The sequence below is a fragment of the Meleagris gallopavo genome, chromosome 1 (assembly GCF_905368555.1).
Source record: "Meleagris gallopavo chromosome 1, MGAL_WU_HG_1.1, whole genome shotgun sequence".
Classification (NCBI taxonomy): domain Eukaryota; kingdom Metazoa; phylum Chordata; class Aves; order Galliformes; family Phasianidae; genus Meleagris; species Meleagris gallopavo.
Window position 1 is genome coordinate 98,116,003 of NC_139404.1, and position 144,179 is coordinate 98,260,181.

At 36.1% G+C, this 144,179-nt stretch overlaps 1 long non-coding RNA gene across 2 annotated transcripts; it reads left to right on the forward strand.

Annotated features, from left to right (window-relative positions):
* Positions 1–36,620: 36,620 nt before the first annotated feature.
* LOC146545533 (uncharacterized) lies at positions 36,621–107,625 on the forward strand. Of its 2 annotated transcripts, XR_014887732.1 has the most exons (4): positions 36,621–37,204; positions 51,955–52,105; positions 52,816–53,099; positions 103,076–107,625. It is a non-coding gene; the product is annotated as an uncharacterized LOC146545533 (long non-coding RNA). The 2 variants fall into 2 exon arrangements; XR_014887727.1 differs by lacking the exon at positions 51,955–52,105 and having other exon boundaries at positions 36,631–37,110.
* The last annotated feature ends 36,554 nt before the right edge of the window (positions 107,626–144,179 follow it).

Below are 144,179 nucleotides of genomic sequence, written 5' to 3' on the forward strand. Positions count from 1 at the left end.
TTTGCACATTCATTACCAATTTAGCACAGCCTACAGCATTTCATACTTTTTTCCCCAAGCTGCCCTATGAATTCTTTCCGGAAATGTGATGACTGTGGAAATGGAAGAGCACTAATGCTAGAGAGTCTGCTGGTTCCCCTTCACTAGTGATTCTTTAGGAGAACCTTGGTAAACAAAGCACCCAAGCTAAGACAAAAGTATTTAAATAGCTTGACGAACTTCATTGTCAGTTGCACCCATATTCATAGAAACTAGGTCTCATAGAACTAACTTACTATATTTACTATGATGTCCAGACAGATAGATAATACTAATAACACTGATATAACTGACCAGTGAAAGTTACAGGATTAGTTACTGAACAGAATGAAAAGAATTTAGGTTTATACAAAATTAATAAGTCGTATGCTAGATGTGCATATATCTAAATAATGGATTTCAAAGTCAATTTAAGCTAAAATTCTTGGCAATGTTTCATTCTTTCAGGATCTTATCATCCTTTCCTGCTTCTCTGTTAATGCCAGATTGGATTATGAAAAAGACTCTCTACTGTTTATAAAAGTGCACCAAAGACATATTTACCTCCGGGATACAAAAGAAAGCTCTTTTTTCCCCCTTTTCCAGAACTCTGGGCATTGTAATGTCTTCAATTCACTTTTTAAATTTCCTTTAATTTAAAATAAGGAAACTGGATCATGATACGGGACTTGGGAACAAAACTAGATAAATATAAACCTTACTTGATGTATATCTCAAAACTTCAGTTAATAGCATGTCTATGATGCTACAGATAAACAACAGGATATTACATCAGGCATTAAGAAATAATAAGCATAACAAAAACGTGTGACAGTGAACAGAGCAAGTAAGCAAGAATATTCACTTCAGTAATGAAAAAAAGAAGATACAGTAGGAATGAGCTATGGTTTGACATGACTACTGAAAAAGATTAATTTTATCTTCACATTTCAGTCAGATTTTTAATGTGATAAGACCTTGAATTTTGTATGCAACTTCATTCCATGTGTTTCCATGAAGAATAAAGGTATTTTATTTTTTTCCCTTTCCTTTTCTTTTTTTTTTTCTTTTTTTTTTTTTTTTTTTCCTAGTGTCTCTTTATGGCTCAGCATTCTTGCTCTCTGAGTTGCTTAGCCGTTACATTACATTAAGTCATTTTCAACACAGCTCATCAATTCTGTGAGCATTCTCTTTCTGGAATTCAAGTTACTGTTACACTTTATGACTACATAGTTATGACTGTCCTCTCAACCCCTGCTCCAATTTTGACCTAACACACAGTCTGTGATAAGGCCTGCGATGGACACTAGGGGATGAGCTGTTTGATCAAACTCAAAGCAATAGGTTGGCAAGACTCAATGGACAGGAAAGAATATGTTACAGTGCAGCCACTGGCACTAGCACCTTGCTGTCACCTTGCAGCTATCATCTCCTGCATTCTTGCACTGTAATTATCTGGAAGTTTCTTCAAAATCCACTGATACAGCATAGACCAAACTTCCAGCCATAAATACATCAGTTTACCCCAAAAAATCTTTTGAAGTAGATCAGCTTGCGAGGCTTTCATGCTTCCTGGTGCAATACAGGAAGAGGAAAGAATGAGCACTCTTAACTTTTGCCTAGGCAACTGTTTTGGACACAGGCATGAAAATTACAAGTTAGGAATTTGAGAATTTGTGAGAGAATTCATGAATGAAAGAAGTGATTAATTAGTGAATTCATGTTGATGAGACATTCTTTGATATGTTTGGTTTCATTTTTGCTAATGAGTTCATAATATAATTTTAATTTACAGACTACATTGCCCTGTAAATTGGAGGGATTCAAATGGACACTATGTAAAACAGGACCTCACATTTCTCTGGTACTTAGATGGTATTTACTTTGTTTAAAACAAATAATGATACTCTGAACATTCATATTAACTACATTAGTTAGAATTAGAAGCAAGAACCATGTGGTCTGTGAAACTGTTAATGATTCTTGCATTCACAGACCAGGTGGGAAAGCAAGATAAGGCACCCTTGGAACTTCTGCAGGAAGGCTTGCATTGCACAAAGTTGAGCAGAAGTTGGCATAGCATGTTATAAAAATTTGAGATGGCTCTCAAGTAACCTACTAAACATGCTTATAATGCACCATGCTGCTTACTTCCCCATATTGCTTGCTTCCTGTGAATAAATCTATCCTTGGTCTAGTTGACAATTTTCTTTTTCTTCTTCCTTTCCTGCCATCCCCCCTCCCCATTCCTTAAACTCTGCAAATAGAAAGGACAATCTACTGCCATCTTAGGTCTTCCTCCAGCAGTCCCTGTCCTTGCTTTGGAAACTGGTTAATATTCAATGAACTCATACTCCCTGCCAGATTTAGGAAGGTCAGTGCTTAACTGACCTTGATTAACTCTCAAATGAGACTTTTTGGAAGGCATCAGCATTTTTGTTACATAATGCCATGTACTGTTGTAGCTGCCCTGAAAAATATGTCTGTGCAAATCACACCTCCTCCATCACTCCCAAACTGGTTTTAGTTAAGACAAGTAGCTCAGTGTGAATCTGATGTTTTACACTAGCCTGAGACATGTCATTTGCGGATGTCCTTGCCAAAAATTTCTTAAATGGCCATGTTAAAAATAATACTGGTGTTCTCCCCAGCATACAATAGTACGCAGGTTACTAATGACATTTCAGAACAGGACACGACCTCTCATCGCATCAGTATCTGAACAGGCAATAAATACAGCTTGTTCAGAAACTCAGGCTGACAGAATTCTCAATGGTTATGTTCTATTTATTAAAGTGATAGCAAACCATTTTATTGCATACTGGTGATACAGGAGAAGCTACGCAGTTTACCCCCTATACACATCCTCTGTATAGAGCTTAACAGTTAGCATCTCAAAGCATCTTTAACTTAAATCCTGTACCTATGAAGTCATATTTCTCTCTTTCAAAGCCTTTCCCTATGATAATGGAAGCGGCACTTCTCTCTAGGATTGGATGTTTTATTAGAGTTAACCATCACCTTTATTGATTTCTGAATCTTTAACTATGGGCCAACATTTTACTTTAGTGAATTCAGTACAAATACATAAAAGAATTCCTGAGCTACAAACAGCTCCAAGCTAAATGTGAGAGAATAGTAATGACTGGTATATGAAAATTAGGAGAAATAGAGACATTTTTAGTCAACATAATACATGTTGATGTCAACTCACTGAGTGCTCAATAGTTCCAAACAAACTTACTTGCACACACAGTTGTTTAGAATAGAATTAAAGCTGCAAAGGGAAAAAAAATAAAATAAAAAAAAAAAGACACAAGGAGATGCTAGTCTAATAAGTTAGTTTCATAAAGATTGTTCAAGAAAAAAGTCTGAAAAATATCTAAAGAGCAGAAAAATACTCAAAACTGTTGAGCCATTTTTTTCACCACCATCTAGCATTATCCTCCATTTTCAGCAGTGAACTTAATAGAGATTAATGGCATAAACAAAGAACTCCTATGATACCAGAACTTACTGTCTGCGAGAAATGAAGCAAGGAGAATAACCTACAAAGTGATGCATTATTTAAGCATTGACCTGTGCAACAGTAACCAGCAGTTTGACAATAAAAAAATAGCATAGATTTCTGGGTCACACTTTCAGGAAGGATATTTTACTGCTCTGTAAAATAAGATTATGGAACTAACAGTGATTGTTCCTGCACTCTTTCCCAGATCACCTTTACTTAATAATCCATCAAATCTTAAATTACTGCTCCTGCAGTTTCAGCTAGGAATCAGACCATTGGGATATACTATTCTTGGGTCAGTCCTAACAACTGTATTACTACATGTGTGCCTCAGTTGCACTTAAGCAATTCCATCCCATCCACATTACTTTCATCAGAGAGCACAAAAGATAATCACGGAAGGTTAATTCGGCAAGGTGTGCTGGGTAGCTGAAATTCTTATTGGTCTTTAGCTCCCTTGGCATAGCTTTTGAAAAACTAAGCCTTTGTGTGAGTATTCCAATAACATCAATCCCACTCCTTCCTCAAAATGCATTAGTACATGGATCATTTCTACTCTGCAACATTTTGGAACATATTTTGTAGACTAGACAAAATATGCTTGACCTATATGTACAAAAAGTATGCAGCATATAGGGGAAAATTTGGACAGTGGAGAGATTACAGACTGTGGTAGTGATTGTACTAGATTACAATATAGCTAGGATAAAAGAAATGAACAAGTATTCAGAAGTTACTGATGTAGGGTCATTCAGCATTTTTACCTACCAACTTCTTCAGAACAACACATAACTTCGTGGTAAGCAGAAAAATAGACAACTATATACAGAGGCACAAAATGCAAAAACTGTTTTTGTTTCGAATGAGCTAGCAAAACATAGCTAGCTCATAGCTAGGAAATTAGAAGACAAGGATAACCTCTGATAATGGCGAAATGAGTAGCTTTCTGTCTCATTTAATTGCAAGCAATAGCAGAAGGTCCTCCAAAATTTCAGGCCAGTGATTCCATAACTATGGTACAAATTTCACTAGTGATACAGGATCTTTCAAAATAATTTATAACTCTCTAGCAGCTCCTGATTTATGCCTTCTCACGTTAGGAAAAAAAAAAAAAAAAAGTGCTTTTAAAATATTTTCTCTCTGTGGACTCATGGTAAAATATTGACACACAGGTATTTTTGAAGATAATGGCAGATTTTACAATAGTTTATGCAGTTTCCTTTTAATAAGCAAGTTCCCTTTATCTTGCAGATTTCAGCTGTCGTTAAATCCTGAGGGGCAGCTAAACTCCACACTGCTGTTTGCTCACTCCCCCCTTGGTGCAGAGGAGGAAATTAGAAGGATAACAGGGAGAAAACCTGTGGTTGAGATAAAGACAGTTCAATAGATAAAGCAAAATCAGTGGGCGGAAACAAAGGAAAATAAAGAATTCATTTGCTATTTCCCATTGGCAGGAAAAGTTTAAGGATTTTCCAGAACAGGTGAGCTTCTACACACACACCGCTTACTTGGAAAGACAACTGCTATAATGCTGTATGTCCTCCCTCCTTCATTCCTTCTCCCAGCTTTTTCTTCTGGGTCTCTTCCAGTCCTTGACATCCTGTTAGTCTGTGATACGGTGTGGGACATCCCTTGGGCCAGTCTGGGTCAGTTGTGCTGGCTGTGTCCTCTCTCAGCTCCTTGTGCACCCCCAGATCCTTGCTGACAGGACAGTGTGAGAAGCAGAAAAGTTCTGGGCTCTGTGTGAGTGCTGCTCTGCAACAACTAAAATATTGGTGTGCTATCACCACTGTTTTGGTCATAAATTCAAAACACATAGTGTATGAGCTGCTATGAAGAAAGCTAACTCTATTCTAGACAAAATCAGGACATTTCACTTTCTTATATAAGAAGGTACCTTAAAGAATATTACCTTAGTTTGGGAAATTGGCTTTTATAGTCTGTCATCTTAGCTAGATAACCCAGACCTGCAGAAGTTCATGGTTTTAATCTCCTGTGAGTTCTCCCTAGGCAAACAACTATTTCTTCAATTGCTTTCAGCAAAGCAGTACGATTTGTATAAATACCATAGAATTGTCTTTGAAATAAAACAGTTCACAACTACATAATTTTCATGGGAGGAAAGAATTCTAGTATATTTTGTATCATTAACCTTCCATAAGATGTTAAAAATCCTGTATCAGCTGTTTAAAGATCTAAACCATGTTTTTGCTTACGAGCCAGTTGAAGCAAATAGGATAAGGTTAGATAAGAAAAAGAATTTTCTATTTGCTTGTAATTTAAATGATATCAAGAGTAAATTGGGCAATTTAATTTCCTTTCAGGTTTTTCTCTTGAAATAAGTATTTTTTTCTGACTTTAGTATCAAAGAAATTGAGTGGCACAAAAATGTGCATTTCATCCTATGGATGGCACTCATGGACTGTGAGAAAACTAGTGACTTCTAAAACCTATGTCTTTGATAAAATTTTAAAGGGAAATTCAGATTTGTTTGTTCCATAGCCACGATAAATTCAGAAGGCAAGACTTGAATAGCAAGGTATTCTTAAAATGGTTGCAAATGCTCTTTATTAAGTGCAGGTAGCAGTATATATAACCTTAGTACCTGCTCACATAGTCACAGGTAAGTTCAACAAATATAATGTCTTATCTGATGAATGAGAAACTGAATCTGCTAGGGAAGCAGAAGAGGGGTATTATTACAATTCGAGAAGCTACTGTTTCAGAGAATAGAGTCAGTGCACTGTCCTATTGGAGGCTTTTTACCATATCTCTTGCTTTCTCTCCCTGAGCATCCTGAGAAAATTCCCTCAGTCTCTAACAGGGAGGGCAGAAGGATGACGATGAAACAAAACTCAAAAACAGAGCTACTAACTCTGAAAACTGCCTCAGGGTTATTGCGCAGTGATTCATTTTTTATGATGGGGAAGGGAGAGAGAAAGAATGCAGGAAAGAATACGTGTGGATAGCACTGTATTTGCCCTTCTGCCTAACGTAGCATAAAATACTCAGTTCTTTAGGGATAGCCAAGGTCCTTATCTTCACCTTGGATGCTGAAGAAGGACCACTCAAGGCCAAACAAAGAGAAAAGGAAGAGACAATTCCACAAAATGGAATAAACAATGAATCTGTGGAAGATTAAATATAGAGGTAACAGAGAGAAAATCACTTGAAGAGAACTGCTTGATATTGACCCAAAAGCAAGAAATAGTGACTTCATCCCCGACTATATTGCCAAGGTGAATTCACAGAGAGTAGGGAGCACAGAAAATATTGGCCACCAAGGAAAAATCAACATACATTTCACAGGAACTTAAATTTCAAGTCCTCTGTGACTGTAAAGTCCTGGAAAAATACAGCTAGAAATAAAAGAAATCACATCTGAGGCTGGACTTCCTTTATTTCTTCACATATACTCACAAAGACTCCTTCTTTTTCCATTTCTCTAATGCAAGCAACATCTTATTTAACAGCAACTGGTGTTGTCACCTTCATTCAGTACAACCAGAAGTCGGTAGCTATGTTCTGCTACCATGTTTTGCAATGGAGAGCATCCAGCATTCAGAGGTTACATCCCCACAGCTCAGTTTAGTCACTGTGACAAATACGATCATTTACAGGACAGTAAACGACCACACATTTGTAGCTGTTTGCTACACCTCAGTGGCAAATTTAAATGTCCTGAACAAAGACAGTCTATAAGCTATATAAGCAACCTGTAAATCAAGATAGTATGTTGCCATAATAAAATTTCTATTCCTTTGGTGAGATGTATCTTGACAGTAAGGAATGCAGAGAAATTCATGAGCAAATGTCATCTCTATAAGGAATAGTATAAAGCAATTGAATAATTAAAACTTCAAGGTCAGGCTAGCAGTAATTGATCAAGTGCTACATTTCTGTGAATGAGTATGCTAAATGTCTTTACTTATGAGTCTAATGGAGCGACTGCTGAAAGTTTAAGCTCAAAACAGTACACATCCTTGTATGTTCAGATTCTTGGCAGGAACTTGATAAATGTGCCTACCAGTACACTTCCAAGTGACTTTATATGCATTAGACAACAACCAGATCATAAGGGCTATGGGGTTTGTGGTAGAAGTGACTGACAGCATTTCCTCCAAGAAAAGAGATGTAGCCACCTTAAAATATCTGTGTCATACTGCATATTCCTACTCCAGATACAATTTAGCTTTAAATAGTTATTACATCTCATGTCCAATAAAATGTATTTTTTTGCTCTTAGAAACTCAGTGAAGTCAAATGTGATGAAAAAGGTCTCAACAGGCAAGAACTTTGTGATGAAAAGTAACATTTTTTCCTTACAGCCACCCTAGCAATGAATTTAAATATATATATATATATATATGTGCATATATGTATTTAAACAAAAAACTTTATCTTACAGGCCAATAATGACATCCAGGTACTCTTTGATTTTTATGTAAAGCAGTTTCTGTTGATACCTGACAGAAATTCTCAATGTACTTCTATATTACTGCCTTTTTCAAATAGATATTTCTTAAAGTGCTTAAGGTATCTTCACGAGCATACCAAAAATATGACTTTCTTGGAAACAACTCTTCCTAAAGTCCTATTTGCTTCAATTCCTCATCCCACTGCCAGATAATAGGAAATACAGCTCTCCACTGCTAAGTATTATCACAGCCAGAGGTAGGGCAAGCTCTCTTTTCACTATTTGTTATGGGTCATGAAAACAACACATAGGAAACCATCCAAATTAACATTTTTTTTCCCCTCACTCTGAGTTCCTGCTACGAGGTGCTCCTTCTGCCAGTGCTCAAAGTTGAGGGTTTTCACACTTTTTTGAATCTGGACAGAAGCAGCTACCTGCATGGGGTTACTGTCATAGCCCATGGTTGTCACAACCAACTCACACCAAGAAAAATGGTGGATCCAGTCAATGTCTTTAGCATCTGCATTATAAGGAGATCTCTCAGGAAAGTATAACTGTTTGATGCAGAGAACACTGCTACTATATCTATGCATACGGAGCTCATGTTTGTTAGCCTTTGCTTAGAAAGACCTTGCTCTCACTTTGAAAGGGAATTAACAGATACTTTCTAAATAACACGTGCAGTCCAGTGCCTGGACAAATAAACAACATATCCACAGAAAATGGAGATAATCTCGTATTGAGAAAGAAAGGAAAAAGAAAAGGTATATTCAGCTAGCAGTGCTGGGGATACATCACATGTAAAACAGCCAGATGTATGCTACTCAGCAAATAATTCTAAATTTCATAGAATTTGTTTCTTTGTGATGAACTGTAAATATCTTAATCCATTAATGATTTGGGGTTCTTTGAAAGGGAGTACCAAATAGGTCTATGTGACAAATCTGTGATATATCAAAGCAGTAATGAGACTTGCACAGATTCCTACTGAATGGCATGAAAAGTAAGTGCTTATTGTTTTTCCAGGAAGGCAAATACAATTTTCCCATAATAGCCCAGGCAACACAAATTTGGAGCTGAAAGCTAATGACCTTCAAAAATGAGTGTGTTTCCTCAGAAAACAATGTTACTACTTTTATTCAGACCAAGATGTGCTGTCAGTGAGATGACAGACTGATATTTTGTGATAAGCATATGGCTAGGGCATTTTTACTGATGCTATTTGAGAGCACAGAGTTGTTAAAGGAGAGTGGTGGTGCTGTGCTACTGAATGCTGTTATTCTTAAACTGACTAATATTACCATCTGTCCTCAATATGTTATGTTACGGCCAGTCAGATGCACCAGTGAATCATCATACTTAATCTTCCTACAATAAAGACTTTTTTTCTTTTATTGTTTCAATCATTTGAAGTGAACATTCCGTGATCACCTTTTTATAATTTGACTGTGTCTACTTATATTGTTAGTACAAGATTTCTTTCTTTTGATTATGTTGAGATTAATGAGAAATTTGGAGAGTGAACTAAATCTGGTGGCTTTGTAATTTATTCTGAAGCTGTTTTCCTTTTTCTAACTCTTAACTGGGTGGAACCCTATTTTTGTAACAGCTGCCTTCAGAATTTTGCACAAAATATATAATAAAAAGAGAGAGGCAGATTAAGAGATTCCACACTCAGATGGCCCAAAATGTGTTTAGAGATTAGAGACTTCGTTCATTCTCTTTTATTCATTATTGTAGCTCTACTGATGCAGAGTGGGGACTCAGTATTCGCATCTGAACCTGATGGCTGGATCCCAAAAGAAAATTTCAGGTGATTTTCAGAGAACATGAGAGCCTGAGGACTCTGCTGTATGTGCATCCGATTTACAGAAAAGGAGATACAAGAAAATTTGACCTTATAATACACACACTCTTTCACTGAATTTGGTATATTTATTGAAGAAATAGTCTACAGCTAACCAGAACAGGAGTCTGAAGCTGGAAGAGAATAAGAAAATCATAGCCAACTCACTACTCTGTTTATCAGATAAATACTTGCCTTAAGCAATGATTTTGCCGATGCAAAGGGCTAGTAAAAAAAGAAAAGTGAGATACTGTGTTTGAGTTTCCAGTAAGTCATAGTGGGATAATACTGTCAGGTATATAGTAAAGCTGTGTCAACGCTCAGTAATGTTTGTGTTCTAAGAGCTGAAATAACAGAAACTATTAGTAAAACCATAGTAATCAGAGCAGTTTGATGAGCAATCAGTGATTAGGGAAAGAGCAGCAAGGAACAATTAGGAGTGGCTAACCAAACATAACAAAAGTAGAAGTAAGGAACAGGTGGCCAAATAGAAACAGCTTACAACATAGGATGAGATGCAGTTTCAAGAAGGCCATTCTACCAGGCAAAACCTTGAGACATGCAAAATGAAGGAGTTGAATGCTCCATAACAGAAAGAAAGAAACCAGCTGATTTTGCAGTTGCCTTGCAATCTCATTAGAGAAGTGGACTGTAAATAGTTATAAATACAGTGCATAACATAGCTACATTATCTTATTGTTCTACTTTGGGATGTCTTTTTCCTTTTCTTGATTTGATAATATTAAAGGAACTTAAGTCAACTAACTCATAGTACTGAGCAGAGAAAATAAGCTCACTGAACCCAGAAAGTTTAATTAAATTTCCCTGTATTTTCAAGATGAGGCTCGAGCTCTCATTTTAACAATGGCTTTATAAAGCACCCTTGCCTCTTCTCCAGTATACCAGTCCTGACAGTCCGTGTTTGTTTACTGTTGACAAGAGAGTGAATGATTGGGATTGAGAGTTAGAAACTCAATGTTTTTTTAGGGAGAGTTTAAGCGACAGTGAACATTCTCTAGCACTGTAGAAATAGAAACATTGGACGCAGAACAAATTAGAGCAGGTGCACTCAGTCTTTCTAGCTAGGCAGAGTACACAGACTTGGGATCTAAAGTATACATTTAACGGTTCTGATTAAACTGTACAAATAAAAATACATTATACATGCTCAACAAGACCACATTCTCCCAGCAATCATACATTACAGAATTCCTCTACAAAGAGAGCAGGGAGGAGTATGCTATGGGTAACAAAACAATTACTCCCATCCACTCTTGATCACTTTTTTTTTTTCTTTCTTCCCCTTAGTCACATCAAGAAATAACTCCTCTCAGAATCAAAGATGTACAAACTGTTTCAGTGATTATAATTGGTGCTTAGCCATCATACTACCTATGAGGCCCAGTAGTCTCTCAGTTAAATGACCAGTTGTTTGCTCTCAGCATGACAGAGGAGGAGCTGCCAAGCATCAAGAAAGGGTAGCAGCTGTGAATAACTATCATCATTAGAGAAAAAAATTGCTGTTATCAGAGGATAAGGTCTTAGAATAGGTAGAAAACCAGATCAATTGTCCTGATACATTTCAGTCAGCTTGCAAAGACCGCAGGCTAACGCACAAAAAGGAAGTTGGTAGACTAAAAGGAAATTTTTTCCACAGTGCTCAAATAATTTTATAGCCATTCACAACAGTTGAACAAAATATATTACTAAAAAAGGGGTGACATCTCTTTCTTGACAATTCTTCATTTTTGAAAGTGAAGTTAGAAGTGTATCTCAAAGGTCATATTCCTACTATTTGTGTGTTCATAAGAAGCATGGTCTAGGTTTCAGGACTCGGTTTGAACATTTCTGTTATTCTGATACATAAAGCCCATGGCTATGAAACTCTTCCCCCACCCACCATGTGGTATTCTCCTTTTCAGTGCTCTGCAGCCTTCCACATGAAGAAACACTTGACACTGCATTCCTAACTATATTTTTCTTATTTTGCCTGAAGTAGGATGAGATTAGATTACTTGCTTTGGCAGTCTAGTGCTGATTATCTCTGCTCCCATCTAGAGAGAACACTGTTTAGCTTTGTATTTCCAATTTTTATAAAGAAAGCTGCAATCTGAGGACATATCTGTACTTGAAATATGTGAAATTTTAAGTTCATCCATGAAAAAATCTAAAGCAATTCCACTAATATTTGTTCCTATAATTCTAGTGATCTATGACTTCAGTTCATATTAAGTCAAGCATGGCAAAGTACTTTAGTTTTATTAAAGTCTATAAGATCAAATACCACATTTTATAGTTAATCTGTAGATCATTAAAAGCAAAGAGAACCACTACCTAGAAGTAGAGCAATATGCTATTGCTTCTGTGATCTGTGCAGCGATCTGCTATTGCTTCCACAGTGGATCTGTGATGCATTCTGAAATGGCTCATCTAGAGAGGCTGAAAACAATGAATTCTCTTCTCTTGGCTCTCTTAATCTCTTGTAGGTCTGTGTATCAACTTTTTCCAGAGTTATAGATCAGTCACACAGATTCAATCTAAGATAATATTTGTTTAAGATGGTAGGACACCAGGAGAAATCAGGAGGGGGATATCTCAGAGCAAAAACTTGATGCATCTTTTCGGTGTGTCTCCTTTATCATAGCAGCTGCTATTTCATGGGTGGTTGTCACACACAGACAGGAGGGACATACTCCCACAACTGGATAACAGTTTTTTCCTGGAAGGGAAATTTAAATGAAAGGTCTCTCTTTAAAACGAAGAACTATCTACAGCTCTCACATTTTCTTAATTGCTATAGCCCTGGAGGTTTGCAATGGCAGCAAATATGCAGTTACATATGCAATAAAAGAAACAAACCAACAAGTAAGAACAAAACACAAGCTGAAAGCATTCAAAATTATTTCATTTTAGGGCAGTATGTTTAGGTTGCAGTTAGACTTGATGATCTTTAAGGTCTTTTTCAACCTGAGCAATTCTATGATTGATTCTGTGATTACCACTGCCACTGGTTACTAATACATGATCATGCTGATTTACTATGAAATTTACGGGACTTTATTAAATACAGTTTTTCTGTCTTTTTTTCATTATTTTTTTAACCAAACAGAAGCAATTCTGAAGTGCATAGTATTCACTCTCCCCTCCCCAAAATCCCTGAACATCCTGCCAAAACACTCTAAAATCAACAGAAGAAACCATACAGTACAGTTAACTATCAAATTCATAATGTAATAGGCATACCATATAAACTTTTCTGAAAATTACTATTCTACTTTTTTATATGAAATTGCTAATAATGCCTTCTAAATAAGTTAACAAAAAATTTAGAGATCATTACATTTGATAGATTGCAATGTCCCAGTCTTTATAGGTATACATGTATACACATTTTAACTTGTCCTTTTCTATAGTATGAAAACTTATAATTTCCCAGACCTTGACTGATAAGTGTCATTCATTTCTACTATGAAATGACCCTAGCACAGTGCTTTGGAACCACAGTAGAAAGTTGCTGTTCATGCTTCCATCTCCTGAATCTCTAGGAAGCACTTTGAAATACTCATTAGGCAGACTGTGATAGGCAGCACTATATGTGTTCAACTGTTCAGGCAAGTAGGATAACACCCTCGTGATGAAACCACTGAGACACCAAAATTATTTTTACATTTAGTTTAATTGTCTGACTCTCCTCAGATGTCTACAAGCAAATGACAATAACTGAGTGTGGATGGCTGAAGTAATGCCAGATCAGCCATGACTGTGCAAGCCCACACTACATTTAATAGATTCTGAAACAAAAAAAGGAGTCCAGAGTCTGATCTGGGATAGCGCAGTTAACAATGATTCCTAATAGATGAGACAAAGGGGAATCTCCTTTTACAAAAATAAATAAATAAATAAATAAATAAATAAATAAAAAATTAAATTGCCTACTCTTTACAAGATTGGTCCCCATTCACAGTGCTGAGAATGTAAACACTCTTGTTTTATCATCATGTTTATGACTTCTATTCTTTGTTATTTAACTTAAAACTCAGTAGGGCTGTAAGGCAGGAGAAAAATCTCTTGCAAAAGCTCTGGAAGACACTGCTAACATAGCCTAAAAAGGAGAACAAAAAATTAGTTCCTAAAACAGGAGATTATCCAGAAATTTGGAAACAGCATTCCATGTAAATTTGTTACAAGAAATGAAAAGAGGGCAGGACAACAATTATATCAAAATGATCTCAACAAGTTCTGGAACCTTTACGTTTGTTTGGAAGCCAGAAAAATAAACAAGCTGCTCATAATTACTTATTTTGTTAATCTGAGGGAGAGAATGGAATTCCTCTCAGGAATACTCAATATGCAACAAGAGACACTAACGCTGACACAAAGTAGGCATAAAAATTGAGTTTGAATGTAAGCTATCATTTAGCCCTGTTTGCTTGCTTTTAGAAGAAAATGGACATTTGTCTTATTTTCTGAACAAACCCAGCCCTTTCCAATTAAAACATGAATAGAATTTTAATTATTACAATGGTCAAATTATGGGGAAGATGAATAAAAGGTAGAAAACAATAGAACAATAGGAGGAAAAGTAGTCATTCTTTTTTTCCAAGAGAGTTATCCTGACAGAATAATGTAATGAAAGCTCTTGGTCAGGGATAGTTGAAGAGTCCAGCCCATAATTTGCAAATATCTGGATGATTTACAATTTAGAGATGGTTTTCTAGGCTGAAGTTTGCTCAAAGATGTATTTTTTTTTTTAAATACACCTAAAAGACTGACTTATTCCCATTACATAAAGAAAAAAAGAAAACAAAAGGACTTGCAAATAAACAAATATTTTAAATTATGACAGGCATTCCCACAGTAATGCTAAACAAATATTCTCTCGCTTCAAAAAAAACTTTATTTCATCTCTGTGTCTATAAAGGCAGGCTCTGTTTACTTCCACAGATTATCAGCACTAGTTAAAACTCATCATTTAAATAACACTACAGATTTTGAGCAAAAACAAAATAGCTAAGGTAATAGTCACAAACATCTCAACCCCCTTCCCATCCCCCCCTTACCCCAGTTTTCACCTAAACTGAACACTGCATTTTGCTAATTTTAAACCTTTTCTCTCTAAGGTTTCACTGCTGTTTGAGCTGATAAGATAGTTGGTTTTCTAATAGCTGCATTATTAGAGAGAATAGACTTGCCTCCTAATCTATTTATTTATTTTTAAACATTCTAAAATAATGGCAGGAAACTGACAAGGAAAGAAGATTAATATTTAAGGCTAATAATCAGATACAACATATATTTCAAGCTTTATACTGATTAAGGGAAACATCTGAAACAATGTATGTTACCTGTTATTTGCCAGACAAATCTGACAACAGTGACAGTGGGACAACATAGCTTTGACTGCATTTAAGGAAAGTAACTGTTTAGTTACTTTTCCTTTATATATTTTCATAGAAATAGCTCCACTGGTGCCTTGCAAACCACCAGCTGCTAATGTCCTTCCACTCACTTTAACCTTTATATAAAATATCCAGTGATACAACAAGCATTTGCATCAGCAATAGATTCAACTCTGCAGCATTTGACTCAGAATAAGAAGCTAAAAGTGATGAAATTCACTAGACCTTGTGGACAAAGACATTTATTTCTTTAGCAGGCATGCAATTTACTTGCCTGTGGCATTCATTTAGATTCTATTCCAGAATAAGGGTTTTCCTGATGAAATTATTCTCCATTTTTTACTTCTGGTCCCTAAGAGATCATATGATTGTTTCACTACTTTCATTTACAGTGGTAGTCATTGTCATGTGAACCTCAGTGCATTTGATCATAGTGGGCATTTAAGCTTACGTTTTTATATTACAACACTTTAGGCTCCCTTCTTTCAAGATAGTTTGCTCTTGAACAATTATGGAGTCTCAATACCATTTAAATAAAATGACTGTTAATAACTGAATGAAAAATGCAAACTACACTAGGCAGCATAACATCTCATAGAATCTCTACATCATATAATCCTCGTCCGTTGAAATGGGGATGAGTTTCTTGATCACAGAATCATAGAATCTTGATCTACCAGTTTCAGAAGCCCTGTGAACGCTGTAACTCAGATTCAGTAACTACTACAACATGACAGAAAAAAATCTATTCTAGTGCTAGATGCTGTAATTTTTTTCTCAGATTTCTTTTACAGAAAGATGCACACACAAGTTGTGGAGCTCATCTATAATAAAGTCAGTGTTTCTGGATGTGCTCCATATGTGCATTACAGTAGGTCTGCTTATAAGATAAGCAGGGAGGGGAAGAGACACTGCTCTTTGGGAAGAGTAGTGGTTGGCAAAAGTATGAAAACAACAGAGGAGAACGAAGATAAATTCGCTTAGGTTTCAACTTCAGTCTTTCACAAATGCTCAAATGTAATGACCTTGACATCAGGGAATAAGAGCCACCGCGGACCAACCAACAGTAGTAGCTTTATCCCCAACTCCACTGTATTCTGTACACTTATACAATCAGCTCCATTTTATAATGTTCCCATAGCTAATTTAGAATAGTACTATTAAAGATCAGCATAAATAGCAATGTCTAATGCATAAGGAATTCTGCAACTCTGCTATGAAAGCAGTACAAGAAAATAAAATGAATTTCTCATACATGTTAATCTAAGCAACATGGAAAATACTGAATGGAATACCTAGTAATTATTAAAGGTTCATGATATTTACTCTGCTGAACGGGTTAAATTAGAATTGTTCATTAGATATAAGTCAAAGAGAGAATTCAGTTCTATCCAGTGCACATAAATGTATTCTTTATCAAATATTTTATATTTGAAATATGACATTTGTCATAAATTTTTCAAGTTACTTTTGAGATACATACACAAATTTGGATAATTGTATTCAGTGCAGCTTACAATTGGTAGATTTATCTCTAAATCTAAATGTGTGTTTAATATTCAGAGATACCAATTTCTTAAATACACATAATTACTTTGTGAGATAAGTGTTCCTTAGCCAAACAGACTCTTTCCTCATGATGAAGATGCAGAGCCAAGGTGTATCTATTATTAATAGCCAGACAAGCAAACTGTTTATACATAACCTGCATATTAAAACCATAAAACATTTTCATTTACATATTTTATTTTTTAACTGTTATATTTTATTTCTATCTAAAGGAAACTGAAATATGGCCTTAATTATCACAAAAATGTCCTCAATGTCAACATTTTAACTTTTACTAAAATATTTGCATATTCAGCTTGAGCTAACTGTTCAGTGATAACGGTGCACTTTAAAATTTCTTTGACTAATTACAATTTCCAATAATTTTTTATCATTTTAACCGGTTTGTATTCCATTTTGACATAACATGTAATACCAGCCTGTACCATTCAGTATTGATCTACATTTATACATTAGGAACGGCTGTATGTTATAATAGGAAATGCCGAGATTTTCTGAGTGGCTGATAATATCCTAAAGAAAATAAGATGTTCCATTTGGAAAAGTCTTCATCATTACTGTTTGCTACAGTCACCCACATCAGTGAAAAGGCTGTTCCTATTGCTTTTGAATCCCAGAGATGCAATTCTATTTCATGACAGACTACAGTTAAACACTTTGCTTAGTAATATGGCTTTACTTTTACATAAACCCAGTGTTTGTTATACCAGAGTAGACACAGAGTCTGCCTGTAGGGAAAATCCAAAATTGGTCTCTAAATCCACTGAACAGAAAATCAAGGAAATATAAGCCAAGAATGTGCCAAAAGTTTCTGTCCCTTGAAGGTAGTGAATGATTTATGCACACCAATTTACTCTTTGTGTTTCAGGCATTAAGCAAAGCCAGGGCTCACTAATGAGCTATCAGGAGAATGGGACAACAAGTTAAGTAGGGAATCCTTCTAGTTCTGTCAGTACTAAATTAGGTCTGTCAGGATCACAATAAGAATACACAGAATAGTCAGTATTAGGTTAATTACCTTTGCAGATGTGCAAGGTTGGAATTTAGCGGGAAACAAAATAAGGAAAGCTTCTGGGTCTCAATCATTTCTATGATTCCAGGCAGCTAACACATTTTTAAGGTACTGGGATGGCTTTTCACTTCACTGAAAAAAGAGGAAGCAAAAGGAAGAGTAGCATCATTGCTTATTTTATCAGGCCATTCCACAGTTATTCTCATGCAGAACATAACTCTGCCATGGTAGAGCAACTACAGTCTTTCTTCATCTTAGTTTAAGTTATGTTCAAGTAAATTTTGAGAAATGCTTGAAAATGTTTTCATTATCCTGCTCTTCTAATTGAAGACTTACAAGTACGGTGATTCAAAAGTCACCTTGTGTTGTGCTGGATGATTGCAGAAATTTTGGAAAGCAAAATTATTAGTAATCTTCTGGCCTAGATGAAACAAACAACAAAAAAGCATCAAGGACCAATTTTACCCACATTAACCTCCTCATTAAACCCACAGTTGCATATGACAAAGACTCAATCAATCAAGAAGAGACTTAGTAATATTCATTATGCAATCAATTCATTTTTCTGACTGAGAAGCTTCATCAGTGCTAGTGTCTTTAGTTCATTCCAATTTATAATGCATCTCTTACAGCACTAAAAACTGCACAAACCTATGGTAGGAGTTTAGTAAAGCAATCTTCAGCTTTGGAGTTTTATAATACATTTTTTGCTCACTCCTGAGACCTTTAATTACACCACACAGCTGAGTCAGAGCTGGAAGCCATCTTTTTGTTGAGCAGCCAATGTCTCAATCTCCTATGCCAAAGCCAGATGGCTACTTTTTGCAAGTGCTTTTCAGCACTTGAAAAAGTAAAAGTCAGGACTCTATGCCAATGATTCAGCATTTCAAAACCATGGCTTGGGGTCAGAGATGTGCAAATGCACTAATAGGGGCCTGGAGAATGGGATATGTTTCTCACTGCTCATTTGTTGCCTACAATTTAGGATACTCAGAGGATAATAGCTGAGAGATTATTAGCATAAAAAAAAATGTTAATAACCAAACAGGCGACAGATGACTGCCTGAAAACATATGAAGGCATATTTGTATACTGTGCAGGAAACAATCTTGTTTACAATCACACTACCACAAATTTTGTATATGTCAGTGCAATGTCAAATGAAATAAGACTTTAAAATTTTACCTTACTTTCAGTGGTTACTACCACATCAATTGCTAAAAATTATGTGCATGCCTCAGGGTATTTTTTTTTCTTAAAGTATCTGTGTTTGTGTATTATCAATTGTGACTTTGTGGCTAGTTTAGTCACCTCTGTATAAATTTTTATAAAATATCACCTTTACTTCCAGAGAACCAAGAGTGAATTTTGCTGAAGTATTTAGTTGTCAGGAATGAACGGAAAATACATCTGGCAAGCCACAGGAAAGACTCAAACCTCTGTGGAGCTTTCTGTAAATTTATCTTAAGCAGTGCTTAAAATAGAATTCAATAAAAGCAGTTCAATCCCTCATTTCATCTATGTTTGCACAACTATTGCAGTAACTAAATGAAAATGATAAGATGAAATACTGACAGTGGTCACTGTTGACAGCTGGAGGTCAGTAAAGAAGAAGCTTTCAGAAATTCTATCAAGAAGTAAAAACCAGGAATGTATAAATACTGCCAGGAAATATCGTACTGAGCTGCTACACAATGCAGAAATCTCTGCAATGCAATTTCAGTTCAGGTCACTTCCTATTCTACATACTTTTCTATTGTTTACTTTTATGAAACGTAATATATCAGATGTGATTTCAAGTGTAACTTTTCAGACACAGTGAAGAAAATATTGCATTGAACTATGTTACCTACAGCACCACATCCTGCACACTGGAAAAAAAATAAAAATAAAAAATTAGCTACAGCTATTGTATGCATCTGCCATGCAGGGTAGCATTATCAACGCTCGTGCTCTTGGCATAACCCAGGAGACTGGAGGAATGTAAGCTTTCAATTAAAAACAGCAGTTTCTACGGTGAACTCAGCTGAGAAGGATTAAAGATTTAGAAACCAGAAGATATCAAAACAAATATTGACTTTCTCTTTACAAATAGCTCATATATAAGAGCTGTTCAGAAAGCACTGCTTCCTATTTTATTTTTGTTGACATCAAAGGTGGATTTTGTTGGTATAGCAGTGGAGGTTGAACGTTCCTACCAATATTCCATTATATTTTGTTGTCATGTGACAGATTGCAGCAGAGGGGTAGTCTGATAAAATGGTATCTGACATGGAAGTGCATGTAAAGCAAAGGTGTGAACTGAATTCCTTCATATGGAAAAAAATTGCATCCATTGATATTCATTGACACTTGCTGAATGTTTCCGGAGACCAAACAGTGGATGTGAGTACAGTGAGACAGTAAGTGGTCATTTCAACAATGATGACAGCAATATGAAAGACAAGCCACATTCTGTACATCTATGCAGATTTATACGTGTGTAGCATACTGACTTTTACAGGTGTGCGTGTGTTTCAGAAGTGAGTGCTGCTCCTCTGACGCAGACTTTTACGAGCATGGCATAGAGGCTCTTGTTCATTGCGGGTGAAAATTCATAGTTAGTTAGGATGACTGCATTCAGAAAGAGAATATTACAGCTGAGAAACTGCTCCATCAAGAAGTGTTATTGTGCTCTCTGTATTTGTTGTAGTTTCCATTTAAATAAATAGGAGGAATTACTTTCAGAATGACCTACATAAAATTTAATGATATTAAAGAAAACATTTTTTTTTGTTTTGTTTTGATGGTAAGATCATTATTTTTTTGATCTGTCAGCCATATCACAAGCTGTACCAGACTGGGTTCAATCCTGTAAACAGTGCTAGCAGAGATACCTAGTTAAAGGATGTTTCCTTGGGTTGTTCTAGGAAGGGAGATATCTTTTGAGCAGCTCAAGGAAGATCAAAGAGCAGACAGTGCAGCTGCATGGATTAACTAATAAAATATTTTTTCTTAGCTGCAAGAAAAATGCTGTAAAGTCACTGTGTCTTCAATCATTCCACATTTGCCCTCATTTATCAGTTGTAATACTGATCAAAATCCTAAGCAAAGAAAAATTTTAATGAGGCTGAAGCTGGAAAGCTAGTAATTAAGTCCTACAAGAGAGAACTGAATCCACAAAGTATAAATTACAGTTTCTCAAATGAGAGCTTATCTAAAATATTATTTTCTGTTAGGAATTTGTGACATTTGCTGACATTTGTGATCTCAGTCAAATTAGTAGTCCTTCTCACCAGTGGACTCAAAAGTTGTTTGGATTTTCATGAATATTGAAATATGGCACTGTGTGGTACAAAGAGGAGGAGAAAAGCTTAAGCCACTGGCCTGAAGACAAAGATTATTCATTAAAATTTATTAAATGATGTTAACCAATGGAAAAAGCTAAACAAGCCTACAGAAGTTTTGCCATGCAATGTATATCCTCCAGTGTATGTAGACCAAAAAAATTAAAATAATCAATTTATCAGACTTAATGTCCTCAAATTTCACCTTCTTCTTATGCCTACAGAAGATGAGAAAAAGCTGAAATTCTGTAGCTCCCCTAAATCTAAACATTCTTTACACTGTTTCTTATATTTGTGACACTTTCCAAACACATTTATACAAATTTATTCCTATACGCTTTCATTCAATCAGAAAACTAAATAAATATAACAATCTTAAGTATACATATAAGATATAAGAGTCTTAAGTATGAAAGTTAGCAAAAGTTGAAAGGGAACTAAATGCTATTTTTTTCAGGATTTGAATTTTTCAGAAATTAAAATCCACAGTCCCGAATATTTCTTTGATTGTAGATCATAAGCATATCTTAGATTAACTACCGTCTGATAAAAAGAGGCATAGAATTCATCTGCAGTTAAATCATCAGGTGTAGTGATCCTATAAAAATAAAGAAAATATTCAAATACTCTTAAGCAATTATGTAAATTATGTTTTGAATAGGACTATTCAAGTTTATTGTATAATTTAATTTCAGAAGAATGAGGTATGACCTTGGTATCACTTATTTATACTTTTATAAATCATGGTAGCCCTACAGCTATCGAGGTTCAATTCAAGCAACTATTAAAGGCTTCATTCTAGTTTACCAAAATTTATTCAAATTACTAATTTCTTGCATCACTGATAGATAGATATATTCCCACAGGAGTACTTCACACCTGCAGGTTCATGAAAAAGTTTGTTCTACACATAATAATTATCAAATTAGACAGCTTAAACAAAACAAAAACACTTTTTCCAAGATATAAATATTGGTACAGCCCTTTCTATCTTCTATCCACTTCTAATATCCACTGGAATAATTTTTGTCATCATATTTTTCTGTTATGCTGAAGAAAGAAGGCATCTACTATGGTAAAGCTCCAACTGAAAATATTAAATTTAGCCAATGCAGTCCAGCATGCATGGTATCAGAGGAACATCTTGGTGGCCTGAATTATCCTCCAAGTTTTATTAGTGATCAGGTGAATCAACACATCACCTTGTTTTGCGACTTTTTCAGATGGAAGCTATCACATACTGTTGCCAAGAGTCTACTGTTTCTCAGATTTGTAGATATAGTGGCCACATGATGATTCAAATTTCAACTTCATTATTTTGAAAATTCTTACCAAGATTGCAAAAGCTAGAAATGTGAATTCTAAAAGTATCAAGAGCAAATAAGATAAGAGCTTCAATATATTTAAAATATCTCATAATTTGTCACCAATCCTTTCATATTTCTAGTGTATTTTAAGTATTCAAATAAAAAATACTGAAATTTTAAGTTTTTCAAACCATGCCATCTCTTTGGTTCTGTTTGATTAGGTTTTTTTTTCATTGGTGTTCTAACTTTAGTCAAGGCTTGTTGTTTAATATAGTAATTTTTAAAAGTGCTGCCTAAATTCAAGGCTACTCTCTTACAAAAGCAATGCAAAATGCCTCTTTTAAACTAGCACCTTTATCTGTTGCTGACTCAAAGCTAGATTTATAAAAAAATGTAAGAAACCAGAACAGTACACATTTTGTGGTTGATGATTCACTTCAAAGTTAATAGATGTTTTTTTCATTATCCTTACAGGGTTGGCATTGAAGTGTTCATAGGCAATCACTCATCACATGTCCTCCAACTAAGTTTTCTACATTTTCCTTGTTTTGGTTTTAATCAGCATTCTCTAAACTATTCATTAAGATTAGAAATAAAAAGTAACCACAATTACACCATGGATGTAACTAGTTTCTGTTCAAAGGCATTTAGAACTAACTAGAGCACCACAAAAGATGTTATCTATAGAAGAGAACAGTTGCAGTTACTAAATCAATAAAGTTTGACTGATAGAAATGAGCTTTTGGTCTCAAAAATGTTTGGGAAAAAGAACTTCACATTAACAGAGAAGTCGTAACTATATCTTACTACAAGCATGACTCAAGTTTATATTTTTTTCAAGTTAACAGCGCAGGTGATTTTGCTCTTACACCAAAGTAGAAAGGAAATAAAGAAAGGAAAGGATTTGTGACAATCACAACAAAACCACGGTAACTGAAAAATCAAGCTTTTTATTTAGAAGTGCTATTGCACTCACAGATAATGATTTCTGTTGATTTTGGTGATCTTATAACAAATATTACTTGAAAACTATTCACTGAAGGAACTTAAAACTTTCATACTTATCAGCATAACAGTATGTCAGATAAGTGCTCCCAGTTTTCCAGCTTCCACTTGCCTAACCTATCACTTCGGTCTTCCTGGAAGATTACCAACCAAGACCCTCAGTTAGCCAACTCCTATAGCTGGCAGCTTTGAGATTTAGAGTTGCTAATACGCAACTTTGACTTCCGCTTTCTGTTGACATATTTGATAAAGTCTTTTTTCTTGTCAGATACTGCAGTGGTCAGTGTTGACTCAAGTTGGCCCTTGGCCTTTCTTGTGTTCTTCCTGAAGGTATGAACTGCAGCTCTGTACTATCCCTGTGAGGCTAGACCTTGCTTCCAGGGGTCATCTATTTTCATTTCCTGCCCTTGCTCTAGGCAGTATTCTTTGTTCAGACAGGCCTATCTTCTGCCATGCTTGCTTGACTTGTGACATAGAGGGACTGCCTGCTCCTGCTCCTGCTTTTGAAAGGTAGTTCTTGAAAAGTGACAATCTCTTTTAGATCCCTTAACATTCTAGAGCAAATTTCCAAGGGATACTGGTATTTAGCTGCCTGAGAAATGCCTGGTGGCAACTCTGTTGACTTTTTTCTCCTTATACTAAAAATTTTGAACTCAAAGTAATTCGTGATCACTGTGGACAAGACAGCCACCTACTGTTGCCTCTCCTGCAAGGCCTTCCCAGTTCTCTAAAAACAGAGCAAGAAAGACTCCTTTTCTGATGAGCTCAGTACTTGCGACAGGAAGTTATCTTCAACACACTTTAGGAGTTGCTTTGTTGCAACAAGATGATATTTCCAGTTTAAGCCTGGGAAACTGGAGTTTTCCCTAAGGATGAGGGTGACTGAGCCCAGGATTTCCCCTAAGTCCCTACTGACTAGCTCATCTGCGTTATCATATTTGATGAGCAGTTGATAAGAGACACCTGTGACATCTACTTGGTTATCTTCCCCATCAATACTCACCCAGAGACTTTCTATCACATCATCCCTAATGGTAATGGCAATATGGTTTACTCTCTCACTTATGTACAGTGGAACACCTCCACCTCGCTTGTCATGCCTATGCCTTCTGAACAGCTGATAGCCCTCTTCTCAGCACTCCAGCTGTGGGACTCATCCCACCAAGCGTAACTTATACGAACGATATCGCAAATCTGAGATGTAACCAAGGTTTCCAGTTCATCCCATTTGTTCTTCATACTGTATACATTGCTAGACAATCATTTTAGATGTGCTCCTCAACATACAGCACTCCCTGGAGTGGCAGAGATGCTCCCATTGGCCCTGTTTCCTTCAGACAGTGCCACACCATCCCTTGGCATAACTCTGGTTTCCTGATGTTATGTTTAAAGTGTTTCTAATAGCACAAGCATCAGAACCCACATAAGCTCTTGAGACTTGCACCTTCTATGTTCATACAAAGAGTTGTATAGCTTATTTATATTCATGCTTGCAAAATGAGCAAGTTTTGAACACACTAAGAACTGACTTCTGGATAAAACTTCAACAGGTATTCAGAAGAGGTTTTTCATCACTATATAATCAAAGTATAGGAACTGTCAACAAAACTGTCATTCTAAAAAGTACTAAAAAGAAAATCGATAGCAGTGAAGGTTATCTTTGTACTGATTATTGTAATTTAAGCAGGTATTTAACATCCAGTGAGCTTTGCAACCTTGGAAATCTGATGAAATACAGGACATAATGATTGAGTACTGCTTATATCAAAGTATCTGATAATGGAAAGAGATTTTATATGGTTACTGTTGAAATGTCTCACTTATATACCATCAGTGCTGAACTTTTGGCAGTTAGGTAGTATTAGGGGAGTTTACTCTGGAGAGGGCAAGACGAGATTTTCCTCTCTCTTTTTATTCCAAGCAAGAGATTGCTAACCCATCTTTAAACTGCTTCATCTTCTTCCTTATTCCTTTTGAGGAGAATCAGATATACTGCTTTCTATTGACTTTGAAAGTAGGCAAGAAGAAGGACAGTAAAAGTCCATTTTACTTTCATCAAAAAGGAACACTTCAGCTGCAAGTTATTTAAAACTTTATAAAGTCCCTTTACAGTCTCAGGGAAACCTGATATTGAAATAATGTCACAAGGGAAGCAAGGATCAAACACGGCAGTAGTTTAATATCTGCTATGTCCTCTATTGGGTGAATGTATGTTGCCCTGGCAAGAGAATGGAATTTTATGATCTAGTAATGGGCCTTTTCCATCTCTAATTACCACCTCACAGGGGCACGGTGAAAATTATTTAGTTAATGTTTGCACAGTTCTCTGACCATGTAAAGTACCATTAAAGTGTTAAGCATTACTATTATCATTCAATTATATAATCAATCCAAATTTGAGTACGAAAGTAAGTTCCAGTTCCAATTATACTAATGAAACTGCAAAGGGACTGTATATCCAGGATCTGGTACAATATCCAGCACTGTTGCAATACCTTTGAGAATCCTCATAACAGCGACTTTTCTCCGCATCTGTTAAATAATTATTTACTTGAGGTCAGACTATGAACTTCAGATGTGTGCCCATACAGGGTCACTGCAGACGTATACAGCCCTGAAAGACAGATGGTGAATGCTGAGATACTAGATAGAAATTTACTTTTGAGTCCACAGTGCTAAAGCATACACTCATAATGAATATGAAGCACAGGTCAATTAACCTCCTGCTTAGATTGGTAAATCCCTCATCTAAGACTCAGAGGAACTTTGGGACACAGTTCAGGTGGTGGTGATGACTTGCCTCTATTTTGCAATTTAAACAGAATTCAGTTCACAGACAAGGGGTTACGAAGCTTTCCCATCTTCCTCTCACTGTTACTTTTTGAATTTCAGTAGGAAAAAAATAGAGGAAGAAATTAAATCTCTTATCTGCAGTATTGGACTCCAGCATCAACTTGAATAGAAAAATCTGACAGCAGGAAAATACAGGGGTGCACTGTTTCTAGCCATTCATGACTGGGCTCCAGCTCTACTCTAAAATTATCTGTGGTATTTATAGCTCTTGTGCAACTGACAGATCTTGTGTGAAGCAATGGAAAGGACTAAAACAACTGCAGACATTATCTGTGAAGCTGGACCCCAGACTTACTGTAAATTTAACAGCATTGGGTCAGGGTGGCATGGCTGCTTGTTCTTGCACTCAAGCCCAAGCTCTGGTCTCAAAAATCCACCAGAAAAGATCTCACATGAGGCCTCTGGGATTGGACAGAAGAAATCTAGAGCAGCTAATGAAAGCAGATAATATCACTATAGCTAAGGATTAGCACACATGTCCTCATGAATCAACCCAAGAAAAAAAACAACCAATCCAAAGGCCCACTTAGCAAGCAGTATGAGCAGAAGTTTCTCTCTTCCTCTTTCAAAGCTCCCCTTTCCTATCTTAGTCAGTGTTCATACACTCACAAAAATCAATTACCTGATTAAAGATCAGGATTGGATGGATATCTTGTTATATTAGTTTTGAAAAGACTATTGATTTGTTTGTTTGTTTGTTTGTTTTTTGTTTTGCTTTTTCCCTCCCTTTCTTTGTAGCATATTTTGTGGCTTACTTCCTAGGATTATTATTGCTACGCAATAGATTTTCTGACTCTATAGCAGAAATCGAATATTGGGTCTTGCTTTCTCATGATGTTTTCATTGGTTGTGTACAGCTGAAGATTATATCCTTGATTAAGGAGCTTACATTTTTTATGGGGTCCTTGGGAGATAAAATAGATATTTTAGCAACTCTTCAGCGGTAAGGGCCTTCTGTATGATTGTGTGTGGAGCAGCAATTCAGGCAGGGCTTTTCAGTCCTGTGTTTACAGTATCACTGTTAATAAGCAAACAAATAAGGTAGTGAGTGTCTCTTCCCTCTTGCTGCTTTTAATTCCTTCAACAACTCCTTTCCAAGTAGAGGTTCTATTTTTCATAATTCTCTAAATCCTCTCCTATAGCAGATTGAAAATGTAGTCAAAGGAAATGATATATAGGCTACTGAACTTGTTAATAGTGCACAGTCTTCTATACACACAAAGAGTGTTCTGCTCTTTGGAGCTCTTAAACACAACTCTAAAGCCAGTAACAAACTCAAATACAACAGTTCCACCTGCACTCTTTTACACTCTCCCTTACAGGCATCAGAGAAGAAAACTGTGACCAGGGTTATGAGTAGCAGCCTCAAAAGGAACAGAGTCATTTTGATGCATGTTCTCAATTATTCATCCAAATATGTACATACAATTCTAAGGCTTTTAGTATAACTGCAACACATATGTAGGTATTTTTATTTGTTTTTCAAACTTCTTCACAGAACTTTTTGCCCTTTCAGAGATTTTAAATCCTTATCTATACTTAACGAAGTCTCACATTACTTACTTAGGCATGCTTGTATAGTTTTAGTACATTTAAATCTTAATTTATTAAACTCATACAAATCAAAACTGCTTACCAAATACATAATCTTAGCAATCGTGTGCTGACAATGGAAATAGACAAAACAGCAACAGGCAGAAATACAGAAAGACATTGTTCCTTCACATTATTGTTGCTGTCACAGAACCTCTTAAGAGTACAATGTATTATAACTTGCTATATAAAGGCTCCAAAAAGCAATTTCTGTGTATGTAACACAGAAATCTGAATCTTTAGACATCTGGGTGCAGATGTGAAGATAGATGTATTCTGAAAACATAATTCTCTATGAAGAAATCATTATTTTGGTGTTGCAATCATGGAGTTGCATAAACATTGGGAAAGTTGGACAGCAGGTGAAACAGAAATCACTTGCAGCTTGTCTAATTATTACATTTCTATACATATGAGCATGTTTTTATTTTATTTCTAGATGCCTGCATATAAGGCTATTAATGCTGTTAATATGCAAATGACAGTAAGAAAAACCAAACCAAACCAAAACAAAAAAACAACACATACATTGTATTTCTAGGATCTTGAGACTCTTACATCCTTAAACCTGTGGCAGGTACTTGAACCATCACACAAACTGTAAGAAATAATTCTTCATGAGACTACATGAACTTTTGAGAAACTGATAATGCAAAGCATTATTATAGAAAATATATCTTCTAGCATTAGCAATAAATATCTCCCAAAAATTTCTAGCAATCAGGATGCAGCATGGATTATCAGAGCAAAGCATTGTGTACATGTATTAGTCCTTACTATGTTTCATTTATATTCTTTTTACAACAAAGTAAGTTTCATTTTTTAAACCAAGAATACCTTCTTCAAAATTCCTTCTCTTCAACTTGAAAACAAGTTTAACCTCATGTAGTTGTCTCCAAAGGGCAGTGCTCAGTGCAGTTACAGAAACTAGTAGAAAAATAACAATTACTAGCAAAGGAAAATAACTTTGCAGTATTCACTGTGGAATGGCGTAAGTAGATTACTTTCCCATAAATTAAATAAAAAATGATTTGGTAAAAAGAACTGCCAGTTCTGTAGACCCCAGATTCACTACATTTCAAAAGGCATGATATAGTTAGAAATGGTCCACACGATATAATGAGATTTAGTAGAAGCTTCCTACAGTGACAAAAGAATGCACAGATTCTCAAGTTTACAAAAAGGGTGAGAATATGTATGATGAAAATAAACTAACTTCTAATTTGCATAGAAAAGGTAAAAAGATAAGGATTATTCACAATTTCTAATAACACAGAAGCTAGAGGAAATTCACCTCCAAGTTATTTTAAAATTTCTTAAGTTACAATATGTTCCTTTCACAATATGTGAATTAAGTTTATTTTAAGATGCCATCTGAAACAACAAATGAACATTCCTGGAGAAAAAAAAAATAAAATACATAATTTTAACAATTTCAAGCACAATTTCATGTAAGGAAGTTGTTTAGGTAACAATTTTCCTGACCATAACTTAAAATAAGATGACCTAGAATTCTTCAATAAAATGCATTTAATTAGATGTCTTGCCAGTAGTGTCACTGCCTGCTGGCATATTTATAACCCTAACTAGGTTTGTGGAAGACATATCTTTTCCTTTAAAAGAAAAAGAAATATTTTTTTTATCACTTTAAAATCCTGTGAAATACACGTTAAAAAGTGAAGTATAAACTATAGCCACCCTTCAGCTTTGTCCTTTGGGACTGGGATATAAAGTGTCAAAGTTTTATTTAAAGAATCACAGAACTGGAGAATGGCTTGGGTTGGAAGGAACCTTAAAGGTCATCCACTTCCAATCTCCTGCCATGCACAGAATTGCCACCCACCAGTTCAGCTGCCCAAGACCACATCCAGCCTGGCCTTCACTGCCTCCAGGAATGGGGCAACACAGCTTCTCTGGACAACCTCTACTGTTACCTTACACAGACCATGTAAAGAGTCAGTCTCCCTCCTGCTTACAAGCTCTTTTTAAGTACTGGGAAGTTGCAACAAGATCTCCCCGGATCCTTCTGCTCTCCAATCTAAACAAACTCAGCTCCTTCAGCCTTTATTGTAAGACAGGTACCCCAGCCCTCTGATTATCTTCATAGCTGTCCTCTGGACCCACTCCTACAGCACCTTTCCTGTGTTGGGGTCTCCGGTACTGGACATGGTATTTCAGATGAGGACACACAAGGGCACAGTAGAGAGGAACAGCCATGTCCCTTGCCCTGCTGGCCACACCAGAAGAAGATGGCTTCTCTAGAATTTATGATTAATTGCTTATCAATTCTGTTGATTTACGAGGCTCTTTAGTTTTTGGAAATATGTTCTACTCCCCACTCATTGTACAAAGGCATATAGCCCTTTACCAGAAAGGTGGTATGCCTCTACGGACTTATCCTAGATAAGAGCAAGCTTGTATTTCATCCCATGGTGAGCTGATTAGATATCCACACATCTACTCTCTCAGCCCCTCTCCCTCAAGTTGTCAGAAAAAATAAAATGAAAAGCTCCATGATAAAAACAATATTGCTTACTTGTTACGATGGACAAAACTGGTTTGACTTGAAGAAAAGTAATTTAATTTATTGCTAGTTAAAGTAGATTTGGATTGTGAGAAACAAATTCTAAAACCTCTCCCACCGTGCATCTCCATCTTCTCTTTCCCTAGACTAACTCCCTCCTTCATCCTTGACATTTCTGCTTTTCCCTCTCTTCAAATGGTGCAGGGGAATGGAGGCTATGGTCAGTCCCTCACAGCTCCTTTGCCATGCTTCCTCCTCATGTTTCCCCCGGGTCTAGAATGGGTCTTTCCCACAGGCTGCAGGGAACAGCCTTCTCTCAGAAATCTTCTCCATGGGCTTCTGGGACATCTCTGTTGCAGCATCTGGAGCACCTCCTGCTCTTTTCCTTCTTTCTCCTTGAGGCTTTCAGGGCTGTTTCCGATGTTCTTCCTTCACTACTCTCTCTGTCCAGCTTGGCTTCTGCTATTATTTTAGACAGCTTTTTTAAATGATAATAAGTTTTGAGAATAAGGTTAATATTTTGATATTCCAGTTCTGAAGAACCACTGAAGAGATTTTTCAGATCTAAACTGGATACTCTAGGTTTCTCTGATGGCTGATGGACTGTTTTCACTGATTTTTTATTTTTTTAATTCCTTGTGGCTATCTCATTTATTCTGATATCTGTGCCCTGTATCATCATCCAGCTTCCATGGTTCAACACAAATTTCATCAGACATCACTACTAGTCTTTTTCTTTAGAAAGTAACATTACATTGGTATCACAGGTGAAAATCAGCCCCTGATCAACTGCACTTACAAAAAATGGTAATATAATATTTTCAACATATTTTAATACAATTGTATTTTGCAAATAAAATACTCATCTGCAAATTTTAAAACTTGCCTGTCTCTCAGATGCATGCCAGCAAGTGAGACTTGCTATCTATTTAAGCCCATAAATACATCTTTATGCATATGTATGTCTCTGTTTTTGGTCATTCCAGAAATAATTTTGTACCTACCAGCCAATTGCAACCCAGTGTTCTGTCTACACAAGATAAAATACATGGAACTCTGGTCTAGAGAAAAGATATCATCATGATTTTCAACACAAAAAAGCCTGTAACATAGGCTTGTACAAATGAGAGACTCTCACAGAGGACATGTTGCAAATGGCTTAGCTGTAGAAAAACTCCAACACAGCTCCTCTCTTCAGCTCCCAGACACTGGAAAATTCAAAGTACATTTTTTTACTTTCTGCACCCTTAGATGATATGTTCCTCTCCAGATAACTCAGTGATTCCTACCTATGTCAATGGAAAAACTGTCTAAGTTCCCAGGATAGAGAGTCCCAGGGTATCCTTCCTTTCTACCACAGACACAGGCACCTCCAGCATTTCCTTGACTTCTGACTGTTCTCTGAAACATCTTTTATGAAGGATCATTGCTTTTTCACTGTCTCTGGCCAGTGAAGATTAATTCGTAGAGGTGAAGTCTTTCCACTGAGCCAACTCAGTGATTGTTACCCAAATGGAAGACACCACAGGGAGGATAATGTGCATTGGGGCTATGTTAGGATCTGTGTTTGATTAGAGGGGAATTTTATGTTCCCCTGAACATAACAAATCCAACTTCCAGGCAAGATTGCTGCAATTTCAATTCACTCTTGCTCATGCAGAAACAAATCGTCAAGATAAACGCTTGGAAAAGTGGAAAATTATGTTCAACAGCCTTTTGAATCTTCTTCTGTGCCATCTTGAAACTTAGTTTTCTCCATACTCAGATTTTCTGTGTATGAGAAAAAAAAACTCAGTTCAGGCCAAAGTTTCTGGTCAAACTGCTCTTACTTTGTATTCCCTTTCAACTTGCTTTTTCTATCTCCTATTACATGCTCATATTAGAACTGTGGTCCATGGTAGGAAACACCAGCCAACACTACTGGCAAGCATGGTGTTCTGAGGCAGTGTAAATCATTAGAAATCCAGCTTTGTCCTAGGGCAGATTTTAATCATAGAATCATAGAATCACCAAGGTTGGAAAAGACCTAAAAGACCATCCAGTCCAACCATTCACCTATTACCAATAGCTCCCACTAAACCATATCCCTCAACATAACATCCAGTCTTTCCTTGAACACCCCCAGGGTCGGCGACTCCACCACCTCCCTGGGCAGTCCATTCCAGTGCCTGACAACCCTTTCTGAAAAGTAATACTTCCTAATGTCCAGCTTGAATCTCCGCTGCTGTAGCTTGAAACCATTCCCACTGGTCCTATCACTAATGACACGAGAGAAGAGGCCGACCCCCAGCTCACTACCACCTCCTTTCAGGAAGTTATAGAGAGCAATGAGGTCTCCTCTGAGCCTCCTCCTCTCCAGGCTGAACAGTCCCAGCTCCTTCAGCCTCTCCTCATATGGCCTGTGTTCCAGACCCCTCACCAGCTTTGTTGCCCTCCTTTGAACACGTTCCAGGGCCTCAATGTCTTTCTTGCAGTGAGGGGCCCAAAACTGAACACAGTACTTGAGGTGCGGCCTCACTAGTGCTGAGTACAGGGGGACAATCACCTCTCTGCTCCTGCTGGCAACACTGTTTCTGATGCAAGCCAGGATGCCATAGGCCTTCTTGTCCACCTGGGCACACTATCGGCTCATGTTCAGCAGAGCATCAATCAATGCCCCCAGGTCCATTTCCTCTACGCTGTCCTCCAGCCACACTGCTCCAAGCCTGTAGCATCGCCTGGGGTTGTTGTAGCCGAAGTGCAGGACCCGGCATTTGGTCTTGTTGAACCTCATCCCGTTGGTTTCAGCCCAGCTCTCCAGCCTGTCCAGATTCCTCTGTATGGCTGAAATAAAATGGAACGTTTGGACCTGCAACAGAAAGAAAGAACATTTCTGGGCCTGGAAAAAATTCAGCATCTCCAGTGCCATGTTGTCTGCTGTCTATCATCTCTGCCCTCAGCTATGTCAAGTATACTGATTTAAGGAGTGACATTTTGTCAACTGTTTATTTCCTTTCTGGTGTGAACAAGATTTTGCCATCTGGTTTAGAAAAGTCTGTGATATTTTTAGAAATCCAGTAGAAAAAATATTTCTGACAATTTTTCATACATTGTTTAGCTAAAATTGGGGTCAAATCCAAATTTCATATTTTGATGTTTTTAAATTAATTAAAAAAATGATTATTATTAACCGAAACATTTCTCAGTACTCTAGTTTCAAATAATTCACACAATTTTGACAAGATTTTCAGTGGTCATCTGGTTTTATTAATCACAAACCCATCTTTTTCTTAGACAGTTGGTTTTCTAGTGAATTTTAAGACAGCACAGTTATCTCCATTCAGATATTGACAGAATGTATTGATTACTGTAGAGTCACGAAGACTATTTTGATGAGTCAATAATAAATTATCTTAAAGAAAATGACATATTTACTTCTGTGTAGCACATTATGTTTAACAAAGCAATTATAACAAGTTAAAGAAATAAATCTAAAGATACTATTCTAATACTAGAAAGCTCTTTTTTTTTAGAAAGCTCTTCAAGCATTCTGCAAGTTCATCAAGAATTTTTTTCTCCATAACATTATGTCCATGCTGTGGGGTGGTAAGACATGTACAGAATGGACTTCAGGTTCACTGAGGTTTGGGAGATCACTTAAGGCAGAATAGTGAGATTTCCTTTCTAAATAAATGAATCCTCAGATACATATTTAAAGAATTCTAGTAAAATTCACATTTGCCAAGTGTTGTTTAAAAATCATCTAAGACTATGAAAGACTACATAGCTTTTATAAAAATACATATATATGTAAAAATCTATATAAAAAATGCAATGACATTAAAGAGATTAGTGACTGAGCCAACTATATTAACAGCAAGAGCCACATGTGTTCGTGTATGAGTTCATCAAACTGTCTCTCGCAAAAAATCAACCCAAAATCCCAAAAGCTTTGCAGAAACAGCTCAAAATCAAATTGCATCTTGTCTGTTTCAAAGTTTATCCTGCACAGTAGTAGACCTTAATTGTTTTAAATTTGGGGGGAAAATTGCTTTTAATTATTTATTTGTATGTATCCCAAAAATAAAGAACCCATCTTTTAGTTTGCAAGCTACTATCAACTGAATTTAAAAGCAAAACAAGTTTCCTCCCAAAATGCCCAATAATGTGTATTATAAGAAATGGTGACAATCACTGACTTTCCTATTTTAATACAGTTCTGGTTGGTCTCTGTACTGAAGACAAGTGTGAAGAGAGAAAAACTAAATAAAAGAAAAAAAAAAAAAGGGAGAGGAGATGCATTGTCAAAAATGAAGATTTTCTGCTTTTGAAGCATTTAAGATTCAGTATAGGAAGTTCTGGACAATAACAATTTACGTAGCTGTTATGTAGCCAGTGGGCCACAACCATACTATATGGTGTCAAAGGTTGTACCTCTTCAGGCAGTGCTTATGAGGAGCTCTTGGCATCATTAAACATCCAAATGCACAACAAAATTTGTGAGTGAGAGCTAGAAATTGTTTTGAAAATAATACATGCAAAGAACTTCACCCACTTCAAGATCCCAGAATTTGCAGGATGTGAAGAGGAGTGTTGAGATGGTGAAAGCAGACAACTCTTCACCTGGCATTTTTTTGACAACTCCAGTCTAGCAAAAAATAACTCTTAGAAACCATACATAAATTTAATAGTTTATCCTTTATTTAAACAGATATGAAAATAGATAAATAGAAATCCACAACTTTAACTGTAAAATAACAGTAATAAATTATATTAAGCCTAAGGGATTTCACTGAAGTTCAGAAATCTTGCCTTATCATAGGAAAAAAATATAGTAATAAGTTCTGCGATATATAGAAAAGTGATCATTGTCATTTTTCTAGAGAAAGCTCCTAAGGCTTCTGTCGTCAGATGGACTGAAATAAAACATACATTAATGCAAACAGGTTCATTAAACTCCCAAAATATCAATACATCATCATCATTAGATGAATGAGTTTCAATTAAGTACTAATGAATGATTAAATTGAATATGTGTTTATTCAAAGGAAGTGGTTTTACAGCGAACCTGAAAACACTACTGAATTATCACACTCTTCCAGCAATTTGGGGAAAAAAAAAAAAAAAAAAAGTTCAGTTTTTTTTTTCAGTGCTAAAAGCTCTGTATATTCTTTTGTTAGCTCCATAGTCACAATTTTAAGGTACAGATGGTGAAATCGCATATAACAGTGGTTTACCACTCACGTCCTCTCTAGAGTATTAAGTTCAAATTGCACCTATAAAAGGGGTAATTAGTCCTTTCAGTTTTATTGCTGGTAGGGGAAAGGAAGCAGCTTCAGTTAACTACCAACTAGACACCACTCCAGATTAAATACCCTAGATTCAGTACCTTATACAGGCTTTCAAATACCAAACTGAGAATTCAAAGAAAGTAGAAAATGTCACCTTCCCAAACATTATGGACTATTAATTATGTCTTTGCAGTGAACTTTCTCAGTGCAATTAGTCTACAGACATGAATATCATTCTTTATAAAAGACTATAGGCTGGAACAAGGTTAATTCCAATTTAAATTTTGTTAATAGCAAGAGTGACTGTGTTCGGACAGTTGAACAATTATCTGATAAGCAAAATATGTGTAATGAAGCAGACAAAATGGACTAATTTTAAAACAAGCATGGCCACACAACAATATGTATGTTTTTCTTTTCTAACACACACTATTGTTCTACGCTACTCTTTTACAGTGTAGAAGGGATTTATTAACATTCAGTCATATTTGGATGTAAGTAATGTGAAAAGTGATTTTTCAGTTCACTGGCGGAGGTAGAGGGGGAATAAACATTTCATTTTCAGTTGGTTTTATCCACTTTCTAATCATAAAGTTAAAACCAAATTTCTGTCATTTCTAAGATCTATATTTCATTTAAAAAAACGTACAAACAAGCCGAAACAAAAAACCATGACTTTTTTTTTCCCTATCCTTAATTTTAGTCCACTGTTTTGTATAGAAAAGGAATGCTGATGCTTATAGTGAAATTAGTAAGGCGCTCTTGGTTGGGGTCTTTTCTCATCCTAGGGAAGGGAAATCCAAAGGCATACCATAGTGAATTATTCTCCTTGCCTAACTGTTTCACACTATTAAGCAATAATTCTGCTTTCTGTCAGATAATTATTTTTTAGTGTTATATCTAATTTTCAGCTTGCTAGACCTCCTCATTCTTCAATGGTGAGGTGAGTTAGAGAAGGTATGTGGTATTTTTTAGCCACAGTAAAAATAAAGAAATGCAACCAACAGAGATTATGCAAACAAAGCCCTAGATTAAAGGAGTATTGAAATTGAACAGCCAAACACTGAAGTCAAATTTTTCTATTCATATCAATCTTAACTGAACTCTGCCATGTACATGCAATATAACACTTTGGTTAACTGTACAATCCCTTCACTGCCTCTCATTTGCTTTACATAATAAAAAGCAACCACTCTGCACTCCGTAGGTAGACTCCTTTGGTTTTTTTTTTCGCTGTTTTTTTTTTTTTTTTTTTTTTTTTTTTTTTCCTGGCTTTGGTGGAAGCTCCAGGACACACCTGCAGTGCACTGCTAAGATACTGCTTTGATTGCTTCTCTCTTGACAGTGGACTGGCTCCTGCCGCCATGGTGAACACTTCCTACCTGTAAGCTGGGGAAAGCTGAAGCAAAGCAGTGAATCACACTTCTGGGCACTGATTTTGCTTTTGCTTCCTGCAGAAGGTATGTTTGGTGCTTCTCCCAGTAATTGAGGCTGTGAAAGTGTAAGTGATAAAGTCCCTCTCCTGACTGCTCTGTCTGTACAACATAACAACAGGTAAGTGCTCCTTTTGGGAAGCTGATCTCTGTGGTCAGATTGTGTGCAGAGCACTTCATCAGCCAGCTAAAAAGATTTTCTGTTTTCCCTCCTAAAGTGTTTCTATTCCAGCAGAGCAAGCCAAATTGCTTTGCATGGTCTGATTTCTATCTCCTGCACCCACAGTTGGCTTGTTTCCTCTACTATCGCTCCAGTGCCTAATTACATTGTTTGATATAAGTTTTGAGTCCCTTTGATATACATGGAGCCTCATTATCACTCACTAAACACTTCTAGAAGCTTCTATGTTTTACATAAGTGTTTAGGGCTGCTGTGACTACTGTATCCCTGGCAGCCAGCAGTGTCTGCAGGTTTTTTTTGTTGTTGAGGTGTTTACAGCACGATATGAATTCTGTACTGACCTTGTTAAAATTTATTTTTCTGCTGCATGTCTCTAAGCATTTACTTACTTTTTCTTGTTTCCTGTCAGTTTCTAGGAAGGTTTTATTCTCTGCACCATAATGAAAATGTTTTGTCCCTGCAAAGACAGATTTACTTGTTATATGCAACAATAAGGGATGGTATTTCTGTCATTTTCAAAAAGCTTGTTAATAAATCTGGTATAGCACTGCTGCTGTAAGTGCTGACTCTCACCAGAAGGCTCAGCTGCTTTTTAAAGTTAGCTTGTCCTCCTCTTGTGTTTTCTTTCTTTATGAGCTGATACTTAACCCACATCTCATAGATTAATTTAGAGCCTACATCACAACTGGTGCTCTGAAAGTATAATATTTGTAGATAGTGTCTGAATTTCAAGGCATTCTAAGATTTTATATCTCATAAATACTCAATTTCAGTCAAACTATCCTACATCACAAAAACACTAATTTTCAGCTTTCATCTTGCACAAGAAGTTGTGCTGAAACTCAATAAAATAGGATGCAAACTGCACAACTAAATCACACTATAATAATCTTTACAGTATTTACAAAATACATATTCTACACATGCCTATGAAAAACAAACTGAAAATGGAACATATTTTTCTTCACGAAAAGCACAAGCTTTCTGTTAAAACATTGCAGAGGCACCTCCATGTATCACTTTTACATTGCTGTTACTACATCACTGACAGATACTCAGAAAGCAGATGGGTAACCTTCTGAATGACATTATTCATGTTTCCATAATAGCATTCTAAAGATCGTAATGCTGCACCTGTTCTAAATTCTTCTTCTTTCTTAAGGACAGAGTACTGTCAACTTGCCAATGTGTAGGTTTATTTGCAGGATGCTTACTGTGATTTGGAGCAAAAGAGTTTTAGCATGTACTAATACATACCTGTTTTTTTAAATGCAATTGTCAGGTTTGGAAATAGTCACTGCAGCTAAGAAGTAAATTTTTTTTTTTCTCCTCAGCACTTCTGTGGTTGTGGAACAATCTTTGGCCAGCTTGAAGATAGGAGTTATTTTTCTGTAGAGCAGGTCTCTAGGGCCATTCTGTCATGCTTCTGCAATCTGAACATGCAAAAAGACACTTAATTGTTACCCTATAATGATCTCATTAATTACACAGGTTGGTTTCAGACCAGCAGATAATCTACAAGCACATCAGAGTTACTATAAGGATTGGAGTGAGATACCCTGATTCCTTAGGGAAGTTAAGAATATGTAATTGCTGTACCATATCAAAATCTGAGTTCATTGAACCTTGTGTCCTGGGTGTGATGCTGGCAGTAGCTCAAGTGCTCTAGAAATCTATGTATGATCCCCATGGGAATTATAAGTTAATCTTCCATCTTGAAGTGCATCCAAATGATCCAAATATTGATGTAAATTTCCTGTTTCTTTTAGAGCCCTTTTAAAGAGTCTTGGCTTTAAAAATTAAGCCTTCAACATGAATGCTTCTGTCTGCCACACTTTAGGATGATGGTCTTGCACAGACCAAATCAAAGATTAAACCCCAGCTGTAGCTCCCTTTCTGGCAGAGAAAGAAGAATGAATTGGACACAGTGAGAAAAATCTGCAGACAGCTCTCTGTACAAATAATGCCATGAGATGCCCAGCAGAACCTATGACTCTCTCAGCTATAGGACTGTTTACACATTTTAGTCTAAAAAAAGCCTGGCCTGTTCTTAGTCTTTGATTTACTGTTGTTTTTACTCTGTTTTCTTGAAATTTCTGTTACTTGAAATTAGTTCATCCAGCATCTTCCCCCTGCTGTTGTGCAGCTGCCATTACTGTGGACTCCAGTCACACGTAATAATGTGGACAGTTTCAACTGTGATCTGCTTTTGATATCCCCGGGAATATTCTTTCATATTCTTTGTGTATGTGGATTCAGCAGCTCAGTTCTCTCTTGAGTCTGCCTTGTGAAAGTTGCAAAGTACTGAGCCTGAGGATGAACTTTATCGTGGTACCTTAAGTCAGATGGGAGTTGAAAGCTTTGACAGTCCTATGTAGATGTCCTCAAAGTTAGTAGTGAATTAAATATTTTGCCTTTGCAGCTGAAAGAAGGATGAACCAAACTGGATTATAGGGAAAATAGATAACAATCAGTGCTTGTTAACCACTCTAGTACTGACTATAAAATTATCTCCTTTCTATAGGTTGTTTAAATTTTCGTTGAACTTCTATAGTAAGATACAGTTAAGATACATCTCAAATGAAAGCAGTTGCATACAGAAAATAAAATTCAAGAAAGGACAAATTGAAGAGGGCAGAATGCAACCCTGAGTCTTCATAAACTCTCATGAGATGTTTTCCAGTGACTTCATGAGCTGTTAATAATTACTGTGATAGCACTGGATTGAAAAATCAGTCTATCTAGGCTATGTTTAATATAAATTCAACCCAGATCAGAACATGGTTGAATTATACAACTTAATCTGCCTATTATGAATATATGCTCAGTCTTACTACTGGAGAGTCCAGGGGGCTGAGCTGGACTGGGAGGAACCTGGACTCTAAAGATCACCACAGAATGACAGAGCACTAGAACAGGCTTCCCAGAGAGGTTGTGGAGTCTTCTTCTATGGAGATATTCAAAACTCTCCTGGATGCTTTCCTGTGCAATCTACTCTAGGGAACTGCTTTAGATGGGAGGTTGAAATGAATGACCTCCAGAGGTCCTTTCCAACCTCTATGATTCTATGGCTCTGTGATACTGTGACCAGGTGACACAAGGAGAAATATTCCAAGTTCCCAAGCTCACCTGATTGGGTGATCACAATAAGCAGAATGAAAGCGATGATAATCTGACTATAGCAAGGGGGTTGCGGGAGGAGAGGGTGAGGCGATGGGGTGGGAACTAGATTATAACCAAAATAACCAGAAAAGCTACACAGGTCATTCACTGCAGATATCTTCTATAGACTATAATGGATCTCACATCAAAATCATCTGCGATACAAGGAAGAGCATAACTAGGCCTTAGGTTGCTAAATAAAAATTTTCATAAGCCATCCTCATATATATATAAGGCTACTATAAATTATGTCATAGATTAAAACTGTATCCCTGAGAAGTAATGGATGAAGAGATCAAATGATCAGCTTAACCAATCAAGTCAATCATTGTCCTAATTAAGTAAAAGCATTATTTCTGGTGTCAATTTATCCTGTTTTTGCTCTATCCTTCATAGAGGAGGAAAAAAAAAAACACAGAAAAGAAACAACTTCTTCAGAGATCTATTCTGTTGTTCAGAAAAAAAAAAGACTTTCTTCCACTGAGAGTAGAATGATGATGCAGAATGTACTAACGTAAGTTAAGTCTGAGTCAGAGCACTTAACTTCTAGGCCTAGTTTCTTCAGATAAAACCCTAAGTTATTTGCATAATAGAATGGAGAGAGGTGGGTGGTGAGGGGAAGATGCACTTTAACAAAGCCTGAAAACAGTGTACTTGCAAAGTTCAATTTTCCTGCTTGTGTCAACAGTAGAAATGTATTTTTACATTTCTGCCCAATCTCATGGATAGTTGGATGTGCAAGTCTGTGATCAAGACATACAGAGCTGTAGTGTCTATCTTTGAAAAGGTAGACTGCAAAGACAGTTGCTGTCTGTCTCTAAAATCTGTCCTGTTCCAGCAGTAATATGAAGCGCTCCTCTGAAAGGTTAGAGAATGACTTAGGAATCCCTGCCAACATTCCTCTTAATAAAGGAAATTCTAAAGTGCATAGCTGAGCATAAGCCACAGATGAGTGCACAATTGCTGATACATTTACTTATACATTTACTGCAGTATTAGTATTTAATTTACAGCTTTATGAAGTGTTCTGTAATAATTTAAACATAAAAGGTGAGGTATCAAGGTAAAATATTCCTTATTAAATTCAAGTGATCATCCAAGTCCAAAGTAGAAAGGTCAAAGGAAATGAATTTCAGAAGTTTAACATAAGTTTTCCAGGGCCTTTGATAAATTTGGAATCCAGATTTTCTTATACTGTAAATAAAGATCTCAAAAAATATCGTTTGTCAGTTCTCTCTGCAGACAATTCTGCAATTCATCACCATGTTTCTGTTCATTTCAAGGGTCACTGCAGAAAAGCATAAGCCAGGACCCTTGATTTTTGTGGTTCTGAATTACAACAAAGGCAGATTCCCTTTAGAAGCACGACACAAATAAACAAAAAAACCTCTATACTTTGCTGCTTCTGAACAGTGGTTCAGAAGTACTGAAACATTACTCTGCCCACAAAAGGGCAGATTGTTTCAGATTCTCTCAAGATTTAAGAGGAATAGATGAATATCCTCAATATCCAAAGCACATGATGAACAAATATGACAGATAGGAAATGTAGTTCTACATATTTATTCTTTCTTTTTAGGAAGCTGGTCAAGGAACCAAGAAACCCATTATTTTCATCTGATTGAGCACTAAGTCAGGAGGAAAAACAAGTTAATGCAACAATCAATTTAACATGGGAAACAATTGTGTGAGTTTGTATATTACTGTTATTTTCAGACAACATAATTATAGAATCATTTACATTGCTAAGGATCTTGTTTAGACCTCTATTCCAATTTTCTGTTCAAGGAAGGGCCAACTTGAACTCTGACCAGGTTGCTCAGTGCTTTGTCAAATTGAATCTTGAAAGACTCCACTGAGGGAAACTCTGCTTCAGCTCGTGTTTGATGGTCCTCATAGAGATAAATTTTCTCCTTACATCTTCTCTGAACCTTCATTGCTCCACTTAATGCAGTTCATCCTCCCACCAGGCACTGCTGGAATTTGGCTATATTGTCTCTACATCTGCTATGGGCAGGAAGATGTTAGTTTACACACACACACCATGCCCAGGTCCAGCTCCTTAAGCTGTGCTGACAGGGCAAGTGTTCCAACCCTGGCCAGCTTGGTGGTACTCCATGTGTATCATGTTTGCTGATGTGTACCTTGTACTGGAATAGGGAGGCAAAAAAAAAAAAAAAAAACCAAACCCCAAAACAACAAAAAACTGGACTCAATACATTTATATGGTCTAACAAGATCTCACTTCCCTTGGTCTAGCAGCCATACTCCATACTCAGGACACTATCAGAATGTGCTACTGATTCCTGCTGACTTGGTGATCCCACAGGACCTCCACGTTTCACTTTTCAGCTACAGCAGTTCCCAGTATGTCAACAGCAGTTCCCAGTATATCAATTTGCCATCTTATAATACTGGAGGGGTTTAGTTCACTTTAGGTACAGACATTTGCATTTGCCTTATATATACCAAGCATAAAATAACCTAAGCATATTTATTTCCTACATTTCAAAGTTGAAGAGGAATAGCTTTAAACAATAAGTGGAAAAGTTCAAAACTTGCTAACCCAGTACAATGTGTACAGTCTTCTGTGGCAGTAGATCACAACATACCAACAGATTCTATCCCCAGTTTGTTAATGCAAAATTAAGTTGTTGGGTTGTTTGTTTTGTTCTGTTGATTATTATGTTTTTGTTTGGTTTTAATTTTCTTTTGTTTATGTTTTTATTATTATTTTTCCTTACTTCATCAGCTACTGGCTTCTGTGATACTGTAACCACAAAAGGAAAAGCATTTTGCTGATTCTTGCAACAGTCTATGCAGACGGCAAATGATTTTTGATCTATAACAACAACAACAACAAAGTAATCTTAAGATAAAATGTTTTCCAGAATTGTGTATAACAAGGTGGTATAGGTAAAAAGATTGATGGGGTAACATATACACATATATAAATAAATTTCTAACAAGCTATTAAGTTATATCATCAAGAACAAAGTAAAACTCAACAGTTTATGAAGCAACTCAAGCTTCCAGTAGTAGCCAACTAAATGAAATAAAGAAATTGTTTGGGTTTAGTTCCTAATTATTTCAAGATCCCTAATTCTCATTCATTTATTTGGACAATGAAGAGAAAATGACAGTTGGACCCTCAGTGGCTCAGAACAGCATATTTGTTTCTGGAAGGAAGTTAGACTGATAAAATGAGTTTGCAGTTTACAGAGTCTGCAAACAGTTTTCCATGATTATTGCTTTTTCTGATCAGTTTTCAGTTCCATGAGATATTCTGAATTCTGTAATCTACAGACACTCTTATTGCAAACTATTTTCCAATACAAATGAGTTTTGAGCAAACTGAAATTGATAGGGTGATATATAGAAACAACAGCTTTGTTTTATCTAGAACTTTGTGTAGCATTCTGAAATAACTGATGCTGAAAATCAAATAGGAAAGTTGTTATGGACCTTTACACTTCTTTTTAATGCTCGATGTATTGTAGTGCAAGGATTAAAGCTTTTCTGAATCTAGTCTCTGTCTGCTATGCTTCAAATGGGTCAATTATGCAGGCTGTACGCTTTTTGACATGACTGACTGTTATGTGGATGTGATTCTTGTTTACTACTCCCATATATATAATAAACCCATATAAATGGTTGGTATATTTACATTGGTTCCATTGAATGCCTTATCAGCAGCTTGGAGCATGAAAAGTGTGCACAGCCTATGTAAATGTTTTTTTTGTTTGTTTTTTTTTTTTAAAGAAATTGTTAGCTGATGTATTTAAATTCTCAGAAAGGGAATTAAAAATTATACTGGGAATATGTGGAATTTTCATAGCAATTTTAAGTATAAATATATCAATAACTGAAATGTATTGCACAACTTACTAAAGTAAACTCCTTACTCATTAGAATTTAAAAGTAATCTCAGCTTCTCTGTTGTAAATCTATAGCAAATCAACAGTTAAATTTGTTAACCTCAGGCAATTCCACCAACTCAAACAGGATCATTCCAGATTTATTAAATTGTGTGAAATAACATAGCCTGTCCTAAATATTATTGTTGTTATGTCAGGGTGACACATCTGATGGGAAAAAAAAGTCTATTTTACTATTCGTTTAAAGAAAAAGAAACAACAAAACCGATACGCATTCCAGTATAACATAGTGAGTAATACTGTATAATTATAATAAATTCTTGTAACATACACACCATGGCAAATCAATTTTGTATACCCCAGTAAATTCCACTGATTCCTAAAAGTGACACTATAGGAGAAAACAGAAGAAAAGATTAAGCATGCACCCCATCATTACTGTATTTACATATACCTATAGAAATATTTCTAATTAAAATTAACAAATCAATAATAATTCCACTGAAGTAAAAAATGTTTATGAGTTTTACAGGAGTCTGAAGAAACAACCATGCTTACAACTGTCTAGAAAGCATGGAAAGATTTACAGAGGTTTTAGTTCTGTGTGAATAGAGCAACTTTTGGGAAAGGACAATAGATTATTTTTTTTTAATCCATATTATATATGATATTTTCTTTAAATCTGTAGTTACTAAGATAGAGAGTTCATCCCTTTCAAATTCATTCTTTAAAAAAGTAATACAATATTTTCTCCCATTATAGATATCCAGTAGGTAACTGAATGAGTTTGGACACAATGGTCTTTTCTCTAACGTTGCTCTTCAGAAATAGCATCCACAAAGTCATTGCTTTTTCTTTTCTTAAATAACCCTAGCACATGACTAGAGAGGAGAGTTGCTGAGATTTCCAGTATAAATTCCAAATAAGCTACTTTAGAGCTTGAAGGCTCGCTCTTTGTCAGAGATACATGACTTCTTTTGGATACAGGACAGTAAGCAATCCATTTGAAGAGAGTAAGAGCTTGTCAAGGAAATGCAGTCTCATGAGTATTTAGAATTCTTTGTTGATTCCAGAAATGCAAAATAAAAGGTAAGAATCACTGTCAAAACAGACATGAACATAATACAACTCATCAAGGAAGACACAAGCTTAGGGAAGGCTTGCTAGAAACTGGAAAGCTGTTCAGGAAAACACATGCAAAAAAAATGTGGCTGATACCAGAGCTACCACAGAGCCAGCTACTATGAGTACTAGGATTACCTCACCTTCCTCTCCCCCCCAGACAAAAAAATAAATACACAAAATAACTTGTCTGCAGGATCATTACTTGGAAATTAGAAGGTGATTTCCAAGATGTTTCAATTGTTCTAATTATTTTGAAATTTGAAGGCAATTCCCAAGTTGTTTAGATTGTGCTCCCCATTCCTTTCCTCCACCAGCTCAGCTCCACAGCATTCTGTAGCACCCCTGCCCCTGCTCAGTCTTAGGCCACACTGAGCCAGGAGCCACCTCAATCCTGACCCATCCTGCCCAGGCTAGGGCCTGTTGTGGTGGCTGAGGATGGTTGGGCTGTGGCCCATCTGTAGCCTGATCCTGTTTACCTTGTTGATGCTGTGGGATGAAGTTGGTCAGGGAGGCACCACACCACACCACCCCGGTGGTGGTCCCAGGTCTTCCCCCTACAACACCCCAGAAGATACCAGGGGGACACTCCTTGTGGAATTCTCCCTGGAGTACAGCCTCCACCCCATCAGACAGACCCCACACTCCCATATTCAACTACTAGGGAAATGCTTGGCTTTTCCCCTAAATTGAAGTTAGCAGTTTTGATGTGAGAGAATGTATTTTGCAGAAGCCTGGTCATCTGAGACTAGACATACACTGTAGGAGTGTTGTGATGGTGTCAAAGATTTGTCATACCTGCAGCAGGGAATTTCCCTGGCTTCAAACTGAGCATAGGGATTTCTACAAAGTACCTGAATCCTCTTTTTTTCCCTCTTTTTTTTTTTTTTTTTCTTTTCTCCCCAGCAGTGGCTCCTGAGGTAAATAGAAGGGTCTTATCCTCTGTACTCTGTGGTGCCCAAAGAATACATCTACACAAGATGAGATGTAATTTGCAAGCAGATCATGTTTCTTACATGGCCCTGGTAGCTGCTGATAGCTTATCTAAGAAGATTTTGAATAAAAAGATGTGATATGATAGCAAACAGAAGGGAAAAGAATAAAGAAATCTGCAAACGAAGGCAAGATGTAGCTACTCCTGCCAAGGATATAGTAGAGTTTCAAACTATATTAGTGAATACTTATGAAAGTGGTAAGTCTAAATCATCTCAAACGCATGCCAAGTGACACCAGAACGTAATTTCTGAAGATAAATTGCCTTCCAGGGCTGAATGAAATATCTCTTTGCAGAAATGTATTAGGTGACCCAGCATCAAACTGTCCCTCTTTGCATTTCTATGTTACTACCCAGACCTTGGAAAAGGACATACATGGACAAATATATTTATCTGATGGGCAGGGTCTTGGAAAGACACCCAACTGCTTCTAACAGACTATTAAGCCCTTTAAGGGACCAAGCTTGGCAGCACAAGGAGCCATTGATACCCATTTAGTGATAGATCTCAGAAAATGAATCTTACTGTGAATCAGAAGAACTGAAATACTTGGCTGGTTTTAACACTGTTCAACTGATTCTAATTAGCTCCCCAGGTGTATGATTTCCAACCATGCTTGCTTATAGGGGAGTCACACCAGTAACTCACAATTTAATCTAGTCCGGAATATGAAGAAGAAAGAGGTAAATTCTGAGGACAAATTCAATCAAGCCATATACATTTGAAAAAAAGAAAAAGATAATGGAGAGAAAACATAAAACTGCCACTTCATAAAAAAGAATGCTTCTAAGATATAACTGAGTTGTATCTGAGGTTTAAATATGCTGTCTCAGTCTTTTTTAAACAGTACAGGACAGTATCAGTGTTGATATCAGCATTTTACAGAAATCCACCAATGGATATCTGCTTTAAAGCATAATATATACTAAATATATACAGTGCTTGTTTCTGAGTTGATGTCATACTATCAGTCAACATGGAGACACTGACACACAGGCTTTACAGCATCAATGCTGTAACAGCGAAGACAAGCTAGAGATTCTCAGGCTGTAATGGATTATCATTATCATTGCTTTAGTCTCCTGTGTAGTGCTGAACCTGGTCTCAGTAACTTTAACAGTAGAAGAAAAATCATTTCTGGATTGCACACAAGTGAATATTGTCAGAAAAATTGCCTCTGAGATTTCAGGGAGAACATATGCAGTTGTATACACACATATATAACATTACTGTACATCTTACCGCACAGTTGATTAAAAAAAGAGAAGATATGCTCCAATTAGCTTTAATTGTTAATATAAAAGAAAATGTTGTAAAGTTATCTTCTTTTGTTGTTGTTGTTCATGCTTTCTCTCCACTGAGAATGCCTTGGTTATGGCTAGTTTGCTCTTAGTTCAAGTGGGAAAAATAAGACTTCAAATATCTAGCTCTAATATCAGCTCTGTTATACAGAATATTCTACAGAAGTAGACTAGAATCACATCTGAAAAAAATAATATGAGATAGTGCAAACAGCATTCTTTTATCACTCTGAGCATAAAGCTTTACAGCTGTCTAATAAATGTTCCCAGACTCTAGCCTTATACAAAAGACTTTTTCTAGACTATTTAACATGAGTAATTTTTTGCCATATGGAAATCATCCAGTAAGGCACACAGGGCAGCAGACCATGACACAGGTAGAAAGGCCACTATGTGCTGAATATGAACTCAGATTTGCATATGAGCAAATGCTTAAAACATCTATCTCTAAGATATAATTTAGAGAGAGAAAACTCTGAATGAATCTGGGCCTGCATCCTGATTAGACAGTGGGACATCTGTGCATTAGTCAATTTAAGGGAAAAGATAAACAAGTTTGTTTGGTTTTGTTTCATTGCATAGGACTGTTATTTTCTGATGCTGGAGCTATAATAGATGCATGAAATGTAAAGACAGAATTTTTTCGTTGCTTGACAGCTTGTTTATATAGTGAGAAGTATAAGACATGCAAAAACCATGTATGGCTTTGTACTATCAGTCATTCTGATTTCCTTACATGATCTTTCAGAACATCACAGGGCTGGCCAGAGTCCCATATCCCTGAACTTCATATAAATCCAAGTAAAGTGTTTTAATGTCTAGAAGAAGTCACAGAAAGCAGGCTCTGAACACCCAGATATAATAATTACCCAGATGAGAAAGGAGTTCCCCAAGTGGGAACTATAGTACAGTGGGCAGCAAAGGCTGCAGCACCCATACATACAAGATGGGGCTGAGCTTGTGCTCAAGATGGCCTATTAGTGTATACCTTCAGAATTGAAACTGCCCAGGAAACCTTCTGCCATCGTAGTCCTACTGCTGGTGAAGTGAAAGAATCTCTGTTTAAAATTGCATTTGAATGCATTCAGAGTGACAAGATTGCAGAATCCAACACTGGACTAAGTTAGCCAGTGTAACAGAATCTCAAATGTGAAAAAATTGCTAGACTTGTGTTCTTATCATTATTATGATAACATTTTAATAGAAACTGGGAAACCTCAGTCATAAAGATTTTAAGAAAATTTAATGAACAAAAGAAAGAGATTTTGTCTGTGGGTTGCATACTTGCTACGTAGGTTTTTTATGAGTTGCCTTTGCAATGTTTTTTAGTATTCTGATACTGAGTTTCAACTGAATAAACATGAGAGAAGTCAATGCTGCAAGACTTCAGTTTTAATCTTTCAGATGTGAATAGGCTTTTCCAAAGCTGAACCTGATCCTCTATATTCTATTCAAAAAGGAGAGTTTTTCAGGTACACGTACTTATTTCCTGCTGAAGATCAAGCTTATGTAATCCATACTAAGAATCCTAAGATACAAGTGATCACTTTAGAAAATCCTATCTGCAATGTTTTAAAAAACTGCCATGCTTGAATAGCTTGGACTGGAAATCATCTTCTCTGGGAATGCCTCCTCTTCTCAGCTTGCTTCAGCCACAAATCAGGACAGAACTGAATCAGCAAGTTTCATATACTGAAACCCCACAAAAACAAGACTTTCTCCATGTGATGACAGAAGTATTACTGGCTTAATTTAACATCAGTCTTAGTTCAAGTAAACTGCCACCATCTCTCACACAAGTGACAGTCTGTGTACCTCCTCAGGCCACTACACTGTAGTGTGCATTGTCTTACCTGAGCTCAGCTGTGTCTAAGGGATGTCCATCAAGAACAGCTTATGAGACTGGTGATCTCATTCCGGGGAGTTTCACTCTATTATTATTTTATGTGACTCTGGGATACATAACTCTCACAGTGTATCACACAGATATGGCTGGAAAATGAGATAGGAATCACACGGTACTTCACCCAATAATCAGGAAAATAGAAATGCAATATATTCTCTATTTCTCTTTTAACAACAGAAGTAGCCTTAGAGGAAGTAAAAGACTTCAGATTCAGAATGGTTGAAAAGGTGAAATTCATATACAGTGAAAAGATATTTGCATGTGCAGTGTCTTCTTTTTCCACCTTATGTTTCTTTTTCTAAGATGCTTTTTCTTCCAAAAATTACGAGTGAAAGTAGATCTGTTCAGCTATTCCTCTCAGTTTACCTATACTTCTCTATAACTATAAGGTTTACTTCAGAAATATCTTAATCAAAGCTTTAATTTCAAAGATTACAGTTCTCACTTTTACAGCATTCCAGCATCACCTTAAACTTTTTTGTCTTCTAAGCAAGCATCTCCATGGTTGACTATCTCTACAACTGTTACCATCTATACTGCCTGTATCACTCAAACAAATAAAAACAGATGTAAGAACAAATTATGGGAAGCATTGACTAAGCAAGTATCAAAAAAGCATGCATTATGCATAAATAAAATTTATTTTGTTACCAAGTAAACAAACAATTAGCTGTGGATGGAAATCTACAGTTCAAACATTCAAAACATGCACAAATTAATGCCAGATTGGCAAAATGCACAGCGCTCAAGGATTGTGGATAACTGTGTTTTAAGGAAGCTTATAGTGTGTAATGCTAGATTATGTTTTCAACTTACTCAAGAAGTAGAAATTGCTTACTGTTCTGATCCATATTCTATGGAAATAATTTGATTGATTTTTTAATAACTATTGCAGAAAACATGACGTGGAACAGTTTTTAATGTTTTGGATGACTATGCATTCCTTAATGAAAAAGAACGATAAAATAAGCAGGTGCATTGCATCTCTTACAATTACCTTTATTTGTCTTTCAAACACTGACTGTTTATAACAGATTGTAGGATATTGTACACCTACTACTGAAGAAAAAGAATCTCTCTTATAAACTTAAGAGACCTCTTGGAACATTATTCTTGCAAGTAATTCATGCTTTCCTCGATGCTTTTGTATCATAGAATCATAGAATAGAATCACAGAACCATTTGAGTTGGAAAAGACCCATAAAGATCATTTATTCCAGCTCTTCTACAATGAGCAGGGACACCTACAACTAGATCAGGTTGCTCAGAGCCCCAACCAGCCTGATCTTGAATTTCTCCAGGGACAGTTTTATTTTATTTTATTTTATTTTATTTTATTTTATTTTATTTTATTTTATTTTATTTTATTTCGTTTGTCCTATCTCATTAATAGTAACTGATTTCTGTAGTTTCATTCCCAAAGTTACCTTTACAGACTGATATTTTGAATATCTTAAAATAACCAGTGTATTTTTCAAAATGAATATGAAAGATTTAAGCTATTTTTTTCTTACTATATTCATTTCCTCCAATAAAACATCTTCCAGGTTATAAAAGAGAATTTAAATTAAGTAAAAGTGGTGCTGAGAAAACAAAAAATGACACTTCCTCATGAAACAATAACTATCAGGAAAGTCAGGACTCTATTCTCAACTATTTGTACTGTAAAGTACCAAATCCTGTGACTCAAAACTTGATTTCTTGAAATAAAAGCAAAATTAAGCAAACTGAAGAGACATTAGAGAGCATGTTTTTAGATAAAAGTTCACAAATCTGCAGGTAGATACTTACTGCCATGCTCATGCAATCAGGGTCAGTACTCTTGTCAACTCTGATGCTTACAAGTGGTTCTCAGCTTCGTTCTGAGTAACTCTCTTCACTGTGGAGAACGTGAATGGCCACGTTCATAATTCACTGAGTTAAAGCTTCAGAAGTGGGGAAAAAAAGGTGTATTTGCATCTTAAACTTCCACTTTCTCTATAGACTTCCAATGAAACTGAATTTTAACAAGTTTAATTTGCCTTTAATTTCACACAAGAACCAAAACTATGGTGCCAATGACACAATGACATCAGCGTTAAGCAGTTCCAGCCTTTTAATTAAGAGTAGTCTTCTCCTGCCCTAGGTGCATGGATTTTCATAACCATTGAGAATTTTAGCAGACCTCATAATCTGTTTCTTTCTCCACCCAGAATACTCTTGCAAAGCACTCAGAAAACAGAGGGCTTCATTTCACAAATACCAGGAAGATCCAGGATGTTAGATTTACACCAGCGTTCTGGCTAGCTCCTCACTCACATCAAGTGTGTGTATATCCTCTCGACAGATACTTTGAGCAGAAAGACATCATTGCCAATGAATACTACAGGGAAAACTTATCGTCTCTGTCTTCGTTCCAAACCCAGTGCCAGCAAGACTCAATGTTACTCTTAGATCTTCAATGCACAAAAAGGAGCGTTATTCAACTGACAAAGCAGGTGTTTAACTCCCTAGCTATGTACTTTACAAATTCTTGCCTCTCTTGTGCATCTCAGTGATTATTATTATTATTATTATTATTAGGAAAATAGATATTTTGAGGACATATGGAAATTTCATTTAGAAACAAATGCCAATGTAATATACTGTCATTTACTTTTTTGAGTTATAGTTAAAGAATTGATGATTTTCAGAAGTAATTGTGGTCATAACAACAGTACAAATCAGTAAACAGCTCTAAAACAGACTTGTTTAATAACTATTTCTATCTTACTAGTATAGTATATTTTTCATGTTTTCATAATTCAGTCACAAAGCAGCTTCCTTTCTTGTCTGTGGAGCTAGAATACTCAGTAAGAATTCAATTCTCTCATAAATACACCTCATTTCTGCATATATTTTGTTAGCTCATATTTTTGACTGCATCCAACCCCTCTATGTGAGACAGTTTAAAGAACACATGTTCCTGCACAACTATGAAGCCTACTCCTTACACCAGGAATACTTAAAAGGTGAAAGTCAAATGCAGTCTTCAGTAGAATAGAATTCCTGCTTCACAGTAGTTCTTAGGCTTTATAAATGGAAATGTTTTATCAAAAAGGGACTCAAAAATAAGGATTTTAATAGTTTGAACACCTTCATTCATGTTTATTCAGATTTCATTTGGTTAGTTCTTCTAATTTTAACTTTTGTTTATCTGGTCATAAAGTTTTCAGGTATGTGTTGCCTGCGTTTTCTGACCAAACTTCTACTGAATTGGCCTGTATGCCCTGCTCTTCAAACACACTTTGTATCTCATTCTGGGAATACAAGGAAGATTATTCAGAGCAGCAGCTGTGGAGCAAGATAAACGACATGAGAAAGCAACGCTGAGAACCAAGGACACCTCCAGAAGAGAAAAACAAAGTCAAGTTAGCTGCATGATAGCCGCGTGATAATGATCCTGATTGGAGGAAGAGCGCATGGCTAGGAACGACTCATGGTTCTGCTTGGGTAAGCGCATGCAGGCACAGTTAAGGAGTGTTTGTGGAATGTTTTGCTGACTCATCAAGGTGGGTGGAAAAGTTAAAAGAGAAAACTTGTGAATGTATATAAGGGATGTTAGAACCTGTAACAAATGATTTGGATCGTTCACATCTGAGTCCATGCTTCAGATGCTGCAAATCATGAGAAAAAATACACACGTAATTGATTTTATTTTTCTCATTGCTGATCTTTACATTTACACAGCATTTTCCTATACTATTTGGTATGTCAGAAGGCAGCTTGAAAAACAGATTCAGTTTAACAGAATGAAACAGCTGATACACTTTCAAAATAGTCAAATAATCAAACTCCAGCAGAAAATCACAAAATTGTCTCTGTTATAAATATTCAGAGGCTACACAGACTGGATATTAAGATTCCTCACAGGCGATTTAGAAACAATAAAGTGAAACATGGACAGAAGATAACCTGTGCAACAAACAGGATTCTCTAGTCCTACGATCATTTTTGTGATGTCCTCTGGAAAATAAGGAACCCATTGTAGCCTCCAAAAAGTACGACCTATTAAGTTTTACTACAAGTACTAAAATTACTTCTGTGATACAACTAGTCAGATATCTCCTTATTACTTTTTTCACTAACACCCTTTTAGATTAGGTATATGAACTTTGATTTATTTTTGTCTAGCTCCAACTTTAGATTAGGAATAGAAAATGTATGTCAACTATCGTCATCATGATATTAATCTCAAAATAATGTTTCCCAATTTTATATGCAATTTTACAACCACATGAAAGCTACACTTGCAGCAGATGTATGATTTTCAGATTAACCTTATTTCTCCATTCTTCTTTTACAATGTGCTGTTTTCAGCTGATGAGAATTGGAAACTAATTTAGAACTTAATAGCATAATCATTCATCCATCATTGATTAATGTTAGGATTTTAACAAGGAAGAAATAAAATCTTTTGCAAAACAAGATATCAAGATACTTCTGAAAGAGAATTCAATTTTAAATTTGATCATCATTCACTAATAATTGCAATTAGAGTTTAGCTTATTAAATACCATCTGTTTTCTAAACATCAAGGAATATTCTGTAAAGATTTCTCTAAAGGAAAAAAACTCACGCAACAAAAGCTTGTGCCATCTTTTTTAACATTACTTTGCATATTGGATATTTAACCTTTTAACAAAGAAAGAAGAATTGACCAACAAGATAATAAATGCATATGCTAAAAGGATAAGAACATAACGAATAATAAACTCTTCAGAAGCACCCAGTCTTAAATAAACTTGTCCTTTAAGTATATTTACCTCTAAGGAATTCAGAAGGGAAAAAAAAAAAAAAAAGTTCACAATATTTTCTTAATCTCATTTCCTTTTTCTTTTTTTTCCTATTTATTTATTTATTTATTTATTTATTTATTTTAATGTGTTAAGAATATTATATAATGCTTCTCACAAGAATGCAGCTTATGGATCCAAAAAGCCCAAAGTCTTATGCCACCATTAAGTCTCAGAATAGTCAGTGGAATGCCAGCAGTCACAGATGTTACTCAAGTTGAACTAATTGCATTGCAGGACCCGATGAGAGTAGAGTAGTTCATGGAAGAAGCAGATGGAGAAGTTTCCATTATATAAACACATACCATTTCCTTATAAAAATCATAGAATTTAAGCACCTCTGTATTATCTCCTGTCCTTTTTTATATGACCATAAGACACTCTGGGAAGATTCTGTCTTGCACCTGAATTCACTTCATTCTCATAAAGTAATACAATTGTTTGTATTGAATGGAGACTTAAAAGTAATCTAGTCCAACTGCACTGCAATGAATAAGAACACCTACAGCTAGATTAGGTAGCTCAGAGCCCCCCCTTCCAGCCTGACCTTGGATTTCTCCAGAGATAGAGCTTCTACCACTTCCCTGGGAAACCTGTTTCAGTGCCTCGCTACTCTAATTGTAAAAAACATCTTCCTTATATCCAACCTAAATGTCCCCTCTTGTGGTTTGAAACCATTTCCTCTTGTCCTATCGCAGCAGACCCTGTTAAAGATTTTGTCCCCTTCTTTCTTCTCTGTCCTCTTTAGAGACTGAAAGGCTGCTCTCAAGTCTTCTCAGGGCCTTCTCCTCTCCCAGCTGAAAAGCCCCGGCTCTCTCAGCCTCTCCTCATAGGGGAGGTGTTCCATTTCATGGATCATTTTTGTGGACCTCCTCTGGATGTGCTCCAGCAGGTCTATATCTCTGCTATACTGAAGACTCTGCATCTGGACAAAGTACTTCAGACAAGGTCTCACCAGTGCAGAGTAGAAGGACAGAATCACCTCCCTTGACCTGCTGGCCATGCTTCTTTTGATGCAGCCTAGGATATGGTTGGCTTTCTGGGCTATGAGGGCACATTGCTGGCTCATGTCCAGCTGCCATCAACCCTCATCCCCTCATCCTTTTTGGCAGGGCTGTGTTCCTCCTTACACCCCCCATCTTGTACTGATAGTGAAGGTTGCCATGAGCCATGTGCAAGACCTTGTACTTGGATTTTTTGAACATCATAAGGTTCACCTTGGCTCACTGCTTGAGCCTGTCTAGGTCTCTGCAGATGCCATCCAGTCCTTTGGGCATGTCAGCCACACCACATAGCTCAGTGTCACCCACAAACTTGCAGAGGATTTTATGGGGGACCATGTCAAATGTCTTACTGAATTCCAGAATACATGACATCGGTGGCTCTTCTAGCTTCTTTCAAAGCTACAAGGTTGGTCAGGCAGGATCTGTCTTGCTGATTCTGTGGACATTATAGTTTTCCCTCTTTTTCACTGTGCATCAAATGGGAAACATATTCTTTATTCCTTTAAATGGTTAAGAAAAATAATAAAAAAAAAGAGTTAACATTTTAATGCCATCTCATACTGACTAAAGAAAGAAAGAAGAAGCAATTGGTTCATTTATATAAAACGAAAATTTTTCCAATGACACTGGTAAAATAATATGCACACGAAAAACATAATCCACTTAGTAATCATTCAATAATATTACTAAATTTGTTGACAAGAAAATAGTTATAACATATTTAAATATTTGGTGTATTTTGAATTTTTGATTTGCATAATGTCAGAGTTATAACCAATGCTAACTTTAAAGAGTTGAGTTTGAATCATTAATATAGTTTTCTGTTTGTTGTTGTTGTTGTTGTTGTTGTTTGTTTTGTTGTTTTTAATCAAACACCGGTAGTATTATTTATTTAGCTTGGTCTATTCCCTCTTCCCTTCATTAGCTGTTTTTGGCATGGAGTTCAGATATTCTACTGGAAAAAAAAGTTTTGTAAATATTTTACATTGATGTGTTAGTGTAGGCTAGCCAAAACCCAAAGCTGTCAACCTGTTCTGTGCCTCCAGCATTAAAACTAGCTTAAAAGAATGGTAATGACAGGCAAGTTTCCTAATTTTACAACTATTTTAGAACAGTATTGATGCTATAAATGGAAAATACAATTGATATTATATAAAATACAGCTGAAATTTCCTGTATTTATTATCACACATAATTATTTGAGCATTTGCCCAACACATCCAACAGAAAGCTATATTATTCACACAAATAATGAATACATTATATGTAGAAACTTAACATCACACCCATATATGGGTCTAGCTATAAATTCAGATTTAAAACACTTTATCTCTTACTTCTCAGATTTGTTTGTTTGTGTTCAGGCAAATCTATTCCTCTCAAAAGCATTATCATATTTCTTTCAGCAAAAGAAAAGCTAAAAAATTGAAGCGTTATTTCATTTTGTGCTGAAAAGTATATTGGGACTATAGGAAACTTTTTTTTTTTTCTCTTCTTTCTTTGAGGCTTCTTCCCCCCTCCCCCCTCCCCCCCCAGCTGCTTCTAGCAATCTACAAAGAGTGAAATGACTTCTACCATTTATTTTAGTACCTGCAACTAATCCTCAGGACACAAGGCACAATCCTAGATCTAGCTCTTCTGACCAGAGTCAAACAGGAAGAAGAATATTTGCTTAACAAGTACGCTACGTGGAAAAAGAAACAACACACTTGTAGTTCTTTTTTTTTTTTTCCCTTACCTACCCTTACCTAGTTCTTCAGAATCTTTCCAGTCTTATAAGAAAAAGAGCTTTATTTTTTTTTTTAAGAGGCACAACATTGCTTTTTTAACACAGAAATGTTACCATTTGTACTATACACTCATATATACCCATATACCCTCTGTTTTAATCTCAATACTGAAACTTTGAAATGGTTGAAGGGGTGGAGAGCAGAATAAACCCGGTACAGGAGTAAACAGTACTCCGCCTATACTACTGCAAGTCTATGGGGCAGGATAGGATCCACCCAAGGGTACGAAAGAGCTGGTGGAAGTGCTTTTCAAAACACTTTCCATTATTTATCAGTAGTCCTGTCAACTGGAAAGGTCATAGGTGTCCAGAGACTTGCCATTGTGATGCCATCCACCAGAAGGGTCAGGAGGATGATCTGGGGAACTACACATCTGTCAGCTTGATCTCAGTATCAGGGAAATTGATGGAGCAGATCATCTTGAGTGAGATCACACAACATGTGCAGGACTACCAGAGCATCAGGCCCAGCCAGCATGGGGTCATGAAAGGCAGGTCCTGTTTGAACAACCTCATCTCCTTCAGGATCAGGTGACCAGCCTGGTAGGTGTGGGAAAGGGTGCTGATGTCCACCTGGACTTCAGCAAGGCCTTTGACACTGTCTCCCACAGTATTCTCCTGGAGAAGCTGGCAGCCTTTGGTTTGGACAGGCACACTCTTTCCTGGATAAAGAGCTGCCTGAAGGTCTGGGTCCAGAGAATGGTGGTGAATTGAGTTAAAGCCAGCTGGCAACACATCATGGATGGTGTTCCCCAGGGGTGAGTACTGGGGCCAATTCTGTTTAATATCTTTACTGACAATCTGAATGAGGGGATTGAGTGCACCCTCAGTAAATTTGCAGATGACACCACATAGAGAGGAAGTATTGATCTGCTTGATGGTAGAAAGGCATTACAGTGAGATCTGGAGAGGCTGTATAAATGGTCTGAAGCCAATTGCATGAGCTTCAACAAGACCAAGTGCCAGCTTCTGCACTTTGGTCACAACAACCCCATTAGTGCTCCAAGCTTGGGGCACAGTGACTGGAAGACTGCATGGCAGTAAAAGACCTGGGTTTATTAGTTGAGTCAGCTAAACATGAGCCAGCAATGTGCTCAGATGGTCAAGAAAGCCAATAACATCCTGGCTTGTATCAGAAATAAAATAGCAAAGAGGACTAGGAAGGTGATCATCCCCGTGTACTTGGTCGACACTGGTGAGGCTTTACCTTGAGTAATGGGATCAGTTTTGGGTCTTTCACTACAAGAAAGACATTGAGATGCTAGAGAGTGTCCAGAGAAGGTCAGTGAAGCTGAGGAAGGGTCTGTAGCACAAGTCTTATGGGGAGTGTCTGAGGGAACTGGGATTGTTTACATGGTCTAGTACCAGAACTGGAGGTTGGTGGTCCTGCCTGTGGCAGGGGGGTTCGAATTTGATGATCATCGGGATCTCTTCCAACCCAAGACGTTCCATGATTCTATGTTTGTTTAGTCTGGAAAAGAGGAGGTTTAGGGGAGACCTTATTGCTCTCTACAACTACCCAAAAGGAGGTTGTGGCGAGGTGGGGGTTGGCCTCTTCTCCTGGGTAAAAGTCGTAAAATGAGAGATAATATCTTCAAGTTGGTTGGTTACTAAGAAGAATTTATTCTCAGAGTGAGTGGTAAAGTATTGGCACAAGCTTCCCAGGGAGTTAGTGGAGTTGCCACCCCTGGAATTGTTCAAGAAACCTGTAGCTGTGTCACTGAGTGTCATGGCTTAGTTGACAAAATGGGAATGGGTTGATCGTTGGACTAGATTATCTTAGAGGTCTCTTCCAACCTTAGTGATTCTATGATTCTATGAAACACAGGAAACATAAAGAGAAATCTTCTTACTCACTTTTTTTGGCAATTGTAAAATCCTTGCACTTCAATTCTATAATGACTGATATTTCTGACATATATTGCAAAATTGACCAAAGGATGAACCACAGGGAAAAAAAAATAAAACATCCAAAGAGATTAAAAATGTCATTTTCAGAGTATTTGTTAATTTATGGCTTAAAAACATTCAACTATTTTGCCATATGCATTTTGTTAACAATCATTAAATCAACTGTACAAATATGAACTAAGGAGATAAAGAAAAAATATTAAGAAATTTCACTGTCTTGAAGTAACTGGGGGGTAAGTTCTATCTCAGCATATATATTTGTGGCTTCCAGTTATAGCTAGCTTGTAACGTGGCATTAGCAAGCATATTTTAAATCTGTAAGAGTGTTCAATGACCAAGGCAACTGAACTTTGTGATGATGTAGTTAAAGGTAACAAATATATCAGGTAAATACTGAATAAGTAGGTTTTACTATCTATTGAGGTAGTTTTACTATATTGAGGCTGTTATTGAAGTACAGTATCTAGTTCTGATCGACACAATATAAAACACATAAGCTCACACTTTAAAAGCAGTTATGTGAGTGTGACTTGAATTTTTGAAAAGTGTCTATAGCTAGATATATTAGCACAATTTATATATAATATATTCAAGAAAAGTTAATCTGGTGTGATCTTAGCCTATAAGTATTTATGCATGAATACTTAACGGGTGTATTTTCATTTTAGCAGATAATACCAGTTATAAGCTATCACTAGAATGTAGATACTCTAGCAATAAACACAACTCAGTTATTCCACTAGCTATCAAGGAATTTTCCTGCTAAATGTTAAAGCCTTCCAATTTTCAGGAAGCTTTCTAGCACATACTCCTGAAGAGAAGTAGTTCAATGTGGACAGGTCACATCTCTGCCCTATAGCCCAGCTCTGGCTTAAGGGCACAGACAATGTGAAAACAAAAGTTAACGTTACTGAGTGCTAAAGAAAATCTTTAATCCCTGGTATTTTTCCCCCTTTCTGATGTTTGCCAACAGCTTCCCCCCGAGACAAGTGGGAGTGGATGCTCATGTCAGCACAATGCAAGGGCCAGGGTCAGAGCACTTTCCTCACCATGAGCTATACTTCCTCACACATTCTACCATTGCTGAAGCTTCCCAGAGGACCTCAGATACCATGTTTCTCCTTGGATGTTGGTATCCCTCAAGCTCCACAAGCTGCTGACCCCCACCATGGCAAGGGTTATGGCATCTTAGAGCCAAAAAAGGTAGCATCTTTCAGCCTTCTATCTTCTTTGTTGCCTGTGGCCAGAGCCACGAATGGGTAAGTGAGGAAAGTCTCAGTAGTCAGCTCCTGCCTGGCCACCAGCAGGAGAGGCAGCTAACTGGGAGTAGGATGCTGGACCTGTGGTTGTTGTGTGGCATGAAGCCAGGGAGTAAATGTCAATATAATTGCTCTGAGTTGCCTACAGACAGAAGGAAAAGCAGCCCACTCCATCAGCCCTTTTGTAAGGGCTTTGCCATCCTTCTTTGAGTAAGAAAAAAGATCTAACTTCACATCAGCTATACAAATTTAATCTTGATTAAATTTGTTTAAACTTTATTTCTTCTCTGTTGTGTTTTTCATTCCTATCTTACTTGGTTTCAAAATTCTGCACATCTCCCTAATCCTCCCGCAACATAAACAATAAAAGGGACAAAAGATAAGCAGTGAAAAAGAACAAATCATGCAGTGCTGGCAAAATGTTGTCCTCAGAAAAAATCCCACTGATTGCAAGAGACAAGAGATTTCAATTGGAGCTTTGCCTGAGGAAGTAACAGGGAATTAAATCCAAATAAAATAATCACGAGTTCTCAAATGTGAGAAATTGAATTCTATTTTAATTTTCACATGGACATCAAAGTCTTTGTTCCACTGATAGCAATAGGAATTTTGCCACTGATTTTCGATGAAACCAAGATTTCACCTCAGGGCATTTTCTCCTATATCCTATTTATTACATTTTGCTACAACACATCGCATAAGTATCTTCTAATACTTAGGTCTAATGGATAATCATGTATTCTGAGACCAGATATCACCATCCATTGTAGACTTATATATATAATGTAGTTGTTATTTCCAGAGGGAGTTTTAGGTTTTGAAGAGAAAAAAAAAAAAACAACAAGAAAAACAAAGTACAAATGGAATTCTGGCACTGAAATAAGAAGGAAAAGGTTCTGATTGTCATATCTTTTCTAGAAGAAGAAATCATTGTATACAGTCAGCTGCTGACTGTCCTTTCCTAAATTTTCTGCTATATTTCCTCTTGAGAAATAATAAGTATGCATCTAGTTGATGAATTAAGAGCTATATTCATCCAAATAGTTTAATGCAGTATGGGATCCATTTTATGCTTAGCAATTCATCAAGTATGACATGTTTCTAATTTTAAAAGAAAACATCACAGCCTTCATAGTTTGTCATGGTAGTAACAAGTCAATAATTCACTGCTGTGCCTAAGAATATGTGTCAAAAAGCTATACTTCTATTCAGAAACATCTTTAAAGAGGCTGTAAAAGAGAATGGTTTGGGGGAAATAACTGCTGGACTCTTAGACGACAGTAATTCCTGGATACTTTGCACTGTATTTGGCTCTACCACAGACATCTGAAAAACTGTTAGGAAGTTCTTACACTGTAAGTAGATGGCAGCTGCAAACTTCTAGCTACAAGCTATGATGAAGTATTTTAAGATCTGCAGATGTGGCCTGGAAAACTCAGTTTCCATAACAACGATTTTTTGGTGCCACAATTATGAGGCAGTCTGCTCCTCTTGATTTCTGTAGCCGATCAGTTGTTGCCAGTATAATACTGCTAGTTTTGTTTAACACTAAATGCTTTACTTTGTCTCATACATTTGTGTAGAGTGTTACTGGCAATTTTAAGAGAAAAAGCATGTATGTTAATGTATACTAAAGCTGTGGTGTAGTTATAACAGAAGAAGTGTCCTCCTTTAATACTTTACTAGTTAATAAAGCTGGAATACAGCTGTGGAATAAATATTTAGGTGCTCAAAACACCAAGAAGCTAGGAGTGAAAAATGGTATTCAGAAAACAAAAGGTTTTCTTTTAGTGTTATTACTCAAACTAAGCATAAGAATTCAGCTATTGAAAGAACAGCCTTGAAATACAGAAGTGAGATAGATAAGGTAATATTAAACTCTAAATTGTTCTGAGCACAAAGGAAAAAGCACACAGACCCAAAGATTTCTCTCAGCAAGGCAGCGACCGTGCATATTTTCCTTTTAAATGCTAACTCCAGCAGACACAGGCCTTGTAATGTTTTAAGTAGAAAAATTAAGGTCTTTGTAACTGCTTTTTTTATAGCAATATATGACCCCATATGAGAGTGTAATATCAGTCTCTTTACTGGGACACAGTAATTCCCTTACACTGCTTCTGAAGGCATACTGTGTTCTGCTCAAAGATGGTAATGGTAGATCACTTTGTAGGATTTACTGTAGTCAGGGCCCCTTCTCTGCCAGGCTTCTTGTTAAATGTTTTGCAGTGCAGATAGTGGTTTATAGCTCCAACTGGTTTCTCTCTCTCTTGTTTTTCCTAAATGGACTTCACTCATTACTCCTTTTTTAATTTGCTTTTCTCCTTATTGCTCTGTGTTCTGCTTTTATCTTCTGCTTTCTCCAATTAGCAGATTATTTTGCATATATTTATTTCTCCCTTGTGATTTGTTTTCCACCTTCACCTTTAGTCATCAACAAGTTTGGCCGTCTTGTATTCTTACACATTACTACCCTTTCCTAGATCCTTATGCTCTCCAACACCAGGATAAATAAACGAATAAGTAGCAAATAATAAAAAAATAAATGACACTCAAGACCACAACAGAGGAATATTGTTTGGGATGCACTTCTCACATATAGGTCTGAGCCACAGAACTGACCCTTTGCATCAAAAACTGGATAACTGCTTGGAGAGAGCTCGCATTTAAAGATCCTCTGTTTAAAGGTGAAGAAAACACATTCAGTTTGCAGGTCATTGGAATGTCTGGAAAAATTTGTTAGCTTCAAATATTAAATAAATACATCTATAGGTAAGTAAGTAAGTAAATAAATAAATATAAAAAATCCCTGTGTGCTTTCCCCAACCCGTGCAATACTAGATGAACTTCAGATTAGCACAACTTATTGATACTGAAGTATAATGCTGTATAGTCCATAAAATTGCTAGGAAGCTAAATCAATTTGAGGGAAATACCTATTAAAGTCAACCAATCAGAATTCCAAAAGAAAACAAATATTGGATTTTAATAGAAGACCGCCTTTAGCAACATTAGTCACATCATTTAATTCACTGTTGGGAGCATGTACTCTTACATTTCAAAACAAGGTTGAAAAACTTCAAACACAAAGCATGATAAAACTGAACAGAAAAAGTAATTTTGCCAGCTGCAGTCTGAGGGTAATGGAAAGGAAATGGGTACAACACAATGTTCAGCAGTAATAGGTATGAGAGAAAGGCAAATCTTGCCTGCCATTTTTCCATTTCTAGAACACTACTGATATAGGCAAGTATTTTGCTTTTTGATCCCATAGTGAACATCAGTAAACAATTGATGAATTTCAAAGAAACGTCAACAGAAGTAAGTTGTGCAGTGTTTCATATGAAAGATCGTATCACACCAGGATCACCTCTTTCTGAATCCATGTGCTCATCCTGGGAAATATAATCTGATATATCATTGAGGCTGAAATTGCATTTCTGAAAGAACAAGAGACTATTAGGCTTTATATGTATTTCTTTGATTTCAGAAAACCAATTTTGTGTTCACATAAAAGAAGTCCAAAATATTTTTTAAGTTAAGATAGTAGATGGAAAAATCTCTTTTTATTCAAAGTTTGATGAACATTTTAAATTCGGTGAATTTCCATAGTTATGTAGGTGAAGCCTAACCATTGCAATAGGAATGAATGGATTAGGACAGACTCACACGGTCTGGCTGCCCTCAGGACTTCTGTTTCTACCCTTGCAGATATCAAGGACATGACCATTGTTTATGTTCTCCAAGATTATAAGAAATATTTTTTTTTCTTTTTTTTTTCCCCTGCATTTCCAGTGATGTTTAATGTAATTGAATCACAAGTTTCTGTGATTTGAGCACCTACATAAGAATTTGCTTTAGGTCAAAATTATTATTCATACTTGTTTCCAGTTAGCGATCCAAAGGTAAAAGTAGTCTGCAGTCCCTTGCGAATACTGGATCCAGTATTTCCCGTTCAGATTTAATTTTAACAGCCAAAAATGTGATCTCATTACCTTATTTATTTATTTATTTATTTATTTGAAATATTTTTAAGGAACTGGCTGTATATTAAAAGTCTGTTTATTTTGTTCCGTATAATTAAAAAAGTACAACAAGATTTTATTTCAAAAATCCTTCCAGATGTAAAACCTGTAGAAAGTGTAAACTCTCTTTAATAGTGTCTCCAAATGGAGTACTGTTGTACTGTTTTCAGAAGTCCTAGCTAGCAGTTTGCAAATGTGCAATTAAAATTCTGGCTTTTCTCTAATTACAGAACACTTAAGTTAAATGGTTATAATAGACATATAATGATGGCTTTATAAACCTACAGTTACTTGCAATCTAAAGTAATTTTTACTTGACTTAAAAAAGCATCCATTAAATGCCTAATATGATGTTTGTGTAATTTATCAAGACATTTAGTGAATGCTTTATAAACTTAAATAGTAATTATTATCAAAGATAACTATTAACCATATAGATTAAGATGCTATTGATGTGAATTAGCTTTTTCAGATTAAACAGTGAAAATCATACTTAAAGTCTGTTGGTCTAAAAGTAGATTAGAATGCTATACATTTGTAATGGTAATTTCAGGGATAATTCAAAAGACAAGTATGTACTTAATGCAATTTTTCATTATGGTACCTATTTATTAAAAACATTATCAAGCTGCACACAACTCAGAAAGCTAACTATTTCAAAAATCCTTATTTTTCCAAAAATAACTGTCATGTTTATGAGTGGTAGTCCTCAAATCTATGGATCTTGAGGATGTTTCCAGATGATTGAAGAATGCTGAGTTATTGAGATTTTGTTGGAAAATTACTTGTAACCTTTTCAAGATTATGTATGTAGCTTAAAGCTACTACAAATGTTCAGACAATGAGCACTTTTACCATTTACCATCTATGAATCAGTAGTGATCATAGAGCCATAGGATCACGAATCCTTAGAGTTGAAAAGGACCTCTGAGAGCCAACTAGTCCCACTCCCCTGAAGTGAACAGAGACACCACATCTAGATCAGACTGCCTATGGCCTGAACCAACCTCACCTTGAAAGTCTTCAGGGATGGAGCATCAACCACATGTCTGAGCCAACTGCTCCAATGCCTCACCACACTTGCTGTAAAATATTTTTTCCTTATATCTAGCCTAAATCTACTCTCCTTGAGCTTGAAATCATGTCAATTGCCAAAGATAATAGAAATGAAAAAGCAGAATGTGGTATCCAGAATCCAATCTGGACATAATTTCTGTGGTAGTGTTGGAGGAAAAAATAACAAATCTATGTTTAAATGAATACATTTTCATTTACAAAGGCCTGGAAAGAGCTAGCCTTTTGTCTTCCAGATAAATCTAGAACCAGAATGTTTTAACTTAAAATGTATAAGCAAAATCTATACAACTGGAAATACACAAGAGAACAAATTACTCATGGAAACCACATTTTCCAGTGAAACTAACAATAATCATCAAATCATTCATGGAGCACATGTTGAAATGGAATTTGTAGACAAAGGTTTTGTTTAGGTGATTTCCTCATACTACATAGATTAATTGCATTTTTGCAATTTATTCTTTTATTTACCTTACATAGTTTTAATAAATGAAAAAAAGAATATAAATGATTTTGATGTTTCTGTTGGTATTATGCAAAACATATTTTCCTTCAGAAAGTCTCGAAATATACATAATTATTTATTCATAACAAATTTCAAAATGTTTCTATTTAATATGAGTTGGAATTTTTAACTTTGTGCTGCTTCTATCAACTTGCTTTCAATGATATATTATGACAAAAGCTGAAAGCCATATAATATTTGCTTGTTATTGCTGTGAATATTTCCTACTATACTTCCATCTACTATACTAAAAAAATCCCTGAAACTCTATATTTTATATTGTCATTTATCTTATGCTTTTGAGAAAATCTTTGTATACCCATAGCCTGACTTGTGAGCATCTGATTTACGTAACAAAAAGAAAGAGCTGTTATACGGCCGCATACCAGAGATGGATGATATTATCTCATCTATTATCAGATCAAATACCATGGATCAAAATTTGTTTGATGTCACCAAAGTTATGAAAAGACTGGGTGATTGGAAGACTGATGTCCTGATTTTAAAAGCTTTACTCAAACTTATTTTGGAGGATCTGTGAATAACAAGTTGAAAACCAAATTACAGATAATAGGTGTGTTTAGTGGGAGAAGGAGAGATAAAAGCTGGGAGTGACAGATAAAACTAATGAATACTTAACATAAATAGTGACTTCTACCAGATACACTTTTTACTACCCAAAGGAAGTTTCTTATCATGGATTTTGATTGAATAAAATGGAAGCAACACTCTTGGCACTAAAAAACTAAATCAAACAGAAAAAAAATGATTCAAATTAAACAGCATTATACCATTCAATACCATACATAGGATCACAAGTTAAACAAATAAGACTACAGAAAAATCAATTTCTGTTAAGAGAACGTTTCTATAAGGAGTGAAGTAAAGAAAATTACTTCCTTAAAACACAATCAAATTTCTCTTTGATTCAAACTATAAATATATATATATATTGCCTTTTTAAAAATTGAACATCAATAAATGATTTTCTTTTTTTTCTTAAGATAAGCAAAAAGACATTAAAACACTAATGGCCTCATAACAACCGATGCAGGATATTCTGTGAACCTACTAACTTCAGCAAGATGGCTTAGCAGTAACTTATATGGAGTTGCATCCTATATGACTACCCTATTCTAACCAGTAATTTGATTCTTACAACCTTTTTAAGCTAAAAAATCCTACATTACCATAGGGAATTACACTAAATCATTTTAAGGATAAAACTTTGAAACTGGAGACAATTTTCCTGGAATAAAAATTAAAAGTGCAAAAATGCAGGAGTAATTTCTAAAAAAAAAAAAAAAAAAAAAAAAAAATGTAAAATGACATGAGATTCCTGTAAAAATGTCAAAACTCTTAGAGTAGTAAAAGGAAGAATATTTCCTTTCTTTTTTTTTTCTCCTCAAAAACAGACGTCGAAAAAAATCAGACTCAAAGACTAAGATCAGCTCTGTCATCCCAAATAAAAGAAATGGGGGAAAAAGGAGATAGAGAATGTACTCCGAAGGTAGAACTTTCCTAAAGTAGGTTTTTCCTTAAAAAAAATTATATATATATGTATATACGTTTCCTATACTGAAGAGGGCTAGTTTCAAATAAGTTAGATATTCTCAATGACTGCAATAGAATATTTGTAAACTCTCTGTGAAGAACTATTGCTTCATAGATTAAAAATATCTATTCATTTCAAAATGCAAATTAATCATGTTAAAGTCAGGAAAAACATCAAAATACCATACCAAAAGCTTCAGATTCATGCACAGTTTAACTAAATCCTTTAGATTTCTAAGCAGAAATTCTAAAGGACTTCTGTTGGTTTGCAAACTTCAAGCTTCCATTGATTCAATCTTATTTAGATTCTTCTTCTTCTTCTTTTTAATTTTAAAATTAATTTAATAAGATCAGTTTTCCTTATCCAAGTTTAATATGAATTTGAAGCAGAGAAGAGAACAAGGCATAAACTCAATGCCTAAACTTTCTCTCAAGTTGTTTTATGACTCTAGATCTGTGTCCAGGCTATGAGGTTTGCTAAAAAAATTCTCATTATTACTGAATGTCATTGTGCAAGTACTCAAAAAATATTTGATGTTTTGGTGAGATCAACCCTGTATTTCAACTATCAATTATTAATTGCAAAATAAATTAATACATAGATAGTTTGAAAGTTGTTTATTTATGGCAACATTCCCATTCTCCTTTTTTGGTTGCATAAAGAAACATTTGAACAAAGTGCCAGTACACACTTAAGACAGGCAACTAAACAATTACATGGATACCCACGTTTCATAATAAACTCAAGGCAAAGTCAAAACAATAAAGTCAAAATACAAGAAGATACTCAGAAATCCCATTTAATGCAGTAGAAAAACAAGTTAAAATCACCAGTTAGACTTTCAAAATCCCTGACCAATGGAATGAAACTTTTATGTCGCCTTCTAGGGAAATTGAAAAATCTCCCAAAATAAGAAACTGAATAAATATTACTTACTTATAAACTGGCATTTCTGAAGCAGTTGACTGCACCAATTAAACATTTTGATGATCAAATTTTGCTGTGACTGAGCTTCATTTAATTTCATTATTTATAGAATTTTGATCTTACTAGTGTCATTAGCTTCTAAATGGCCCCATTTTATATGATATTGTATAAACTAGATTTCCTTGTAATCTGATGTATACGCTAGGAACATCCTCTATATTACTGAACTGAAATAGAACAGAAAGCTCCTGAAGGAGGGGATAAGAACTAAAATAACTGATCATAGTTATCCAGCTTCCTGCTGGCCGAATAGAAGTGACTGCAACAGTTGTCCCAAAGACACTTGAAGCAATTTCACTGTCCTTGAATTTTAAAGAATGTTTCTCACTCATAAACATCAAGGTATTAGCAACAGCAGCAAAAAGAAAAAGAAGAAAAATAGTGAAACTAATACAGAATGCAGTAACCTGTTAACTAGGATTCATAACAAGATTGAAGGGTTTGAATATAATTTGCTATTGTCTACTGAAACTTGCTTTTCTATTGCAAGTTCTTAGTCTACAATGAAAGTTTTGCATATTAACACAGGAGAAGTAAAATTTCTCCCAGACTTAATTTCAAAGAAAGCTAACTTTTTGTTTAAGTTAGACAGCCTCTGCAGCATATGAAAAAATGAAGAACAATAAGTATTGAACTTTAACAGTAAGTAACAATAGCAGTGTTCACTGAAGAGCTTTCAGTCTGTTCTGCTGTCATATAATAAATGTTTTGGAGGCTGCCTGCATTGTAGTGGAGCAAAGATGCTATACATCGTGAGAATTGACATCTAAATGATGTGATTCACCATCTTCCTTAGAAATCAGAGGAATTTTAAACTCTTCTAGTAAGGAAGACATTTCTAAGAATGTATTAATATTAAAAATTGCACATATATTTATATATTGCAAGAATGCATAAATCAATCCTTATGACACTAGAAGAGATATTGACCTCAAAAAATAATAAATTAATTCACTGTATTTTGGAGATAAAAGTAACAAGGGTCTGTTTCATCTTCAGAGGATCCAGAGGGATCATTGACAATTAAGGGAACTGAGATCATTAAATAGCAATCTTTTATTTTAGGTATAGAATGGGGTTGATTTCACTCAATCTATCAATAGTAAGATGAGTGGCTAAAGATAAACACATTTTCTTATTTACTTTCTCTGCTTGTTTTGAGAAAAAATACAACTTTTGTTTTGTCTCTGACATATACATTTTAGCTTTTCCATGTAGCAAGTGACCTACCAGTACATGTAAATCTTACCTAACTGTAGTTCTTAAAAAAGGCATGAGAGAAAGAAAGAGTTATTGTAGAACTGCTGATTTGTTTGAAAAGGAGATAAGCACTCATGAGCAAGTGCTTAAAATGCATAAAATGACCAGGTCATCTTAGACAGGGATAAGAGAAAAAGAGTGCCCAGTTTGTGGAATAGAATGTGAGGGTGCCACTATTTACCATAGTGTTTATAAGGAATAAATTAATTCTGTTCCCCTATCATTTGCACAGTCATTTAGAAACAATGTTTTTGAACTTTCCCTGACATCAGGATGGATTTACACTACTTTTATAATCAATATTAATTAAATTATATATTTAGTATTTTTAACAACAGTAATTTGAAATAACCCACACACAGTATGTTTTTGGGTCGAGAGTGACAAGATTAATTAATAAAGCACTCAGATATTTTCTTTCATGTCGAAAGATATAATTAAGGTGGCACAGAACAATATAATTTGTGACGAGATAAACTAAATGATTCTGATCTGCATAATTTAAACACCACAGTAATATCTCATTCTGCTAATATTATGAGATTGTAGATGGTATTACCTATTCATGTATTTTCACTAAAGACTTATTTATATTTTATAGTTCTGTTGGCTTGGGAAAACATTTACTGAAAGAAAAGTGTATTGTGGATCCACAGGCTGATAGCATTAGGAGCCTTCAACAGTGGTTCAGGAAGTGTATTTGCTTCAAATGACAGGCTTACTAAAATGAAATACAGTTTATTTTTTTTTTTATTTTGTGTTCAACATACAATTGATTTGTTTGCTCACAGCAAAATTAGCAGGAATACCAGAGTTCTTGCTCTCTTCATCATTAATCAGAAGAACACAACATTCAGTTCTGCAAATTTGCAATACTGAAAGCAGCATCTGAAGAGAAAACAAACAAACCATTCCAGAGGAATGCAGCATCCAAATAAGTATTGCTTGCGTCTTAGGTATTCTACTTGCTGTTAATGCCCATATAAAACACAGGAAATACAAAAAGTACAGAATCACATCACATCTAACAACATCAACACTTCATAAATTTTTCCCAAAAAATATTCTTTAAAAGGAAATGTAAACATCTTTAAAAAGCACTTAGCCATGTAGAAATTTACATAAAGATGGATTTGGATATGCTTTCTTTGAGAGACATATGTGCCAGGGTAAGAGTACTTGGCTTTGAAATAAACAGATTCCAAACAAACCGATGTTCATCTCATTTCCATCAGCAATTAGGCATTATGTAAGACAGGACACCCAAGCTGACACAGTTATGGAGTAGAGATTGTACTTTGATAATTCAATTTCTCAGAAAGCACTTTAATGGTACCTATTGTTGTAGGAATAACAGCCATGTTTAGGAAGTGTGAAGATAGCAAGTCTGTCCTTCTCAGGATCACTTAATTGTTAATACTTCATATAGAAGGAACTTAGAGGTATCTTTTCTTCTTTTGAAATTGTGTATTTTCATCACTATTTAACTACAGTAAGTTTACAGTGGAATCTTTTCTCTAAAAACTTCAGTGAGCTACTAGAGAAGGAAAAGGAACATTCATTAAGGATATTGACTATCTTTACATAAGAAATATAGAACAGCATATTTTACTTGAAGATACTCGTAGTAATCAATATGTAATTTATTTTCAACAGTTTTATTATTCAATAATACCTTATCAACACAGGGATACAGATAAGCTTTTTATTGGCAAGCTATAAGCCTTCTCATTAAACATACATCTTTGTATTGTAAATGTCACTCCCTCAAGCACTTCTTCGAATCAATATACTTTACACTCTGCTATCCTATCTGTAGTATTGACTCCACTTCTCTTAGAACTATTGCATGCTATTGAAATCCTTCAGATATCTCTAATATAAGGAAAACTCTCTATGTGAATGAAGCACTATTCTTTTTTCTATCAAGTCAAAGAATCATATGGAAAATATGTGTATACTGTTTTGTGTGATTTCTCATTACAGTATTCACATTATGATAACAAAGTGAGATTTCTTTCTAGTTATGCATTCCTGCATGTAGTGATACTTTTGCATATATGCAAAGTGCAAAAAAGTTATTTTTTAAGATCTTGGTGCTTTTAAAGCACAATTTTATTAGAGACTATATAGAAGAAAGAAAGACACAAAAGTGTTTCCTATTAAGCTTAGTAAAATATCAATTTGAACAAGTCATAAAAGTATTAACTAGGTTCTTTGTTTTCTTCTTTAAGCTTTCTAATAACAATCTAATTGCTTTCAGGAAAAAGTTTCCTTACTGAGTAAATGTTAACTATGCAATATTTGTTCAAAACATATAATAATACACAAGTGATCTGCATAAATAAAACATTTTTCCTTAAAGTACAGTTTTGTAAAATAAATATATAAACCAACTGTTTAACAAACAAGACATATAAGTTCACGGATAGGCTTTTGCTTCCATTTATAGGCTTTTAAAGTTATTAAAGCTACATAAAGAATGCATGGCAGCAACAAGGTAGCATTCAGCTTTGAATCAGAATTCTTTAAGGACAAAAAATTTATGTAGATATTTAAGAAACAAGGTTGATAACAAACATGGTAAGTGCAGAAATGGTTGTGATTCATATTTCTGTCTTACGCTACTTTCCTTGGGCATTGAGCAAAAACTCTTTCAAATCAATGTGTGCTTCAGTTGCACAGTGGGCAGATTCATGGAAGTGATTAAAGATCAAATCTCAAAACACACAGCCATAGTGTTGGCTACTCCAAGTAATCTCACTGAACAGCTCAGTGGGAATACACAGTAAGGCGGCTATTTATTATTTTCATTTCATTTCATTTCATTGAGAGCCACCAGACGAAGATCAGGAGGAGCAGATATGAGCAGAAATGTAATAGAGATCTTCAGTACAGCGGCTACTGCAAGAAAAGCGGACAGAAGGTACCCCCACTCAGGCAGAAGACATACTTATTTCCATACTCCTCCATCCTGGTCTTATTTCTTGTTCATTTTAGGGACATGCTTAGAAAGATTAGATCTCCTATTGTAAGTAAATAGAATTTAAGATGGAGCTGTTTGGGGCCAGATTGAAAATATTCAGATATAAAATGCTGGGATTTTTGAAACTATAGTTAGAGTGGAAATTTTTCTGCCCTTAATTACATGGCTCTGATTTCTGAAGAGGTATCAAAGTAATAATGGGAAGATTTTGTCTGTATATCTTCTGGAAGATCTTCTGCCTGAATCATTCCTTGTTTCTGATTGTGAGGCAGAACATAAAAGGGACTAGGGGCTGAGTCCTGAACTGCAAGTATCAATCCTATGTCAAGTCTAGCCGTTCACTGACATATCTATGCCCACATTTTAAGTATTATTTTTAAAAATATTTGCCACATATATCGTGCAGCTTTCTCACACTATTATTTCTTTAAAATACTTAACAGCTTGCCCATCCCAAATTCTCTTTAGTTCCCTTACACTATGCACAGCAGTACAAAAATGGAAGGATGAAAAGCACTACCAAGTCTACGGCTGCTGAAAGCAAACAAAATGCTTAAACAAACAAACTGTTCAGCAGCAGGAAAAAATGAGCTCTCCATGCACTTGCTTCATGAGTACAGACAGCAAAGGAAGAATTGAAAGGAATCAAAATGTGATGGTCAAGTGTTATTAGCATAAAATTAATCACTGTAGATAGTTTATGTAGTGGAAACCAGGCATGCTTGAACGGAAATATAACAAAAAGTTCTGAATCCAGCACAGAGACAGACTGATCACAGAGAATAGGAAGGCTTGAACTGTCAAATTCTGCACCCAAAGTCAAGGAGAGTGAAAAAGAAGAGAGTGTTCTATCAGCAGAGTGAAGGTAATATCTAGCTATGCTACAGAGAGTACTTCTGCTAGGAGAAAAAATGAGCCACAGCTATGTGTATGCTTATCATACTGACAAAACACAGTGATTGCACAGTTGGAAGAAAAATAACTTGAAAACATAAAAAAGATAAGATTTCTTGAGTATAATAGAAAACTGAAGATTGAAATAGAATTGTTGGGACAACAGACAATTCCACCCTTAAAAAACCATACACCCCTTTTTGTCTCAATGTATTTTTTTCAATCTTTTCAATCTCAAGGTTTTTATACAGAAAACGGCATTAGATTGCTCATTTCTTGTAGACAGTTTGGTCAGATTTGTTCCCTTCTTTTTTCTGCTTACATGGCAAATGCATCAAAAGTACATAGAATAGAACAGTTCAGGTGGAATAGACTTTCAGAAATCATCTACTCCAAATTTCTGACCACTTCAGGGCTAAAAAATACACTAAAGCACACTCCATGGCATCCTTCAAGATGCTGCCTTAATCTGGTGCAGATCAGATGCTAGGGCTGCCTCAGCAGTGGCCATGCCATGTTGGCACGTGCACACTTGAGAAGGCAGAGCGCAGCTCCATTGATCTGTCACACTGAACTCCTAGATGCCATAGCACATCTGACCACACATCGAATTTTATACAACTTTTCAAGTAACTCACTAGAGTCAAAAGGTTTGTAGATGCACATTTGAAAAGCAATAAATGAAAATCTTGTTTAACTTGTTGATTTTCATACAAATAATACATTTTTATATTTGTTGTTCTTTTTTATTTATATACACATTTTTATGCTTGTTTTAGACAAATGATGAAGAACAATAATTCTTAATGCTTATATCTAAAGAAAATAAAATTGAAAGGTTTAAACAAGCCAGTTAACTTTCTGAAGAAAGTAGAAATTGATCTAAAATACAAATTTAAGCCTTTGCCTTTTGCAGATATTATCCAAGATTATAGTCCTGTTAAGCATGAAATCCATGGAAATAAGTGTTCCTGCTGAGAATCATTTGCAGCTCACTACCATCATTTTTACTGAAATAACTCCATGCCTTTTATAAGTCACATGCACACGAATTCCAAAGTACACCAGTATTTCTGCAATTACAGCCAATGGTAAGCATTCTGCAAAGATCCTCTCTAAAAATTGTTTTCCTCGAGGTTTACAGGTGATTAGCTTTGAATCTTCCACAGTATTTAAAACTCAGTCTTCTTGTTTACAGGATGAAAACAAATTGCCTGCAAACTAAAAGCAACCTTTACTACCCTGAGACCTAATTAGGTATTAACAAGAACAAAATAGATCCAGTCAATAGGACATAGCAAAAAAGCTGGTTTGCATGACTTATTAATCAATATACATGCCTCTACTACAATTACTGGAAGGGAAAGCAATCTTACATTGTGCTAGATGTTCTATGGGGCTAGTCAAGTACATTATCTTACTGTTTACAGGTAAAGTCTTCACCTTTTCCCCCTCGGCTAGCCTTCAAATCATGAATAGTTCTTGAAAGTAGAAAGAAAAATGCATGATAAGATTAATGGGCAATAGCTGCATATCATGTTTAAGAGAACAGCAAATGTTCAAAGGGCTGAACAGTGTTCCCTCCTGAATAAATATCTCTGATTACTATTTGCTGTGGTAGAGCAGCTATATAAAACATGATTAGGTCTGATGCTCTGTTGATGTATTGCAGGCTGAAGGAAAGTTAATGGTATACTTAGCTTGGGCCTGCCTGCATTTCTTTTCTCATTTTCTAAGCTGCAGTGTGGCATAGCCTTTAGGCAATACAGCAGCTCCCAACTGAGAATGCATTAAACTGAACAGATGAATGGCAGCATTTTAAAGCAGATCTGATAACCTTGACATGCTTGTGAGTTTTAAAGAGTCCACATTAGATAAAAAGAACTACTGGACACTTGAGAGCTGACATATTCTCCTAAAAAGAGAGGATGCTTAGAATTCAATTGAGCTATAGAGAATATTCTTTAAAAAGATCAAAAAGGGCAAATGCAGTTTTTATACTGTCCAAAAAAAAGAAAAAAAAAAGAAAAAAAAAGAAATACAAACACAAAGCCATTCTAATTAAGAAACACACTCAACTGAAAAGACATATTTGTATGATACGACTTCAAACCAAATTAAATAATTCGTTACAGTTATTTCATAATTAATAACTAGTGACATTTAGAGATGCAACAGGAAATTGAGCTTCAGTCCTTTATAGTAAGATTTGTGCATTATAGATTTTCATGACATTGAGGAAAACTCAAATTTATTTTCATATTGAGTGCATACATTTTTATTTCATAGCTAAGGACAGAAAGGAAAACTTTATGAATTCACAAGAAAGTAGCATATTTGTCAATGCTGTATTTTCACATGGTGATTTCTAAGCAAAACTGAATAGTGGCATGCTCCAGCCAGACATTTTATCAAAAATCACTGTTGTTATTTATACAATTTACTTAAACACAGTATTTAATAATTAAAAAAATACATTAGAAAAGTCTAATGCTTTTCAGAACACCCAGCAAAGTTGTTTTGCTGAGGTTAAATATACTGGTAGCAAGTTAACTGCTCCAGCACAATAGAAAAAAAGCAAGGATTTTGGAAAAATGATATGAGTTTGAGCTTAGTGGTTTAGCTGGCTGCAGTAGGCACCTACATGCACATATTTGTTGAAGATTCCATACTTGATATGGGGGCATGAGATTTAGTCTGGGTAACCCAAATGTAAAATTAAAACACAAAGAGCTGCTATAATCAAAAAGGTACAAGAATCAACATCTTCCTATTGCAAGATGATTCCTCAGGGGTGAAAATGCTTCCAGCCAAAGTCCAGTAGAAAACAAAATAAAACAAAAATAAATTGCAATGCAGATACAGAAAGTATCTGTAGGAATACCACAGCCTAACATGCCCCAGAATAAAAGCAGATCTCTCATAACTAGAATCAACAGAGAACTACCAGTAGTTCATGCTACCAGAACCCACATATAAATATGTATTCTTTTTCCACTTTTTATCTTAATTTCCCCTGGTTTCAGAGGACAAGGCTGAGAACATGACATGTCTAGTAATGCTAACTTTCAGTAAAACACTAGGAGAACAGCTGAGACATAGAAGAGTCCGGTCCAAAAGGACTCTTACCTGTTTATAAAGGAATTCTCTCAAGCAGAAGTTTCATAGAATCATAGAATCCTTAGAGTTGGAAGGGACCTCTAAAGGTCACCTAGTCCAACTCCCATGCAATGAACAGGGACATCCACAGCTCAATCAGGTTGCTCAGAGTCTCCTCCTTGAAAGTCTCCAAGCAGGGCATCCACCACATCTACAGGTAACCTGTGCCAGTGTCTCATCACTCTTATCATAAAAAACTTCTTTCTTATATCTAACCTAAATCTCCTCTTTTAGTTTGAAACTATTTCCCCTTGTCCTATCAGCACAGACCCTGCTAAAGTCTTTCCCCTATTTGTAGAATGCTATTCAACAGTTTTCAATAGCCTAATGAAATATGGTGTATAAGCCTGTAAAATGTGGGAATAATTTTAATTGGATTTTCAATTTTTTTGTTCTTCTTTCCTGTTCCTGTTCTATCTTCACTCTTTTTTTTTATTTTATTTTTTTATTTTTATCACAACAGTTTATCCAAAATGTTTTGAGTAGTTTTGTTTAATAACAATTAATTTTGTTTCTTGAAGACTTTGGGCTTTCCCTTTTGTCAAAAGGAAAATAAGGCTGTCTATGCTGTCATGACAATGCATTATTTTCTGTCCACCTGCCCACTGTAATGAAGTCTATTATTTCCACAGATGGGAAAGAGGAAGCATAGATCAAAGAATTTTAATGAGTTTAGTTATTGATTATGTCTAATAACCATATATTTATATATAATTAATTTTATGTAGTTAAGATATGCTGACACTGGATTTTTAACCACCTCTTTCCCCAAGTGAAAGGTAACAAAAATATGCGGGGTTATAGAACACGGCCGAAGACACAGCTATGAGATCTAACATAGAGTATCCCACCTATTATATTATTCTGGTAGAAACATCGTTTTTTGTTTGGTTTGTTGTTTTAATCCTTGTTGGCTTGAGTATTTTTGTACCCCTGTCTATATTTCTGTAATATGCCCTTAATGCTGATGCATGTATATATGACATATGCATTCTACTTTTTCATTCCTGAACTATAAGAAACTTTGCAGCTTTTACCACAGTTTATTTTTGTTTTTGTTTTTGTTTGTTTGTTTGTTTTGTCCAAGATATAAACTGTGCTTTCCTTCAGTTATGTTCAAAAACAGTTTTGTAATGTAATTTAACCATGGTAAAACACAATGATATTTAGTTGAAAAACAGGTTTGAAATAAAGTCTGTGGTTGCCAGAGGTTTATCAACTGAGCTTTTAGAGATCTGCAAGCCCTAATTTTACTTTAACAAAAAAAAAAAAAAAAAAAAAAAAAAAAAAGAGAGAGAGAAAGATGTGAAAGGGAGCTTACACAGTCATTTTCAGTGCAGTTTTTCCAGTGAGATGACAAGCAAAGTGAAAAAAGGGAAATTCCTATTTTCATTGGAAACTGCTTAATTTATAAAACAAATCATAATTTTAAAATAAGTGTTACCTTTATCTAAATATATACATTCAAAATAAAATTTTAGTAAACTATGGAAAAAAAAACAAACAACAAAGTGATCTTCATGACAAGCAAAAAAAATAAACCTTCTTCTGTATGCAATTTAAAATTCAAGATTCATTTCAGCTCTTCACGTTCCCACACAGACTACACCAAATACTTTTCCATGACACAATTCTATGTCTACTATGTACCAGAAAATGAGATACTCCCCAAAAATAAAATCACCGAAAGTCTGTTTCATTTATTTTCACTGTTGTTCTCAAAGGAAATTTTATGTAAATTTTATAAATTTTGTAAAAGATTTGTAAATTATTAATAAAACCTAAATAATCTCCATAGAAGGGCAGACTACTCTACTTATGCCATAGCAGCCAGCACTCATTTAGGTTTATCAGCCTGGACACAGCTCACGAATTCAAGTCCCAGATTAAGTCAGTTTCATATTCCCCTGCATATATTTTATTGCAGCAAGTGGCTACTAATCCACCTCATCAAGGTCATCAACTATTTAGTGTGTTGCAACTGGAGCAAATGCAGGACTGCCACATCCCAATTGTTTAGATAAGCTCCTACTAATGTTATACATAAACTTGAGTAACACAAAAAGTCTCCTTCTGAAAAACTTTAACACAAACCTATCTTCTATATGCTTTTAAAGCAAAACTTGTAGAAAAAGCCATTATTATGTAGAATACACTAAGCAAAATCATAAGAAGACTTGAGGCAGTTTATCCATCATCCAAATTTGTTATTGAAACATTATGAAATTCCTCAATGCAAAAAATACAAGTTCTGCATTACCGATTGTTGAGATCAAAGTGAATATGATTCTTACAGACTTTTTATTTTAGATATATTCATAGGTATGTTTAGAGTAAACCTTAGGCTATGTTTAAAGAGAATAGGCATTTTTAAATCTTCAGCAGCTGTTATGGTCAGACTGCTTTTCTGATCTATTGCTGCATTTAAACCAGGATAGTTTATTACTCTCAATTTTTCACTGACAGCTGGCACATAGCAAATTTTCTTTCATCCTCCTTATTACAAGCATCAGCTTTAAATGATGCAAGTGTTGAAGTGAAGAGCTGAAATTTATCAGAACATACTATTGCTTGAGACTACACAATGTCGATATTACAAACAGTACAATGAAGTGATAAAAGGTACTGTTCACTATACAGTGAAATGACAGATACTGTGGCATTCTTGTCAAATTACTTGGAAGAATATAGGAGTTAAAAGATTTTCATTTTGCTTTTCTGGTCTAGCAGAATAGACACAAGATAATAGTACTACAGTACACTTTCAGGAGGCATAGTCAGGATGAAAATTAAAATATATTTCTCCTTTAGAACTAAGATTCCTTAACAACTTAAATCAATTAAAACTGAGAAGCTTAAAAAGTTGTCATTTAGGAAACACTAATGTATGCATACATTCCATGCAGCTAAGACAATTAAGCTTTTCTGTGATTCCAAGCAGTTTCATTTTTTAGTTTTAGTTTTTAAGGCCTCTTCTTTCCATAGAATTAATTCTCAAAGCGTCTTACATTTTAATGTAATTCCTCTCCAGTTAAAGCTATATTAACCTTGTTAAGCAGCTGTGATGTATAAACATGAGCTCCCTTCTTTTCTGTGTGGGTAACTGAGTTCTGGCACAAGTTGCCCAGGGAAGTAGTAGAGTCTTCATCCCTGGGGATCTTCAAATTCATAAGGACTTAGTTCTGGTCAACATGCTTTAAGTGGGTGCACCTTAGCTGTAGATTTGGACCACATGATCTCCAGAGGTTCCTTTCAGACTCAACCCTTCTTGCAAAAATCTGATGCAGATTTTTACAAGTGGGGCTATATAGGTTCTTACTATTGCTGATAAAAATGCATAGCTAATCACAGAATCACAGAATCACAGTGGTGATGGTGACCACAATGGTGGTGACTATGTTAGAAAGTAGCATTTTGTAGCTGAGAATTTGCTCTATCAGATACTATTATAATGTTCTTTGTATCTGCTATAGTTTCCATGGAAATAAATAGGAGGCATTACTTACAGAAAAAAATTGATGTACTTCATCTCAAGAAAATATATGGGTACTCTAAAAGGAATAGATGACATCCAGAGGGACCTTAAGAGCTGAGCTGATGTAAAGTTCAACAAGGCCAAGTGTAAGGTCTTACAGCCGGGTCAGGGCAATCCCAAGCACTAATACAGACTGTGTAGAGGTTGGCTTTAGAGTAAGCTTGAGGAGAAGAGCTTGGGTATGCTGGTTGATAGAAAACTCAACAGGAACTGGCAATGTGCTCTTGCAGTCCCAGGAAAGCCAAGACTATCCTGGGTTGTATCAAAAGAGGGGTGGCCAGCAGGGTGAGAGAGGTGATTATACCCCACTGCTCTGCTCTCACAAGGCCCCATTTGGAGTACTGTGTTCAGGCTTGGAGTCCTCAAGAAAAACATGAAGTTGTTGGAGAAGGTCCAGAGGAGGGCCACGAGGATGATCAGAGGGCTGGAGCACCTCTCTTACAAAGAAAGGCTGAAGAAGTCAAGGTTGTTCTGTCTGAAGAAGGCTGTGGAGAGACATAGGCCTTCAGTACCTAAAGAAGTCCAACAAGAAAGCTAGTGAGGGACAGTTTATTTATCAGAGTGTAGTAATGTAACAAGGGGTAATGGACTTAAACTTATAAGAGAAGATTTACCTTAGATTTTAGGAAGAAATTATTTACTCAGAGTGATGAGGCACTAGAACAGGCTGCCCAGGTTTGCAGATACTCCCCTCCTGGAAGTGTTGAAGGCCAGGTTGGATGGGGCTTTGGGCAACCTGGTCTAGTGAGAGGTGTCTTCACTCATGCCAAGAGATTGGAACCAGGTGATCTTTAAGGTACCCTCCAACTCAAATTACTACATGTTTTTATGACTTTCTTAACTGTCACACATTCACTTACAGAGACAGTACAGATCCTTGAATACCTGGCTAAGAAGCATAGCAATAACTTGATCATATCTTCTGTGAATCTCCATGAAATTGTCTCCGATAGCTTTAGAAATGACAAGAAACTGTATCGTCAGGAACCAGAGAGCAAAGCATAATTTTCTATACAGATGCTATCAATTTTTCACCTCTGAATTATGTCCTCCTCCTTTGTAAATTGTCAGTCTATAGTTAGAAAATTGATAGTAGAAAGAAAGGGGTACTTTGGCTTTACCTGAGCAAAATAATGATTAAGTAATGATGAATAAAAATTTGCCAGAAATTATCGCCATACAAATTAAGGGAGTTGATCTACTCTGATTTTCAGTCTTAAGTTTCTGGCTACAACAGCACAGAAAATGTCACTAGGTAGTTGCAAAAACTAGACAAAACTAACAGCATTCAATGACACGTGCACAGATATTAGCATAAACTGCTAATTTTACACTATTTAGGCTGGATCTACATAGCAACATACCTGATGCAAAGGACCTGTCACTCAAACAATCATGGGCTACAGGCAACACTTCATAATAATTCTAGCGTGGCCCTGTTGTCTGCCTGTCTCTTAGAGTCTGAAGTGAGTTCAGTACATCTTTCTGTCTAGCTTCATCTGAAAAGAATCCTGTTCAATCACCCTGAGCATACTATGCAGGACAAACCAGAGTACCTGTAACTGCAAGTACAACCAGAATTTATACAATCACCATAGGTGAATAGCCCCTGCAAGGTGTGCGGAACAGTTCTGTAAGACACAGATGTGAAGAAAAGTGTCAAGCAGTTTAAATTGGAAGTATTAAGGATAAAAATGAGGAAACGTAGTAAAAAACAGGGAGAAAAAAATTCAAAAACAAAGATATAAGGAAGCTGTAGACATTGGTTTGAGTGTTTAGAAAAACAAAGGGAATTAAACCAGTTGTACTGACAGTGCAGTAGGATTATCTGGTGACTGCTGACAAACATAAGACGCTTTAAAGCATTAATCTACATATCACAGCTACAAATTTTACAGAACTGTAAGCCTTTACTCATTTACATAGAATTCCTTCATTCTTCCTTCATTACCTTTAGTAACTGATGTCACTACTTCTGCCTTGAAGCTGAACTAATAGCGGATTATATTTTTTTATGTCCCAGGTGCTGTGAGAAAATTCAAACGGCTTTCTAAAACTTTTTTTTTTTCTTTTTTGGCACTACTAAGAACAACACACTGCAGTAAGCAATATGCTATCTGAAACATTATTAGCAGGCAATTCTAGACCTCTTTGCAGGTACTGTTCCCGTTTGCAGACAGAATTACTGGTTGTAGTCTACAATAACATGGAAATACGGATAGATTGCTGAAGATCTTCTTGCTATCTTTGAAGCTATCGCCACCCCACTGAGTCGCTCATAGAGAGCAGGTCTAAAGAAACTTTATTTTGAAGGTAAAGATGGCATAGGAAGGATAATAATTACCTGAAGACACTACTGCTATGAAAACAGTATTTTGATGAACTACTCAAAAGATCCTATAGAAATATTAGTGTATACCTATATGCCTTGTTTTGGCATTAAATGCATTCCTTATGCAGGTGTATGCACCATGTAGCTATTCTGACCAGAAAAGAAAGACAATGCAACAAAATTGGAACCAATTAAGTTCCAAGAGGAAAAAAAATTATACTCTTGAGCATTTTTAATTTTTTTTTTTTTTTTTTTTTTTTTAGTTTTAATTAAGGCAGCTTACTAAGTACATACAATATATTAATTAATTTTTATTATGGGCATAATTCCTTATGAGAATAATCTTGCATTAGCAGATCCATGTGTTAAGAGTGATGGAATTCAGCTGATATAAATCTAAAGGAGAAAATTAAAATCTGTTTAATAAATAGCTATTAATTTTGCTTTTCAGACTGTTTAGCCCTTATTCATCCAGTAACTCATTGATTTCTATAGATGCTACAATACAGAAAAATTACTGGATTTCTTTTTACTCTTAGAAATACTGTTTTCTAGAAAGTATTTTATTTTATTTTTCAAATTGGTAAAGCTTTGCATGCATCTTTCCAATTTCTGAATTGCTGCTAAACAAGAGATTTGTGATTTACAGCTTCCCTCATTTTCTATGCCTCCCCAAATCCACTGTTCACTTGGAAAAAAAAAAACACGTGTTTGCCTCCAGGCTACCAGATTTGTGACAAAGTATCATTTGAAAATTATAATATGCAACTTGAAATGCAAATTCTTGGTTCCATTTATGTCTCTGCTGTATAATTTTTTTGTGGATCTGTGTCTAGGAGTCACCTAATACCTCCATGCATGAAAAACAGAGAATGGTTAAAGGTCTGCCTACTGAACAAGTATAAAAAGTGCTGGCATAAAGATTAGATCTTGAAGAAGAGCCTCTTGCCTCTTTTCCCAATAGAGAAACTAGAGCAAAAAGGATACAACTCAGAGGCCTTGAATAGGACTGGCTGAACACTACCAGGAGGAATATAAGGAAGTATTGATTTCACTGTTATTAAGAGGTCACAGGCTTTGATTTTATTTGACCTGGGCTACTCTCAGCATGAGCAGGGCTGAGCTGAGTTTCACAGGTGCCCGCTGCCCAGCCTAGCTGAGTTTCAGCTCTGAGAGTGCCAGAGGGGGAAGGACTGACAGCCCCAGGCCATCCCTGCAGGAGACACAGCTCTGGGAACAGAGGGCTGCAGGACAGCTATCACCCTGCCCTGGGAAGAGAGGAAAGCAGCAAGCCAGGTTGGGGAGAAGTACCAATAGCTCCAAGGAGGCCACAAACAAAGAAGAAAGAAAAGCAGCAACATCATGTTTCTCCTGCCACCCTCGAACTAAGCATTCTTCTCCTCCTAGTAAGACATTCAGGATGCCAAAGAGGTCATTTCAACTTTTCCCTCTCTGATTTTGCCAGAGGAGAAATATAGCATCGCCTTTAGGGCACACAGAAACACTGACAGATGGATAAGAGCACAAGAATAAAGGGATAGATAGGTAATAGGAATACTTTTTGTGAAGAAGTTTTAGACATAATTCATGAAGTTCTCCTGGAGCTATTATTTACTTTGGGCTGCTAGGTTTGTTCAGATTAACTGTACTAAGAATAAGCTCCAAAATTCTGTTCCCTACTGTCCATACCCCAACTGAGTGTAACAAGAATTCTGGAAAATAATTTTATGATCTTCTTGCACAGTGTAAACTGCAACTGTTACCAGATTTAAGGATGCCAAGGTGCTTACATGAAATGAAATGAGGATGTACATGAAGAAATCCAATAAAAGCTTTGAGGACAGCCTGCACTGAAACGCAGTGATGGATGCTGTTTCTTCATGTATAAGTTCTGTCTGGTCTATTAGAGTAGGTGTGAAAAATGCGGGGGGAAAAAAGCAACCAACCAACCAAACCTTAAAACAACAGCAACCAGCTTTACAGCTAGAATTACAAACCTAGCAGTTTGGTGCTGAAGAAACAAGGTTAGTATTACAACAAATCAAAGGTACTTCATTAGCTGCTACTTTCACGAGGTTGCTGAAGCAAATTTTACAATACAGTTTTAAACACCATTAACTTTGCAACCTCTGCATTAATGTGTTGATACACAACTCAGATGACATTAGTGAGCTGAGTGGCTCCTACTGTAGAAGTATATCTTCCCTTTTCCTTTCCCCAAGTCATTAAAAGAACGCACAGAGGTAAATAGGGTTCATGCAAAACTAAGTTTACCTCTGATTTATTTCTGATTTTTAATGTTTCCTTTATGCTATAAAAAGGAGATACAAATTGTCTCATGCTCTGGGTTCTGAAACATAATAGCTCATCTAAAGAGAAGGTAATGGAGCTGTGGGGAATTCTCCTTCGTTTATGAACATAAATACTTAAGCATACAGCTACTATATATTCAAACACTTTAAAGTAAAATATTTAGTAAGAAACAGTGTGCACTTTGATTACAATATTCTGGCAGAAGTACTAATTTGACAACCTAATTTATCTGCAAATGTCACTGTTAGAAAAAAATAATTAACAGAAATAGTTACTGTAATACCGATAGATCTGCACCTACTATTTTACACTGTTAGTCAACTGCAATTTTAAAGAAAACTTGAGAATGAGAGACAATTATAAGTGGCGTGCTGATGGCATTTTGCTTCATGATTTGCTTTTAAGGTTACAGGTTATTAGCTTACTATGGAAGGAAATGAGTAATTTGGCTCATGCATGAAGGAGTTCATCATATCATTCAAAACTGCTCATATGCTTCGAATAGCCTTGTATCATGTATCATGTTTCTTAGCCATTTTTTTCTAAATCACATAGCTTGGATGATTGTCTTCCAACATTATGACAATTTATTCTAGCTTCCGTTCAGCATCTTTCTGGTAAGAAATGAACAGAAGAAAGCTTGCAAATCAAAATCTCCTGCTTATTTGACAGTGATTTGAAAGGGCAGAAAAGAAAAAAAAAAAAGACAGACAATTTGAAGTTTGTCTTTTTTGCCTCAGAACAGAAATTAGTAAGAAAGATATAGGTCTTGTTCATGTAAATTTATTTAATTTTTAATCTCTTCAATTCATTTTGCAAGGCTGAGGGGAGGATAAAACAATACAAGTAGAAACTCTTTCCATTCAATAAGAATAGCAGGAATATTTTAATTTTTCTTTACATTAACAATGTTTTGTTTTTCTCTTCATCCATTTCAGCGTATTTTTATTTTTTTTAGCATTTGAAAATTTCTAGTGTGAGATTTTTGTAATTAAGACAGTAATATTTTAAAATGCTACTGTGATAGAATTACTAACGCTACTGTTCAAACTGTAAATAAGTCAGTGCAAAATATGCTACAGAATGCATTACAGCAGATGGGACTTACAACTGCTCAGAAGCAGAAGCGTAGCACTTTGGTGCTTTGTAGTCTTTTTTTTTTTTTTTTTTTTTTTTTACCATTCCCAGGACAACAACTTCCTCTTTAGGAATCATTATCACTAGCTATAAGAAAGAGATTTTCCTGTATATGAGTAGAGATCAAATGTAATCACAGAGTTCAGAGGAAAGACTACATAAGTTATCCTCTAGCTCTTCTCCCTTTCAGTCTACGCTCTTCTTTTGTTTTTGAAGGAATCTTTAGCATATTGGTTAAAGCTTAATGATATGGCCTATAATACGAAGGAAACATTTAAAAATAATTATGTGATTTTAATGTTATAAAATGGGGATGAAGAAATGATTAAGATCATTGTAGAATATGATACTGTTGCATGTGTTCCACTGGCAAACATTTTCAGTCATACCAGTTTTCCAAAGATTCCTTTGTCTGAAGAAAACCAGACAAATTCTTGGAAATGGTTAGATTAACAAGTGTATTTTGAATAAAGAGCCACAAACATTCTTGGGAGCAAGCTGGCTGGGCTTGTTAGCCGGGCTTTAAACTAGATACGATGGGGGAAAAGGGTGTACTGGGTGACAGAAAAGAGTGTGGGAACACTGTCAGCTTGGGAGGCAGTAAGGGAACACCCCAGAGTTGTCCTGGAGGTACTAGGGAGGGCTCCTCCGAAAAGGCAATGAGGCCAGTAGCTAAGCTGAAGTGCCTCTATACCAATGGGCGCAGCATGAGAAATAAACAGGAGGAGCTATAAACTGTGGCACAATTGCTAATAGCTGTCACGGAAATGGTGGGATGAATCCCATGATTGGAATACCCTCATTGAGGACTACAGGCTTTTCAAAAGGAATAGACAGGGTAGGAGGGATGGCGGAGTTGCCCTCTATGTTAAGAAGTAGATAGATTGTGAAGAGCTGTGTCTTAGGAACAGCCACAATCAGGTTGAGAGCTTGTGAGTTAAAATCAAGGATTGGTCCAGTAAAGGTCATCTAATGGTTGGGGTCTGGTACAGGCCACCTGATCAGGAGGAAGCTGTTGACGAGGCCTTCTTGCTTCTCTGCTGCAGGAGGTGTCATGCTTGTGGGCCCTTGTCTTGACGGGAGATTTCAATCACCCGGATATCTGCTGAGATAGTGGCAAGGCAGGTGGCAGACAATTCAGGAGATTCCTGGAGTCTGTCCAGGACAACTTCCTGTACCAGGTAATAGATGGACCAACCCGAGGTGAAGTCTTACTGGATTTGGTACTCACCAATGAAGAGGAGAGCATTAGAGAGGTCAAGATTGGAGGCAGCCTGGGCTGTAGTGACCATGCTTTGGTGGAGTTTATGATCTTGAAGAATGTGGGCCTGGCAAAAAGCAGAGCTAGAGCCCTATGCTTTAGGAGAGCAAACTTCCGACTGCTCAAGGAACTGCTCAGTGGGATCCCCTGGGAAACTATCCTTAAGGGCATGGGTACAGAATAGAGCTGGCAGCTTTTTAAGGACACCCTTCTGAGATCGCAATGGCCCTCCATCCCCCAGCAGAAGTCAAACAGGGGAGGCAGGTGACCGTCGTGGCTGTGCAAGAACTTGCAGCTTAAACTGAGGGAAAAAAGGGAAATGTACAGCAAGTGGCAGCAGGGTTGTGTAACCTGGGAGGAATAAGGATTGTTGTCTGTGTATGTAGAGATAGGATTAGGAAAGCCAAGGCACAGATGGAGCTGAACTTGGCAAGGAATGTGAAAGGTAACAAGAAGGGTTTATACAGGTACATAGGCAGGAGGATACAGGCCAAGGAGAGTGTTTCCTTTCTGATGAAAGGTAATGGGGAGCTGGCTTCCTCAGACATAGAAAAAGCTGAGGTACTCAATGAGTGCTTTGCCTCAGTCTTCACTGGTGCTCAGGCTTCCCATGAGACTCTAGATGGGGGTGTGGGGAGTGGTTTCTGTCCCACTATAACGGTGGAACAAGTCTGAGTCCTCCTCATGAAATTGAACATGTATAAGTCCAGGGGGCCAGATGATATCCATCCTAGGGTTCTGAAAGAGGTGACTGATGTGGTTGCCGAATCACTCTCCATCATATTTGAAAAATCATGGCTGTCTTGTGAAGTCCCCAGTGTCTAGAAAAAGGAAAACCATTACTCCTATTTTTAAAAAAGGGAGAAAGGAAGACTCAGAGAACTACAGGCCAGTGAGCCTCACCTCTGTGTCTGGGAAGATCATGGAGCAGATCCTCCTAGAAGTTATGTTAAGGCACATATGAGACAAAGAGGTGATTCGAGACAGCCAGCATTCTCCAAGTGCAAATTTTGCCTGACCAATCTGGAGGCCCTCTGTGATGGAGTGATGGCTTCGGTGGACGGGAAGGGCAGCAGATGTCATCTACCTGGACTTCTGCAAGGCCTTTGACATGGTCCCTCACCACATCCTTCTCTCTAAATTGGAGAGGTGTGGATTTGAAGGATGGACTGTTTGATGGATTAGAAACTGGTTGGCTGGACACAGCCAAAGGGTTGTGATCAATGGTTCTGTGTCAGGGTGGAGGCCAGTCACAAATGGTGTCCATCAGGGATGAGTCTTGGGACCGATGCTCTACAACATCTTCATCAATGACACAGACGATAGCATCAAGTGCAACCTCAGCAAGTTTGCAGATGACACCAAGCTGAGCAATGTTTGGTGATACACTGGAAGGAAGGGAAGCCATCCAGAGGGATCTGGACAGGCTGGAGAAGTGGGCCCATGAAAACCTAATGAGGTTCAATAAGGCCATGTGCAGGGTGCTGCACTTGGGTCAGGGCAATCCCAGGTATTTATGCAAACTGGGGGAAGATCTCCTTGAGAGCAGCCCTGAGGAGAAGGACCTGGGGGTCCAGGTAGACGAGAAGCTGGACATGAGCCAGCAGTGGGTGCTTGCAGCCCAGAAGACCAACTGTGTTCAGGGCTGCATTAAAAAAGGGGTGGCCAGCAGGGAGAGGGAGGTGATTGTCCCCCTCTACTCGGCTCTTTTGAGCCCCATGTGGAGTACTGCATCCAGGCCTGGGCCCCCAGTACAGAAAGGATGTGGAGCTCTTGGAGCGGGTCCAGTGGACGATCAGAGGACTGGAGCACCTCTCCTATGAGAAAAGTTGAGGGAACTGAGCTTGTTTAGCTTGGAGAAGATTAGGCTCTGGAGAGACCTCACTCTGGCCTTCCGATACTTGAAGGAAGCGTATAAACAGGAGGGGAATGACTGTTTACATGGGTGGGTAGTGACAGGACAAGGGGGAATGATTTTAAACTGAGACAGGGGAGGTTTAGGTTAGATATTAGGAGGAAGTTTTTCACTCACAGGGTGGTGATGCACTGGAACAGGTTGCCCAAGGAGGTTGTGGAGCCCCATCCCTGGAGGCATTCAAGGCCAGGCTGGATGTGGCTCTGGGCAGCCTAGTCTAGTGGTTGATGACCCTGCACATAGCAGGGGGGTTGAAACTAGATGATCAGTGTGGTCCTTTTCAACCTAGGCTATTCTATGATTCTATGAATGACTCACATGTTAGACTACTAAAAGTTGATAAAAAAAGAAGTATCAACCTGAAATGACTAGAGAACACAAAGTGACAATTCCACAGCTACGGACTCAGGAAATTGCAGAATGAAAATTTGTCAGTAACCATACCTACTTGGACTCGATAATCCTTATGGGTTCTTTCCAACTTGAGATATTCTATGATTTGCTAAAAACAATTACTTAGGCTTATGACCAAACACTCAACTCTTTTGATCATGCACTATATCAGCCTGGGTTTCACTTCTGGCTGAGTCTGTTGCTTCTCTGTCATCTAATTTTCTTATCAAAGGAAATTTCCTGACACTCAGCAAAAAATACAGTTGGGACTTGCCAACTGTGCTAGATAGGAATTTTTTTTCATAACTTTGATCCAAACTGCAATATCATTTGTCAGGAAACTACCAAATCAAAACTACTTTTTTGTCTTTAGTAATAACTGTATTTTTGTTGGCTTCTAGAGAAAGGGGAAAAAAAAAAGGGAAAAAAAAAAAGCAGAAAAATTTCTTGTTAAATACAGCTGTAATCCCTTACTAAAGAAACAAAGCATATTATATTTTGAGGGTTTTGAGTGTTTGAGTAAAACTTTATCATTTTTAAACCATGGGATGGACTAGTAAACTGAAGTTGCCTTATCAGTCTTTACAAGTTCATAGATGATGAAATATATGAAGGATATGAAATATAAACTCTCTGGAAAAGAGGTAGCTCATACAGTGCTAACCACCCCCCTATCCCCAAATGTAAAAAAAATGCACACCAAAAACAACAGCCACACATGCACACATCATCATAAATTAGATTCCCAAAAACAACAAATCTCACACAAACTAATCCACCCTCACAAACCCAGCACCATTTAGTTAATACCTCCTTGTAGATGGAGACAGATGTCCTTTGAATAATGTAGTACCTAAGAAATAAGAAATTAATTCTGTGAAAGTGTTGATACCTGGACAATTTTGTCTGCTTGGATGAGCCTGCTAATCTGTAGAATGCTCTACACATCACTGGCCATAAGTGAGAACAGCCATAAATTTCTTCCCCCTCTCCCACATTACAGCTAATCAGATTTTCCTCTGAAGTGCTCAGGAGCTAAAAAACAACCACCCACAGTTTGAGCTGAAAAAGGTGACAAGGCAGAGAATACGGACAAGAAAAAATGAATTGCATGAAAGTACAAAAGCTGTAAAACATATTTCCATCCTCATCTGTGTGTATTTTTAGTTCCTGCCTCATGAGAGCAGTTAGTCTGGCTATGGATAACCCTCAATATTATTGCCCATATAAAGACTTTTCTTACTGATCATCTCAGCAATTTATATTTTGGAATGAATATGTAGCAAATTAAAATATAACGTGATTATGCTACAGGATTTGAATACATCGCTGAAGAAATACATTGCCCTGAAGCAATATTTTGAACTCCTATGGAATTAACCTGTACACATTCACTACAAGCTAAAAGAACTGCACCAGTATTTGAGGTTTAGAGCAGAGAAGAAAATTAAGCTGACACCACTGCCTTCAGCATTTTCCCTTTTTTGAATACCAATGAATGCACTCCTGGATTCTTATTATTCCCTTGGCAGGACTTCCACTACCATTTACACATGAGTAATTTCTTTTTATGGACCCAATATCATTTTGTTCAAAACACATTTATCATAACAGAATGTGATACAGTAGGAGTAAACAGCAAGTGCTTCTCATCAGCATTGTCTTTGTGAAACAACTACACATGAGTAACGGCTAGTACGTGAACCTGAAAAAGCTTGTTTTACAATATCCTGCAGTTGCCAGGGGCTTGCCCATAATTAACTTCCTTGCTCACACAGTTAAGTAAGGTGTGCACTGTGTCCTGTAAAGCACATGCTGAAAGTGCAAGATGAACTAAAATCAGTAACTGAGATAAAATTATAACTATAATCTCTTTACTCTATGAGTGATACAACACTCAAGGCTCTAGATCTTATTAACTCAAAGACAAATTATTGTCCTTCATAACTCAGAACTTCTGATATACAGCCCTGTATACAGAGCTGAGCTGTATGCTGAGCATATAATTAAATATGCATGTCTGCACAAGTGTGGATATCCTTATACTTTACCACAATTTTTTTGTCAAGACAGATTTGAACTTGGACTCAACCATTCAAATGGAACTAAGTGCATCTTTGTACAGTGGTGCAAAGCTCCCAAGGGAGAGAAGGAAATAAAAAAAAGTAGCAAGGACATAAAGGAACAGACACGGACCCTTCCCCCCATCACAGATACAAACTAGTATGTTTAGCTGTTTTCTAATAAAAAAATAACAAATACCCTGTTAGAAGTAGTGCCACCCTTATTCCTCAGGTGGTTTGTGGCACAGGGTTAGTTTATTATTGTGTTACAAGAACTTCTCACTCTGATTTTGCTTCTTTAACAATTATCAACTGAGTTGGTATAATCAAAGACAGCAGGAAGCACAGAAACAGTAGATGGAAAATAAGGAATAATATAATAATAAGGAATAAAAAATAATGAAGTAACTACATACACAAAGGTTCAATAATGCAATTCTCAGGATGCCATTATCCCAGAATTCAGATTTCCTAGAAGGCAATTGATTATTGCTTAAACTTACTTGGTTATCAGGAACTGTTAGCGACGCCCTCCACTGGTATATATTTTGAGAGGTGCAGTATGCAGACTCTTGTTCATTGCTGGCAAAAATGCATAGCTAATGGTGGTGACTATGTTGAGAAATAGTGTTTTGTAGCTGAGAATTTGCTCTATCAAGTAGTGATATTTTGATCTTTGTAGCTGTTATAATTTCCATGGCAATAAAACAGAGGCATTACTTTCAGAGCAACCTACATATATTGAACTGTTTACTGGGTTAAGTTCTGTTACCCTGATGAGCTGGCATTTTAGATTTTAATAAGCCAATAATGAGAATGTTAACATAATGCTTCCAGAATGACAACAAATCTTAACTGAAATTGCCACATCTTTACCACTTCAATTGTGTAAATGCTCTTAATTTTTGACAGTTACCAGTGGAAATGTCCACTGTAATATCTTTGTAGTTTTTTAAAATGCTGACCAAGAAGGAATAAACTTAGGACATAAATAATACACAGCACTGCAAGTTTACCATCACTCTCCTCCATCCTTGCAGTTTACTATTCACAGAAAGAACACTTTCAAACATAGATTTCTTTTACCTGCTTTCAGTTAGGTGGCTGTCATAACTGATCAGTAATAAAATCCATTTGAAATCTAGAATATGTTTAAAAAGAGAAAGAAGCTCACAAAAAGTCATGTATTTAGTTTTCCAGAAATTAGTTTCATATTTCAGTGGAATTAAAATAACAGAATATTAAACCCATCCTTGGGCTGAATTTTTATTCAGTTCTTCAGTGTTCAAACGCAGCTATAGAGCACATACAACATTTTTAAAGTTCTGGAAATCAGAACAAAATCAAACCACAATACTTTTTCTGTGATCTTTTCTGAGTAACCTTTAGAAAGTGTGATGCACACATGGAAGATAAATCAAACAGGGATACCATTTATATGGCACCAAATTGTCTTTTTGTTGAACTGGCTTCCATAAATCATTAGTTTCTCATTTCATGTTTTGTTTACAAGTTATTACAACTAAAAGTTAATATCAGATTAGCAACAATGTTAATAGTAAATACAGTTATTGATTTTTAACAAGAAAAATATATCCTGATCATATAGGAGCAATAATTGCCTATGGCTGATGGCACCAGTTTGAAACACAGAAGTGTTGCTTCTGAGTATAAGCTTGTCAAGCTAGATTTCTTATCTAGATCCTTCACAAATACCTACAGCCATATCCATATTAGGACATTTGACAAACATGAACAGTCATAGCAGACTTGTTTTACATAATGCATGTAATTATTAATCTAAAAAATAAATCATCAAATCAGCTTAAGTTTGGCTTAATTCTGCATACACTTTCAGTTTATACTGCTTTCATGTGTGCTAGTATCTTTTAAGGTCCTTACCTGGTTTACCTAATAGTTTTAAGAGGAGGTTTTTTTTAAAAACTTACTCCTACTTTTCAGCAGGAATGAGGATATTTCCCTGCCTCACATGGGTGCTGTTAAGGATATCTCAAAGATCATACTGTCACCTTAGGCAGATAAGCGAATTCTATAGATGCTATCCTCTCTTTGAATGTTATCAAAATACCAATACAGTTTGTATATGTTGAGATTATAACTTTTATGAAATTAAGTAAAAAAGAATAATCAATATTTTGTACTTTCATGCAGTTTTCCATATCTCAGCTTTATGAAAGTGTGTCATCTGAATTATATTGCTGCTATCATAGTTAAAAACTCTAAAGACAGATAGTAATTGCATTATGTAACTTCATTAAAGCTGGTAAGGTCAAACCAAGCATATAGCTTGGTGAGATTTGCTTGTTTTTCCAAAAAACAAATACAGTAACCACAACTACTTTGTGTTTCATGACATTAGTGATATATAGATGTGTGTGAATGATTTGGATCCCTTCCTCCCACTCAAATGAATATGCTACAGAGCTTCTTCTAAACTACGGGCATGAGTATTTGCAAGGAAGGATGGTGGAGGGAAAAGGATCAGGGCTTACAACTGAACTCAAACTTTGTACTGTCAGAACATGCTTTCAACCAGAAAACAAACAAACAAACAAACAAAAAACCCCACCTCTCAGACAGACTATTAGAACTGAGAGGTGTGTTGAGAAGCATCTGCCTCTGACTGCTAACCAGTACTCTGCAGAGCCTAGAGTAGCACATAACAGAAGATCAGACACCAACAAAAATTTGTAAGCCAGGAATGAGCTCTAGATGAAAGGAAAAGAAAAAGTCACCCAGACACTTACATAAACCCTGTGGCTTTAGCCACTTTGGAAGAAAAAAAAGTTTTCATGCCAAAATAGAAGAATTATTGTGACCAAACCTGATTATTCTCTGAAAGCAAATTGTGATTTTTTACAGAAATAGCAGCCCAAACAGTTTACATAGTTTCTCTCCTTAAGTAGAGGCATCTTCTTCCTCTGCTAGTTTATAATATTAACTACTATTTTACATCAACTGTACATTTCCCCTAAATCAATCACAAGTTAAGGGATAGTTGGCAGGCACCACTGAAAAATCTAAAGAGCAAACCCTGCAATAAACCCTCGAGACAGAGTATTTTTGCTCTGAAGTCCTTGAGAATAAACTGCGTGCCAAAGGAAATCCAAACATCCAGCATATCCCAACATATGATTGACTGATGTCATCTTCAGAAAGAGAGAAAGAATCATCTAGAAAGATATAATGACAATCCTCTTATATTTCTGAGAGGTTAGACAGGACCAATCCAGTCTCTTTCACTTGCTGAAATCAGAAATGTTTGTGATGCATAATCATGGTCCTGCTGGGCACCAGAAGAGAGGCATTTGGGGAACAGGAGAAATCTGAGTGCAAATAGGTAGGGCAAAGTACACTAGCAAAAGCAGATATTCTCAGAGAAATTATTTTGACAGCTGGGAGTCTGGAACAAGAGGCACTGAGCAAAGGGAAAAAGTAAACCATAGAATCATGTGATGCACTGCAAAAAAATATTTTCTTCTATTTGAATGATTATTTCAACTGCCACAGAATGACCTGAATGACCAATTCCATCAGAACTTTTAAAATAAGAAGAGGATAGCATCATTGCTCAGCCAAGTTGCTAAAGCTATTTATCCTTATTTATCCACCAAAAAAGTGAAACACAAAAACGGTTATGTGGAGTTTGGAAAAAATGTAAGTTTACCTGCATCTGTGCATTAAATCATATTTTAGTGAGAAATAGAGTGCTATTTCTGGCAGTGGGTGCTCGTCATTCACTGATCATTATCAAGTTGTTGTCAGTCTTTCAATCAAACACTTAAAGAATTTGAGGGGGAAAAAAGTCAGCTTTTAGACATAAATAAAGCTGATATCACCATGGCAACCAAATCATTCGTGTGTGATGCTCAAGAATGAGTTGCTGACTATCACTTGAAAGCTACTATCGCTATGTTAGATCACCAATTTGGTCTTCATTTGTCAAACAATAGTCAGGTGCATGAGAAGTGGTTGCTAAATAGTGTGACAAAGCTTGTATTAAACAATGTCAAAAACATTTCAAGATTTGACCTTTATGTCATTGCTATCTTAGCAATTGGACTGGCAGCAGTGATCAGTAACTGTTTGCATCAGTTTAGTGGGAGATCATTTTCTGATTAGAAGCGTTAACAAGAAGTCAGTTACTTCCATAAGTAATGCTGCCCCATAACGTTAAATAAGTTAATAGCAATGCAGAGTACTGACTGCAAAGAACATGACGTATAAGGGAGAGGAGGAGCAGTAGAAAGAAAAAAAAGTACTATTTCCAGTTTTGCTGTTTACCTGGGGCAATATTTATCACAGGCACTATGAGGACCACCTTTTACTTCCTGTGAAAGCCATCTAATAAAGTTGTGACAGAAGACAAATACTTCTTGACATGTGCTGTCCCTCACCTCATGCCTTTAAACACTAAGTACAATTTCTCCTCCTTCAAAATCCCTTTTTACCTGCAGCATAATGAAGTGGCTTGTAGGCAAAGCATAGTACCCATGCAGATTGCAAAAGAAGTAAAGAGAACCATCTGCCTGAAGCAGAGCTTGCTTGGCTACTGACTTCCAGCAGTCCACAGGTGCAAGCATTCAAAGTATCACCATCCTAAGGGAAACTAAACTGGAAGATAGAAGGTGATGAGGAGAAATTTGTTAGAAACAACAACCTGTTCCTGATACACCACGACTTCTAATTAAATATCGTGTTCAGTGTACATTAAACAAGCCAGAGTCATCACATAGAGATGCAAATGATATATATTTAAGTTGTTTGTGTGGATGTACTTGGTATGTTTAAATTCAAATAACTACTAAGAAAAGCAGGACGGTATCGGTTTTGAGGTATTAGTTTTAACACTGCTTAGGTGACTCAAAATTATGATGGACTTTTCAATGTTTTAGTGATATTTAGTCAAGCTGGGATGTCACCAACATTCTGTTCACTGCTGGGAGTTTTGATCCTTAAAGAGTACATAATTACATTTATCTTATGAGACAAACAGCACGTGAGGTGAAATAGACTGTTGCTTTGGTAATTCCGACCATGAATGGCTGAAATCTGTTCAAGTATTCAGTGCTTCCACAAATTATTCCCCCACCCCTCACCCTGAAAAGCAAAAGCAAATCCTTTTGGTTCAGTTGTCAGATGCAAAAAATAAAATTAAAACTCAGGCTTCCCAGAGGCTAAATTATCACATGCTGTTGCATTAATTAGGGGACAGACTTCAAATGCTTCTCCAGTTCTGAGTGACTTGGAAACACAAAAGGCCCTGCAGGCAGCTTTTCCAGCAGTTATCTCACTTTCTCACCATGCCAGTATCTTCTCTATCACACAAATGCTCCTTTTCCTCTCTGTAGTGGATTAAAACTTATCTCTGGTGAACAATGCAACAGGATCACTTAAACAGCCTAGCGTGCCTTTCTGCTCCCCTCCCCCAGCCACAAAGACTGAAAAACATTTGCTGCTATGGATTTGCGAAGAATGGTTAGCTGAACATCTTTTACTTCCTAAAAAATGACCATGAAATCTAGGGGCTCAAGCGAAAAAAGTAAAAGCAGGTACGTAAAACAACTGACACTGGTCTTTTGAGAGCTAAGGCGGGAGACAGCGGTGCAAGATCAGTAAGCAGGCCCCAACACTGGGACAAAAATAAATGCTTTCCTTTAGACTTCCATTGTTAAACTTTGTTCCATTGTTGAACTTTGAGTCAGAATCTCCAAAGATCTGCGTATTTTATACAACATTTATATAACACGAAATCAATCATGGTTCCTCCATACTTACACTTCAAAGGTAATCAATAAAGCTGCTTTCTCACTCTTCTAAGACTACAAATGAAACAAGGGCTTTCAAGTTATTTCTTAAAAGTAACTTATTTCTTTCTCACAGTAATTTTGTCTTCATGAGAGTCAATAGCTGCACCTTTGCTAGCTTTGAGGGCTCTCATCTGAGAGTATCTTTACTTACAGAAATAGTCCTACCTATTTTTAGACAGCTTTTTCCCTTAGGTATAGGAGTGGGCATGTGGTGAGAATGGTAGTGTGCTGTGGAAACATTAGTTTATAAGCTTAGAAGTTTCATGAATTGCCTTTAAAGTCACGGAAATATATATTCTATCATCTCCATGAGAAGACTTTTATAAACCAAAATAAAGAACCATAAAACCTGAATCTTTTTTTTTTTTTTTTTTTTTTTTTTTACCTCAGTCATTTTAATAGACAAGTTTCAAGTCATATTTTGTCTAAGATAAAACAGAAGCCTTTTCATACCATGGCATTTTAGGACTGACATGAAAAGAAGCCTACCATTTTTTCACTTTCCTGTAAGGATACACATAAGATTTCTTTTTCCTTTTTGCTTTCCTTTCAGGAGAAAATACAGTATCATTTCTTAACTTAGATTCAATCACAGAAGGAATCCTTCTTTTCAGCAACAACTAAGACATGTAACTTCTCACAGGAGCAGATTCTTTACCTGCTTTTTCCCCACTATTTACCTTATTGTGACAGTGGCTATGGAGAAGCAATAGGCAGAGACTTAATTCCACTGAAGCAAAGGTAAGCACATCCTTTTAAACCCTTTTCATTATAAGGGCTTCTAGAGGGCAGAGTCAGTAATAATCTCTACATTTAATAGTGAAGCATAGCTCTTATTCAAAAAGCCTTCACTCTGAAGGATAAAGCAAAAGTAGTACTACCAAGAAAAATGTAGTTCCTTGCAGATAGAAGGATAATCACAAAGTCATTCAGGACTTTGTTTTTGTTTTCATATCTGCATGCTTTGGTCTTTCTTCAGTCACACTGCACACTAAAGCTGCAAAGAGACAGCAGACACATTCCTATCTCCCTCCCAGGGCAAAGTCTTATTAGCACACCAGGACAACACAACCCCTCAATTCCTCTACAAGGAGACATTCGCAACTGCAGGGTAGGCTAACAAGCTGAACCTGCCAAAGCCGTCAGTGTGAATCAATTAACATCTGCCTCTGCATTTGCAGCACCTGCTAACAGGCTGGATTACTGGAGGAAGATAGCTCTGCTTTCCCAGGGCTCTCGGAAGTGTCAGAGTACATTAGAATTATAAAGCTGGTTTCCACAGTAGGTGCAGGTGGGGAGGTAGATTGCTTAGTCCCTCTTGGGAAGTGTGTGGGAATGTGCATTATTTTCAGTAATAAGATATCATGCTAGAAGTAAAAGTAGCTAATTAATGTGCTGTTTTTTTGTTATTTTTTTTTTCCCCCACCCAACAGCAGGAAAGCTGGCACTGTAGCTTGCATGTCTATCTGTCTATAAGCTTTTAGATATTCTTTGCAACCTGAGCTATTTTCTGGGGTTTTACAAAGCTACTCAAACGCAGTGGACTTCCTTCTTGATTTTTTTTTTTTTTTTTTTTTTTTTACTTTTTCAAATGCATATAAGTGAAGGTGCTAAAAACACAGTGGTTTCTGTTCAGCTATCTATTAACCTACAAGTCAGTCTCATAAAGCATATTGTTTGGCCAGACTTCTTATTTCCTGGAGCAAGATGAAGCAGGCACGCTGTAGGTCAGGCATGCCCGGCCCACAGTGCAGCCCATCCCATCTTCGTGCTATAGAGGCGGTGGCTCTTCCCAGTGGAGCAGCCATGGGGACGCACCCATCGCTCTGAAACAGTCAAAGTGACAGTGCGTGGTTAACGCTCCCAGTGTCGACCGGGCACAGGGAGGGCAGTGCTGTGCAGTGCTGACTCAAGTGACAGCAAATAATTGTATGCACGTTGATACGCTGGCTAAACACAGGGCTCTGAACAGTGAAGAATACACAGCCGTGCTTTCCACTGTTTTGATAAAGAAATTTGAAAAATAGAATCACAGAATGTTTAGAGTTGGAGGTGGTCTTTAAAAGTCACCTTGTCCAATTCCCCTGCAATGAACAGGGACATCCACAGCTCAGTCAGGTGCTCAGAACCCCCTCCAGCCTGATCATGGAAGTCTCCAGAGTCAGGGCATCCACACTTCTCTGGACAACCTGTTCCAGTGCCTCACCATCTTCATTGTAAAAGATTTTTTTCCTTATAAACAATCTAAATTTCCCCTCCTTTTGTTTAAAACCATTTCCCCTTGTCCTGTTACCACAGACCCTGCTGAAGAGTCTGTTCCTTTTCTTCTTACAACCCCCCTTTAGATAGAGAAAGGCCACTATCAGTTCTCCCCGGAGCCTTCTCCTCTCCAGGCAGAGCAGCCCCAGCTCTTTCAGCTTGTCCTTGCAGGGGAGGTGTTCCATCCCTTGGATCATTTCTGTGACCCTCCTCTGGATGCACTCCAACAGATCTATATCTCACCAGCTCAGAGTAGAGGGGCAGAATCACTTTCCTTGTCCTGCAGGCCAAGCTTCTTTTGATGCAGCTCAGGATGCAGTTGGCTTTCTGGGCTGTGAGGGCACATTGCTGGCTCACATCCAGCTTCCCATCCATCAGTATCCCAAAGTCCTTCCCAGCAAGACTGTGCTCAAGATTTTTATCCCCCAGCTTGAATTGGTATTGGGTGTTGCCTCGATCTAAGTGCAAGACCTTGCAATAGGATTTATGAAATCTCCTGAGATTCTCCTGGGCCTACTGCTTGAGCCTGTCTAGGTCTTCCTGGATGACAACCTGTCCCTTGGGTGTGTTGATTGCACCCCACAGCTTGGGGGCTTCAAGATTGCAAAAAAATATATATCATCAATCTACATTTGTGAGACCATTGTCAGTTAATATAAATGCATGAGCTGCATATTTTCAAATGGAACTTATAGAGTTGCAATCAGATATTCAGCTCAAAAATCTGATCCTGTCTCTTTACTGGACTTTCATAATCCCTATCTTAGCAGACAAAAGTATCCTTCACTTCACCATCACACCTTATTCACATAATTGCTTTTTGGCAATACGCACATTTTGAAAAATTATTGTCAAGGATGAAGTACAGGAAGAGTAAAATTTCATCAAAAATCTCAGATGAACACCTTGAGACCTCACTAAGAATTGCAACCACTACCATCAAACCTGTGTTAGTTTCACAAAACCAAGGACAAATAACCCAGTAGTTTTATGTTTTTCTTCTTCTCTCCCTTTTTTTTTTTTATTTTTATTTTTAATGAAAAATATTTTAAATTAAAATGCTTTGTTTCTTATATATTAACAACACAGTATATATTGTGAGGCCTGCTTTGAAAGTAATACCTCCTGTTTTATTATGTTGGCCCATAGCATCAGAGGCAGATGTTGGTTGCACAGCAGTAGAGGTTGAACCTTCCTGCCAACATTCCATTAAATTTTGTTGCTGTGAGACAGATGGCAGCAGAGAGGCAGTTTGACATTTTGGTGTCTGACATGAAGCAAAGGTGTGTCACTGAGTTTCATCACGCAGAAAAAATTGAACCCATTGGCATTCACCAATGCTTTCTTAACTGTGAGACCAAACAGTAAGTGTGAGCACAGTGAGGTGGTGGGTCATGTGTTCCAGCAGTGGTGGCAGTGGTTTAAATTGTTGTAAGTGTGGCATGCAGGCTTTTGTTCATTGCTGGTGAAAATGAATAACTAATGAACTATGTTGAAAAATAGTTCTGTAGTTGAGAATTTGCTCTACCAAATAGTGTTATTGTGCTCTTTGTATCTGTTGTCATTTTCATGGAAATAAATAGGAGGCATTACTTTCGGAGCAAACTATGTATATGTGGCCCAAGACGATTTCTATTCACTAAATGCAGCTCAGGCAAGCCACAAGGTTGGACACTCCTGCTGTAGGTTATCACTAAGATCCAAAGATCTACAAGATTATGCCTTGCAAGTGGAGCATGACAGTTCTTTCTAAGCTTGTTGCATCTTCCCGGTAAACACGGACTCAGTTCGTTCGACAGATGCATAGAATAATGGTTTCTGTTATATTTTTCTTTAGCAATTCATTCTTAAGAAGACTATGCTTCTACAGTCTTCCTTTCTTCAAAGGTTTCCCTTTATTTTCAAGATTCTAATTCTTTCTCTACTCCTTTATGTCCAGATCTCGTGTACCTGGTGTGATTACGTTAGACTATTGACCAGTGTCATGTAATTCTATCAAATTTTATCAAGTTTCTTTTCTAGTCTGATGACCTGCTGCTCTGGGTAACTTGTGTGTAGTTCCCCAGTCCCCAAAAACTAAAGCATGCACTGAAATCAGATCTAACACATACTGGCTGAAAATTCTGACTCTTGCTTCCAAGTAGTACTTTTTGTGAAGCTACTACTGATATACAATGAAAGAGAAAATTGCTTAAAATTCCTGGGTATGTATAGTACAAGGGAAAATGCTCATGTTGAGATCAATTAATTTAAAATGTGAAAGACTGATTTTCTGTGATCTTGCTTTGTCAGTATCATCATCAATCATAAATCCTTCTGTGTTGACGTCCTTGACAGATATATTCCCTGAGACAAATCAGAAACATTCTCTTTGCATGTTATACCTTAATTTATTTTTGTGCAATGTCAGAGCTATGAGAACAAATAAAATGAATTATATTTATTTAAGAGATTCATTCCCAGTCTCATGCTTAGTTTGTGATGTTTCTGAATTATACAGTCATGCCTACAGTTTTCCTATCACTGAAAAATATATTTCTTCAAAGAAGGCACATGGGAATTCAGAGGAAGAAAAATGACTTGAAGTCATTAGATCAGTGATGAAAACTTTTTCTGTGACATTAAAGTTATAAATGTATTTGGAAGAAGAAAGGTAAAAATCTAACTTTGTTTTGCTTCTTTGTCTGGATGCTACTTTTCAAAAGATTTTATGGGGTATTACATACTCAAAGGGAAGTTTTGTGTCAAGAAAAGGCTTCAAACTGCACATTAGGAATATTGTCTTATGGTGGAAGTCAGACACTGGAACAGGCTTTCTGCAGTGGTAGCTGATGCTGCATACCTTTCAGTATTCATGAAGCATTTGTATAATGCCCTCATTAATGTGCATTAAATTCTGGTTAGTAATCAAGAAGTTGGTCTTGATGATCTTCAAAGATCCTTTCCAATTGAACCATTCTATCCAGAAGGCTGCAAGTCACTAGGTTCTCAACTGCAAAGTGAGCATACCTGATCTCACCTTTACTGACTTTCCATATCAGAAATTCTTGATGCAGTTTCCTCAGCTGCAGGAGTTATAATTTTGCTGCCATGTGTACAGATGACACATTGCCTTTTACTGCAAATCATGAAGTGTCCTATGAACTATACAGAAAATAAATGGGATATTTGTGCTTGACATTGCAGTAGAAGACCAGCTACTTCAGAGCCCTTGCCTGGAAATCCAATGGAAGAAGCAGTGCCAATCCTGTACTTGTGGGTGCGGAGAATAGCCATTCTGGACATGTTTCGTTTTCCCTTCTAAGTGTCTGTGGGGTTTGCCTGTTAGCCACTGGGACTGGCAAGTTACACTGCATGAAGGGATGTGACAGTATGCGTGTGCTTCTGCCTTCTGAGACACAGTTTTAAATGATTTTTTTTAATGACTGTGACTTTCTGTAATCCTAAAGGAAATGAATGAGATGAATTCTTAATGAGGTTGCATTCCTTCTAACAAATCTAGGTGTTTCATTGAGAAGTAACGAACCATTTTAATTATTCTAGGTGTCAAGCCTACCAGTAATGAATCATTTGTATGAATCTAAAATAAATCAAAGTATTACAGAGAAAGCAACTTAGGAAATAAATACATAAACCACCTTGCTTAAATAAGAACATGTTTATTTCTCAAAATAGATTTAACAACATTGTTTAAAAATAATTTTTATTTTAAATTAAAATTGAAACTGTGCTTTTCAAATTCTGCCCATTACTGAGACAGAAATCCAGGAAGTGCATACCCACTGGCACACAATGGAGAAGTGAGCTCCTGACAATGTTCTTTTTTACATATATATTCTCCATATGCAAAAGATAACATGACTGCAAAAGTAGTTGCTAGATCTATACATTCAAAGAAACATGCTGGAAGAAAGAAATGCCAAAACAAATAAGTAAAATTCATTAAAAAATATGATGTTACCATGTTTGTTCTTTTTTTAATAGAAGCTTTGACTTCTCTTTTAATTAATTCCCATCTTTCTTTCAAGTCCTCATTGAATCCTCTACTTTTTAAAGCAGTATTTGCAAATCTTGAAACAATCTTTATGTATTCTAGATAATGTTGTTGATCAAGTTGCAAGCATTATACACACCTTAGACTTTCTACTGCTGTTCAGTTACTGCCACACCTCTTTTTTCTCACATTAATATTGCCGTTATGGCAATAAAAGGGCAAATCCAGCTTTTCAGTAAATCTCACTCTTGCAAGCTACAGGAAAGTTTTGGTCAGTAGAAAAACCTCATCCAAAGACTACTGAAATCAAAGGAGTCTCTGCACTAACTAATGGGAACTGGATATAGGGTGGGTGAAATGCACTAGTCTGTCAGGTTGGTGATATTTGTTGCTTTAAAAAAAAAAAAAAAAAGAATTGTGAAATAATTCAAGATCTACACTGTATTTCCTAATAGCAGTTTATCTTTTCAAACCTGTTTTATTTTAATTTTAATTTACTTTCATTCTAGATGTGTTCTAAACCCTCAGACTTGGCATCTCATCTCTGAATTCTTTTCAGGATTTTATAAGCATTCACTTGTTTCTCTGTGTTGTGACATCTTTGATGCCTCAGTGATACGTGAATTTCAAAAGTCTTATTTTTGTTTCTGAAGACCTATTCATGTTCAAGACTTGTTTTCAATCAACTATTTATGTAATATTATAGACTACATATTCCTTTTAGTCTTCCTCTACTGTGATTTAGAATGTGTTAATAAAAAAAGGATTTCCATCTTACATTACTTATATATTTTACATTCACTTGTATTCACATTGACATTCTCAGGAGTGCCAAATGAAAAGGATTCTTTGTCCTTCATCAGCTCAGGTTTGGATCTTAAAGCTACTGTCCTTCCCTGTTCAGCCTACACATTTGTTTTCTTCCTCAGAAAACTAGGGTTTGGGATCAGATTGTGAAACTGAACGTTACCTGAATGTTCTCTCTCTAAGGACTTGGAAGCATATCCTTGGATTCAAACATTTGACATAATTCATGGGTCTGGTAAAAGAAACTTAATTCATTCTTTCAATTCATGTTTTGGTGCTAATCATAAGTGCTAGCAATTGTACAGCTTAGTATACCTGTATAAAGTTCTACAACCACTGCTCTTTCTTCATGCAGAAGGATTTTACTGCAGTGGGAAGAAACATCATCCTACTGTGCAGAAGATGTCTGTTAGACATCTTAGCTAGATGTTAGGCTGTAGTAGAGTGGTCCTTCTCATGTCAAAATCAGATTATCTCAATATGGGAGGAAAGAGTTATTAAAAAGGTTGTTGCTTCTTGGTTTTGTGCCATTTAAAAATTTTTTGTGTGTCCAAGTTCTGCTTGTTAGGAATGAGTTTGCTACCCTCCCTTCTTGCAGGCACTGCAGTCCCCTTTACAACCCTTGATTGCTCAGACAAAGAATCCATTCTTTGGCTGAAAATACTTAAACTCTTTGATATGAAGCCAGCCAAGAAAACTAATGCCTAACTGAATCAATCTCTCAACTGCAAAATGAAAAGCATACTAGATTAGAATGGAAAATAAGAGTAGAGGTGACTTTAGAGGCATGATTTTTTTTCTGCTTTTGTCAGTGGAAAAACTATAATTTTCCTTTATGTTCTCCAATGACAAAACATGATTTATGACCAATTTCTTTAAAGTGTATTTATAGTTGTGCTCATGAAAGGTGCCACACTGACAGCTCTCTAGGATCCACTATTCTGTTAAAATACATTTAGAGCAGAAGCACTGGTGAGAGACCACTCTTTTTTTTCTTTTTTCTTTTTTTTCCTTTTTCCCAGATTTCTCCTGCAGTGTGCCGCACAACAACTTTGCACTCCATGTGTGATAGACACTTAATAAAACAAATGATTCTCAAAGGTTTAGGCTCAGGAAGAGAATATCATGCAAGTTTTCCCTGGACAGATGTTCATGCTTTATGATATACCATGCTTTCATGAGGAAAGAGGCAATGGTCTCTCATGGAAGAAAAATATAAGATTATCTACAGAGCAGGAAGAAACAGTTGTATTCTCCAGCACATACCACTGCAAATACTTGCTTTGTTATTGTTATGTTTCTGACAACAAATATAAAATTTTTGGATGTATGCAATGCTAAAGCCATCCATTTTTAGATAAAAGCAAAAGAAAGCTCCTAGTTTATTTGAATGGGTTTCACGCTAAAATCCTTCATATGAGCTATCTTCCTCTTAAGGCAGAACCAATAGAATCCTATTTATGGTTACTTCAGACATATGAAATCCATAGTAAGTGCCACACGGTTTTACAGAAGAATTAACTTGTGTCAGGAGTTTTATAAATAATGAACACTGATACGACTCATGAATGTGAGTTTCCATGTGAGCAGACTGCAGGTGTGAAAAACAGAAGTACTCTACATAGTCAATTAGAAAGTCTACTTCTCATTCAGTTTTCCTCAATAGTTTACTTATATGTGAATAAAAAAAAAAGAACAACAAAACTAGCTGATAGAATTTATATGAATTTATAGGAAACAGGGAAAAGTATTTATGAGAGAAAAAAATCTACTAACAGGAAATTATAAGTTCACATTTGTTTCCTCTATCTAACAATCCTAGGTTGTTATCCTGTGAGTAACAGATGGCCCCCAAAGCACTGTATTAATAGACACATAAAGCCATGATTTCTGATACCCATAGTGCAAGTTGCTGCAAAGGTTTGAGGAGCTCAGCCTCTGCAGGACACACAGTGAAATCTTCCCACACATTCTGTACCTTCTGCTACTCTAAGAACAGAAAGGACAGTTAAGCTCTTCCTGAAGAAATTTGGCTCAGGTTTCACAACGTGTGGGTTTAATAGCTGTTAAATGCAACTGTTTCCAAAATTTTTGTATAATAGAATATGCTGAAAACATTTTTGAAATGTTCTATATAAGAAGCAATATACTTAAGGAAAATATTGAAGTGATTTAATGTCACAGATAATCAATCAAGAAAGACACAGTAATTTTATAAAATTTTAATCACTGTAGATAGATGAAATTGTAAGATATTTATGCATCAAGCTGACTTGTAATATTAAAGATGATAGTTAAAAAGGATATCTTTGCAGCATCTGGGATACATGAGAAAATGCGCTTTTAGCAAGACTTTCTATACTAAAGAAATATAGTTTTGCCCATATGATTTTGAACATAAAATATCAGCAATACATTAAGGTAGCAATTATTTGGGAAATAATTCTGATCAACATATTTGCTGCATTTTTTAAAAGAAGATAATAAGCATAATAAACAGGAAACTGTGCAGTGATGAACAGAATATGTTTATCACCAAAGTTCCTATACTGAGAAGGATTAACTTAATTGAAACCTGTTCTGTTTAACAGTGCTTCTGATCTAAATTATATGAGTGTTAATTCAGCAGAATTCAGCTCAGCAACATTTAAGAAATGAAGGTTAAGACATCAGAATTGTTTCCCCTTTTGGTGCTATCATTTCATAGAATCAAAGAATTATTTGAATTAGAAGGGACCTTTAAAGGTCATCTAGTCCAACTCCCCTGCAATGAACAGGAAAACATAGAGCTGTATCAGGTTGCTCAGAGCTTCCTCCAGATTGACCTTGAAAGTCTCCAGAGACAGGGCATCCACCACTTCTCTGGACAACCTGTTCCAGTGACTGACCACCCTTACTGGATTTTTTCTTTTTCCTCTTTTTTTTTTTTTTTTTTTTAATATGCAACTTAAATCTTCCTTCTTTAACTTGAAACCATTTCTGTCACCACAGATCCTGCAAAAGGGTCTATCTCCTTCTCTTCTGTCCCCTATCTGTCTTTCTCATAACCCCCCATTATATACTGAAAGGCTACTATCAGATCTCCCCAGAGTCTTCTCTTGAGGCTGAGTATCCCCACTTCTCTCAGCTTGCACGTCGTGTTCCATCCTTTGGATCATTTTTGTGCAGGAATGTCACAGGTCAGCATATGAAGGGTACTGAATGGTACTAGACACTCTTTGACATATATGTGTTCACTCAGGGAGTATTACTGTAAGTGTTGTTTTGGTGAAAAAACAGGAAATCTTGGGGTCTTTCTGGCTTTGATTATCACTGAGAAGATCATGCAAAAGCAAGAAAGTGAGTTAACAAATATGCAGCTGCCAAAAAACAGATAGTTTTTAAACTTTGAATTATAGCTGACTCCCACTTACAGCTTATCCATGGAGATGAATGGCTTATGGTACATCAGATGCAGGAAAATAATGAAATATTCTGTTTCTCTGAGTTTGATAGGATAAATAAGCATCAGATGTGAGATGCTGCAGTTAACAGAAGGAATAATGTGTTAACTACATGTTAATGTCTGTAATCACCATAGTTAATCATTTGGCCCATCTGCAACAAGCTACAAAAACATACAGAAATAATCAGCCAACTACAAAAATCTGTTGTATAATTGTATTGTTCCTATAACACCACCCAAAATTAAAAGTCTCACATGAAGTTATAAGGGCAAAAGTAATGTCAGCAAAACATGCTGAAAGACCCAAACTTTCCAACACCTATCAGGCTTTCAATGAAGTTATCTTTCCTGATCATTTGGGTATTGATCCTATTGAGCAATTCACATACAATAACAGTTTTCAGGCAGATTTCTTCATTGCCAACATAAAAAATAAAAAATAAAAAAATAGTATGTTTTACTTGTTTAGCATCTCATGATACCAGGAGAGACAAAATTATTTAGTCTATGTGTTTTCAGAGTTTAGTTATTAAAAATTCAAAAGGATTTTTTTTTTCTAAGCACCACCGCAGATACTGAAGTAACATTTCTGTATCAGGAACAAAATAATCTACTGAATGCATGCTGTATGGCAATCTTTCAAATACTTTTTCTCTTATTTTACACTCAAGAGAGTAGACTTCTGCCATAAACTGAGGACCTGACTCACATTTCATAATTAATAACTCTGTGATTTTAAACTATCACTTCTGCCACATGGTCAAAAGACCATTCAAACACTGCAGCTATTCAAGTAATGACACCCCTGATTAATACTGCAGTCAAATTCTGACCCTTGTTTAAGCTTTCTAGAAGATTTTAGTTAATTAAATGAGCTGAATAACAGAAAAGAAAAAAAAAAAAAGAAGAAGAAAAAAAAAGGTCTGGACTCTCTCATTATTGCCTTTTATCCATCTTCATTATGAGTGTCTTTTATGAAGATGCACCTGTGTTCAAACTTACAATTAATGAAAAGATTTGAAAAATTACAAACATAGGTAAAGAAAAGGGAGTGTTAAAAAACAGCCTGAAAAAGTAAAACGTGGCTAGGGCATGCATGGTCAATAAAAATAAAGATAGTGCCAGTAACTGTATTGTTGTTTTATTTCAAAAGGGAGCATAATAATCTACAATCGAGTAGGTCAGCCATCTGTATGAAACAGAATGTATATTAAATCAGCACTCACTTCAAGGTCCTAATGCATCTGTGCCTTTATTAGTAATATAATCAAGAACCGTATTTGCTGAAATTTGCTGAAAATTTGGAAGTGGAAGGCCCAAAAGGCAAAGAGTCATGAGTGTATGATGAATTGCTCATAGTATGAAAGAATTAGAGAATTACTTCCACATATGATTTCTTGAGTGGCTTAGAAAAAGAAAGTTAAGTTTATGTGGGTGTTTCTTGTGTTAAGAGGCTACATTACTCTCTGGTACACTGAAATTCCTAAAGATTCAAAGATTAAAATGGCCAGGAGGCAGTACCATGGACCATTCTAGTCCAAACTTCTGTGTGAGAACGACAGTAAAACTGCTCTGAATTTGTTTATTCCAAATCATGTATGTTTGTTTCAAGTTATACAATACAGTGAAGTTTTCCTTATTCTTCTCCACAGTGGAATAATAAGGCCTGATATTTTTTTTACCTCAAAGACCAAAATAGTACCTTAAGAAAGAGATACAGCAATACTTTCTTCCATAGCAAGTAAAATGTGGTCTTCTCACAACAGTGTAAACTCTACTCTACTACACTATTATTTTTAAGTTGTTCAGAATTGTTCTATTGGTCAACATGAAAGAGCAATCAACTATCAAAAAATCAGAAGCTGTTTTGCCTCTTTTGACAGCATCTAATGCCTCAATCTATTAGCCATAGAGAATGACTTGCAGATGGCATGGAATAATTACTGCAGTCATTGCTGAGAATATCTAAGATGTTGTACTGCAATGGAAAACTGACTACTTCTGTGAAAAAAAATCAGTCTCTTTGTCTCATATTAAGAAGCAACTCGTTTATTTATTAATTGTTCTTCATCTTATCTGCTCATTTTCCATTGACTTAACATTTACGTATTACAGATAAACTTGTATATTTAAAATATGAAAAGTCTTTCAAGACAAGAGCACTTGATGATATCATTAATAAAGTTTTATTACTTAGAATAATCAGTATGAGTAGTTTCTAATCTATACAACCACTTGCTCTGTTTTTGTTGTTGTTTGTTTGTTTGTTTGTTGAGGAGTACCTTTTCTTTGTGTTAGGATTGCTGGCCTGGGAAGCCATTTCAGCTTTTTGTCAAAGACAATTATGTTCGGTGATTTTCTTATTTTCTCTTGTCGATGCTACAGAAAATGTTCAATTTTATATTTCAGGGAAAGATCTTATCTACATGAAAGTACAAACTATTCTAAAGGTGGCACTTCCTCATAAATGTTTTGGCATTGCAAACAGATTTGAGATAATTTGTTTTTCTTTCTTTTTTCCTTTTTTTTTGGCTATGAAATAGGCTAATTTTGTCAGAGAACCTAGATTGCTCATGGTTCCCAACATACATTCACACACTTCAGCTTATTTACTCATAAAAATGAAGTGAATGTGTGCATATATAGTTATTTATGCACAGCAGCTACTCTTGAAGAGAATTTTTTGCTGATGCTTTTCCTGAAATAAGTCCTTGGCAAGAATTTAATGTAATCCAGCTACATTAAGCTGATCTGTAGGATGATGTTCATATTCTAACAAGAGTAGTTCAGTAATAATTACTAGCCATATTTAACTTAAAAAAGAACATACTGAAAATCTTCATATATTACAAAAGAAATCTGATAAACATTGATTAGGTGGAGGCTTTTTTCCTTCTTTAGCTGAAAAAGTATATCCCTTTCAATGAGGTCACAAATACAAATCCACATGGAAATAATGCTGAATACATATTTACCAATAATTTCAAACTGGCCTTTCTTGTGTAAAACCTTTCAAAAATCTAGCTAATAAAAATGTATATAGTGTGAATATTGCTTACAGTAAATGCAACACTTGAAAACAAACCAGCAAATTGTTTTGCTAAACACAAAAATAGGAGCACAGCGTTATGTTTAAATTACCCTTAGCATAAGAACATCATAAGCACTTAATATGAATAACTTATAATTAATATTTTAAATGAATATCATCTTATGATATTTATTAATTATTTTTACATGGTAACATATAACTGCGTAGTAAACTATTCTTGATATTCAGCAGTGTTTTGCATTACATATTTACAGTGCTATTGAAGTTTTTTAATTTTTTTTTTTTTTGAAAGAAGAAAAAAAGTGCTGATATTTAAGTAAAACTGAATAATAATCAGTCTCTTTGGGTTAAAATGTATGTGTGTAAGAAGGACTAAGTAACACAGATATATTATAAATTATAAACATATTATATATGAATATAAGTATAGAAAATGTTCTGAATTTGAGTGGTTTCTTGCTACTAGCAAGAATACTGTTCCTGCTGCTTTGTGTATCAGGAAGAATAGTCAGTACAACACAGTATCTGTAATACCTTCTTTCATTTTCAAAAGTATCTAATTATTTACAAGTAAAACCAACTCACTACATTATTTTCCCTAGTAAAAATAAAAAACATCTTGCAGTCCTCAGTGTCAGAATGTCCTTTATTAGTGAAAATACTTAGGGTTATTCAGTTTCCCTAAAGTAAATAAACATACAGTGTAACTGCTGTCAAATTAGCTAACCACACAATAAAGGCAATGTGGTACATTTGCAACAATTTATTTTGCAAAGGGAGTAAAGAATTAATATGAGAGGAAATGTTTAACCACTGTTATGCAAATTTAATATACTGCTCTGATAAAACATTCTAAGGGTGGAATGTATTTTGGGATTTAGATTTGATACTTGTCTTCGAATGAGAAATCAAATGTTGATGATCTTAGGAAAAGAGAAGAGCTTGTATATAATCCACACATTATATATGGACTGAAAATAACACCGACTGATTACAGAACTAATAAGCTCTTTTTGTTTTGGTTTGCTTTTTTTTTGTCTCTGAAATGATAAAATAAATAAGGACATAAGCAAAATCCTAGGGAAGACTGCTTATGCATCATCAAGCACATCCTCTCTCTGAGAGCAGTAGGAGAAGAGGTTATTTCAGGAGATTACAATTATCTGGCTTTTTTTTTCCCCTCATACTCCTCCATGTCTGCAATATGGAGTTAAGATTGTTAGCTAGCACATGTCCCTAGCAAGACTTCTTAGTTTCCACAGGTAATAGTATCAAGCTACTGCCTCTGAATTATTCCAAGCTATTTCTGACCCTGCTGCTATAACTCCCTCCACAGTCTCCTGTATCAGCAGGTATGCTACCTACTGCGTAAGGTACTTTATTTTATGAAAGGTGATTGCTTTAATGTAGATAAAGAGACCCCACTACACAGGAGTCTACTGAGTTAGTGAAGTCCTTTTCTCTACAGACATCAGCCAAATGTACTATAAAAAGGGAAAATATGTTAATGTTCCCCGGAGGTAGAGAATAACCTGAGAGAGTTCCAAGAAGCATCAGATAAGTTTTAATACGTGCCACTGCACTGGGACTCCTGATTCCAAGGGACACATTTTTCTCAGAATTTGTTCTGTGTTCTCTGCAACAGGAGGACATTACTGAGAATGGCAAAGCCTTAGCAGACACCAATAAACCTAAGGTTGTGGACAATGGAGCATGCTGATTTTCACCTCAGATGGTGTGTCTGTGTAGGTCCATTCAGAAATATTACCTCATGTCCTAGGGCAGAATAGCTGCTTTAGCACAGCTGTTCGAAATAGGTTCAGCTCTCAACAGGACTTATTGCAAGCACAGCATTACTCTACTTGACTCAGTTATCCTCCTCTTTTTTTTTTTTTTTTTTTTTTTGTTCTGGAACCATCCTGGCTGCTGTTGGAGATTTTATCATTTCATGCACGGCCCTGCCAATTTCAGAGGGGCCAGGATTTCACCAAGGCTGAAAACAAAGCAGAGATTGTTGCACTGAGCACTGAACAACAGTACTCTATCAGCGAATAAGTACATAAAGCTGCTTATATAAACTGTATCACCTAATTGATATTGATCATTTACAAGTGTGAATTCTGTTCTGAAACCATCTATTGTAACACAGAAAAGATTTATAAATTCCTGTTGTTTACAACACTTAGTTTATTACTTAACTCAGTTACTGCCTCTCTTCTATTATCTCCTTATATTTTTTCCCTAGAAATTTGCTAATTTTTCTCCTCTTCCATCCTGCTCCTTTTTTCTTCTTTTTCTTTTCTTTTTTTTTTTTTTTTTCTCCTGGCGTAATATTTATCCAAAGCCATTTCATTTCCTGTTACAGTCAACAAAGAATCACAGAGATGGATTAGAAAGCCATATACAGTTCTGAAATCTGTCTCTCCTTTAAAAATGAAAATTCCAGATCTATGGTAGCAGTGTTGTTCAAAATTTAGTTGAAGCTTTTAGGAAAATTTTCCTAAAATTTCCTAAAATTTTCCTTCAATGTTTTGTTGAACTTTCATGATGAAAGCTGTTAGTAAAAAAATTCCTCAGCAGCTTCACGGAAAATGTGCAAGTTATTGTACTTCATGTTTGACAAAGAATGTAGCAAATTATTTAGGAGAAGGGATGGAGGACAAAAAGGTTAATGACAGACTTGCTTTTGAAAATCAACTATGAATTTATGGATTCAGCTCAGATACTGTTGGTCGTGGTCCAATGGTAATTCACTTATAAAGAGAGTTATCATCAGCTTTAAATATGAGAATATCAAGAAATTGCTTCTTAAAAATTTTGGAGCATTGTATTCAGATTAAATTATTGTTTAAAAGGCATCATAAAATATGACAAGAGATGCTGTAATTTATGGATGTGCATACAATCACAAGCAAAGAACGTCTCACGCTTTGTGATGCTTTTAGCTTTTGCTTTCTGTGTTAGTCAGTGAAGTCATTTTTATATCATGTTGTTTAAGAAGCCTAATCATAGAAGAGGAAAAGGGCAGCTCTTGATAGTAGACCACAGCAGACCGCAAAAAAACAAAACAAAACAAAAAAAAATAAAAACCACCAACAAAACAACCAATTAGCAGCTTTGTGCTATACTTAGATTTCCTAGTTAGCACATTGAATTTTGATGAAATGACCTCACAGTGGGTTTTCTGTCCATGTCTCTTTAGTCTTATTAGATCGTGATAAAATCAATGAAAAGCGAAAGATGAAACTAGAAGAAAGGTAGGGAGAAAAAAAAAGGAAAGAATCCATGAAAGAGACTGAGCATCAAAGGCAAATATGGTAATTATTTTCTAAAGTTCATAGTGATGAACAGTTTTAGATAGATAGCAATAGAAAAAAATAAACAGGTTCTGCAATGATTTCATTCATTTTTTCTTCCTTTCCTCGTGTTTTTTTTTTGTTGTTGTTGTTGTTGTTGACTATAAGTAATGGGTAATGGGAGGGTTTCTCATAACAACATATGTCCTCTGTGCTGCATACCATGGCCAGAACCTGACTTCTCATTATTTTTTGTGTCCTGATTGTCACTGGGAAAGACATTCTGTTCAGCACAGTCCTCAGTGAGAGGTTAATTCTAGTACCTGTCTCTCCTCCTTATCCCATGTGAGCTCAGTGGTGGCATTCGCAATTATGTGCAAGCACAAGCTCCTGGTGCTCAGCTGCAGTGCCTGAACCACTGCACATATTTCAGCTGGGCCCTCTCTATAGCGAACACACTCACCCAGAATGACTTACATTTGGCAGAAAAACTAATATTTCTGTGACTATGTAACTAAAATGCATGTGCTTACCCTTGTACAGGAAATCCAGCTTTTAAAAAATGCTGCATACTAGCCATTGTAAATGAAATAATGGTCTGGGTGGGCAGGCAGGTCTGCAGCCAGGTCCTGCCCCAACCAGCAGCACTGCAGCAGGGGAAGCAGGCAGCCATTGGGCACGCTCCTGGGGACAGGGGCAGGTCAAGGGCCCAGCTGTGGGCCCAGCAAAGGCAGGGATGCGGGGAGCTGAAGGCTGTTCCTGCTGTGGCCTGGCTAGGGCAGAAGCTGACAGTCCCAGTGCAGGAGCTCTGGGGTTGGTAGGGATGGTCGGGACTGTGATCACCTTGTGGCCCATACAAAGTGAATAAATAGGTTCAAGAATGTAGTTAGAGGTAGCAAGTGATAATGTGTTCAAAGTGTTTCTCTTTGCCATTCTACAGAACTTACTCCATGTCATGTGATGCTATAAAAAGGCAAAAGTTTGTTTTGTCTTCCCCCATCATTCAGCAGATCAGCAGATTGAGAAAGCCGCATTTTCCTGGTGATGGCAGTCTGGTCTTCGCAGCCTCAGATACTACTTAGGACACCACACTTTTCCTCAAGAAAAGAAGCAGGTAGCTGGAATAGCAGCAGAGTACAGTATAGACACAGGTCAGGAGGTAGAAAACAGCACTTTGGCAGCTGAAGGACAAAGTACCTAGTGCATATCAACAGAGGCTGCAAGTAATGAAGATGTCACCATAAGGATTATTTTACCAAAGGAAAGGTTATAGGAATCTTTTATAATACAAGCTGATAGGTAATTTGCTAACAATACCTTTAACTACACTGACTGGCAAGATATTTTAGTTCTTTTCCCAACATCAAAGTTAGGACTTTCCTAATTGTGGAAGACTGCTCTTTTATATTTCACATTAGAGTTATAGCTGCATACTTTTTCTTTCTGCATAGTGAAGGGACCTGCCCTGTTCTGACAAGTGTTTTTTTCCATACAAGATCCACGTAAAATTATCAGTGAAACATTTTTGAATGTGCAAAAACTCAGAGAAGCAGAGAAGTTTCACATTTGTTGCTGTTCTTCCAGACAATTTTCAATAAGCCTTGGCTGAGAAGAATAACTAGTCTTCTATAGCATGTTAAGTACCATACATTAATCTTGAAGCGTACGCATTATCTAATATTTAAACACTGTAAATTCAGATTCAATTCAGTTGATATAACACTAAGACTATGAAAAAAATGTAGGCATATAGATTTTTATTTTCTTTTGGAGAATAAAGCTTTATTGATTATGTGGCGTGATTTAAACAGAGTACTATGTGCAACAGAACTGAATTATATAATAAAGCCAACTACTGACAGAGGTGGAAAACCTGCCTACAGTCTGTGATAAACAGAGTCAAATTTTGATTTTTCTCCTGGGAAGAATGCACAAGCAATAAAACTAGGTTCAAATGTAAGTTGTTATAACAATATAATGCAGGGGATACATTTAATATCTGCTAGAAGAAATGTATGATTTTCATACTACGCTTCTAGTTACTAAAGTTGCAGTAATTTATACTGCTTTCAATAACTAAGAATTGCAGTTGAAAATATAAATTAATATAATTAATAAGACAATTTAGATTTCCTTACAGCAAAGAAATTGAAACATGTAAATGTAGATTGTTCAGAGCTTTCCAAAATGTCACTATAGATCTGAACGGTAACTTTGTGTCCAAGAGACTCCATAAAATCCTCATAAATAGCAATAATCTACTTCACCAAAGAAAGTAGTGACAGCATTCTGCCTACTTGAGTGCAGCACTATTGTGTCTTTGTAAATATTAAAGAAACAATGAAAACAAAAAATAAGGAAAAATAAAGGCATGCACCAATCAGGATTTTTGATTTCAGCATTAGAAATGGGTGTAATTTGACCCAGTATAATCAATGACATTAAAGTAATCTGCAATAATAATAATAATAAAATAATAGGAAAATAGGAAACATGTTTCAGTTGCTAAATAGGAAACTAAAATCTGATGTTATATCTTATAAATAATATCTTATAAATAAGGTGTACTAAGCACTTCTATTTAAATAACTGAATGCTGCTCTAGCTGCCATCTCCAGGCAAAATAAATAAAAAATGATTTATTTAGCCAGTAGTAAATATCAAAATACACCATAGAAATGCATGTTTTCCTAACTAACTGCAAAGATAACAAAATAAATGCCTTGCAGAGCTATGGAGCTAAATCCCATTCCAGGCACGGATATAAATTTTACTCCAAACAGCCAGTCAAAATTTTCTGATTACAGTAATTCCTTATATCAGCTATTCAACTGTGGTCTACAATAAGGCTCAAGTATTATGGGAAAAACTGCAAGATGCTTTCCCTTATTTAACAGAAAATTAACAGCTGAGCAAGCAAATGCAGACAATCCAAGTCAGAGTGTTAGTTTTCCCCATTTGTCATCCATTTTGAAAATAACAGATACACCTATAACAAAGAGTCCTTGGAAGGACAGAGTAGAATCTGTTTGCAACACGTCAAGAGACTTATCAGTGTTTGGCCATCCTGACACAGCTGTGGTTTAGAATCATATAACAGATAGGTCACATAGCAGGACAGTAGACTTTCCTGGCATGAGCTCTCAAACAAGGAGGATAAAAGCAACACATTGTGTCCGTGACCTTCAGAGACATCTAGCACCATCACACTCTGCACATCAAAGCAGTAATTCGAGGCATATTGTCTGTAAGCTTGTTGAGGGCCCTGAGGTGTAAGATAGCCAAATGATGAGATCTAGTACTACACACATGTTGGAGCTATAGTGAAAATGAAATTACAGAAAACTCCAACTACTACCACAATCACTGAAGAGAGCTTTTTGGTGTCAGATCTAGCATTCATAATATTGATAGTAAAAAACTGGTTTTATAGCATCTTAATGCGTTCAGGCTTCAGTCTCTTAAAATGTATTTTAAATTCCAAGGTATAGTTGAGATAGTGAAACAAGGAAATAATAAAACATACAACTATCCAATTGCTTGTTGTTGTTATCTAGCTTATTTTGTTGCTGTTCTTTTTTTTAGGAAATATAAATGTCAGCCCAAATTTTTAAGATGGGTGGCGAAATAATATATCAATTTTCTGTCAACAGCTCTCTTCTTCAAGTTTCTTTTTTTACAATATATTCTGAGATGCTTGGTTTCCTTTCCAACATATCATTACTGTATTCCCAACCAGATTAACGTCGTGGCAGGATAGCATGTTAAGTAATGATTTTAATAACATTTATTCATGAAACTGTTACTCCTTCCAGCTCCAGCCTTAGGGTCTGCTAAAACACCATGTAGTTCATTAACAGACATACAGGGTAGTCAATGAGGTAGATATAATGTGCAGATGAGAAAAAAAAAATCATCATGTTTAACTCTTCTCTAGCCTTTTAATACCCATTTAGGAGCTTACTTGGTAATAAATTTCAATAATGAGCATGGTGTTTCAAATTATATATAATTAGGAACAATGAAATACAAATTGTGTATTATGTGAGCTAATTATGGAACTGAGACATTTAGAAAAGAAAAACAAATAACAGAAAAAAACCACAAATGAAAACAAAGCAAAACAAAACAAAAGAAAAGATAAAAAGGAAAATGATGCCAAGTGAATTTCTCTACCGAAGTTTTTAAAATATTTCCTAAGATTTTTGTGTAAATAGTACTATTAAAACTCTCAAGTATATATTTAAATATATATTTATCCAGAATTGTTACCCATTTTTTAAGTTATTTTTATATATTGAAGTATGTATTTTCTAAAAAGGTAGAACATATGGGGAAAAAAAAAAAAAAAAAAAGATGGTTGTAATCTCTTTTTTAGCCATGAATAATTTGTATTTGTTCATAAAACAATCTTTTGCATAAAATTTTTTTCAAATGCAGCCAACTAGTCCCATCTATACCTACATGTGCGGAAAATAACCTCCAACACTATAATGATGTGTCTCTTTGAAGAGTTACGTATCATAATCTGTATATTCCTTCATCCAGCATGAGACAAATTAATTGTTTTTGTTTTAAATCATCATTAATACAGATTTTCAGTTTCGCAGTGCTATGTGAAAACAAGTTGATGTGTTTTTATTTAGCAGGTTTTACAATTGTTCATAGGGCTCCATTTTTATAATATTTCCATGCATATATTTTCCTTTTTTTTTTTTGGTTTAGATCAGGTTACACTTAATTTTCAGAATCAAGAAGGCTTTCTATGTTTCTGTTCATGAGATCAGCAAAGGATTCTGCTTCTGCTGTCCCCTAATGAGCAAAGATCTGATGCACTACTTCAAGGAATGGTCTTGAACAGCAGAGTTGCTGAAGCAGCATTCACAATCCCCCATCCTGACAGCAGAAAAGTGTGCTAGGAAGTTTTTGGATGTGGGAGTTGAAAGTTGCTGTCACCTGTTTTTTTGTTTTGTTTTGTTTTGTTTTGTTTTGTTTGTTTGTTTCTTTTTTAATATATAATGTTATCGTGACCTAACGTATTTGAATGAAGAGCTTCATATGGCTGTACAACCAATCCCGTGAACAAGGCTGGTATTAAATACAAAGCAAGTATAGTAATAGCTACCCTCAGCCAGGTTAGATTTAAATAATGTCAACAAAATCTAGAAATGATAACAAATCAAGCCAACATTGAAGAAGTTTTAGTTTCAAAGCATTCCATCACAAGTGCCAAAAACTGAACTAAATCAAATCTGAAAACAATAATAAGAAAGAAGTCACCTAATATTTGTCAAATAGGATTTAGGTTTTGAGTTGGAACAGAAAGCAGAGGGAAGAACACAGACAATAAAGGATGAAGCAGAGCCAGTGTGGCATGTGCCAAAATGTCCTCTTACCGTTGGCATCATCCACTGATTACATTTTCATGAGAACTATCTGGAATACTTTGGGCTACAAGGTAGAATTAGAAATAAGTAACCAAACGTTTCCACTTATGACTTGCATTGCTATGACTTAGATGCAAATGATACATACTCATCAGGAAAAGTCTGCACAATCTTGCCTTTGGCCAAAAAGAATTAGTAATCCTCCTCATCTCCCCAACATTTTTCAGGAGATGTAGACTTACAAAAATTAAAGAAATAAGGGAATTGGAAGTAATCATTAAGAAAAACATGACATTTATCCTAAGTTTCTCTATGTAATAAAAACTAGATGAAAGATCTACATTTTTAAGTCACTTTTGCTATGACTACAATCCCACATTCTCCTGTGGGTTAACAGGAATAACAATACTAGTAATATAACAACAACAAAACAACAACAATAATAATAATAATAATAATGTTTTCAAATTTACATACAAGCAAACTATTTAAAAGTCACTAGATCACATAAGCACAGATGTGTGCATCAGTGACAGATTTTGCTTCATTTAGTTTGCATCTGTACTGAACAAACACAAACCCCCTTGTATTTATTCATATGATGTCAAAATCTAGAATTCCAGAATCTAGAATGGGGGGAAGAAAAATGTATTAGTATCATGTTAGCTGAAATAGGTTAAATGCAATCACTGATAACATCAAAAACTTCTCTTCCTGATCACAACAATAAATAAATAAATAAATAAATAAATAAATAAATAAATAAAAATTATCTTTTTTTTTGTCAAATTATTCTTTTATTGCATTGATTTCAATAAGAGAAATGAAGAGCCAAAGTAAACAGAATCAAAAACTTTAAGCTTTTCATCCCAGGAAATTTCAGAACTAATGTAAAATCTTTATCTGAGAAAACACAAACTTTCCCTTCCACTTTCTACAAAACCAAATGATGACTGTAAAAATTGCCTCCTACCCATCTGTTCATTCAGCTGGTAAGTGACATCCTTTTCCCCATATTTTTGATGGTTTTGTAAAAAATGCAAATTTTCCAAGGCAGGAACTCGCAATATTTAGAACAAAAACCTTAGCTTTGAAAAAATGTGTTGACTCTTAGCAAAGAAGTGTTCTTAATGTAGGTGCCTAAACAGATAAGCATAGTAAGTTAATATGCCAACCGTGATGGATCACTGAAAACATCAGCAAAGAGATGCTACTCTATATCTGATCTTAATTTCACTTTGAGTTGGAAATATGGCACTTTATGTAAGCTACCTCAGGGAATATATGCCATCAAAGACCAATGAAAAATGTTGAATATTCCATGGATAGAATTCACTGCTACAGCAGCTTCCCAAGGGAGCAGACACAAGTTTTCAAGCTTTTTCTGAACATTAAGAACTTGGCAGTATTTTCAAACTCCATCATGAGAATGCTTATCTTACCCATCATTTGCTTAACATCATGTTAGATTTCAATTCCAATCTCCAGTCAGTGGGGAAGTCTGGCTTCCTTTTTTTGGACTGAAACAAGTATTGCTTTATTGTGCATCCTGCATATCATACAGAATGGTATTTCTTTAACTGAGCCATTAAAAGCATACTTAAAATATTTATGAATCTACAGCAAAATAGGCAACAAAGAATATAAAAAAAAAACAGTTTTGAAAGTGGTTGTTTAGGGAAATGTTTTTCTATGTGACTAGTGTACAAAATAAGACATTTCTTCAAATCATTAATTCTTCCAAGCTCTATAATTTTTCATATTCTTTTATTTTCCTGCATAAGATACAGTTTAACACTGCTAGACCTCTTTCATTTGTGCAATCCAAAGAGATAATAAGAAGGAAAGTGGAAGGACTCTCGAGCTGGCCAATCTGAGTAATCAAGTGTGGTTACTTTTTGAAAACCTTCAATTTTTCAGTAAAAAAGACTCCAGATTTTTCTTCCTGTTACAGATATTTGGCCAAAGGCTGCAGTGATTTTGAAAGAGTCAACATTCAGCACTTCCCAGTGTATCAAACTCCAGTTACAATTTAAAAGTAAATAAACTCTGCATTTTCTATTGCACTGCTACTTCTTTTTCATTTTTCTAAGAACATCACTGAAAAAAATAAATACCATTTTTATTTTTATAAACCAATTAATTTTTCTGGATCTTCCTTAGACTAAAAATGAAAAAAAAAAAAATAAAAATCTAAACACAACAGAGTTTGCAGATTGCTGGCCTCATGGTATGGTGTTGGCAAGTTACAGCTGATGCATCTGGTGCTTCAGTTCAAAGACTGAGGTCTAGTCATTGTGTGTCAGATAACTACATGCTGTTTTGTACACAGTAATGTTTTTCAATTGGGCATACTACTGTTTTTCAAAGTAGACAAAATTATTATATAATTTCTATCTCTACAAGTTATGTATTTTATATTCTCGTTGTTTTAAGAGCAAAATTTCATACAGGTTGCTCAGGAAATTTAGGATAGTTTGAGTATCAAACTCTTGAGTATTTTCTGGAACCCAGACGAACCATCAGCTCTGACCTCTATAGTGCAACATTGACTAAGCTGAAGGCTCGAACTTCCAAAGTCACAAAGAGAAAAAGACAACCTCTCTCTTGCAACATGACAACATGAGGTGCCAACCAGTTTGAAGACTGGGCAACACATTGCCAATTTTGGCTGGATTATCCGATTACACCCACTGCTTAGTACAGATTTTGCACCTTCTGACTTCCATCTATTTGCGTCAGTGAAAGATGGACTGTGTGGGCAACGTTCTCTAGCAACAGTGCCACCACAGAATCTGAGAAACAGTGAGTCATCTCTACTGGTGCATATTTTTACCAGTGTGTAGCATGCAGGCTCTTGTTCACTGCTGGTGAAAAAGCATAGCTCATGGTGGTGACTCTGTTGAAAAATAATGTTTTGTAGCTGAGAATTTGTTCTGTCAAACAGTGTTATTGTGTTCTTTGTATCTGTTGTCATTCCCATGGAAATAAATCAGTGGTATTACTTTTAGAGTGATCTATGTAGTTTCCAGTCTCTTTAATGCCATATTTCCAATAGAATATAGATGTAGGAAACTGAAAGCTTAGTGAAATATCTTTTTTAATATACAAATTATATTTTCTTCTTATTTTAATATTTCATTCAAAGAAAGAAACAGCCTTTTATTCTCAAAAGATATAACTTAGACCTAACCTTTCCTTAGAAATGTCAAATTGAGCATTCTGATGATAGACTAACACTGTGCCTTAAAGTAAGAACACATAGATCAAGCATCTATTGATTAAAGCATTCAAGTTATCTGATTTCCTTGAAAAAGAAGGATGTTCGTGTGACAAATTATAGAGAAAAAGGATAGCAATGAAATCAGTAAAGAATGATTGAATAAAATATCTGTATCTGTATATCTTCTACCATTAGGGTTTTCTGAATTAACATAATACATTTTTTTTTGCTATAAAATACTTATTTAACCATTAAGTCTTTATTTTACAGAAAGCTGATAACCACTTTTGTATGACCTAGAAAAGGGAAGGTCAATCCGATTGTTTATAAAACCTGAAATGAATGAGAGCTGCACAAAAGGACCACGTCTCTCTATAGTACATAGACATAATTTAAAAATAAATCCATTATCCCTTTTAATGGTGTTGGAGATAAACAGATCTTGGTAATCACAATGAATATTTTAGTACAAACATGTTCTACTTGTTTTAGGAAAATGAATCAATATGAAATTAAATATATCCACTTGCTCCTTACTTAAAAGAATAAAATTAAAACACAAAATCATCGTGGCTAAAAAAAATAGTTAGGAAGCATTTCAAAAATTAAAATTTACAAGGTGACATGAATTTATTCAAATAAACAGAATATATACCAACTACAAGTCCTGTTACTGACATCTGCATTTGAAAGTACAGCAATTTAAGCTGTGTAAGTGAAAAATAACTTAAAGGTTAAAAATAACAGTCCTGGAGGAGAAAAAAAAATCAAACAATGAATTTAATAGCAAATGCTATTACTACATACCTTACTCTGAAAGTAATGCCTCTTATTTATTTGCATGGAAACTACAGCAGATAAAAAGATCACAGTAACAATATTTGATAGAGTAAATTCACAGCTACAAAACAGTCTTTTCCAATATCACTGCCATAAGCTGTGTATTTTCACTAGTGATGAACAAGAGTCTGCATACTGCTCTCATAACAATCTGCACCAGCAAAGGTGACCCACTTGCTGTCACCACTGCTGAAATGCACCACCCATCACCTCACTGTGTTCACATCCACTGAATAGACAAGTACCAATGAACATCAGTGGACGCCATATTTTCGCATGGAGGGATTCAGTTCTACCTTTTTGCTTCTTCATACACACTTCCAAGTCAGATGCCATTTGTTGAACTGTCCCTCTTCTATCCATCACACACAACAAAAGGTAATGGAGTACAGGTGGGAAGGTTCAACCCCTACTGCCAACATCTGCCTCTGACATTGTGGGACAACATAATAAAATACAAGTATTACTTTTGGAGCAGCCCTCATAGAAGAATTTGTCGAGAAATAAAATGTCATTACAGACAGACCATTTTATATATAAAATATTTGTGGCTTCTGTTAAACGTCCAAATTTAAGATCAAATACCTCTGAAGGAAAAAGCTATTTTCACTATGAAAGTAAAATATAATCTCTTCAGATATCATATCTGTGCTCTTATCTTAAAAAGAGATTGACTTAATGGGATTTGGCAAATGAAACCGATCTTAACAAGATGGAGTTCTCTATATTTAGACTATGTTAGTTAATCAGAAAACACTGAGCAAGGAAATCCACTTTTAGATGAAATATTCCCTAAAGATCAAATTATACACGGTGATTTTTAAAACCATTGACTGGTGCTTAGTGAGGCTGTCAGTTGGCAGATTTAAAATCTGTTAGATCAAACTGAGATCTTTGAAGATGCTGAGATATGTTAGGAACAAGTTACAACAGCCTCTTCAGAAGACTTCCAATTCATTCTGTCCAGGGATATGAAGAGAAACAATACGAGTTTCTATAAGCATATCAATGACAAAAGGAAGATGAGGGAAGATGTGAGCCTTCCGATGAATGAAATGGGTGATCTGGTTACAGGACAGTGAAAAAGCTGTGGTACTGAACTCCTTCTTTGCTTTAGTCCTCACTCTCAATAATGGCCTTCAGGAATTTCAGGTCCCAGAGGTCAGGGTGAAAGTCGGGAGCAACGAAAATGTATGTACCCTTGATGGAAGAAGATCAGATTAGGGAATATTTGAGCAAACTGAGCATTTGTATGGTCCTGATGGGAGCTGGTAGATGTGATTGTGAAGCCACTCTCCCTCATTGCTTGATTATGATTTTGGGAGAAATGCCTGAAGACTGGAAGAAGGCAAATGTCACTCTGATTTTCAGAAAGAGCAAAAAGAAGAATCTGGAGACTTACGAGCCAGTGAGACCTTGGGTACCACCCTGTGTAAGTGGTGGAACAGCTAATCCTGGAAATCATTTCCAGGCACATGAAGGAAAACAAAATAATCAAGAGTAGTCATCAGGAGTTCAATAAAATTAAGTCATGCCTGATCAACCTGACAAAGTTCTAACAAGAGCAATACATTTAAACAAAGTTGTGACCTTTTTAAAAGTGATGTATGCAGGAGAGGAAAAAACTGACATAATTTTATCACCTGTTTGTTGGGATGCTTTAGTTATATTCATGTCAGAGACTTGCATATATAAGTTTGCTTTTATGAAATGAAAATGAGGTAGACTTTCTCTACTGATTTCTGGAAGGTAGAGCTGTGGCAGAAACAGATCATAGGTTACACACTACGTAAAGATGTGGACTGAATTTTAAAACTATGCTTTTAAACATTCTGAAACTTAGCATGTATATAAGACATACTAGAAGCTATTCATATATAAATACAATTTAATGGATGGAAAAGGAAAAAAAAAAAAACATTATTAAATACTTATTTTATATGTTGTACAAGCTTACAGTATTTTCTGCAATTGTTTTGCCAGTGAAAATGCCACTAATAAAGCCTGAATTTTTTCACACACAATCTTTTCCCTGTGTAATACGAACCAAAGTGGAGGTGAATAAATTACACAATAGGGGCACAGAGAGAGCAAAAGTGACATCTCTTCTTTCACTTCTATGCTATCTATTTCCAACCAGGGTTTGCACAGTGATCTATTATTTGCATGAAGGCAGAAACAATTCAAATGAAGCAATTATTAGACAAGAATACTTGATAAATGGTAGCAATATTTTCACTAAAATGTACTACAGACAGAGTTATTTCTAGACAACCAACTGAAAAGCCTTCAAAATTTATTGCTGTTGTTTAAGAGATAGCGATGCCTTCATTTTAGAAAAAGAATAAATAGACACAAATATTTTCTTAAGTCCTCAACATAGGTGTTTCATTAGAGACAACGACATAGCTTAGGTATTCAAATTAGTATCTGTTTTTCCCCTTCAAATTGTTTATTTCACCTGAAGACATGGCTCTGTATTTGCATTCATACTCATAGAAAAACAATCGTTAAAAGACATGTATGCCTTGAAATATTGCGTTACTGCTTAATTAAATAATAATATTGTAGTACTTGTGAATTACTTTCCAATAGTTCATAAGTCAGAACAGCTCTTTACAAGGTGAGCAATTCTGCTTCTCTCAGGGCAGTACCAACAGTGAGAAAAAAAACAAACATCAAAACCCATCAATTCAGACATCAGACATGGTAATTCAACTAACTAATTTACACTGATTTCCCAGTGACAAACCAGTGGTCTATGTGGACACAACCTCATACTTCCTGCTGTTTTGGGGATCACACCTTCTCTTCCACTCCAGTCAAAGAAAAAGACTCCAATATTATCATCGTTTATAAAGAGTACCTGTGCTAGATTATATATATATATTATATATATCATCCCTTGTCATCAATAGAGAAGAGGTAATAATCACTAAAGATTCTTGATTTCCTAGAACTTTCCTCTATCTCGCCATCTACAGATTTTATAACTTTAAATCTTTGTTAACTTTAGTGATGGTTCCTTATGCATCCTAAAGAGATTTTGTCTTGTAAGTCTAAGTAAAAGGGGAAGAACAGAGGGAGAAGAGAGAGAAATAACAAAGCAAAGGGACATATTAATATAATTCATATCAACCCTTTTATAAAATGAATATTATCCCTGGAAAGAACAAACCCACTTCTGACTGATAAAACTCAACCCTATAGTAACAGTGTGATAACTGTCTCTCGGAAACTGTATCAGGCAGAAGAGACAGTAGGCGAGCTTTGAGAATAGAATTTCTCCCAGGAAGGCAATGAGACAAAACTAGAGACTAAGGGCAGAATCTGTTTTTCGTCATCTAAATAGTGAAAATAATGGTGAGTGATGGTGATTTCACTATCTCAAAGGGAGCATCAGTTTTAATACCAGAGAGCAGGTTCAGTCTGGGAGATGGTGTAGTGGGAGTTGGGAATAACTGCAAAAATAAATGACACCACAGATAAAATCACGAGGTTAATCTCTGAGAGAGACGTAGGGAGAAACAATAGTTGGTCAACATTTATATTTCAAAGTGACCAGTAATAGCAGGGCCTCTTACTGGCCAGGAACTTCTAGATAACACTAAGAGAACTGAGCAATCATTTTGATTTGTACAGTACAAGCCTCAATCATGGCCTCATTCAGTGTCTCTATTAGCTCTGGCATCACAGCTGCCTTCTTTGTCCTTGGCACTGAAGTTATATTTATTCTTTTGTGTTACAAATAGTGAATGCAGTGGGAAGTGAAGCTTGGGTCATTCCAAATGCATTATGAATTTCAGGAAAAAGTCAAATAGTTTAGCTGATAAAGAAATGGGAAGCTAATAGAGGGACAAAATGCTGTGACATCCCACCTTTATCAACCATATATATATATGTGTGTGTGTGTATATATATATATATAAAGGTTTTATATAGTAATATATGTACATAAAACCTTTCTTGGATTGCTGCTTCAGGAAATCATCCTATACTTACCACTTCCTAAGAAATGGATTTGTGAAGGGTTTTTATGTTTACAACATAAAATATAGTGTCGTTCTAAAGAGGGGATTGCTCAGTCTCTCTATTGAAACCAATCCAATCTGTAATTGGTTTGATCCCATTTTATCCAGCTCAGCTGCCAAACAAACAAATAGGAAGATTAACACAGACCTAATTAGCACAATGCTTTCCAAAATAGGATGCGGAGTATTTTTCTCTATAAGAAAGACTCTTACAGTTGGCATATTCCATATTATTTATTTATTTATTTATTTATTTGTTTGTTTGTTTATTTTAAAGGAAGGTCTGTAGTACCATGCCAGTATTTTACGATTCTGTCTAAACAAGTCACCGATTCTTTAATTTTTCAAATTCAGCCAGCACAGAGCCTTTACCCCTAGCCACAGATGAGAGCATGGAATGCAGCAAGGCAACTCTTCAGGACGTAGAATTAATCAATCTATGAAACCAATGAGCATTGTGACATCTGCCTCTTTTACAGAGACAACATTAGTCACAACAGACTTCCCAGCTGAGTCCATCTTATATCTATATCTGTATCCATGAAAAATCTGGGGCAAGAAAACATCATACAAGTCCAATGGTACAAGTTTACCAGAGTTTACAGGAAGGGGTAGAGGCTCCCCTGTCATCAGAGAAGAAAGTCTACTCTTCCTTCTTATGTTAGTGGCACAATTTAGACTAAAAGGTGAAACGGTCCATTTTGAACAGTCCCATATCAGGAGAAAATGTTATTCAGAAGCACACAGTAACTGCAGTTGAAGAAGAGCACTCTAGATATTTGTGCTAAAGCTCAGGCCATAAGCTGCAATTTTTTATAATAATTTTTTCCTGTATCATTCAGCGTCCAGACAGGAATACATGAATAAACCCATCCACAAATTAAGATAAAATGGATAAAATAAACTTTTGAAAATGTTTATGTTTCCGTAAACTAGAATGGTCTTAATTTTTTTTCAGCAGATTAAAGAAACAGGACAAGTATCCTTGCTTTGCCCTTTTTTCATCGATGACTCTTAGTTGACGCTTCAAACTAGTGTGGTTGCTCTGCAGTGGTGGGCAGATGAATGCTACCTCATTGCCCTCTCACCCCTCCTCCTCAACTCAAAGGAGGATAAAATGTGATGAAAAAATATTCAAGGGTTGAGATAGATAAAGACAGGGAGGTCACTCTCCAGTTACCATCACAGACAAAACAGATCCAGCATAGAGTTTAATATAGTTTAGTATAGTATTACTAGCAGATTAGAAAAGTAAAAAAAATAAAAGCAAATTAAAAGCGCCTTCCCCCATCCACCCTACTTTTAACTTTTCCGTCAGAGCAGTGTAGGGGAACATGGAACGGGAGCTCCACCTTCTGCCTCTGCTCCACGTGCGGTCCCTCCCACTGGATGCCCTCCTTCCCGAACTGGTCCTTCCCACGAGCTGCAGCTCGCCCTGCACCGCCCCAACGCGGCTCCGCACCGCAGGCCCTCTGTGACCGTACAAGGAGCTCTGCTCCACGCGATGCCCGCGGACTGCGGCGGGACGGCCCGCTCCTCCGTGGGCCTCTCCTGGGCTGCATGGTGCTGCTGCCGTGCGACCGGAGTGCCTCCTGCCTTCCTGCCGCATTGACCTCGGTGCCTACGGGGCCGTTCCTCCCACACCTCAAACTCCTCTCCCAACTTCGGCTGCCGTTCTCCCAGAGCACCCGGTTTCGCTCACGGCTCAGCTCCAGCAGCAGCGGGTCCGTCTTGGAGCAGCCGGACATGAGGCAGAAAAGGGCTCTGCTCACAGAGGCCCCTCTGGAGCTCCCTGCTACCAAAACCTTGCCTGATAATGCACTTAGTCACTCGTGATGCTTTCTAGCTCTCCCACTCCCCTTGAATTGAAATCTGATGAAAGACAATTATCTGTTTCCAAAGCAAAGAAAATGTATATTTCCTGATGAAATACCACTCAGTAAAACACATTTCTTTAGTTTCTACTCTGCAAAACACACACTATTCCTTGACAGTCTATGTTCTGCAAAGTCAGACAGGAAAAATTGAAGTAATAGCAGTAAGACTGATAATATTGCTGACAAAATCAGAGTAATTTAATGTTTCACTCTGATAAAACCTGCTTTGAGAAATAAAAACACTTCATTTTAACTTTATCAGTTTGTTGGTCTTCTAGATTACATCAAAATGATTTATAGACTGGACTTCAAACCTCTGTTTGAAACAGAATTAAAATTCTTTTGAAAGGCATCTATGGATCACATGACTTTTTGGCTTTTTTTTCTTTTTTTCTTTTTCTTTTTTTTCCCCCTTTTTTAGATCATCTGGAAATCTAATATCCAACTTATCTCACTAACTCTCCTATGGGGGAGAGTGTTATAATATAAACACTTAGGGTTTTCAGAGTAGCATTTCAGATTTTCAAATGAGAGTTTTCAATATTACTGAATTACAACAGAATTTAAAGGGTGTTATAAATAAAACATATTAGCTCAGTGTGCACCAAGGTATAGAAAACTGATGCTCATCAGCACAGAAATGATGCCTGATGTTCACTTATAAAGATAAATAGAGACATACAGGGTATTTCATTGCCCTTTTTCCTTGACCATGACTGGTGATCATTTCATTGTCAAAATGGGAGTCAGTAACAGCTAATGTTTTTCTGCATATTTTTTTTATTGCCTATCTGCTTCTCATTCATATGCAGTCTATAAACCTTTTCATGTTCTTGCTCAGCTTATTTGCATCAGTAATATTTAACAGTAAATTTCACAGTCTAATTATTCATTGCATTAAAAAACACTTCCTTTTATTAATTTTAAACGGTTTGCCTGATAATTTTAACAAATGCCCTCGTGCTTATTTTATGAGCCAGGCTGATCTGCATTTCTAGAACAATAATTTTAATTATTTTCCCTTTTTCCCTTAAGACAAAACAGTCTGAAATTTCTGATCTGGTCTTTGTTCCTCCTGCTAGCTTGAGAGAAATAGATGACATCAGTGGGACCCAACTACATGGCTGCATCTGCAAGATAGCAGTCATAGTGAATGATAGATAGAATTTCTGCCATGAAGGTTTTATACCTGTAGCTGCAAAATCTGACCACAATTGGCTGATAGGAGGCGGCTTCTGCTTTCAAAAAAATTCCCCATATATATCAGATGAAAAAGCTCACCAACATTTTATTCATGTTACATTGAGTTCCCATGCATTTTTAATTTTCACACAGTCCTTATTTCAAGCATTTTTTTTTTGTATTTTGAATTGAAAAGCTAATTAAATAATACCCCTTTTTTTTTTTTTTTTTTTTTTTTAAATTTCATAATACAGTCCAAACTCTAAGAAGGTTTTGCTATTTGAAGTCACTTGATAAATAAGAACATTTCCTATGATGCTTTGCAGAATTTGTGTTGGAATTGTCTGGCACCCATCTCCATCACATGTGGGGCACTGTGGCTGGGATGAGACCTGTGCCTAGTATCGCAGTACTGACACCCGTGCCTAGTATCGCAGTACTGACACCCACCACTACAGCCTGGGTGGAACAGGGCTGCAGGAAGCGTGTCCTTCTAGCTGGCGTTCAGTAAATAGTATTTATAGCCTAGCGTAGCCTAGGACGCAAATATTCAGACTCTGTCTCCATCTCTATTTCGGGAATGTTTTCTTGTATAAAGATAAGTGAGAGAAGTTAAGGTCCTTCCACTTTCTGTCATGCAATTTCGGGCTGTATTGGAGCACTGCACTTGTTATAACTCTGCAGGGAATAACAGAGGTACATCGTGTACAGTGCTATGACACCAGATCCTCAATCTTTCTCTTCTCTCTCTCTCTTTCACTTTAAAGTGCAGTGTACTTCTGTGTTTCAGCATTTCTAAGTCACCAAGAGATGACTTTTTAATCCAGATCAATTGGTTTGGGTCAGTAATTTAATGGCTAGATCAATTACATTTATTAGGTAAATACTATTCTTCAGTATAAGAAGGAGCAGAACTAAACTTTCTTTAATAGTAGACTAGGAAGAACCTTCAAATAGTTGACAAGGATGCCAGTACATCAATCCCAGAGAGCGTTCAAGCATAGATCAAATATAATAAAATACCTGCATGCTTACACAAGAAGCATGAAGGACAAACAATGAGAAATTGGAAGCTGTGACTAACATAGAAAAATGATATAGGAGAGCTGACAGAAACACGGTGGAACAGGTACCTTGCTAGCCAGTAAACATGGTGAGTTAAAGCTCAACAATAATAGCTGAGGACAACAATAACAAAAAAGAAGTAGCATAAATTCGCACCATCAGGGAAATTAGAGTTGTTATAAGATGGACAGTTAAAACAGAATTCCAGAGGGCATGTGGAACTCACTCTAAAAATTGCTACATTTATAATGAGTGGTTTTACTACTGGGTATCTTGTTTTTCTGCAGTGAAATCAGAAAACTCAAGTCAGAAAAGTTGATCTTCCAAAGACAGAAGTAGTGAAAAGTGTAGGAAATATATACGTAAAAAGTATTGCCAGGTAAAGGTGTAAGAATTTAAAACAACAATTGTAATGCCAAATCATTATTATGAGTTCAAGTTTTTGGCAAAACTTTGCAAAAATGTAGAATTACAGAGAAAATCTATGAACTAAAGCAATGAAACATTTTACAATTCGTGTGCCTCCTTCAAATTTACACCTGCAGTAGTAAAAAGAGATCTTAAGTTGCATTTTAGCAACTTGTAATATCTTCTGTTTTAATTTTGGCTTAAAATGTTGTAATATGGCTTTTTTTTTTTTTTTTTTTTTTTTTTTTTTTTTTTTTTTTGACCACTTTAGGCAAGATTTGAAACTGTGGATCAAGGAAAGGAGTAAAGAGGAAAAAAATGAAAAAAAATCATTCTAATTTCAAGTACTTAGGAACTTGAAAGAAAACTAGAAAGTTGTTTTATTTATCAGGTAACAGAAAGGAAGAGAGAGAAGGGTGACCATTAGAATAAATCAAAACAAGAAACTTTTTTCCCCTACAAAAATTCCCACAAATTAAATATAAACGCACATATATAAATTGCAAATATTTCTCATGAGAATATGCATTTTCACAAGATCTGAATGTGTTTCATAGCATTTTTCTAAAGGGTAAAATTTCAAGATAGGAAAATTTTGTAATCAACCTGATCTTTATGTGTGTTTTGGGCAACGGAGACACTCTACATAATTTTAATGCTAGAACAGTCTTTTTTTTTAATTGAATTATTGTACTACATGTCACGCTAAATCTAGAATAGTTCTGGATTTTGGTCATTCAGCACAATAATGAACCTTGCCTTATCTGTCAAAAATACAGAGCCAGTAGTAGCCTACATCTACGTGTTCCTTTTAGATATTTGTGTCAGTTAGATTTGTTAACATGCACATTAGAATAAACCATACAGTCCACTGAAAAAAAAATGGAGTTTTAGAACAATCATCAGTTGTAAATTAACAAAGTAAATACAAGTGATCATATTTTATCTGACAAAGATATTTGCACATTCAAAAAGTGGAAAAATAAAAAGCTTACTACAATTAAGAAAAATATCCACATTATCTTCTGGATATGGATATAATAAAATTTGGGTGAAATATTCAATCTGTCTGGATTCCCTGAAATACCTGGAAAGAGAATAGTTAACCATTCTGCTCCAGTGAGGAAGTGTGGTCTGATTTCCAGTGCAGGCTCAGTGCACATGCCCTCTCCTTGCCAGAGGAGAAAGCAACAACAACTAATCAGGGGACAGCAAGTCACTGTGGTAAGAAGCAATTATTAACTTAAACTAGGTAAGTCATACACAAAAGTTAACCAACCACATCTCACAGGAGGGTCTTGTTCTCTTCCCCCTTCTTTCCGCTGCCCTTTTGTCCTCCCAGCTCAGTCCTGGTGCTCACAAGGAAGGTGATTCAGGTAGTGGAGCCATTCCACGTGTGCAGTCAGTTGTGAAGCTGATCTCACAAAAATGAAGCAAGTGAAAACTATGGGAACCACTTTTTCATGTGCTGTAGCTCTGGAGGGTGAGAAGTCCTATGGTGTACATCTTAGCCCTTGGGCTTTCCTGGATGTTCTTTGTATGACTCCAAATAATTATGAAGTAGCAGCAGTTGTAGCTGCTGTAGTATATTGCATTCTTTTGCCTAATACATCAGCCTTTTGTTACACTGTTTACACTACTATCATTAAAAGCATGACACATTATCAAATTGGATTGCAAATTCAAGTACATCTTCATTAGTGGTAGTAAGCTTTGTTTCAATTTAGATGACTAAAATAAAGAGGAAAAATAAAATGAAACTTGCCATCAGGGATCCTTCAAGAAAACTACTAGGCACAGACCTGTCTGGTATAAATGAATTAATCCTGGCTAATTCACAGCAGAAAGAAAGACCAATTATTGAAGCATAAGCAGTAATAAGCTATTACTAAGATTACAAACCAAATGAGCAAGGGGATAACATCCATACAAAAGGCAAACAATGTAAGACAATAAAGAGCTTAACAGTACCTGCTTAATAGTGCCTTTCAGCACATCATACCCAAGCAAATCCATTCACAATTTGGCCCCCCTGGTGGCTAAACCACCAAGAGAAAAAAAAAAAAATATGTTATGAAAATGCAAGATTACGTTCACTGTTTTGAAATACTACCTGCAGCATTTTCATAAGTGCTTTTCAAAATGTAACAGATCTCTTTTTTTTTTTTTCTCAAGATATTTTATGTGTAAATAGGTCTAAAATTATTTATTTAAAGCAAGGGTTTCGTGAAGATTGAAATAGTATAATGCTTCATTTTACTATCTTCATTAAGAAAACTGATCATGATGAAAGTATAAGACAAGTCTGGAGATCTGAATCTAAGGCTTTCTGACATGCTCTTTATCAAGCGCCTACAGTTCTTGTGCAGACAACATCTGGATCCGGAAAAAGCTCAATACCAGCCCAACTGGTAAAAGACTACAGCAGTGATTCTTTGTGCGAGGATAGGAACTGCAAGAAAAAAAATATAATTAAATCATTCTACCCTTTTATAAATGTGTGGGTTTTTTTTTTTTTCCCCCAAGCAAATTCTCTTGCAAAGAACAGAATATTTTTAAAGTTTTTTTTTTTTTTTCTTCCCAAATTATAGCCACATGTTTAATTAGGAAAATTTCTGATATGGTAATCTCTGGGAAAAATAATTATATAAAAAGTAAAGCAAGGTAAACAATATTGTACTTGAATTACCAAGTAAGATTATATATTGCCTGTAACTAAGCCTTCCTTCCTTATGTTTTTGAAAAATAACCTTTATCTCACTTTTCACAGCTACATTCTGCTTCTAATGCATATAATTATGTATCCTAGTTATTTGTCAAATGCCACATTAAAAAAAAACAGGCACTGATTTCCATACTGAGAGACAAAATACTTTCCTATGTTTCCCTAATAAGAGCTCTTTAAAAAATAATGAATGTTTTATACAATCTTTCCCTTTTCTGATGTGTATATATATTTTTAAATGAGCAATTGTTCATAATAGGAAAGAAAATCAAGGTATAGTAGATCTGACATAATACATCTATTCAGATATAATTCTGTTCAGATATATTATCTATTTCAGTGTATCAGAATGTGGAAGTCAGCAGGCAAGATGACTTTCGGCAAAGACATTCCTGAAGCCAAGAGAATAAAAGATACATTGATTCAGACATCAGTTTGGGATTCAGAATGGGAATTATGGAAACAATTCTCACAAGTTATCACACAAACCTTTTTAATAGCCCTTTTTAGAACCATCTGTTTCTGCCCAAACACTGGAGAAAAACATCAGATTATGTTAGTATATCCACATAGAACTTCTGTTTCAATATATTACAGTGAATACATGAATACTCTCTTAGAACTGAAGGTGGTTATACTTTACTTTTTGTTTGTTTGTTAGTTTTGTTTTTAGCAAGTAGAAACACTGCAAGTAAGATGAAATCAGCTACTTTTCTTCCTTGAGAAACTTACATTGGCTATATTACAGATATTTTTTTCTATTGTTGCATAGCCAATGAGAATCAATATAAATACCAAAAGCAACCATACATAAATTCAGCTGAAAGACCGGTATTTTTTTTAATATTATTTTTTCTCACTTCAATGATTAAGAGCTTCTTATATCAATTACATCTGATGTAAACCACTAACAGACACCAAAGCATGGCAGACAATCTGTTTTACTACCTAACCATGTAATGAACTACAGAAATAGTCCAGCTGGATAATATAATTGAAAAAGAAAAAATGAACCCATCGGTTCTTAGAGTAAAATATGCCAAAAAAATTGCCAAAAAAATGACACTGTCCCACATGACATCCTAGTTGCCAAATTGGGGAAAAATCCATTTGATGGATGGACCATGCACTGTGTAAGGAATTGTCTGGATGATGACTCTCAGAGAGTTGCAGTTAATGGCTCAATATCCAAGTGGAGACTGGTGACAAGTGGTATTCCGCAGAGATCAGTGTTGGGACTGGTGCTATTTAACATCTTTGTAGGCGACATGGACAGTGGTATCAAGTGCACACTCATCAACTTTGCAGACAACAAGTTGAGTTGTTGACACACAGTTGACACACTAGAGGGAAGGGATGCTATCCAGAAGGACTTGGAGAGGCTTGAGACATAGGCCCATGACATCCTCATGAAGTTCAACAAGGCCAAGTGTAAGGTCCTTCACCCGAGTTGAGCGAAACCCAAGCACAGATACAGATTGGCTGGAAAATGGCTCAAGAGCAGCTCTGGGAAGTATTTGGGAATGTCAGTTGATGAAAGATTCAACATGAGCTGGCAGTGTGTGCTTGCAGCCCAGAAGAGCAATCGTATCCTGGGTTGCATCAAGAGAAGTGTGACCAGCAGGTCAAAAGAGGTGATTCAGCCTCTTTGTTCTCGTGAGACCCCACCTGGAGTACTGTGTCCAGTTCTGGGGCCCCCAACACAAGAAGGACATGGAGTTGTTGGAGTGGGTCCAGAGGAGGGCCCTGAAGGTGATGAGAAGGCTGGAGCACCTTCCCTAAGAGAACAGGCTGAGAGAGCTGGGGCTTTTCAGCCTGGAGAAGAGAAGGCACTGAGGAGACATAGTGGTCTACCAGTTCCTGGAGGGGGCCTACAGGAAAGCTAGGAAGATACTTTTTATAATGGAACGTTGTGACAGGATGAGAGGAAATGGCTTTAACTGGAAGAAAGTAGATTTAGACTAGATATTAGGAAGAAATTCTTTACTGTGAGAATGGTGAAACAAGTTACCCAGTGAGATTGTGAATGCCCCCTTCCTGGAAGCATTCAAAGCCAGGCTCTGAGCAAGCTGGTCTAGAGGGAGGTGTCCCTGCCTATAGCAGGGGAGTTGGAACTAGATGATCTTAAAGGTCCTTTCCAACCCAAACCATCCTGTGATTCTATTCCATCACAGGGAAATACTGTTTACATGTGATTTCATGGAATAGATTGGGTTTGAAGGGACCTTAAAGATCCTTGCCACGAACAGGGATACATTGAATTGGATGAAGTTTCTCAAAGACATATCCTGTCTGGCACTGGACACCTCTAGAGATTGGGCATCCACAGCTTCTTTGAACAATTTTTCCTAGTGCCTCATCACCCTCCTTGCGAAGCATTTCTTCCTAATATCTGATCTATATCTATCCACTTTTAGTTTAAACCTTTTGTCCTATCACAACAGTCCCTGATAAAGAGTCTGTCTACATCTTTCCTGTAGGCTCCCTTTAAGTACCAGAAAGCTGTGTAAGTTTTTCTGAGAGAGTTCTCTTCTCTAGACTGAGCAAAGCTGGGTATCTCATTGTGTCTTTGTAGAAGAAGTACTCCAACCCACTGATCATTATTTTTTCTTCTCTGTTCTAGACCCACTGTAACAAGTCTTTGCCTTTCTTATGTTGGAAGTTCCTGAGCTGAATGCAGATTTGTGTATTATCATTTCATACTTCAATGACTTATCTGTATTTGCAATTTTACATTAAGGTTTTTTGGATTAAAAATTTTAAAGTGAATCATGTAGTCACATCTGAAATTACATTGTAGCTCTCTCAGTGTTAAGTATAGATACCAGATACTTCAATTTTCCTTTCCAGCTTAAGGAAAAACAAATCTAGGAAATTCAGATTTTCATTTTAGTATAAATAAAAATGCTAACTACAGTAGCAGAAAGATACATGGCTTCATCTTTACTTTTGACTCAAAAGACATCTAAATACAAAATACATTAAGACAGTAACTTTCAAAATAACTGAAAAGTTACAGCCATACTCTTTCAATGATCTTGCATTCTGACCTTTATCATGCTCACTCATTTCTGCTTTCTGTTAATTTTATTCTCTGTATCTCTTCATAAAATTTGGGCATCCCCTTATACAGTTTCCTTTTGTTGAGCAATTAGCAAAACAAATCAAGACTAACAGCATTTATTTCTTATACAATGTTTAAATTAGATTAAAACTAACTCTGAAGGAGACTTTTAGTATTTATTTGCTTGTAAGCAATCCAATTCATTTTGTATATACTATAGAATGATCCACCACTTTCACATATATACAGTTTAGAGTTCCGATAGAAATTTAATAATTTAGAACATAAAATGAAAAGTAGTTCTGGATGCTAGTGTTCTGTCCAGAAGTTCTCTAGCTAAATTTTCTTCAGAATCCTCTGAAGAAAATCCTCCACCTACTGACAGCACCCATTTGTCTTCTGAAATCTCAATGGGGATGCATCTGAAGGCATATACTTCTGAAAGTTTCTAGTTCTTTCTTCCTCAGTGCCTGTTAACCTTCTACCGAACGTCTTTCAAAGAGCTAGCAGTTTAGCAACATATCCAAAGGAAGCCAATGGCACAAATGGAAAAAGGCAAAAACATTTTTATGTAACAAGTGTGATATTTTTGTGAACTGGGTCTCTCCTGACAGTCAATAAGCAGCTCACTTTGGATCCATATATTCTACCTGAGCTCCAGCTCCTACCTAGATATAGTATGCCTATCTTTTTTATGCATTATTGGTCAGAGTACATTTTAAAAATGTTTACAAGACATGAAATCACATCTAAAGCTTAATGATAAGGTTTCTTATTAACGCACTTTATACCAGAAGGACTTTTTATTATTTCTCTTAAAGTACTCCAGCAGAAAAGTATTTTCTCATTTTTCACCAAGCCACATGAACTACTATAATGTGTTAACATGTCCATGATCACTAGGAACAGGATTTAATGAAATAATTTACACCTTTTAATGCATCCAAAATCAATTTTTATAATGGCTAATGTTAGTACAAGCACATGGAACAAAGAATGACTTGTTTACATTTGTATTTTGGCAGCATTGGGTAGTACAGCAATTGCCTAATTATATATATCAGGTGTTGAACACATAGAAATAGTCTCCTTGTTTCATCTGAAAGGGCTTGACAGACAAAAAATCTTTTCTGAGGTAATATACACACTGAAGGTTTGTAGGAAAATAGCACTCAGCATTCCTATTTTTCAGTGCTCCTCGTGGATCAGAGTATCCTGAGATACTAAAGTGTTTTATTACTTAATACCTTGTAATGAATTATACATGTATAAAGCAAAGCTTTAAAAATGGCTGAAAGTTTGCTGTAACCCACAGTAAACCCAAAGAAAATCAAATAACATCGTGCACTGAACTGAAGATGCAAATAGGAAAAGTTTTTAATGATGATATTGTGTATGCACAGTCATTCAGTACTTCTTAATACAGTATGATATTGTTCTTGAGTCTCCCATTTCAAAACCAAAAATGGATTAGTTTTTTTTTTTTTTTTTTTGTATTATTTTAAAGGAGTGGAAAAGCAAAATTGTTTTGTTGTTTCGTTGGAATAAATGTTAGTTTATATAAGAAAATCAAGAGGATTATTATAAGATTTTGGCTTTCTTGTTGATTTTTTTTTTATATATCTTGCTGATATGTTTTGCTTTAGGTATCATTTTGGACTTTTTCTATTTATCATTGAATTGCCACCATCTTATGTTTGGCTATTTGTTTCTTCTAACTGTCATGACATTTTTTTTTTTTCTAGATGCACATTTTTTAAACACTTTCTTTCCCTACGGATCTATTATTTTCATCATATGTTTTGGTCTTCTGTATTGATGTGTATCTTTTCAGTTTGGCAAACCTGAATTATTCTTGTTGTGTTTTCCATGAAAATATACAAAACATTATTGAATTTTTGCAGTCATAAATCTATTTATTTAAAAAGAGCAAAATAAAAGTTGTGAGAGAAGCATGAAGAACACTTGAAACTGAAAGACGAATATAGAAGGAAAACAAAATAAAGGAAGGATAATAGAAATGAGTAGTTTTAGTGATGCATATATTCCAGTGCTGGAGCTTTTTCATGCTAATAGGCTCACAAATCTCACTTGCTGAGGCTGCAATAGTAGTTGCATTGCATTTGACTGTTGTGTAAGAGATTTTTAGAATTACATTTTCAATGTTTTTCACATTTTTTTCTCATTCTTCTCTGGACTCAGCTCAGTTATATTATTATATTCTATCTAGTTATTTTAGAGCTAGTTATTTTAAATTCTCTGTAAAGATTGCAAATGGACTTTTTGTGTTAATATATAAATTACTAACTGATACATATGAATTGCATCAGCTTTGAAATTTTCAGATATACAATAGTAATGAATACCAGGGGTTAGAAAACCCTTAAGCAAGGTAGATATTTAATATAAAACTTTTGCATAATAGTACAAAATGAGGAGAAAGGAGATGAGATATATAGAGAAAGCTAGCTCTGCAGCCATTTATCATTACTTTACTTAGAGTTTGATACTTATACAGAAAGTTCTTGCAACATTTTACATACGAGAACACTTTAATTTTGATTTGTTCTTAGATGTGATACTGAAAAAGTTATTGACAGAAAAAGACCGTCAACCGGAGAATCGAAAAGTTCTGGAGGCTTGCCAATGTGAGTCCCATCTACTGGAAGGATCCTGAGGAGGATCTGGGGAACTACAGGCCTGTCAGCCTGATCTCTGTACCAGGAAAGTCTATGGAGCATATTATCTTGACTGAGTTCATATGGCATGTACACTACAACTGGGGGATCAGGCCCAACCAGCATGAGCTCATGAAAGGCAGGTCCTGTTTAACCAACATGATCTCCTTCTATGATCAAGTGATGTGAGAAAGGCTGTTGATGTAGTCTACCTAGACTTCAGTAAAGCTTTCTACACTGTTTCCCACAGCATTATTGTGGAGAAGATGGCAGCCTGTGGCTTGGACAGGTACAGTCTTTGTTGGGTAAAAAACTGGCTGGATGGCCAGGCCAAGAGAGTGGTGGCAAATGGAGTCACATCCAGCTGGTGACTGGTTATGAGTGGTGTTCCCCAGGTTTCGGTACTAGGGCCTGTCCTGTTTAGTATCTTTATTGATCACCTGGATAAAAGCTTTGAGCACACCTTCAGTAAACTTGCAGATGCCACCAAGTTGGCAGGAAGTGTCAATCTGCCTGGGGGTAAGAAGGCCCTAAAGATAGAACAGGCTGGATAGCTGAGCTGAGGCCAATGAGATGAAGTTCAACAAGACTAAGTGCCAGGTCCTGCACTTTGGCCACAGCAACCCCAGGCAATGCTACAGGCTTGGGGCAGAGTAGCTGGAACATTTTGTGGAAGAAATAGACTTGGGGTTCTGGTCGATACTCACCAGAACGTGAGCCAGCAGTGTGCCCAGGTGGCCAAGAAGGCTAATGGCATCCTGGTTTGTATCAGAAATAGTGTTGCCAGCAGAATCAGGAACGTGGTCATCCCCCTTTACTCAGCTCTGGTGAGGCCAAACCTTGAGTACTGTGTTGAGTTTTGAGCCCCTCACTGCAAGAAAGACATCAAGGCCCAGGAGCTTGCCCAGAGAAGGGCAGTAGAGCTGGGAAATTGGGATTATTCAGTGTGGAGAAGAGGAGGCTCAGGGGAGACCTTATCAGTCTCTACAACTACTTGCAAGGAGGTTGTGGCAAGGTGGGGTTGGCCTCTTCTCCATCATAACTAGTAATAGAACTAGAGGGAATGGTTTCAAATTGCACCAAAAGAGATTCAAGTTGAATGTTAGGAAAAATATCTTCTAAGAAATTTCAGCACGTGGTCACATGCTGGAATGGGCTGCCCAGGGAAGTGGTTGAATCACCATTCCTGGAGGTGTTCAAGAAATGTTTAAATATTGTAATAAGGGACATGATTTAGTGGGAAGATATTAGAGATAGATTGACAGTTGGAGTGGATGATCTTGCAAGTTTCTTCCAACTTTGGTGATTCAGTGATTCTTTGATATCCTACTAAAATATGTCATTCAGTGAAAAAAACTTATATTAAGCCTATATTTTTCTTCTGAGAGAACCTGACTCAGCGGTAAACTGAACCATATGTGGCTGTTGGATGATTTGCTGGCAAGTGAAAGCACGAAATTGATGGTCTAAATCAGCATATGTTGTTCACTGTATTGTTTCTGGCTTTGGCAGTTTACTGGACTCCTCAGAAAAATCAAAAAAAAGGTGGGAAAGATATTTAAATCCAAATATACGTGTTTTATTTTATTTTTTTTCTGTCAGATTATACAGATTTCTTATTTCCATCCCCATTCTCTCTCAATATATCACAATCCTAAGCAAACCCAAATGAGCACAAAAGTTGAAGCACCTCAAAAAACAGAAAGATATGGGAAGACACAAATACACAAAACTTAAAAGACACAAAACACCCTTTAAATACCTGTGTAAGAGGAGTTTCTTCTTTTTTTTTTTTTTCATGCAGCAGTGATAAACTAAAAATTCTGAAAGCAAGTTTTTATGTGATTCAGTGTTCCTGGATCAATTCAACTCAATATGTGTACCAATAATACTCAAATCAGTTAAATGGATGAAAAAAAATCTTGCTTAGTCAGTCAGTGACATCATGCAAGAATGCCAAACAGCTACAGAACAAAACCAATCAAATTAAAGCTGGACCTAAAATAATTATAGTTTTAAAGATCTGTTATTTACACAGTAACTTATACAAATAGATACACATGTACAATTACTTATGTATAGAGGTGCTCTTGCCACTCGTAATCTGCAGTGAAGAAACAGAAAGAGCTTTGAAAGGACACATGAAACACTTTAAGAATAATTATGTGTTCACCTGTACAAACTGTAGAATCTGCTTTGCTTTTAATATTCCTATGACGTACAAAGACACTTTACCATGAAAAAGTCAAGGATATAATTTGTCAAGCAGTATATATTTAGGAGATAATAAAGTTGTGAAAGTCAAAAGGAGTAAATTGACTATGCTTTTCAGGTAATAATTGCCCTATGAGAAGAGATCTAGTGCACTTATTCTTATAGGAGCTTTTAAGAGAATAATTTTGTGTTGCATCTCACATCCCTTTTCCAAGAGAGCTATGTATAGCTCTTATAAGCCTGGAATTAAATCTCTTACTTAATTCAAGTCTGCGGTCACTTTAAGTTGTGTTTTGTCACACTATCTGTTATTTGTGAAAACAATAGGAATAGAAGCTCCTAGTCTCCTTCTCAACTGCAGCTCTGACATAGAAAAGTAGACAGAACTCTACCTTCAGTTGCCATTTCTCATAAATAACTGTGAGAGTTATTTTAATAACAATTCTAACAATTTTATTATATGTGAGTATACATACTATAGTACTCACAAAGTAAATATATGTAACCAAACCTCATAATAGATCCATTTGGCCAGACAGTGGTGAGTACAAGTCTGCCACATATTGATTTGCTAATTGAGTGGTTTATAATTGTTTGATTTTCTATTTCATTCCATCTCCTTCAGTTATTTTTTCACTCACAAAGTCTAACTCTGTTTTAGTTATAAGAATGACAATGAAACCTAGTCCACACTTTGTAAGGAATAAGATGAGAGCAATGGGAGAGTATAAACAGGAGGGGGGACGACCACCTTTATGAAGGTGGATAGTGATAGGACAAGAGGGAATGGTTTTAAACTGAGGCAGGGGAGATTCAGGTTAAATATTAGGAGGAAGTTTTTCACTCCCAGGGTGGTGACGCACAGGAACATGTTGCCCAAGGAGGTCGTGGATATCCCATCCTTGGAGGCATGCAAGGCCAGGCTGGATGTGGCTCTGGGCAGCCTGGTCTCGTGGTTGGTGACCCTGCACATAGCAGCGGGGATGAAACTAGATGATCATT